At 48.2% G+C, this 140,476-nt stretch overlaps 5 protein-coding genes and 1 pseudogene across 9 annotated transcripts in view; 3 read left to right on the top strand and 3 right to left on the bottom strand.

Annotated features, from left to right (window-relative positions):
* The window catches only part of CACNA1D (calcium voltage-gated channel subunit alpha1 D), a 311,586-nt gene extending 243,603 nt beyond the window's left edge, over positions 1 to 67,983 (top strand). For 2 of the 3 annotated variants that reach the window (XM_080675937.1, XM_080675936.1), the window contains 27 exons: positions 532 to 638; positions 2,276 to 2,363; positions 2,923 to 3,030; positions 3,119 to 3,171; positions 4,882 to 5,028; positions 6,824 to 7,025; positions 9,291 to 9,449; positions 11,236 to 11,346; positions 20,878 to 20,961; positions 27,791 to 27,835; positions 28,243 to 28,371; positions 30,604 to 30,669; positions 32,123 to 32,214; positions 33,144 to 33,303; positions 34,102 to 34,229; positions 34,359 to 34,455; positions 36,001 to 36,103; positions 37,393 to 37,494; positions 42,592 to 42,722; positions 55,335 to 55,448; positions 56,139 to 56,506; positions 57,168 to 57,194; positions 58,611 to 58,760; positions 60,189 to 60,352; positions 62,897 to 63,018; positions 64,484 to 64,804; positions 65,529 to 67,983. In XM_080675937.1, coding sequence (XP_080532063.1) covers positions 532 to 638; positions 2,276 to 2,363; positions 2,923 to 3,030; positions 3,119 to 3,171; positions 4,882 to 5,028; positions 6,824 to 7,025; positions 9,291 to 9,449; positions 11,236 to 11,346; positions 20,878 to 20,961; positions 27,791 to 27,835; positions 28,243 to 28,371; positions 30,604 to 30,669; positions 32,123 to 32,214; positions 33,144 to 33,303; positions 34,102 to 34,229; positions 34,359 to 34,455; positions 36,001 to 36,103; positions 37,393 to 37,494; positions 42,592 to 42,722; positions 55,335 to 55,448; positions 56,139 to 56,506; positions 57,168 to 57,194; positions 58,611 to 58,760; positions 60,189 to 60,352; positions 62,897 to 63,018; positions 64,484 to 64,804; positions 65,529 to 65,822 — 3,672 coding nt within the window. In that variant the 3' untranslated portion in view covers positions 65,823 to 67,983. Of the gene's footprint in view, positions 1 to 531; positions 639 to 2,275; positions 2,364 to 2,922; positions 3,031 to 3,118; positions 3,172 to 4,881; positions 5,029 to 6,823; positions 7,026 to 9,290; positions 9,450 to 11,235; positions 11,347 to 20,333; positions 20,418 to 20,877; positions 20,962 to 27,790; positions 27,836 to 28,242; positions 28,372 to 30,603; positions 30,670 to 32,122; positions 32,215 to 33,143; positions 33,304 to 34,101; positions 34,230 to 34,358; positions 34,456 to 36,000; positions 36,104 to 37,392; positions 37,495 to 42,591; positions 42,723 to 55,334; positions 55,449 to 56,138; positions 56,507 to 57,167; positions 57,195 to 58,610; positions 58,761 to 60,188; positions 60,353 to 62,896; positions 63,019 to 64,483; positions 64,805 to 65,528 lie in introns of all 3 variants that reach the window. The other variant, XM_080675938.1, reaches the window with a different exon arrangement.
* A 2,448-nt stretch (positions 67,984 to 70,431) lies between these two features.
* Positions 70,432 to 100,600, bottom strand: CHDH (choline dehydrogenase). The gene is made up of 9 exons (XM_080673925.1): positions 100,214 to 100,600; positions 94,495 to 94,561; positions 78,265 to 79,009; positions 77,699 to 77,850; positions 76,921 to 77,050; positions 75,855 to 75,989; positions 73,162 to 73,304; positions 72,624 to 72,726; positions 70,432 to 71,927 (listed from the first exon to the last, which is right to left on the bottom strand). Exons 3-9 carry the CDS (start codon positions 78,962 to 78,964, stop codon positions 71,509 to 71,511), a joined length of 1,782 nt encoding a protein of 593 aa, XP_080530051.1. The 5' UTR covers positions 78,965 to 79,009; positions 94,495 to 94,561; positions 100,214 to 100,600; the 3' UTR covers positions 70,432 to 71,508.
* On the top strand, positions 79,723 to 85,564 carry LOC308251832 (heterogeneous nuclear ribonucleoprotein A1-like 2; annotated as a pseudogene). Its single transcript has 2 exons — positions 79,723 to 79,752; positions 84,607 to 85,564. The product of its transcript is annotated as a heterogeneous nuclear ribonucleoprotein A1-like 2 (transcript).
* Positions 100,601 to 100,709: 109 nt separating the features above from the next.
* On the top strand, positions 100,710 to 115,681 carry IL17RB (interleukin 17 receptor B). The gene is made up of 11 exons (XM_080673326.1): positions 100,710 to 100,805; positions 103,236 to 103,260; positions 104,053 to 104,181; positions 105,709 to 105,836; positions 106,489 to 106,615; positions 108,572 to 108,619; positions 109,667 to 109,806; positions 110,175 to 110,240; positions 111,279 to 111,378; positions 112,490 to 112,585; positions 113,593 to 115,681. The coding sequence occupies exons 1-11, from the start codon at positions 100,746 to 100,748 to the stop codon at positions 114,147 to 114,149; spliced, it is 1,476 nt and encodes a 491-aa protein (XP_080529452.1). The 5' UTR covers positions 100,710 to 100,745; the 3' UTR covers positions 114,150 to 115,681.
* On the bottom strand, positions 111,552 to 130,650 carry ACTR8 (actin related protein 8). Of its 2 annotated transcripts, XR_013960852.1 has the most exons (15): positions 130,409 to 130,650; positions 127,232 to 127,402; positions 125,943 to 126,053; positions 125,209 to 125,313; positions 124,761 to 124,934; positions 123,703 to 123,796; positions 123,360 to 123,492; positions 121,707 to 121,860; positions 120,630 to 120,725; positions 120,060 to 120,200; positions 118,917 to 119,181; positions 118,059 to 118,222; positions 117,073 to 117,262; positions 115,255 to 115,360; positions 113,662 to 113,863 (listed from the first exon to the last, which is right to left on the bottom strand). XR_013960852.1 is itself a non-coding variant. In XM_080673325.1 (14 exons), exons 1-13 carry the CDS (start codon positions 130,529 to 130,531, stop codon positions 117,119 to 117,121), a joined length of 1,875 nt encoding a protein of 624 aa, XP_080529451.1. In that variant the 5' UTR covers positions 130,532 to 130,650; the 3' UTR covers positions 111,552 to 113,863; positions 117,073 to 117,118. The 2 variants fall into 2 exon arrangements, 1 of the variants encoding a protein (XP_080529451.1); XM_080673325.1 differs by lacking the exon at positions 115,255 to 115,360 and having other exon boundaries at positions 111,552 to 113,863.
* Positions 130,651 to 131,659: 1,009 nt separating this feature from the next.
* SELENOK (selenoprotein K) lies at positions 131,660 to 139,616 on the bottom strand. Its single transcript, XM_080677053.1, has 5 exons — positions 139,491 to 139,616; positions 135,457 to 135,547; positions 133,797 to 133,880; positions 132,352 to 132,438; positions 131,660 to 132,099 (listed from the first exon to the last, which is right to left on the bottom strand). The coding sequence occupies exons 1-4, from the start codon at positions 139,507 to 139,509 to the stop codon at positions 132,357 to 132,359; spliced, it is 276 nt and encodes a 91-aa protein (XP_080533179.1). The 5' UTR covers positions 139,510 to 139,616; the 3' UTR covers positions 131,660 to 132,099; positions 132,352 to 132,356.
* Positions 139,617 to 140,476: the final 860 nt, after the last annotated feature.

Raw genomic sequence — 140,476 nt, 5'->3', positions numbered from 1 at the left:
GTTGAGAGAGAAACATTGATCAGCTGTCTCCTGCACAAGCCTGCAACCCAGGCATGTGCCCTGACCGGGAATTGAACCAGTGACCTCTTGGTTCATGGGTAGAAGCTCAACCACTGAGCCACATCGGCCAGGCCCCAGCGCTTTGTCCAGCCCCTGGGTTGGGAACAGTGTAGGCTCTCCTGGAGCTGCATTGTGTGGGGAAGCCAAGTTGTCTGAGCAGCAAGTATGGTCATGTGGACTCTCTCCTGAGACAGGCTCTCTGGACATGCCAATGTTGTTCATGTTTGAAATTTGTTGTTACTGTAATAAAGTCTAAATTGTTCTCTTCTTTTAATATGTCCCCAAAGTGAGCTTCCCTTTTTCCATTTTTGAACAAATTACTCAGGTGCTCAGCCCTGTTGGCTTGCATTTCTGGCTTCATAACGCACACTTGTTAGTAAAGATAGCCTGTACTCCAGGCGTTGTAAAGAGCCCAGGTTTCTCTTCCTCGGGGGAGAAAAACCAGTCCACTCACCCAGATTCTGCCCATAGATGACGACCTTTGGAGCTTTCCTCCACAAAGGGGCCTTCTGCCGGAACTACTTCAACTTGCTGGACATGTTGGTCGTCGGGGTGTCTCTGGTGTCCTTTGGGATCCAGTAAGTATTTCGGGGTGTGGGTGCATATACACCAGGACTGCTGGACAGGATGGTTTACATGAGGAATTTTAACATGATTCGTAAAGGCTGGGCATCATTTTAATAATCACATTTAGGTACCTGGCAAAGCACTGGGTACCTAGGCCAGAAAGCACTGGGCAGTCCCTGCTTTCTCGTGTTTCTCTTTTCCTTTCTGTGCCCATTGCTAGCTTGGACTTATTGCTCTCTGCGATATTTGTTTTCAACAGAGAGGGAAAGAAGCCAAGTTCTAGTTCAAAGCATTTTATCCAGCTTCCTCCAGGGCTGGCCCCAGGACCTTGAGGGCATCCTCTTACTTCCCATCTGTATGGGAGGGACTTGGACCAAGTGGCTTCTTGGAGCCCTTTCTACTTTGGGTAGTGAAGGTTCCCTTGATCTCCAGGACATATGACCCTTTTCTTTTGCCCTCCAAAATTTTCAGCTAGGAGGGGCCTGAGACTGCAAGTCAGGGCCCCAGGTTCTCTTCATGGCATTTAGAGATTTCTGGTGGGAAATAGCCCGAGCTGCACCCTGCTTGCCTGCCACACCCGGGAGCTCCAGTGGGAGCACCTAGGGGTGGCCCTGCTTTCCTGTGGACTACTAAGCACCACTGCTCAGTGCTGACCATCAGTGTTTCCTCCATGCGAGCATGCATGCCAGGCTCTGGGCTAAAGGTGAATGGAGAAGCTCTGTCTCCTCAGAAGATGAAGGACCCCCACCTGAAACAGCCCGCTAGGGCAGCGGTCGCCAACCGGTGGTCTATGGACGACTGGTGGTCCGTGAGGTCCGAAAGGTTGGCGACCGCTGCTCTAGGGGAGTAGTCCCCCTCACCTCCCACCACCGCCCAGGGGCAGGGAGCCATGTAGCCGTTAGCTTGGAAGGACATTCTAACCAGTATCTTTGCAGCTTTTATAAACTCCTGGCTGTGCCTTCACTCTCCAGCTGCAGTCCTTGCCCACTGCCTTCCGAGCAGGTGCTCGGGCCACACCCAGCCACCTGCCCTGCTAAGTGAGCTGCACTCTCTCATACAGGACCTGCCCACCTGGCACTCTCTGGGCCTGCAGCCCCTTCCCCCTCTGTCTAGCTAACCCTCACTCTCCCTGGACTCACCTGGATATCACCTCCCTAGGGGGCCTTCCCAAGCTCCCCAAGGTGACACTCCCCTCATGACATCCCCTGTGTTGTCACGCCTGCCCCATGAGGTTGCAATTTCCCATCTCACTCATCAAGTAGTGGACTCCTTGAAGGCCAGCAAAACCCAGCACCAAAGCAGGGGTCCAAAGTTAGAAAAAACACACACCAAATAAAACAGAAGCCCAAAAGCCAAGTACTACCTAGCATTTACACCCCCTGAAAATAACAAAGCAGATTTCATCAGTCCTGTCTCTGCCGAGGCCAGCTGTGCAGCTGACTTGGCCACTGTGCATGGGCCTGGCCGAGGAGGGTCCATGGGTTGTACCATGCTCATCTGTGAGTCTCAGGGAGAGGTTAGCTCAGCTCCACACGGGACCCAGCACACTGTGTAGTGGTAGTAAAGTGAGAGCCAAGTGTAGAAACGGTCTCCGTGTTTTATCCAACTCTAATGCACTCTGCTTTCTTTCCTCCATTTCTCCCCTTAGATCCAGTGCCATCTCCGTTGTGAAGATTCTCAGGGTCTTAAGGGTCCTGAGGCCACTCAGGGCCATCAACAGAGCAAAAGGACTTAAGGTTTGGGCCTCTCCCCCGCAGACTGGGCTTGCTTCAGCAGGGTTAGCTCTAATTACTGACTTTGCTGGGCTAGTGCTGGGCTGAGGCCTGATGGATTTTAAAGTGGGTTCACATTTGAAAAGGACATTTCTACCCAGTGGAGCTTCCTCTGTCAAACCTGATACCATTTTTAACTATTATGATTTTCTTTAATTTTACTTAAAATATTTTCTTTATGTAATTACTCTTCATTTATTACTTTTATATTATTAATGTTGTTTACTTTGGTCTTTAAATCTATTCTTATGCAGGTTGTACAAAAGAGGGTTTATGTTTTCCCAAGTTGTTTTATGGGGTGGGAAGTCCTGTGGGCCTGTGTGCCAGGCAGTGCCGTCCCCACCCCCACCGTGGCAGGAAACCAAGGTGGGACCCATTACAAGGTGCTCTTCCCAGGCAGCCATGTGGATGCACCGGGGCTAACTCCCCACAAAGTCAGGAAATCATATGCAGATGCACAGACACAAACAGTCTTGGCTGGTATTAGTCTCCCTTTCATCCCCTCCCTGCTCTCTCCCCGCAGCACGTCGTTCAGTGCGTTTTTGTGGCCATCCGGACAATCGGCAACATCATGATCGTCACCACCCTTCTGCAGTTCATGTTTGCCTGCATCGGGGTCCAGTTGTTCAAGGTACAGGACGTGCCTTGGGGCACGAGGCCCGGATGATCTCTTCAGGGGCAAGCTTGCGTTTGACTCTCTGTGTCTGTTTTGTACTCAGGGAAAGTTCTATCGCTGCACAGATGAAGCCAAAAGTAACCCTGAGGAATGCAGGTGAATGTCCCGCACACAGGAGTGGGAAATTGGGAAGAACAAATGGAAGACTTGCAGGATTTGCCTGTGCTGGCATTTCAAAAGGCGTGGGTTCCATGAGGCCCATGTGCTCAGCCCACGGCTGCAGCGATGGAGGGTTTCTGGGTTTTGTTTGTTTGAGGTGAAATTCACATCACATGAAGTTAGCCATTTTAAATCATACAATTCAGTGGCATTTAGCACAATCCCTTTGTGGTGTAAGCACCACCTCTATCTAGTTCCAAAGCTTTCCATCACCTCAAAACAATGGATAGATGGCCTTTGATGTTTGGTATAGACCAGCCGTGGGCAAACTACGGCCCGCGGGCCGGATCCGGCCCCTTCGGCTGTTCTATCCGGCCCGCGGAGCCGAAAGAGCGGAGTGTTCTCTTGCTCTCCCCTCTGCTCCTTTACTTTGAATTTATATTAGTTCACACAAACACTCCATCCATACTTTTGTTCCGGCCCTCTGGTCCAGTTTAAGAACCCATTGTGGCCCTCGAGTCAAAAAGTTTGCCCACCCCTGGTATAGACTCTACAAACTAGAGGGGAGGGGACTAAACCCTAAAATAACAATTGAAGTGCCACAGAAAGCTCACCCTGCAGCAAGCATGTCAAACTCAAAGGCTAACATGGGCCAAGTAATTGAGGCACACGGCCTGCGGGCCGTGAGTTTGACATGCTTGCCCTATAGCCACATAGGTAATTTTTCCTCAAACCAAAGCTCAAAGCTCAACTCCCTGGAATTCAGGTGCTGGCTGCCATCTTCTGATAGAGGTTTCCTGCCACCCACAGTTTGGCCATATTTCCATTCACAAGAATGGGCAGAGGTGAGATAAGGTGGGAAACACTCATGCCTCTTATCCCAAGCCGTGCAAAAGAATGTGAAGGCAGACGCAGAAACCGTGGCCTAAAGTCTAAGATTGTGCAGAAGTCCCTGTGTCCCCAACCTTTGACAATGTCCCCAAGTGAGGTCCAACTGCCTGCACTGGTTTGGGGTTTCTTTTTAGCAAAAGGTGCAGTCAGAGAGCACCGATGTAATGCGACTGGCTCTACCCGTCCAGGGGCACCATGTCTGTAGGCTGGGGGTGGAGGGCGCCCCCTGGAGTTGAGCAGCTCAGCAACAGTGTGAAGTCACCTTCCCTTCCCCCTCTAAGCCTCTGCTTCCTCATCTGTAAAATAAAGACATCGACTCCTTCCAGAAATTAAATTCTATGAGAAATATTGTGTGTCAGAAATTATAGAATCTTGGGGGAAAAACTGGGGACATTGTTGGTTTAAAAAGAAGGAATTCAATTAAAGCTAAAATGCAGATTAAGAGGATGCCTGGGCTGGCTTCCAGAGCTTAAGGAATTCTCCAAGGCCAAAGCTTTTGGTTCTTCAGTGTACACGCTGAGCCCAGTGCATATGAGAAATGCTTATTGTTTGGTAGTTTTCATTTGTTATCCGGCATATGCCGGTGGCTGCCTAGTTGCTCTGGAGAATACTCATTAAGCTAGTAGTTTCTTGATGGTTATGTGAGCTGGAGAGGAGATTGAATACAGGCCAGGAGGAGAAACACAGGCAGTGCCATGCTCAGGTTAGTGGCCTGGCTGGCAGACCAAACGTGCCTGTGCCTGCAGTGTGGGGATGGGGCAGCCATGACCGATTTCACATCATGCCAAGATGACCCACATTTCTTTTCCTCCCTAGGGGGCTTTTCATCCTCTACAAGGATGGGGAGGTTGATAACCCTGTGGTCCGTGAGAGGATCTGGCAAAATAGCGATTTTAATTTTGACAATGTCCTTTCTGCTATGATGGCGCTGTTCACCGTCTCCACATTCGAGGGCTGGCCTGAGTAAGTACAGAGGGACGTCCACAGGGAGGCGCCTCCTGCCTTGGGGCACTCCAGCCAATTTTTCTCTCCTGAGTGAGTCCTGCTTTTCTCTGCAGTTGCAAGCTTTCCCTATGACTTTTAAACTTTGGGCCACTTGCCCCTCTGTCTGATTAGACAAAGGATTAATCTTTGTGGCCAGCCTTCAGGACTCTTGGATTTGGGGGGCCAGGGGAGGGGGCATAGGTCTTAGGAAGGGGCTCATCTCAGCTGGCTCGTGGGGAGCAGCTCTGGATGGAAATGGGGAGCCCTCAGACGCATTTGTTTTTCATGCCAACTCCCATTGGTAGCCATGTCAGTAAAGCTGCGATTACACTAAATAGGGTCTTGATAATGTCCCAAGCCATTCATCCACCCATCCACCCAGCCATCCATCCATCCATCCATCCCTAGTACTAATATGTGCCAGGCGTTGATGACTGCCATTGTGCCATGTCTTTCACTGAGGCACTCACTTGCTCATTCATAAAATGTGCTTTTGGTACCAGCTCCAGGTGACATGTTTTGCTAGGCACCTTGGAAAAAACAGTTGTCTCGATATGGGTTCCTCCAAAATGCAATTAGTGTGTCAGGTGATCAAACCAGGCAGGAGAGTCTGGTATGTCACAGACGTGCAGAATAGGGTCCTGAAGAATGGCTAGAGTAAGAAAAGCAGGAAGAAGGAAGGAGGTGGAATACAAAAGGAGAGTCTATTGTACCTTTCCTACTCTTCTGCTCTCTGCTGCCCCACCCCACCTCTAGCTCCTGCCACCAGAGCATAGGTGCGTAGAAGGAGTCCTGAATGTCAAGTTCCCAGGCCTAGAGGGACTGCAAAAGGTGGACAGGCTGGTCTTCTCAGGCTGGCAGACCCTCTGGATGCACGAGAGAGCCAGGGAGCTCTATAGGAGAGCATGTAGGGAAAGGTTGGCTGGGTGGGGCTGTTCATTAGGGAACTGGTACTGAGGATAGAAGAGGTGCTGAGTAAGATCTTTTACTCTACGGAGGTTTTGAGTCTCAGGTTTCGAACATTGTGCTTTAGCAAATCATGGGGGCAGCTGAGGGGAAATGGACAAGGTTGGGACTTGGAGCCGAGAGGAGCTGGGCTCAACTCCGGGTCTGCCCCCGAGGAGTGTGACCCTGGGCACTGAGATCCCTCTCTGAGCTCCCATAAGATGGGGTGACAGTGATGCCCTCCTTTGCAGATGGATGTGAAGGTGTGTAGCACACCACCCCTGGGTGCTCTGGAAGTGTTGACTCTGCATCAGAATGGGGCTGAATTTAACTTGGGGGCCTTATAGTAATGTCCCCTCTTCCTGTTGAGTTCTGCTGGGCCTGTATTTACCGTAATTCAGTGTGTATTTCAGCTTGGGGAAGCTCTCTGAGTTCTTTGGAAATCCATGGTTGCTCGCTATTGTCTTTGTCAGTGTGCAGTTTTCAGTTCAACCAGTGCCTACTTGAGATGTTCCTCATCTTCTACCTGGCAATAGGAAGGAGTGTGATTGAATATTTGTGAAATCTTTTGTTTTTCATTCCTCCAAGCATCAATCACAAATATATCCCAGCTGCCCCCACCTGGGTGCTGGGCTGACTGGGCCTCACGCTAAGGAGGGTGCCTCAGAACCCACCTGTGTGTAGGGGCCTTAAGGCGGGGGCTCCAATGAGGGGTCTGACCATCAGAGCCATGGGGACATGCCGAAGAGGAACACCCTGGGAAGGCAGTGGGGTTGGGCTCCCGGACTGGGTGGGGCTGTTGTGCTCATTGGGACCTTCTGCTCTCCAGGTTGCTGTACAAAGCCATCGACTCGAATGGAGAGAATGTGGGCCCGATCTACAACTACCGCGTAGAAATCTCCATCTTCTTCATCATCTACATCATCATTGTCGCTTTCTTCATGATGAACATCTTCGTGGGTTTCGTCATTGTCACGTTCCAGGAGCAGGGAGAAAAAGAGTATAAGAACTGTGAGCTGGACAAAAATCAGGTTAAAGTCACACACTGTTTGGGCTTCCGTCCCTCGAGCAGGAGAGGGATTACTTCTCTGTTGATGATTTCCCCATACACAGAGGAAGGTGCTGCCTGTGTGTGTCCCTCGGCTTTGGGCCCTGCTCAGAGCACACCCATGGCCAGTCTGAGTCATTGCTGTTGAAAGTGAGGTTCTCAGATTCAGACTTGACTTTGTCATTGTGGGATCCACCCCCAGACCTGGGCCACCTCTGTGGTCACGACCCACCAGTGACAGCTCTCAGTGTCATCTGGTGGTGTGGCCAGGGGCCAGAAGGCACCAGTGATGCTCCCAGAGCTTCTAACTACAGTCTTTTATCTCCTCAACCTCAGCACTGTTGGCATTTCAGGCCGAGAGTTATTGCTATGCTTTGTAGCATGTTTAGCAGCATCCCTGGCCTCTACTTGCTAGATTCCAGTAGCATGCCCCAACCCCTGTTTTGGTGACAACCGCAAACATCTCCAGATGTTGCCAGATGCCTCCTGGTTTAGAACCGTTGGCTTAGGAGGAAGTGTGCTATCACACCACAGGAAGAGGTGCTAACTTTAAACTTGGGACTAAGATCGCACTGGCATCAATCTCTCGTTATCTAGCACCTTGTTTTAACCAACTCAATAGAAGCAGGGGCCTTGGCTCTGATTGTGTGATGGTGCGAGGGAGCCAAGTAGCCTGCATGTGGTCTCCCTGTACCTGCTCTGGGACTGTGGGTGCATCCCCGATCCCCTCTGTGTCTGCTCCTTTATGTCTCAGTTCAGGAGTTGCCTGTAGAGGCCCCTTTCAGCTGTAAAAAATTGTGAGCTGGAGATGCTGCTCTGGGAGTTTCCCCGGGTCCTCTATCATTGGCATCTTGGTTTGATGATGACAGAGTGAGCAAGAATAGTCTACCATCCTGGGCTCCCTGGGGGAAGTGGCTGTGGTGAGGCAGTCTGTCTGTCTCGGCTGCAGCCATGACCACTGGGGGACATGTGATGACAGTGCTGGCTTGGTTTCTAAGAAGCTGTTGCTTTGAGTTGTCAGGACATCTCTGCAGATTCCACAGTGACAGTCAGAGGGAGGCCTGGCCCCACTCTTCACCCTCAGCCAGGCAGCACCAGAGCCGAAATTATGTCACCACCAAGGTCCAGAGCAGACACAGATTGCGGGTGGAGGGGGTCCCCTGGAGTCACTGTGTGAGGTCATAGCAGGGCCAGGGCCTAGACAGGAGGGAGCCTGTCTGAAGTCAGAACTGAGTCCAAGCAGAAGAATGGAAGTAGGTCTGGGCCAAGTTGCCAGCAAGGCCTGATGCCGAGCTGTGGGGGCTGGAGGCTCACTGCAATGGGTGGACCAGTCTCAGCCCCAGAGTGAGTGGGGAGGCCATCGTTACTGACCCAGAGGTCTGAGAACGGCAAGCCCCTGAGCCTCAAACACTTGCAGATGGACACACAGCTAGCTCATCATTAGTCACTCACAGTTAACACACTCAGTCCTGAGAGATGACTTGCATGGGTCCATCCTGGAGCAGCTGTGAGGCTCCAGTCTCAGGCAGTGAACCAGCCCATTGGGTTCTTGGGGATGTCTGTGCCTCTTGTGACCTGGTCTCCTCTCCTGGAGGGGAGCGTGGGCAGGAGAACTGCAGGTCTAACCCGCTGGCGTAGACAACGGCAGGAACGAGAATTGGGGCAAGGCCACGCTTGTGCACCGTGCAACCTCGGGCGGGCCATTCACAACTCTGGGCTCAGTTGTGGGTTGTTTGTTTGTTTTGGTTAATCCTCACTAGAGGATATTTTTTCCATTGATTTTAGAGAGAGTGGAAGGGAGGGGGAGGAGAAAGAGAGAGAAACATGGATGTGAGAGAGACATCAATTGGTTGCCTCCCCAAGCTCCCCAACTGGGATGGGAACCTGCAACCCAGGTATGTACCCTTGACCCGAATTGAACCCACAACCCTTCAGTTCCCAAGCTGATGCTCTGACCACTGAACCATGCCAACCAGGGCTTGGCTCAGTTTTGTAATAAGTAAAATAGAAGCAGTCTGGGGGATCTGGGCACCCCCAGGGTGCTTTGACAATCAGATGAGGTGATGGACCTGGGGGCCCTTTGTCCCTGATGCAGAGTAGTGCCCACGGGAGCTGCCTAGTAGTTTTCCCCTGGATCCCGGGTCCCTCCCAGCAGGTGCTGCGCCGGCTCTTTCAGAGCAGGTGGGAGCTTCGTCCTCCCTCCGAGGACGGGCTCAGGACCCCTTGTTGCTCTTTTCTCCCATTGCAGCGTCAGTGTGTTGAATACGCCTTGAAAGCACGCCCCGTGCGGAGATACATCCCCAAAAACCCCTACCAGTACAAGTTCTGGTACGTGGTGAACTCCTCGCCTTTCGAATACATGATGTTTGTCCTCATCATGCTCAACACACTCTGCTTGGCCATGCAGGTAAAGATGTAGACGCGTGGAGATGGGGATCGTGTCTGGGCCTTCTGCACAGTCCGTGCCCCAGATGTGAGGGTGGAAGGCCAGCCTCTCACCAGAGAATGGGTTTGATTTCCGATGAGTCAGGGCTATAGTTTGGTCAGAGTCCGGTCTTGGCTAACTGTCGTCATGGTGGGAGTTTAAGATCGCTCTTTTAAGAGACTGTCTGTACAGCGTGGCCATAGGTTACATTTCCCTGGAGCCGGAGCATTCAATTCTGTAACCTTTACTGGGGCTCCTGGGGCCAGGGCATGGCTGAGGACTGACGCTCTGTGTGTGGAGTTGGACAGGCGGGTTCCAATCCTGCCTTGACTTGTCACGGTGCGGGGGAGGGGGGGCAACCTTGGGAAAGTTATTTACATCCCCGAGGCTGCTTTCTTTATTGCTAAAATGGGAAGTCCATCATGCCTGCATCAGATATAAAGTTTATGTTGGATAATTTATGCCAGGCACTTTGCTCTGGGCCTGTCACCCAGTGTTGAAAAACAACATACAAGTCACATTCCTGTCCTCAGGGAGCTCTCAGTGTGCGGTGGGGACCCTTCTGTTCATGGGGTAGTGAGTTTGTTCTGCATCACAGCTATTCCCTGCTCACATTGGGGGCAAGGAGTACAACTCACCTCAGTGGGGCACACTGGATTACAGTGTATTAACTTTTAATATAATTCTATATATTTAATATAAGCACTATAATTACTAGACTTAACAGTTAGACTTTCCAGTAGTTTATTGTCTAGTTGCATTATACAGTGGTTCTCAACCTTTCTAATGTCACGACCCTTTAATACAGTTCCTCATGTTGTGGTGACCCCCAACCATAAAATTATTTTCATTGCTACTTCATAACTGTAATTTTGCTACTGTTAATGAATTGTAATGTAAATATCTGTGTTTTCCGATGGTCTTAGGCTCTACAGCAGCAGTTCTCAACCTGTGGGTTGCAAACCATAGGTTGAGAACCGCTAGCAGGGTCGCCTAAGACCATCGGAAAACACAGATATTTACATTACAATTCATTAACAGTAGCAAAATTACAGTTATAAAGTAGAAACGAAAATAATTTTGTGGTTGGGGGTCACCACAACATGAGGAACTGTATTAAAGGGTCGCGGCATTAGAAAGGTTAAGAACCACTGCATTAGGATAAGAAGCAAAAACCAAGGTCTAGATTCAGTTTTCACACTGACTTTAAGAGCGTTAGCAAGCCAACTCCCAGTGTTGTCTGGAAAATGGGTCTAAAGACAGCCAGTTATAAATTTCCTAGCAACTTTCCTTCAATGTAAGAAATCTTTATGCATGAGAAGGACCATGTGCTGATGTAGGGGAAAGTGGGAAGTCAAGATAATACTGCCTTTTATTGAACATAGAACTAAATGGCATAAAGTTTATGCCTAAATAAGTCCTACCTTTATTCATGGACATTTGGGTGGATTCTGCATTGTGCCTGGGTCATGGCGCTGAGTGTGATCCCTGCCAGAAGGAGGGACGGGTTCCTTTTATCTTGAGCAGAGGCAATTGATGTCTTTCCCCTTCAGCATCCAATCATCCTCACCTTGCCAAGGCCCCCTGCACTTTGTGGAGAGAGCTTGTGACCTGACAGTGTCAGTGGAATCATTGGGGGAGGGTGCTGGCCTGTGGAGGGTGCCTGTGTCCCTAGAGGGCACTCGCCTACAGGGAGGAAGGGCTGGGGGCCTCCTTCTGCGAGCCTGGAAGGGGCCTCTGAGAGCTGTTCTTCCGTCTCCGTCCACAGCACTATGAACAGTCCAAGATGTTTAATGATGCCATGGACATTTTGAACATGGTCTTCACTGGGGTGTTCACTGTCGAGATGGTTTTGAAGGTCATTGCGTTTAAGCCTAAGGTGAGTTGCTGAAACCATTTCACAGAGGCTGTTGCTGAATCACCCTAGAAAAGCACCCGCTTCCTGTTAGTCTTGTGTCAGTGAATTATGCTGAATTGTTCTGGCCGCTAACTGGGTTATCACCTGCGAACATTAAAATCTGATTAGGGCATCTGTATACATATGGGACAATAAATCTGCAAAAACAAAACCTCATAAAAACAATTCTAAGAAGAGGAAGAAGGGAGGAGAGCATTAGGAATTGGTGGGATGGAGGTTGTTTTGAACCTACTTTCTGTTTCTAGAACAGCATTATCAGGTTGTCTTGGGGACACTTGCTTCGTTACTGGAGCACTTTCCCATAACCCATCAGAAAGAATTCGGCCCTGATTTTACTTCTAGATTTCTAGGAAAAAGACTTTGGTTTTGTGTGTTCTTGGTCTACAGCATCTTCTTCACCTTTTATGGAAACTTCTACCCGCTGCAGACCTCTCAGAGCCATACCATTTTCTTGTTTATTTAATTTAGAAACTTTTCACTTTAAGACAAAACAAGACATGAAATATGTTAAACTGTGTTGTCCAGTTCAGCATATTGTGTCTCCTTTGGGAGGGAGGAGATCCATCTCACATCCATCAGTATCTGTAGTATAACAGATAGGCAGATAGGACAGCGTCGAAGAGCACGCCCGGGTCTGGAGTCAAATCCCTGCTCGGCACCCGCTCATCGAACAAGTTCCTTAACTGCTAGATGCCTCCGTTTCTTCCACCATAAAGTGAAGACATGATGGTCCTGTGTCACAGGGTGCTGTGAGGAGGAAAGAATCCCTAGGTGTGCCATGCTTGGGCAAGTGGTACCAGGCTGTAGATGTGTCAGGTGGTCACAGGCTGTAGTACTGTGACTGTCACCACCACCACAACCAATCACCTTCAACCAACCATGTTCCCTTGTTCTAAAACCCTGGGCAGAGCAGCAATCCTGGCTGAGCTGTGGGATGTTTGACCCTCAGATCCTTTTCTAGCAAAACCCCAAACTGTCAGTCAGAGGATGACAAGCTCAGCGACCCAGTTATTGGTTCATCTGTATGGAAGGTACCTGGCAAAACTAATTTATCCTTGGATTATGAAATGATTTTATATACTCCTTACGTACATGGAATTCTAATTCAAAACTGTTCCTTTTTTTAAATTGAATTAATTTCTATGCAATCTTTGTCAGCTCTTTGTGGACCCAAAAGAAAGGACGCTAGTAAGTGACCAGTTGGGGCGATTGCAGTGGGGTCAGATTTGACACTTTATGCATGACCAGGTGTTACTTCCTGTGACTTGTCCATACCTACACACACAAACATTCCCTCCTTTTCCAAATTCATCTTAATTTCCTTTGGAGATTTTGGTTTACTTCCCTCTCACCTTTACTTCTTTGAATAATATTTGTCTGGACTGATGGAAGTTTGCAAAGTAACAACATCAGAAGTCCTTGAGAAATGCAACACGGATCATATCTATGGAGCATTTCCCAGATCCCCACACCACGTCTCCCCTCCCCTCGTTGGTGATTATGCTCTGAGGTTTCCAAAAGCTTGTTTGTTCTAGGCTGAGAAGGCCCACTTGCCCATGGCATGTGTGTGAGTGTGTGAGTGAGTGTGTATCAGTGTGTGTGTGCTTGTGTCATTGTATGTGTTTGTGAGTGTGAATGTGTGTGCATGTATGTGTGTATTTGTGTGTGTGTTTGTGTGAGTGTATATGTTTGAGTGAGTGTGTGTTTGTGTGAATTTGTGTGTGTGTGAGCGTGTGAGCGCGTACCCTGTAGCAGACCATTGCATCAAGGGTTTGTTGTACACTACTCTGCCCAGTAAATTGCTGATACCAAACCTGGGGTGCAGGAGGAGTTCAGTGGCCTAACAGACTGGAGTACTAAGGGAAAATTTATAATCAGTACTGATCAACCAGAGTTTTAAAATGAGTGATTTCCGCTAGACATTGTGCTGCTTTGTAGTTTTACTTAGTAAGGTATTTTCATAGCATAAGACAACCTCAGGTTGCAATTGAGAAAGTTTGTCACAGAGATAACAGTCTCTCTGTGCTTGGGGGAGCTCTGTCACTGGGTCACCAAAGTAAGGGGAGAAGGCTTTATGCTGCTTTGTGCCTGGAGAGCGGCGGACAATCAGTTCACCAAGTTACATGCAAAGCTCTGCCTAGAGCACTCCCTGGCTTATCCTCATCTTCCCTTCATTGTTAACATCCAGCCCCCTCGAGTCAGCCTGCACAGGCACGTGGTGAGGTGAGGGCCCTCCTTCCTGGGCTCAGGGACCCTGTGAGAGGCTGCAGGTGGAAGATTCTTTGAGGAGATGGCCACATGAAATGGAGGAGAGGGAAACCTGGCCCATCAGTCTCATAGGAAAGTATCTCGTAGGAGGAGCTTTGTAACAGGGACTCCACAGTGAGGGCCACACCTTACAGGGGTCCTCAAACTACGGCCCGCGGGTCACATGCGGCCCGCCGAGGACATTTATCCAGCCCGCCCGGTGCTGCTACCTGTCCTGCTTAGCAGCCGATTCGTCCCGGGCCCGCAGTGCGCATAGGAATTTGTTCATAGTTTTTTTTTTAACTATAGTCTGGCCCTCCAACGGTCTGAGGGACAGTGAACTGGCCCCCTGTTTAAAAAGTTTGAGGACCCCTGTTAGAAGAACTTCAGCATCTCTGTCAGCGCTGCCTGGGTCACAGCTGTTTGTCATTCAGATACAGGCAGTGAGTTGGACAAAACCTTTCCTGGTAGATGTAGGAGGAAAGGTTAAAGCAAATCGAGAGACCTGACCCTGGGGACTTCTTTCCTATTCAGACACTGACGGAGAAATGGGGCCTCTTGAGAGAGAGCTCAGTGAGAGGGACATGGTCCCAGGACCATGAGCCACAAGCAGGAAGGGCTGAGGTGGGCAGACAGTAGGAAACCCAGAGCTGGGGGCTTCCTGGTGGGGAGGCAGGCTTACTGGGTGGGCAGAGTTGATTTGGTGAGGTAAGAGTGCAAGGCCTGGGGTGGGGCGGGAGCCAGGTGAAGGGGGCGATAGGGAGAAAATAAGGGACATCTGTAATACTCTCAACAATAAAAATAAATTTAAAAAAAAAGAGTGCAAGGTGGTGAGAAGCCACAGAGCCAAGGATTAGGGTAGCAATTTTCAACTGGTGTGCCACAAGAATTTTTAAAACTTGCAGTACCCGACTGTTTAGTCAGGAGCACTGACCTCTTTCCCTTAGATTGTAAATAAAACAATGACAACAGCCAGCACAGCAGTAGCGGTCCAGTGTGAATGATCAAAATTATCCCTCTATTTTTAATTTTGGTGTGCTGCAGAATTTTAATAATTAGTTTATGTGTGCCATGAGGTGACAAATGTTAAAAATGATGGATCAGGGCAAAGCAAGCAGGCTGTTTAGTGTGTTGTGTCAGCTTCCAAGGGAAACCCACCTGCCAGGCATTGACCTCATGCACTTCAGGTTTTGCTGTTGACTTGGAGTTGACCTTGGAGTGCCCTAGGGTTTTGAGTGAGCAACAAGCCACGTTCCCCTGGCCTTGCCCTCCAGTGTTCCTCGGGAAGCCCCTGGAATTCTCTGACGAATTCTCTTGTTCCAAGGAGGGGGATAAAGGGCCTTCTCCAAAGTACTGGCTCCCACAGGTAAAAAGAACAGGTCACGTTCATCTGAGGCTCCCTCTTTGTGCTTCTAGATGTCACCCACCTGCTGTTTGGTCCAGTACGTGTTCCAGACAGGTTGCCTGCCTTGGTCATGGGCTTATTCCCAGAGAGCCACATGTTGTTCCCAAGTCTTAGGTGATAAAGTATTTTGATCTTGCTTCTACCTCAAAAAGGGCTAATTTACATGCCTAGCCAATTGGGCTTGGCAAGAGTAAAGAGTAGTTAGGTGGGGGAAAGAAGTGAGTTTTAGTGCTGTCCATGTGCTTCTGCGCAGATCTAACGCACAGCGGACACCAGGCATCTGGTCCCATCAGCCTCCCAGGATGGCAGTCCCTACCCCAGGGTCCCCACCCCAGGGTCCCCACCCCAGGGTCCCCACCCTAGGGTCCCAGCAGGCGTGGGGCTCATTAAGAAAACCTTAGCAATCTTCCTAGTGGACGTTCTCCACCTCTTGGGAAAAGAATTTGATGCTGTCTTTTCAGTTCTTCAGGGATCACATATAATTGAAGGTGATTTATTTTAATGCCAAATAACAGTCCATTCTCATTCTCCTTAACTAGAACTCTCTGTCAGACTTCCTCACCTCTTGGTCTCAGCCTGTTCCTTTAATGTTGGGTTTCTCTCCCGGTCCCCTTCTCACCTGGTAAAATGGGTACCTGCCTGGGCCCTCACTGGACCTTTGCAAAGGCTTATGCTAGTTAGAAAGCTGCCAGCTACAGCCTCTATAAAAAGTTGGCACTATGGGTCATACTTTGAGTCAATGACCCCCATAACATCCCAGTCTCTCCTGCCTCCTTTCCGAGTTACCCTGACTGCTACGCCATCTCCCTGTCTCTGGCCTCAGCCCCTCTCTGTTCGTCTTCCACAGACTCCCTTTGTGAACCCTAAGCTGACTGTGTCCCTCTCCCAACGAAATTCTGGTACTGGCCACCTGTTACATGAGAAACATAGTTTTCTTAGTCTCATGTCGAAGCCTCCACTAAACCTTGGCCCATTTACGTTTCTGCCTCATTTCCAGCCACTCTCTCCCTGTCATTCCTTCTCCACACCCATCCCTAGGTGTTTACATGCTAGACTTTTCCATGGCACATGCTTCTGCCTGTTATCCTTTAGCCTGTCTGAATTGTTGGCTTCTCTGTGACACTGTCCCTACCAACCCAGCCCGAGCCAGCCCCTTCCCACGCATTGTGTGGTTAGATGCGTATGGGCGTTAGCATCATTGTTGCTACTCCACGCCTCTCTCTCCACTAGCGATGCCACAGGCTGGGTCTTCTTTGTCTCCCACGATGCCTACTGCAGGCTCATTACTCAGTAAAGACTAGGGATTGTAGAAAGGAATAAATGGATGAGCCTGTAGGGATACCCTCTTGGCGTAAGGGCACCTGGATATTTGGGCAGAGTAGAGGTGGGCAAAAGTGAGTATGTTGTCCTGTAAACCCTCACTTGACCTTTGCAAAGGCTTATGCTAGTTAGAAAGCTGTCAGCTACAGCTTCTATGAAAAGTTGGTACTATGGGTCATACCTTGAGTCCAATACTGCCCTGGCAGAAACTGGTAAATGACCTGGCTGCCAAGGTCTACCACAGGAGCAGGTCCTTTGTAAAAGGCTTCTTGAGATCTGCAGATGAGAGAGAGACTCTGGGCGGCAAACTGACCCTGGGCTTGGGCTCCTGTTTCCCATATGCAGCCATCCCACAGGCTTCCTCCCCCATGGTGCCAAGTCTGTGCTACCTCCTGGCTTCAGACCAGACATCGACAGGCAACCAGGGTAGAATTCTTGGACGTAATGGAGTTGCCTGGCCTCAAGGCCCACATTAGTCTGGTTTCTGATTTTAAATGTCTGGAGTCAGAATTGTTTTGGGTCATAGATGTTATTGCAAGTGGCTGATTTGCTTGGTCTTTTCAAGCAGTTGGCGCTGGACAACAAGTAATCTAAGGGCTAACTCTGGCTGGGCTGGTAGGGGCTGCTGATTCCACTTGAGGGCCTGGCCTCAGAATTCAGCTGGAGGAGATGTGTTGTGTGTCAGTGGCCGAGGGGGATGGAGAGGGCCCTCTGTTGGAAGCCAATGTCTCATTTTCAGGTTACACCAGACTTTGGTGGACTGGGGGACTGAGTCATGCTCACTTGACAGTGATTTTATTACAAAACCAGCTACTAAACCGGGAAACAGGATGTGGGAAGAAAGGCAGGCTGGCATTTTCTGCCTCCCTGGGACCTAGCAGAGCCACCTGCTTGGGGCCGGAGTCTTTGATTCCAGTCACCTGGGTTAGGGGTGTAGTCTCTAGGGTTTTGTGAGTGTGAGGGATCCTCTGGAGAGAGAGTTGAAGAGATTGCCCAAAAGTTCCAGGACCTCAAATGCCAGGCCCCTATCGTGTCAATTGAAAGTGATTTTATATAGCATCATGGGCTGCAATGGCCCCATTGGACAATAGTTTGTTCCCAGTTGATGGGAATGATCCTAAGGTGAATACTGATAATTCTGGACAGCGAGAGAGGAGCTGTTCAGGAGTAAAGTCCAAAGTAGGCACAGGGATGGCACTCGGCGCAGTAGTGGGCGTGGCCTCAGGTAAATGACGGCTGTAACGGGTGGAGCTGAGCACATGGGCAGTGAGCTAGGGGCTGTCCATGTGCCAGGACGGACAGGACAAGGGATGCTTGGCTTCTGCTCTGTGTGTACGCCAGCGGCCCAGCAGTTACTGGAGACCATGGATGATTCTGAGGCACCCATCCCTCCAGAGGGGAGGGGAAGGCCCACCACACTCTAGCTTTTGAGTTGCTAAGTCCTGAAGGAAAGGGCAGGCCCTGCCCCTCAGCAGTCTGCCAAGGCTGCTCCTCAGCCAACTGAGTGTTACCCATCGCAACAGTGCACATCGTTTCATAGAGAACCTGTACCCTTAGGTCCTGGGATGCCACAGCCTCACTCATGTGCCCTCTGATGCTGCCTATGTGTCGGTCCGGAGGCTTCCTCGCTGAAGTAGGCAGTGAGTTCCTCTGTGTCCTGGTGCAGCTCTTTATCTCATCCCCGACCAGCATGACTGCATGTTAGCAGCACTAGCCTAGTCCTCGGAGCGGCTCATCTTTCCTCAGTTGTGCCGGCCAAGAATCAGGCACCTTGAGAAGAAAAGCTAGAAGGTGTAGGATGTGGTCTTTCTTTCTTTCTTTTTTTTTTATAAGGGTCCTCCACAATTTCATAAGATGTTGATAATGAGAGAGGCTGTATATGTGTGGAGGTAGAAGTATACAGGAAATTGTTGTACCATCCTCTCAGTTGTTTTTTTTTTTTTTTTTTTTTTTTTCAATTGGTATTTCTTAAGTAGACCTTCCCATTAGACTTGATCCGCAGGCCTCAGAGTTGTGCAGGTGAACTCTTTTCGTTGAGTTGCTACAGGTCTGAGATGGGGCTGGGAGGTGGCTGTCGATGAGGGTAACACATGGCTGAGGCATTATGATTGTAAGAGGGGAGGAGAGAGGTAAAGATGGCTCAGAAGTCATGGCAGGTAGGTGGGAAAATCTTACTCTATTTAAGATGAAAATTTGTGAAAACCCAAATCATCAGTCAGTGTCATAGCTCCCCCATGTATGCCCTGGAGTGATGAACAGAAACCAAAATAAATGTGCCTTCTCCAGCTGTGAGGACAGCCAACATGCCCACGTTTTCTGTGGTGTCATAAAAGGCGGGGCTCTGCAGGGCCTTCCTCGGGGCTGCGTTCGATCACAGGTTCACGGGACCTGACACGTCAAAGTACCTCTGTCCTGGTTTTCTTGATCCAGTGGGAAGTGTACCCAGGGGTGAGCACATGGGGCCTCTTTTTCATACTATTCAGATCTGAATTGATATTTCTAAAACCTGTTCTGACTTTCTAAGAAGACACAGTGGGTTTACAGAGAGTCATTGGCCTTGCAGCCTGGAGCCTCTGTGTGCAGTGCTGCCCACCACCCCCTGGGATCTCGGCCTTCCTGAGGGTATCAGGAGACAACAGGCCCCAATGTAGCACCTATTTTGCTGAGCCAGGAAGAGGAAGTAAAACAGGGCATGTGTATATGGATTTGTAAGTCGCGTTCATGGGGATGTTGTGCCTTCAGAATTGTTGCAAGAGTTGAAGACCTGGAAAAACAAGCACTGGGCGGCAAGTCTGATAGGAAGAGACATTACAATGGGTCAGGCACTACCTAGTTCAAGGCTCTGGGGTCAATACTGGGGTTAGTGGAGGAGGGGCCGGAACCATCAGCATAGGTCTCCTCCTCGGAGTGGTGGGCTGGCAAAGACCCAGATTCAGTGACCAAGGTCTAAGAGAGATGCAGTCACCATGGTGAGGGTGGGTCAGGAGGGTCTGAAAGGTCCCCTCCTGGAGGCAGCATTTGATCTAACCTTGAGGGAGGAAGTGATGTGGGCAGATAGAGTCAGGAGGTGGGGAAGAACTTGGTGGTAGTTTTGATGGATGGAAAGGAGTCCTCTTAGCCTGGAGGACGAGGAGGGAGGGAGAGAGCAAGAGCTGGGAGCAAGGAGAAGCTGCTGGTGACTTGGGGCTTCCCTTGGTGGTCATGGGGCCCCTTGAGCACCTTCATCACCCGTCAGTGCTCTTTTCCTTCACGAGACAGCCTGGCTTCCCCAGTGAGCTTCTCTGCCCCGACTTGGTGCCTCGGACCTGTGTGCACCCCGGTGCCTGCCTCCCTGCCAGCCATTGCCTGTGTCTGCCCTGCTAGACAGAGCACTGAGAGACAGGGACTTGTCTCAGGCACACCCTTTGTAATTCTTGTTGGCTGGTGAGGAGGGGGAAGGGTTACTGGTTTGTTTTAAGGGCACAGAAATGAGAGTGTGGGGAATGTCTGCTGACAGTGTTCAAGTGGAGGAGAAGGGGTGGGTGACTGGGTCCCTGTGGAAGGAGTCAGAGGGGCTTGTTCTTCCATCAGCATATGATGGCCAAGTTAGCCTTACTTTCCTTCGCTCCTTGTTTGGGCCTGTCGCTCTGGGTGTCAGGGCAGAGTTGCCAAATGCCTCCCTGTGTCCTGCAGATATTCTGCTCAGTTTATGCTGCTCAGGACCATGGGTCTGCATTGTGTGCGTGTGCGTGCATGTGTGTGTGTGTGCGTGCATGCTTGTGGACATGTGTCTATGCGTATGGGCAGCCTCTCTCACACATGCAGGCGCACACCATCCACTGTGCCCTTTCCAGTGGGCAGTGGTATTGCCTCCCTTTGGCTCCCCTACCCTGGTTGCCGTGGGTGCTGCGGGGCCTTGGATGTGTGCCCATCTGATCCGTGTGGCGTTTCATTCATACATGCTCATAAATGTCTGCCCCCTGCCTGCTCTGTCCAGGGGTATTTTAGTGACGCCTGGAATACGTTTGACTCCCTCATCGTAATCGGCAGCATTATAGACGTGGCCCTCAGCGAAGCCGACGTGAGTATGCGCCCGCCCGCGGCCGCCTGCCTCTTGCCCTTCGTCTGTGTACATCCCGCTCCCCGCCTGCACTGGCATCACCTGGACAAGTCACAGACCCCAGCCTCACTTCATCTAAAACCAGGAGTTTCCTAGTAGGAGCTGCAGAAAAGAGGCTTTACAAGGCAGAGCCCCAGCCTGGGCCTTTTTAGACACAGACCACCTTTTGGAGGACGGGCTATTTTGCAGCGTTACCCAGGGCACCAGTAGGCAGGGCAAGCGAGGCATCTCTCACGGTTCTTATTTTCTGTGTCAGAAGTGATCTCCAAGGTGATGTATGTATAACATGTTTGTTTCAGGGCAGTTTTTCAAGTAGCCGGGTGGCATAACGCTAGAATGTTCCCTGTTTATAACACTGTCCTTTTCTTCTTTTCTCCTGTTGTGCTTCCTGTCCTCTGTGGCTGAATGCTTGCCCTAACAGCACTATTTCACTGATGCATGGAACACTTTTGATGCCTTAATTGTTGTTGGTAGCGTCGTTGATATTGCTATAACTGAAGTGAATGTAAGTAGCAAACTTTGTGTCCTACAACGTCATTTTTTTCTCGTTAAGTCTGACATAGAGGAGACCAGAAACGAACCCCCCTGTGCCCCCCCACCCCAGGGACCTCTGTATGTTTTAGAAATACAGGCACGCATTTCTCTTGAAAGATGAAGACCATTTTTGGTCTCCCCACCCTCACCCCACTCCCTTCCCCTGAAAGAGACTGGGAAAATAAATGTAGAATGACTATTTTGGAACTAAAACATTTTAATAGAAAATCTTGTTACAATGTTAAGAGCTAGGAGTTATGTGAGTGTGTGCACATCAGCACCCACTAGCTGTGTGACGTTGGCACGTCACCTGCCTGCTTTGTGCCTCAGTTTCCCCAGCTATAAAATGGAGTTCATAGTGTGTGTGCCCTGGTACCCACAATGGTTCTGCGAAGGCACGGGAGGGAAATCCCACAGCTGTGCCCTGAGCATGTGGCCGTTGCTGCTGGTGTCCTCACCTGTCCTGTCCCATGTCTGCTGAGTCTGACGGGTGACACTGGGGAACGTTCCCATCCCAGCTCCCAAAATGGTGATGCAGCTTGACAGCTGCCCAGGACCCGGGGAAGGAGGCCTATGTGCATCCAGGGTGTGGGGAGTCAGTACTCCTTTGTTGCCCTCAGTTACATCTTTTGATGAGGAGCTAAGCAGCAGGGTAGGTGCAGCGACCCTCCCTCCCAAGAAGCATCCCAAGAACCCCCCTTCAAAATGAAGAGGCTTGAGAAAGGGGAGCCCCACATCCTGCCGGCTCCTCTTGGGTCTGACCCTGGGCAAGACCGATAGGCCTGAGGCAGGCAGAAATGGCCCTGCCCACCTGGCCTGTCCCAGGGCACCTGCCGTCTTTGTGGGTGTCCAGTGTGTGTGCCAGGTTGTGTCGAGTCCTTTGTGGGGACCGCTGTGCAGTGTTGGCTTCCTGCTCCACATCCCCAGCCGCGCTACTCCCCACACTCGGCTGCCACGCTCTGCCTGGCTGACATCGGCAGGATCGTACGGTCCATCCTGGTGCCCAGACAGCCTGTGTCAAATAAGGACGATGAAATCCCCATTGTGCCACCTGTTTGGGGCTAGGCTGATTCTGGAGAATGGAACAGTGGGACATGCAGTCCAAGGCCTGGTGGTTCTAGTCCTGGTCCAAACGACTTGTTGCATCTGGGCCTCAGTTCTTTCTTGGGTCAACTGGGGTGAATGAAATCTGTTCTCCCTGCTTCGTAGGTATGTTGTGATAAAATGATGTGAATATTTGTGAAAATACTTGCTAAAAAGCACAAAGTGGTAGGGAGATTTCCCATGCAATTATGAGTGAAATGGGCTAAGACATTGGCATGTGCATGAATGTGTGACTTAAGCCTCATAACACCCAAATCCATGCCATGACAAGGTACAAAATGGCATTTTACATCCCCTAACCTCCATAAACCCAGACATAGGAAAATTTCACTTCATGTGAAATGTTCCATAAGTCGGCTATAAAATTGCTGTTCATAATGTATAAATTATTCTTGGTCATACAGTAATCTGATGCTAATAGGAACACAGCAGGACCCTAACTGGGCTGCCGCTGGGTTCTCTCAGAGTTGATGAGCAGACGTCTGCCTGCTTCGTCATCTTGTGAAAGGCGCTTATCACTTACAGTGTGCTGCACGGAAATTCTGAAACAGACGCTATGAAGTCAGAGGTGGTCTGTAATGGAAACAAAAATGGAATAAACCACACTTTCAGCAGGTCTCCCTAGAGCGCTCGGGGCTGCAAGCCTCGTGCTAGGGTTGGGTGTAAATGCTTAGTTTCTGGGCACCAGGATGTGGCCAAGGCTTGTTTACTGAGCGAACAAGCCAGCTCTCCAATGCTGGATCCACCTGCTGGCTGGCGGGGTGTGGCACCGGTTCATTCAGCAACAGCACCTGCCCGGCTGCCTGGCTGCCTGGCTGCCTGGCTGCCTGGCTGCCTGGCTGCCTCTCCCTGTGCCGGGCGCAGGAGCCCACTGCTTCTGTCCCCTCTGCCCAGCCTCGCTCATCAGTGTCTCAGTGTTGTCCTCCTTCATGAACTTCATTAGTCAGGTCTACAAAAGCCCACCACAGTAAGTTTTCTAGTTAGCATTTACACCAGGGTACCTGCACAGAACAGGCTGGCATTGGGCCCGTTCCTGACATTCACTGAGACTTTCAGGATCACACAGGTAATCATTCCCATACTGTCCTTTCAGTCAGCGACCTTTTCCCAGCCAGACGTGGCTTGAGGCCGAACCTTCCTCAGGGGGTGGCAATGCCAGCTCTCTGCCCTAGGCCAGTAGAGTGCCACGGTGGGAGCTCTTAGCATTTCTGTGCGAGACTTCAGTGCAGAACGAATGCTCTAGCCACCTTCTCGTTTATTCAGTTGTTCAACACATGTTTATTGCACGTCTAGAATTCTCAGACCATAGGTGAAGCTTTGTAGAGGCACAGAGATAAACAAGACTGGGTCTTTAACCTCTGATGGTAGAGCTAGCTCAGCGGGGCTTCTGACTCCTATACCCCCCTCGCCCTCACTTGCCACGGCCTCCAGGGTAGCAGCACCTAGTGTGTCTCTTAGTGGCCTGTCCCCAGAGCTCCTGGGTCAGCTGAGCATGAACGCTCTTGGTCCATTGTTGGCTGTTTTTAGCTGCCATACGTCATCATTATTTGCAATATTAACTTCTGTGCTATCTCCCCCAACTTCTGTTGATCTTTATTTTCTGTTGCCTAATTGATTTTCATGTTGGTTTTATTTTTAGAAAATTGTAGCGGCAAGTATATATATATATATATACATATATACGGTGAAGTCATTAAAGCAAGCGCACTTTAAGACTGTATACTTGTTTTGGGCTTCCCCACCTTTGGTTTTCGCTGAGTTTCACAGGACATGCTGTTGGTCATGGTCATCTAAATTGTTTCCCGCCCCACCGTTCGTTGTCTCCAGTCTGGGCCTGAGCCGAGGCCATCGTGGTCAGTCATGCCTGGCTCTGTGGCTTGCCAGCAAAATCTTCAGGAATGAATGATCCGACCTGGAAATGAGAAATCGAGCTTGCATTGTATTCTTTGCAGAAACATTTTGGATGGCCCTTTCCGTGTCCTGCCTGCATGCTCACCCAGCCCTCTCCCTCCTGTCGCCCTCCCGTGGCCCTGGCCTGCTCTGTCATGGTTTCATTTCTCTCACGGACTCATCTCCAGCACTTCCATCGTCACATTACCAAGCTGCTAAAATGTCAGACGATGCCTGGCAGGCTCACTGTTGCTCCCTCTCAGATGCCCGTTTGCTCTTTGGTGAAACGCATCCTGTTCTCCCTAACCTGAGAATGGCTGCTTTGCCATTACCATTATTGCTGGGGGGCAACGTACTTGCGTAGAGCCCACGTCTGCCTTTTTATTACCTACAGAAGAGCATGTCGAAGGTCAGTAGGGAACCCACTTCCAGGGACCCTAGAATTATCCCTGGCTTGTCAGGCACCCGGTTCAGACCAGGTGGCCAATAGCTGCAGTCAGCTTCTTGTTCTGAGCCCACAGTCAGGTTGTCCAGCCTTCCATTCCATATGCTCACCCTTTTCTGGGGACCAGGTTGCTGGTTTCTGGACACAGACTCAGCAAGCCCTTCCTCCCAGAGGTGTTACATACCAGGTCAGAAGTCATCAGAGGGGAACCCCCCCCCCGGTCCCCCAAAGACTGGGTTCTCCGGGGCACCTCAGGTTAACTGGTTCTGGGATGTTGATTTGCTTCCTGTCTGAATTGAAAAATTGCATCCTTTCAGCTTTTCCAGAAAAAGGTGGGAATTAATTCAGAAAGTGCAGACTGATCCCTTTGGTTGCACTTGTTGGGGGCTGACTGAGAGCCCTGTGGGAAGGGGCTGGAGCGAACATCAGGAGAGCCCCAGGGATCTCAGGAGCTTTCCTGACCCAGCATATAGTTTGGCCTCCAGAGGCTACTGATCATCTCTCTGGAGGGGTCCCAGCTAATGACTGTGGCATCTCAGGCTTGGAAGGAGCCCCTGAGGTCATCTAGTCCCAGCCCTGAGGTGACACTGGAATCCCCTCTAACAGCTGCCTGGGGAGCAAGTCCTTTCCCCATCTGGGGTGTCCAGTGGTTGATCCCAGGGCCCAGCAGAGTGTCTTCCTCCGCTCCTTGTGAGGAAGATGGGGTGGAGTTTAATCTGTGCATACAAGTACTGAACCCCCGTCAACCTCCAAAGAACCCACCGTTGGCTCTAACAGCCCAGGTGGGCTTTTCTAGGTTTCCCACTCTGCAGGGCCAATCCATACCTACAGGGAAATAGCTGGTGTGGGTGGTCCGCTGGAGATGTGGCCTGCTTTCCCCTGGCCAGGACTGCAGTTCCCAGCTCTGGCAGCACGTTAGTTAGAATCATTTGGGAGCCCAAAGCTTAGGCACCCCTCGCCCATCAATGAAATAAGAATCTTTGGGGCAGGACCTAGCCATCAGATTTCGTCAGTGATCCCTGGGCAGTCCTAATGTGCTGCCCGGGGTGAGAGCTGGCCTGCCCTTGCTGCAGGCTGGCGTTTGTAGTTTGAGCAAAGCCATCCTCAGGGTCCTTCCAACATGTAAGATGTTTTAGCAGCTTGCACTGTTCCTCGTGCTGCCTGCGACACCTTCCCCGAGCAGCCTCCTGCCCAGTGTGGGGCGGGGAGGGCTCCGTGGGCCGCTCGGGTGCACGCTGCTTGATGTGCTGTTTGTCCTTTCCTTCCTCCTGTGCATGTTGTGCTGCCTTGTTCCTCCACAAATGCTGTCTCCTCCTCCTCTTTGCTTTTTTTTTTTTAAACAAAAGAATATCCATGGTTTCAAGTCCATAGCCCAAGATTTGTCAGCTTCAAAGACATCGATTGAAAGAGAGATGGGCACTTGAAAAGTCAGGGTGGCTGCTGACTTTCCCATGTCAGAAGGAAGAGGGCGGTACAAGGTCTCTCAGACTTGGAGCAGGACAGAAGCAGCAGCAGAAGGGGCCTGGCCAGAGCAAGTGGCCAGGAAGCGTGTCTTCCCCAACCACAGGCCTCCTCATTCTCCCACAGGCCCAACTCACAGGCTGTGTATGGACATTTTAAGTGTATGCTGCAGAAGGCTCTGTCTTATGCCTGCTCAGGTCCCCTTGGCATAGGTGTCAGAGGTGTGCACAAGCATACACACACACACACACACACACACACACACACACACACACTCTCTCACAGCCTCACACTCCAGCTGCATGGCTGACTGAAAGCCTTCCTGCACACAGGAGATGGTGTGGGAGACACCGAGAGCTCAGCAAAACTAATTCCTTCAGTTGTTAAAGCCTTAAGTTAAATACCACCATCTGTCCCTTTCAGGAGATGTCAGTTGTTTGAGGTGAGATGATAGAAGAGGAGAATAAAAATGGTGACCTGGGCTTGGACAGACCCACTGCAGAGTTCACCTCCTGAGCACCCCAGGTGGCCCAGGAGCCCTTTGTACAGTATCAGACCTGTTAGTCCTGGGTGCGTAATCACGTTGCTGAATCTCAGTTGTGATGGATGTGCCCGTATTTTTCCATGAGTTTCGTGGAATTTTATTTTTGCTCCTAAGAGGCAGCTGTTGACAAGAGTGAGACTTCAGAATGGAGCTGTGATTTTCCCTGTATCCCTGGGGAGGAGGACCTATCAGATTGGTGTGTGCTTCCACGGCGCACACAGCCCTTAGCTGCACCGAGGCACCGTGCGTGCGGAAAGGCTACCTAGCAGCCCGAGCGCTCGCAGCAGTGCTGGGCCCCAACCAGAAGAGCCTCATTGCCTTGGGGGTCACCTGGTAGACCAGCTGCTTCAGCAGAGGTGCCACTCCTGAAGGAAAGAGAAAGGCCATCATTCCCGGATTCTTGTTCAGCCCACCCTGTTTATTGTAAAGATGCCTCCTGATATTTGCTGCAGTTTTCTTAAAACCCCTTTGTGTTTTCTGAAGCACTTACCGAGCATCTAATAAGTGCCAGATCCCATGCTGGGCACTGAGTGGAGTGAGGCAAGGTCCTTGCCCTCTGGGGGCTCCCAGCCTGAGGGGGAGGCAGTGAAACAGGGTGGTGAGTGCTGTGATTCTGCACCCCCGGGCCCCAGCTCCAGGGGCCCCCCCAGACCTCTGCTGGGGCAGAGCTACCGAAGCTCAGGGCAGGCTGGTCCTGAGCTGTTGCTCTCCAGTAGTCACACAGAGCTGGGCTTTGTCTCCCTTAACAGCAGTCTCAGCTGCCAGTGGGCAGTGAAGGGAAAATAGATCTCCTGCCCCCACTGACTGCCTAGCTCCCCCCAGCCCCGCCAGAGAGGGCATCATGGGACACACGCTGTGCAGGTGTGTGGTCCCAGCATCAGAGTGTGGTCCAGGGGGCCTGTGGACCACAGGCAGCTGCCACTCCATTTGCCCCGTTTGGTAGAGTCATTCTGTTCCTCAGAGTTTGGTTGACCCACTGCAAAGCAGTGAGTTCTGAGACCCACAGCCCAGGTTCAGTGAAGAGAGCCAGGTTCCCCAGAAGACACAGAGAGAGCCCCACTCTGCATTCCGATGTAGGGACAGCTGAGGTCATGCAGCATTATCGTTCCTGGGTGCCTGTCAGCCCTGGAACCTCACATCCTGGAGGTGACAGAAAGGAGTGTGAGCCTGGGTCCATGGCTTCCCTCCTTCAAGTCCAGTTCCAAGCAGAGTCCCTGGCATTTTCTCAGGGAGGGAGCAGGTGTGTCGTCCTAAGACGTTAGCCACACATTTTTTAAAGGGGGGAGGGGATGTCCTCCCGGACCACTGCTTCCTTCCCAGTTCATTAATTCCTGTTCAATCTTTGATTTCTTAAAGCCAACTGAAAGTGAAAATATCCCTGTCCCAACTGCTCCACCTGGGGTAAGACCAGCGACTAGTGCCCAGGGGCTGGGCCTTTTCCTTGAGTTTATTTGGCCATGTCGAGTTCCCAGTGTTTCTGTATTCTCCATGATTGTTCTTCCAGAACAGTGTCTGCAGTGGTTTGCATTCATCATCAGTGTCCAGTACTCTTGACCAGCCCAGCATTCACCTCTTAACACACTAGACCACGTGGACATGCATGTGCTGTGTGGACACAGTTTTCCACGCCCTGTGTTGTTAGCATGTAACTTTTCCTTTCATATCATGCTTTTCAAGGTGAAAAGGCCCTAGAAACACATCTTCAATTCTTACTTCTGTCACCTGTGTTTGCATCTGTTGCTGTTTTTCTGAAAGTGTTGCATGTTCTACTTTCCATTGGGTTTGACCTCTCCATGATAACCCTTCAGAACTCTGAAGAGAGCAATAGAATCTCCATCACCTTTTTCCGTCTTTTCCGAGTGATGCGATTGGTGAAGCTTCTCAGCAGGGGGGAAGGCATCCGGACGCTGCTGTGGACCTTCATTAAGTCCTTTCAGGTAAGAGCCGGGCCACGGGCTTCTCTTTGTCTCTGAAGAGCCTATGCAAGTCAGTGATTGTCCCCGGTCGTGGCAGATCCAGACCCTCTTCTGCATGACCGCTGACCACTTAGGTCATGTGACTGCCCGGGTCACATGACCACCTAGGTCAGTAGAGAATACGGATTGCTGGAGAGACCTGACCCTTCATTAAAGGGAGCAAAGAGAGATGTGGAGCCTCTGAGTATTCAGTCTGGTCCTCCCCCGGAAGCCTGGTGGTAAATGGTGATGTCCGAGAGCATGCTGGGTCCTAGGAGACCCCAGAAGCCTCACAGCCTCTTGCTAGGGTGGCTTCTCCTCATACGGCTGCAACGGTCCTGTTGTCAGCTGGTCTAGATACAAATCCAGGACCACTTCGCCGGGGCCAGCACATCTCACCAGTGTCTTAGTCAGTGTCTGGGAGGGTTATGGAGTTGAGGACACTTAGGCGTAAACTAGGTCTCATTCATCACTGTGATTCTTCAGGCTGATCAGCCTGGTTCTAGTCTATTCCTGGACAGAACCTGGCTTCTCCCGTGCCTTCCAGCACCCCGCCCGGTACTCGAGTCCTCTGGACTGAGAATGGTATAAATTCTTGTTAAAAAGATACACCCATGTAGGGAATTTGTAGATAGGCACAAGCATTAGAAAATGAATCATACATCTTGTTTTTTATTTGACTATTTTAATTCAAAGGTAATAAATGCTCACATTAACAAGGGAAGTGATCCAAAGATATAAAAAGAAAAAGTTCACACTGACCCCCACCACCTCTGAAGTGACCAGCATTGACATCCCAGGAAACGTTTTTCCTCAGTGGGTAGGATTTGAACACGTAAAGAGGAGAAGGGAGTAGATCCAGAAACTCAAAGAAGGAAAATCACAAGTCCTGGTGGGGAAAATGCAGGAGGAGCCAGAATGCAGCTCTGAGACAGGTGGGCGGAGCGGGGCCTGAGGTGGTTGAGCCTGGATCTTGGTAAGGGATGAAACCCTAGATAGACAGTTATTAATATGGAGTGGAAAAAGCACCAGTTTGTGAACTGCTATAAAAACACAATGAATTCATGTAATAATATCATTCTTACTTTTAAAGAAATTGCTAAACTTTTTTTTACAGATAAATTCATGTCATGGGGTAGTATTCATAAAAACCTGAGAAACGGTGCCAACAGAATTCTTAAAATATTCCATAAACTAGGAAGAAAATGCATGAGGTATCGGAGAGCCTGACGCTTGCCCTGTAGACTCAGAGAACCGGTCCAGCTGCCAGGATAGTGTTACTGCCCTGGGCCCGGCTGGCGGTCACAGTGCAGAGATAGCACACATCGGGAAGTGTCACAACCACTGGCCTTTAGCGGGCAGGAGAGGAAGTCAGTGCTTTAAACATGTGTGCCTAGCATTAGGGTTAACAATCTGGGCGTTCTCTGGAGGTGTGCCAGGCACATGGACATCTTCTGTCACGTGGGAGGGGATAAAACAGCAGTTGAAGAATATTGGGTCAGAGGACCAGGGCTCTGACCTGACACACAGGCTTGTATCTGATGTTCCTAAGGAGAACCCAGGCTTGACGACCACCCAGGTAGCTCCTTTCTTCCCTGGCCCAACCCCCAGCTCAGTGGTTCTTTCGGAAAGTGTGCATTTTAAGAAAAGTGTCTTGTTTTCTACAGTGACAGCCAGAAAGTGGTTCTTTCCCTCTGGCCCAGTAATTCCACTCCCAAGACTTCTCCTTAAGGGAACATGTCAGCAGATGGCCAGGTGATTTTGCATAGAGCTCTTCCTTGGCAAGGTGAACTACAGTAGCCTCTTGCTTCCATGCACACAGGCCCACACAAGAAAGTGGGAGCCATCTAAATGTCTGATCTGGAACAGTTTGATCAATTGAGATCTTTCACAAAGGAATCCAGTGATGAATTTAAGCGTTATTATGAGAGTGGAGTGTCGGTGGTGACACCGCCTCGGGTTAGGATACACTGTTGACGACTGTGGGAAGCTGTCCTGCCTGCAGCTCCGTGACACTAGGTGTGCACATGGCTGGCATCTTCAGGACTGAAGTCGTTGTGCTGGGCTGGGGTTTAAAAAGTCAGTTCTCTCTGTGATGTTCTTTCAACATAATGTGGAATAGAAAAGCATGTGGGCCCGTGTGGGTCTTCAGTCTGTACGGAGCAGCACGGGGACTAGAGGCCAGTACTGAGCCGGGTGCTTCCTCTCTTCCAGGCGCTCCCGTATGTCGCCCTTCTCATAGCCATGCTGTTCTTCATCTACGCGGTCATCGGCATGCAGGTGAGCACCAGCTCTCAGGGTCCCATTTGCTCGGTAGTCCCAGATCTGGGGCAAGAGGCACCTTCGCCAGGTGGAATGGAAAGCCAACACGACTGCTGCTTAAGAGGGAAGGAGATGAGAAAGACATGGCTCTAAAGGAAAGAGCCTGTGGCAGAGAGAGCCAGGCTCAGAAGAGCAAGGAGGGGTTGGACTAAGCCAAGAAAAGCTGGGTTTGGTGGTACCCCTCACCTCCACTCTGAGTCTTGGGAGAGTCAACTGATCAGGAAAATTTATATCTGATTTTAGCAACAGGAAATGCCATACTCAGAGAAGCCAAGATTGTCCTATTTTCTGCACCTGACCTGGGACCCCTGTCTTGCCTCAGTAGCACCTTGAGAAGAAGCATGAGACCAGGTCCTTCTGTGACCCAGCTGGGGGGCTACAGGCTACGGGCCAGCTCCTCCTGGGGTGGGGAACAGGACGGGGGCTTCATCAACAGCAGCCCTTACCCGAAGCTGCATTGGGCAGAGCCTCCAGGAGGAGGGGAAGCGGAGGAGCCCCCCGTGGAGCCGAACCTTCCTGGGTGGTGTCTGCCACATTCTCACTGGGTTCGGGTAGATGCCCTTTTCCAGATAAGGGAGGGTTGTGAGTGTAAAGAGATGGCGTGTTTCCCGAGGAGAGAAGGGGTCATGCTTATTTATTCTATTCTGAAGGCAGAGAAGGATTCACAAGTCACTAGGAATCCTAGCAGGCGTTATGAACCGACAGTCACACGCTAGAGTCCCTGTCATTCAATAGCATGTGTGCTGTGTGCCCCGAAAGGTCCTCCATGGCAGGACGCTCTCACCCTAGTCCAGAGCTGTCTCAGAGAACTGGCACTGCATGCACGTACCACCCGGCTCACGGGGGAGGCTTAGCCTGCGCCACGCTCTTCTCAAATGTCAGTCTGCTTCTCTGAGTCCCACACATATTTCCTAACTTCCCCTGACTCTGGAGGGAAAACCCACCCTGCCCTCCGTGGCCGGCGGCCCCACGCTTGTCTGCAGCCTGACCTTTGTGCACACCTGTTCTCTTAATTTCCAGGTACACCTCTGAGGCCTCAGTTCTGGGCCTTCATCTCACTCCCAGGCGCCTCCCTGACCCAAGGCCCAGCCTCACCTATGCGGATCTCTCTGTGCGCCCCCCCCCCCCCCCCCCCCCCCCGCCGCAATGCAGCTGGCCCACCAGCTCTCATCCCAGGGCTGCTGCCTGGTGCTTGCTTTTCTGTCCCTCCTCTGGGGTCAGAACTCCCTGAGGGGAGGATGTATCTGCCGCCACCTGTTCCTGTGGTTAGCACAGTGACCCGCACGTGGGAAAGCCCTGTGGGTGTGGATCGAACTTGAGTTAGTTCTAAATTCAGACAGGGAGAGTTTCTTTTTTCTTTTTTTAAAATGACAAAATCTATTCTTTTTTCCCTAATAATTTCTCCACCTAGATGTTTGGGAAAGTTGCCATGAGAGACAACAACCAGATCAACAGGAACAACAATTTCCAGACCTTTCCCCAGGCGGTGCTGCTGCTGTTCAGGTGACTGATCCCTGCATGGGACACGTGGCTCTAGCTGTGGGCTGCAGAGTGACAGAGGACACATGTTACTCACCAGCGTGGCTGTTCCCAGTTGGTCCTGGTGGCTCTCTCTGCTTGTTTGTTTTGTGTTCTTAAACAGAGACACCAACAGCTCAGCCACAGGGTGTATTGCTGGCTTGTAGAAACTGCTGTGTTCATTTCAATTGTGGTGGTTTAAGGTTTATGCCTCTGGGAGTTAGTGGGTCTACTCAGGCCGCCAGGGAACTAGAAGAAGATAAGCGTACGCGTGCGGGCACCCACTGAAACACAACCAGGAAGACAAAGGTTTTGCAGGAGCACAGAGGCCTTTTGCACAGCCAGTGGGGCACATCCTAAGCTGTGGAATTTGAAATTCTACGGGATTGCTTTTAACCCCAGTTAATTAACTTTGCAAACAAGGATACCTCAAAGTGAGAGAACTTTCTAGAAATTATACAAGTAATTGATAAGGACTCAGTGACCAGATAGCAAGTCATTTGCAAGTTAGGCAGTTTCCAGTCCATGGCTTTCAACAAGGTGAACGGGGTCTTATCTAGTTGTCAGATGTTAAGTCATTAAAAGAGAATAATCGATAAAAATTTTAACATAAGGGTTTAAAGAAGAGAAGGCACAAAACCAAACATCTAATTTTACAAAAAGAATTGATATGCTCGTATCAATTGATATAAATCAAAGCTAGTTATAGCAGGGCCTCCACTTATACTGAAATAAATTGCATTTGAAAATAAGTAAGAATTTCATATTTTCACTAATTCAAACTGGCTTTTCAACAAATTCCTTAGGTTTTGCTCCAATGAGAAACTTTTTTTTTTTTTTTAATGTTTTAGTGGTCTGAGCCTCAAATCCCTCTATGCCTACTAATAGCCCTTCCTTTGCTTGCTCTAAAAAAGGTGTGCGACGGGCGAGGCCTGGCAGGAGATCATGCTGGCCTGCCTCCCGGGGAAGCTCTGTGACCCCGAGTCCGATTACAACCCCGGGGAGGAGTACTCGTGTGGGAGCAACTTCGCCATCGTGTACTTCATCAGCTTTTACATGCTCTGTGCGTTTCTGGTACGTGAGCAGAAGGGCTCCCCTCGGGGTCAGCAGGTGTTGGTGTAGCACTTGGAATTCAGACCAGGGACGTTGCCCCACTCACCTGCTGGGGGTATTCTATGCTGATGAGCAGCTTCCTCCATGCCCCTTGGCAGGCTTGGCTGGCTTTTGTTTTAATTGCCGGTGGTAAGCACCTTCCTTGTGAGCAGTGCTTCGAGGCTTTGTCACGGGCTTGTGCAGTCACTATCCCACGGCTTGGGACCGCTGGTTTCTTTATGAAAAGATCAAAGCCCACGCACATAGCAGTGACTTAAGACTGTGAGTTATTTGGTAGCAGTGAAACGATAATACTGTTGTGTGCTTCAAAGGTCCAGATAATTCCTCCCCCTGCCCTCCCCTGGGACTACACCAGTGGTCGGCAAACTGCGACTCGCAAGCCACATGTGGTTTTTTGGCCCCTTGAGTGTGGCTCTTCTACAAAATACCACAGCCTGGGCAAGTCTATTTTGAAGAAGTGGAGTTAGAAGAAGTTTAAGTTTAAAAAATTTGGCTCTCAAAAGAAATTTCAATCGTTGTACTGTTGATATTTGGCTCTGTTGACTAATGAGTTTGCCTACCACTGGACTAGACCAAAGCCATCCCGGAGAGCTAGAAGTCTGCTTTCTCGTTAACCGTTCTTCAGGAAGAGTTTTTACAGCCTCTCTGGGGAAATGGGTTCAAATGTTTTGTGACCCTATACTGAGGAAGCACTCACTGGGGTCTGGCCGGACGAATCTGAGTGCCACTGAGGCTCCTCCCTCTGATTTGCTTTCACAGATCATCAACCTGTTTGTGGCTGTCATCATGGATAATTTTGATTATCTGACCCGGGACTGGTCTATTCTGGGACCTCACCATTTAGACGAATTCAAAAGAATATGGTCAGAATATGACCCCGAGGCCAAGTAGGTTGGGAAGGATGCCCTGGCTGTTTGTGGAGGCTGTTTCTGGAACAGGGGCCGTGGTTTTGGGGAGGTGGGGTGCACTGAACGCTCAGTACTGCTGCCTGGACCTCACGCTCTGCTTTGTCTCAGGGGGAGGATCAAGCACCTGGACGTGGTCACCCTGCTCCGCCGCATCCAGCCGCCCCTGGGGTTCGGGAAGCTGTGCCCACACAGAGTAGCCTGTAAGGTGAGTGTCCCCTTGGGTGTCTGACAGCCTCTCTTACAGAGACCCCCTGGTTCATTCAGAAACCACTCAGTGACCTTCCCTCACACCTGCTGTCAGGCGCCCAGGATGCGGAGACGAATGACCCATGGTTCCCATCCTTGAGGTGCTCCCAGAAGTGTCACTCCTGGGACACCCTGTCAGCCAGCGATAGGAATAGGAGGGGAATTATGTCACTCGTCATTGGATGAAGGCAGGGGATGGTGACCTTTGCGTCAGGCCCAGGAGGAGAGACGTGGGGGTTTGTCAGAGATGGAAGGAGCACAGAGAACCCCGATGCGGAGGCACATGGGGCGTCATTGGTGTGACTGGAACAGAAGAGGAAGTGGTGGAGGACACAGGCGCGCATGGTGTGGCTATGAGGAACCTTCCAGGCCAGGCGGAGTTCCAGGGAAGAAGCATGGGTGGACTTCCTTGTTAGAGGGAGAAGTAAATCGGGGAAGGGGACACCTGGGAGAGCTGTGGGGACTGTCTGGGTGTGAAGTGACAAGAGCCAGAGTGAGGGCAGTAGGAGGGGGAGAGAGAGGAAGTGGCTGAGGGCTTCAGTGAGGAAGTGGAGTGGAGAAGACCAGGTCCCCGGGCGTTTCTAGTTTCTGTGCTGGTGGACGTGGCGTCGTGCCCCCTACGCCGGCGCTCCTGTCCTGAGCACAGGCGGTGGCCAGGCATGGGTGCGTCCAGACCTCCCGCTTTGTTTCTGTAGCTCTCACCTCAGACCCTGCTCTCTGGGAGCCCCGGCTGAGCTCAGTTTTCCCTCCCGAGAGCTCACAGTGACTCACCTGGAGTCAGCTGTAGCAACAGAAAAGAAGTCCCTTTCTAAGAGAAATGCAGGGTTTTCCTGTGGAAACTCTAACGTGTGGGAACCCAGCCAGCCTGCTCTCCAGGGCTGCTGGGCCGGTTCTAGACAGACCCAGGCAGCAGAGTAGAGTCTACTGTGTATTTCCAGCTTTCAGAGATTTTCCCAGCCACACCCATTGTTCCCTGCCCTGAAGGACCAAACACTTGCGGAAACCATGTGGACTCCACAAGGGTCGCACCAGGGCAGGTCCTTAAAGGACACTCTCGGTGTCAGGAATAGTTACGTACCACTGCTGTAGTTGTTGGAGGACCCGAGTCCCCTGCCCTGTGCCTGGCTCATTGTACCTGGTACCACATTTCACCCTCACAACAGCCTGAAGGATGTGCCCAGAATGGAGGCCTGACCACAGGACACAGGGAGCGCTGGTTTTTCAGAAAGGGAGAAAAGTGCTGGAACAGTGAGATGGGTAAACAATCAAGGTTAAACACAAAGACAGAGCATACCGAGGGCCAACATTTGTGTTTCGTGACTAAAAGCTTTGACCTTTGTCGTGTCAGAGCCCCAGCTGGTAGGTGCTCCTCAAATGGCTGGTGAGTTACATTTTTAGGGTCGACTGGAAAAGAGATGAGGGAGAAACAGAATCACTGCGGAAAAGGGCTGCGCTGTCATCAGTCATTCACATGCTGGTAAGAAGCTTCTCTTTCTGTTTGCAGAGACTAGTTGCCATGAACATGCCTCTCAACAGTGATGGGACAGTCATGTTTAATGCAACCCTGTTTGCTTTGGTTCGAACAGCTCTTAAAATCAAGACGGAAGGTGAGCATCCCCTGGGACCAGGTCAGGGGGTAGAACTGGGAGGAGATGCCACCTCCCACCTGTGTTCTTCCTTCTGGGCCTTTCCTTGTTGAGGGAGGGCCTGGGAAGGGCGTGGTGAGTGCAGTGAGAACCTTTGTGCTGGTGGCCCCACTGTTCCCACCTCCCTCATCCCTTCTTTCCTTCCTTTATGCTTCACTTTGTCCCTGAAAGTTTTGAGGTGACTCATGCCACTGCTTACTAGAGAGTGGAAATAGGTGGGAGATCAGGGCAGCATCAGCACCGTCACCCCTGAGCTCACTCCAACTGACCCTTACTACTCGTGTGACCTTTGTGAGGGTTTTTTTTTCTGTTCTGAGCTGTAGGTTGTTTCTCTGTGGGAAAGAAATGAACACACCTACGTAGGGGAAGTCCTGGGGATGAGGTGAGAGGATGCCTGCAGAAGCCCCTCTGCAGTGCTGACACGTGGTGGGAAAACACTATCACGACCAGCGTCTTCCCAGCTGAGACCAAAGCACACGGGTCTTCGGGGCCATGCTCAGCGCTGATAGGATAAGCCTGGAGCGTGGCCATTGCGGGTGGCTGGTAGCAGCTTCAGAGGTGGCATAGAAAGCAATTGCAGCAGGTTGAGGGGTGACCATGAGGTGGAGAAGCAGAGACTGTGAGGGTGGAGGGGGAAGAGGGGCCAGTGGTGGACACTGCGGAGTCAGTGGGCAGCTGTTTTTCCACGGCCCTGGAGCTCAGGCTGACTGTCCAGCAAAGCCAGCCCCCACAAGCTAGCGGGCTCCTTGCAGTGGGCCTCCTGCACCTGGCCCCCACCTGCATCAGCGAGGGATGCAGGAGGCGGGATGGCCTTCTGCACTGACCTGTCCGTTGAGGAGACAAACATCAGCCCATCTGATAAGACCAAGATGATGAGGGGACTACAGATGAGTCTGCACAATGGGAATTGAACGTCTTATGTGGGTGTAATCTAGTCTGGGTCTACAAGGATGGAGGCAGGATTTGGCACTCTAGGCTGGGAGCAGCGGGAAATGTATAGGTGTGGGCTTGGGAAGGTAGAACATGGATTCCAGAGTAAAACATGGTCTGTCCCACGGTGGAGTGACTGCAGCTGTTAGGAAGTGTGAATGGCCCTGACTGGGGAGCCTGCGGGGAGGAGCGCCCATCTGAGGGCCGTGCTGCCACCCGAGGGCCATGCTCCTACCAGGTCAGGCTGCAGCATGGTCCCAGCAGAGGGATTGCTGGCCAAGAAGCAAGGCTTGTTTTCTCCTCTTGCTCTTTGAATCCAGGGAACCTGGAACAAGCTAATGAAGAGCTCCGAGCTGTGATAAAGAAAATCTGGAAGAAAACCAGCATGAAGCTACTTGACCAAGTTGTCCCTCCAGCTGGTGGTCAGTGCATTCTCTTTCCTAAGTAGCTCTTGGCCAACACATGGGTTTCAGGGTCATGTCTGCCGCCAGCCCAGCTATAGGTTGCTTTATGTGTCAGCCAGGTCACTGAGGCCAAGCACCAAAGAAGGCCTCCGGCCCTCTGGTGTAATCACTTGGGGTCATATGAACAACATTCCAAAGGAGAGGCCTCAGCGGAAGGGGAACCAGACAAGGTGGCTGGCGCCGGGCTTTTCTGCTTGTGGGGGAATTAATGTTAGAGAACAAGCCTGCTGCCTCAAAACAAAAAGCCTAGATTTTTGGGGTCCAAAATGAAATTTTTAAAGCTAGTTTCCATTTATCCTTTAACATATTGTTGAAAGCTTCTCATCAAAAATTGATAGCTTTCAGAAAATGGTATTTTCAAAATGTTCTTGTCAAGACTGAGTTTACTACCATAACTAACAAAAAAATAAATGTCCCTATCATTAGAACTTAAGTAGGGACAGGACTAACAGGCATGCTTTTTTCTTTCGTTATTTATCAAGAAATAACCGACTAAACTTTTTTCAGATTTATATATATATATATATATATATATATATATTATATATTTATAATTTATACACTGTTTTTCCACTTTTGTTTGAGTGCACATGGACTTAGAAGTTGAGGTGGTTGTTTTTCAACTTTTATTTTCAAGTTTTAAAGGTGCAGGATCCGTTCAGGTCTGGACACTGACTCCAGAACCCCGGGCCAAGCTGGTGGCCAATACCTCCCCCTCTGAGAAGGTGACAACCTCTGGCTCTTGGGGAGAGAGCGTTGTGCTGGCCAGCTCTGGTCATCAGCATGAAATGAGAAGCAGATTGAGATGTTGTCGCTGCAGGGGACGCCCATAGCTAGCACGGTCACGGCTCAAAGCCGGGGAAGATGGCCCACAAAGAAATGATAAAGGGGAAGCAAAAAGGCCCCCCAAACCAAAAAGAACAAAACCATCAAACTCCCCCCCTCCCATCCCGGGAACTGATCCTGCACACATGTCCACGGGAGAACGGATACTGTTGTCCACAGAACTGATCCTGCACATTTAAAACAGCTCTTCCGTTTCCTTCTTTTCTTTAGAGCTGCACACCCAAGTGCTTGCATGGCTGAGGTTAATCGCTTTATTAAAAATTGTCGTAACAATGTGCTTGAGCTTTTTCTGCAGCTTCCATTCCTTTCAACTCTCAGTCTTTCAGAATATTCTGAAGCAATTCTGTTTTAGGGTGGTGGCATGGAATCAGAGTTATCTCTTGCCAACTGTATTCCCCTACAATGTTTCTCGAAATACAGATGCATGCTTCAGAATAGCGGTCTGGGCTGGCTGAGTAAACCTTCCCTTGAAACACCACCTTCATTACAAACTAGTCTCATGCACACATCAGGGCCCATCCTGGCTAGACCCCCTCAGACAGCATACTGTGAAGCTTCGTTTCTTTTCATTTGACCAGAAAAAAGTCCAGAATTTGGCTCACCATCTAAGTTCCCTTCCTTTGAAAAACTGACCAGCTTTTAGCTCTACTAGACATCTACTAAAAGCTACATATTCTTCCACATTCTTGGCCCAATGACGGGCCTTGGCTTTTTCTCTGCATCTCTTTAAATGGAGTGGGTATTAATCTATTTCAAAACGGCATCAAGTGGCACTGTGAAACCGAAAAGTAGGAAAGGGGGCTTCAGGAGGAGATGGGGTCCTCCGAAAGTCCCGTGTAGTGGCTTGTGTATGTGCTGGCATAATGTTGTCAGGCTGAGTCTCAGATAGGTGCTGCTGCCACTGCAGAAGGTCAAAAGGCCTGGGTTTCTGGCTGCGGTGAGCAGACCCTGAGTGAGGTGCTGGCAGCATTCTAATTCTGTCTCTTGGTTTTTGAGTCTTTCCCATGCCAGTCGGCCAGTGGTTCCCACCTTTCCCTCGCCATGGCACACTTAGAAAGTGAGACTATTCGTTCAGCCCTCCAGGCCAGCAAGTGGGTAGCTCCCACGGCTGAGGGGCTTGGTGTCCCCTGTGTTGTAACCTCGCAGAGGGCAGCAGACTGAGCCAGGCCAGCTGTCCCTGCGCCGGGACTAGCCGATGTGGGGTGGTCAGGGAGGCCCTTCCAGACCCGGTGACAGTAGGTGCCCATCTCAGGAGGAGTTGCTGGCACAGTGTGATGTGAGGTGCCCAAGACTGTCATGAGCATGATAATAAGGGGCCACTCAGGATGGAGCCCTTGAATACCAGCTGAGGACTTTTCTGTGCAGCAGTCTGTGGCTGTGGGGGCAGCCGGGCTGCTGTCTCCATCATAAGGCTGATTTCTCATTGCCCATCTCTGACCCTTGCTCATGTTCTCCCCTCCACTCTTGTCACGCATTTCATGGTTCCTCCCCTCCCAGAGGCTCTCCTTGCTTTGGGCCTTTGCTCCTTGACCTGGCTCCTTGGCCCCTTTGCCCTGAAGAGCACTAAGAGCTGGCCCCAACCCTTTCTCTCCAGTCCTGAGCCCAGACAGCCTCCCTGCATTCCTTCCTTCTCTTCCTTCCCTTCCTGTCCTGCAATGGCAGGGATGGGGAACGTCTGGCCCCGGGCCATATAAGGCCCAGAAATCATTTGGACTGGCCCTGCCAAGGCATTAAGGGTGAGTTAATTAAATGTTTGACCAAATATGGCAGGCTAACTTTTAAGCTGATAATTTGTATGGCCTGCAAATGATGTTATAAATATCCAAATGGCCCTTGGCAGAAGAAAGGTTCCCCACCCTGTGCTATGGCTTTCATTCTCCTGTTTTTAAGAGCTCTTCCTGGGCTCAGTCTCAGTTAGCTCCGCGTCTCAGTGGAGCAGATCACGTGGACTTTGCACCCTGCCCTGCAGAGCCCTGGGTGGCTGTGCTCTGCTCCATGTGGCCCCTCAGGGAGAAACACGTCAGCTCTGCACTGAGGACACTGTGGCCTGGCTCCAGCAAGGGTCAGAGTCCCTGGGCCCCTCCAGGCTCGCACAGTCGGGCTGAAGGGAGGTGAGGGTAGGCCTGTGTGTGGTGGGGCATCCCGGTGTGGAAGGAGGTGGTCTTCTGTGGATAGAGTGGCATTTTTCTGCAAGCCCCCAGAGAAGGCTTGGAAGTCTGGACTGAGAGGTCGCTATGGTGCAGCAGGCAGAGAAACCCCTAGGTCCCCAGGGGTCTCTGTGCAGTCAGCATTCGGTTCCCCTCCTGATTGCAGCCCAGTAGCGAGAGAGACGTGTACTCTGGGAGAGGCCACCCCACAGAAGAAGGTGGCCCGTGTGGCAGGAGGTAGGCCATCCCTCAGGGAGGTGGTGCAGAGGAGAAAGAGAGTTGGCTTGGCGCTCATGTCCCAACCTGACTGGCCTGGGGCAAGTCTTCAACTTTCTCAGCTGTCAGCGCGGGTTAGCAGATCCACCATCTCAGAGTTGTGGTTGAAGTGGCCAGGCAACCCGAGCGGAACTCCCTGACTCGGGGCCTGGCACCTGTAGATGCCCAATAGGAGGGGTGGCTGGAACTGGTGTCCAAACACCCCTGGGCAAAACAGAGAGCAGCTCAAAAGCAAAGGTTGAAGTGTCAACCCGCATGGTCCCTCTTCACCTCTCGCCTCCCTGCCCACAAGTGCATCATTGGAGCAGCCTGAGACAGGGGAGGGACCATGGTTTCACATGCTACACAAAGCCTGGGGTTCACTTTGGTGGCCCTGCACCATTCCAGACTTGCCCAGCTTGGGTTTGGAATGAATGCAATATGTTCTCGAAGTCAAACCACTCCAAGCATCTTCTCTCACAGTAACACTGAATAGCTCTTGACCAGGACATTTGGAGAGGCAGCCCTGGATGGCCCAGCAGTGTCCAGACAGAGACATCTTCCACATGGGCGCTAAACGAACCCCATCCATGGTGCATTAGGGAACACACTGGACCTCAGTGTCCCCCAACCTGTGTGCTCTAAAATCTGTTGCAGTGGATCTCACTGTTGGCCGGGTGTAAGATGATAGTGATTCTCATGGCTCAGTCATCCAGCCCCCAGAATGAGGGCCACCCAAGCAGGGGGCTGCGTACTTTACATGCCTCTCCTCCTGTGGTCCTCACAGATCCTCTAAGAGATATAACCCCCTTTATACATAGAGGTTGAGCTCCTTGCCCCAGATCACGTGAAACTCTTACAAGGGCAGCCTGGCCAAAGGTTTAGCTGTGCTAAAGCCTGAGGGCTAGCAACCATTCCACCCCCAGCCTCTGCAAATCATGGTCAGCGGTCCATGTCCACATGGGGTGGGCTCAAGCTTCCTACCCAGGAACCCTGGGCACACTGCACCCTGGGGGAGTAGGGCTTGTGGAGATCCTGGGGCACACACACACTGCCAAGGTGGTTTACCCGAGACAGCCAGAGCCTCTGTTCTGCCTCATGCATCACCTGTAAAATGCTCAGCAGAGTTCCAGTTGTTTCTGAACAAAGCAGAAGTAAGTCAGCTCCACCATGAGGTTAGTTGGCGCTGTCACTTACAGCACCCCCCATCCCAATGAAAAAACCAAACACACCACAACTAGTTCTGAATTACAGACCAAGAAATGGCATATGGAGGCTATTGGCAGAGAGTCAAGGGGCACATGAAAATCTGGGTTTGCAGTCACTTTAATGAACCTTCCTCTTCTTCTGAGCTTGTCTGTCCCCTTTCTGAAGTCTCTGTCTTTATCTCCAGGCATCGGGATTTGAATGGTTAATTGCCCTTGGAGTTCATGGTAATTACACATGCAAATCCCTGTGCACAGGGGTGAAAATATGACCTAGGAAAGCCTTTTTTGTTTTGTAATTTTTATTTTAAGTAAGTAACCAAGACAGCACTTGATAATGTTACTAATACGCTGCTCTACTAAACTTATGACAAATGTTATTTTCTGCAATTTTGAGTGTCAGTTTATCTAACTGACTCTAATTTTGAGCCTTAACTGCTTTGCCGAACCCTGCTTTTCGCTAGAGCTAGTCTCCCTCCTGTGTTATAAGCCGAGAGCTCAGTGCCTCTGCGCTGCCCCCACCCCCCCCACAGAAGCCAGTGTGTAGGCTCTTGGTGCAAATGTGCTGATTCGGGAGAGCTGTGTCTGGTCTCTCCGTTTAGATGATGAGGTAACCGTGGGGAAGTTCTATGCCACTTTCCTGATACAGGACTACTTTAGGAAATTCAAGAAACGGAAAGAACAAGGACTGGTGGGAAAGTACCCTGCGAAGAACACCACAATTGCCCTACAGGTGAATTGTTGTTTTGTTGTCTTACCTTTTCACTAACCACTTTACGAGCTTATTTGAAATATTAGAGAGCTGACAGTTCATGGTTGAGCAGTACCACAAGGATGTGTTTAAACTGAGATACTGCACACACCCTAAAATGTGGACTAGCCATTTCTGGGCCACCAGGTAAGTGCCTCCCTCTCCTTGCTTCCTCTGGCGACGGCTGCGGCCTGTGGCACAGGAACCCCAGGACAGCCCTGGGGGAGGGGAGCGAGCACTGCCCTTGCGCCTCTCTCCTCCAGGCTTCTCCCAAGGCAGTGCCCTCCCGGCAGGCACCCACCCACCCCACGCCCTGGGCTCCAGCCCTGGCTGCCCAGTAAACAGCTTTCCATCTGAACGCAAGTGCTTTGTTTTGTTTCTGTTTGTTTCTTACCCCACTGCTTGTTGGTTTTTGGTCCATTTCAGTAACATTCATCACCTCCTGGTATGTGTGTGTATGCGTGCGTGTGTGCATATGCATTTGTGCGTGTGTGTACATGTGTGTGTACGCCTGCGGTGTGTCTGTCTCTCTGTGTTGTCTCTCGATGGCCGTGAGGCTTGCTGTGCAAATGCTGCTCTCTTCTACCTGGCCAGCCTCTGGTCCCTACCCCTAAGCCAGCCTGCTCCCCCGCCCCCTGGGGTCCTAGAGTGTGGAGGTGGCTTTCTGGAACCTCTGGTTTCAACTGGGGTGCTAGGATACGGAGTCCTAGGTGGGCCCAGAGCTCTGGGATGGGAAGCAGGAGTGCAGGCGAAGGGAGTCCCAGTGGAGACCTGCACACGGGGGCCAGGAAGGGGACTTCGTGAGTGCTGGTGGTGAAGAAGGCAGGGTGAAGAGGGGAAGAGAAAAAGATGCTAAGAACTGGAAAAAGGGAACTAGAGAGGTTGGCGAGTTGTCAGAAACAACTGTTTAAATTAATCGAAAGCCCTGTCATCTCTGCTACCCACAGTGCTTTGAGTCCGTCACAGATAGGATAAAGGATTTTTCCCTTTTTAGTTTAATCTAAAATTACTTTTCTGTCCCTGTTATCACCACATCTTAAATTGGGCCTAACAGTTATTGGTAAGGGTCAATGTGAAATAATCCTGTACTTTTTTCTTTCTGGGGAAAAATGCCCAGTATTGACTGTTTTGTGTTTAAAGTGATGGTCAGGACTGAAGCAAAGGCTTGTGTGTGATCTCTCTGAGTGAGGGAATATGAACATGAATGATGATGAAAGAGTGAGTGAAGGAATGTGGGGTGCATACACATATGTTGGGTTAGTAGGTGACCTTATGTGACCATGACCTGCTGTTTCATGATAAAAACCTCTGCTCTACCCAGACAGCTGCAAGGTTGGGGGTGGCAGGTGTGGGGGGGGGGCGTAGCTGAATCCACCTGCAGGCTTCTGATCTTCCTTTCTCTGATCACATCTCCTAAACGTAGCTCAGTGGACCACAGGCTCAGGCAGGTGGCTCATTGCTGTGTCAGGTTGTAGACTTTGTGAGCAAAACGCTTTCACCTCTGGCTGATCCAGTTTGCAAAGGCCACAGCCCTTTGATCACAGTTCATAAGGAGTCTTAGACGAAGCAAACTGAAAAGTGTCCATTTGAACAGGTCTTGGGCCCACACGCTGTTGAGGGCAATGTGGCCAAGTTGGACGCAAAGAGAGGGGGTGGCGAACATGTTTCTGATGGCTCTTCCTGAAAGGAGCCTTGGGCCTGGAGGGCGAGGCCGGCCAGATGTCAGAGTGCCAGGGTGTCCTCTGCTCGTGGGACCTGCTTGCTGTTCTCAGGGTCTATCTAGTTGGTGGGGTCGGTGGAATTTGATGACTCTTCTGGAGGGGGAAATGTACTCTTTCATGGATAGCTGTGTCGTAATTTACATTAATCAGGTTAGCTCTGTGTTGTGAGGCCCTTCTATTTTCTGTGGAAGGCGTGGGTGATGACCACCTCGATACAGAGTTATACCTTTGAATCCCCAAAACTTCCCAATTAGATGGCTTCAGGGCTTGCTCTGGTGACTGGATATAGTCTTTTGATATTTTAAAACCTGAAAAGAACACATAGCTAAGGGGCTCCACTGAGTCTTCAAGTTGAAGGTTCAAATGATGTTAAAGCTGCCTTTTTAAATCATGGGTTAAAAGACTCTATTACATTGTACTACAGTAATGCTGAGGTGTGTGTTTTTTCCCCTCCTAAACATTTATCACCTTGTTATGTATGGAAAGAGTTTCATTTCCTTGGTGAAATGCAAATATTTCCAGTTAGGTGGTAATATCAACACATTTCCTATGGTTCCGGTGGGAGTTGATGTTGAGTGCACAGCCTAGAAAATTAAGTTGTGTTCATAACCTCGACAGATAAATTCTGAAAATGCATTTGGTTCTGAAGCAAACATTAAAAGTGGAAAATTTTTGTCTCCTTAGAGGACAATCCTAATTACATTTTTGGCTTCCTCTGCTCTAAAAATGGCTTTAAATGTGATTTGTCACTGTACTTTTAATCAGCACGAGGAGGCCCTTCCTTCCAGCATGACGAAGGGTATGTGATGGTGTAGCAGTTAGGGAAACGCGGTCCCGTGGCGATGGGAGAACCGCACCAAGAGTGTCACTAGGATGAGCACACAGGTCCTCCAGGAAGCATCGGAAGGGGGAACAGCATATTGAGAGGTGGGTTGGGTTGCCTCTCGCTGTGCCAGGGTGCCACACGGCTGACAGATTGCTAGTGGCAGTTGAGTGTGGGCATAGGCATGTGCGTGCTTGTGCTGCGTCGAGTGCCGTCTGTCTGAACAGCCTCAGAACTGGTCCATGTTCTGGGCCCCTCCCCCATGGGACGGTTTTCAAGGACACACAGAGGCACTGTGGTTTCCAGCCCTGTGGGCTCCATCTGGGCTCCCCGTGTTCAGACCAACGGCAGTGTCCCCTTCTTCATGAAGAGGAATGGCTTGGGGAGCTCCTGCGCCCATGTGTGGGCAGGAGCTCAGCACCCAGTGTCCTCTGGCCTCTGTGGTCTGAGTGAGTGTGCAGTTTCCATCTGTCCGTCCATCATCATCACTAAAGCCAGCCTTCTCTCCAGCACCTCTCCAGAGGGAACCGGAGAGAAGCCGCCTCCGGCCTTTTGTGTTCTCACTCATCCCCTCCATGCCATGTTCACTTTAGTTTGACTCAGCATTTGCTCTTCATCCATTGTTGCTGCATCCGAGGGACCTGCACGTTTCCACGAGGAGCAAGTACATAAAGGAACAGAGCTCTGCGGCTGTGAAAAATGTGCCCCCTCCCATCAACTGGTAGCGCCCCATCAGACCTTCCTGGCGAGGGTCCTGGACACAGATTTGTCCAGTATCTTGTGGAAAGGGGGGAAAAAGACCCCAAAGTGGGAAAAGTTTTGCTCATTTCCTTCTTTCAACATTCAAGCATTCCCCTTATGCAAAAGACGCTCTGGTGCAATCTGAGGAGCGACTGTCCCTGGCTCACTGTAATGACAGGAGGACTTTAGGGGGATAGTCTTTTCTTTGTTTTCAACCCGTTGGGCTTGAGGAAGAGACCAGTATCTCCAGCTGGCAAAGAGTCCGGTGCTCAGGTTTTAGAATGGTAAAGTACTGACCCCAAGGCAACAGATGGTGACGTAGGTGGCCAAGTGGAAAGGTGGGTGGTACAAAAGAGGCAATGCCACTTCTCCCCTGATGTGCCTTGATCCGGCTTCTGCAGGACGCTCGGCGCATCAACAGAGAGAAAAGTGGGATGTGCAGCAGACATGTAGTCTGTGGAGTACAGGTTCCTGTTTCTAAGTGACCATCGTCTAAAAAGTAGCAAGCTTTTTGTTATTTTTTTAAAGCATGATTCCACCCAAAGCCGCGAGGCTTTTCTTTTCCTTTCTTTTTTAAACTGCGAGGAGAACAGGTGCTAACAGATGGGATTTCACTGGCTGATTCATTTGTTTCAGATGCTTGAACGGATGCTTTAGAGTTTTCTGCCTGAGCTACAGCACCAAGCTCGTTAGTCGGAAGGCGTTGGTGGCTGAGGCCTTGAAAGGGAAAAGTCTCAAGTGGGCTTATTTCTACTGAAACCGCATTTCAGGAGAAATGCAGGAAAAAGCAAACCCAAGGCCCCGGGGAGACCCCTTCCAAGCAAAGCAGTCCTGCAGAAGGCGGAAGCAGGGCCGCGGCCATCTGCGGAGCCGTGGCCTCCTGTCGCGGACGCTGCTCACGGTGGCTCTTTTTCGTGAAAGGGAACATGCGAGGCTTAACCGGTTTCCCTTCCAGAGACTCAGAGAAAGGGAAAGAGGGAGAGAGCAAAAGAGTGGGTCAGCCGCCCCACAGAGAAATGAAATGAACACAACTTCCTGATGCTGGCCAGTAAAAAAAAAAAAAAAAAAAAAAAAATTCAAATAATAAAAAGATTAAGCAGACCTGCCTGAGGTGGGCAGCTGACTCCGTTCCAAAGTCCTGCATCCCTAGTTTGCCCGGACTCCCAAAGACTGGCAGGCCCCTGGGCGCTGAGCTGGCAGAGTTCCTTTTGTATGGCAGTCAGGCCTGACCTGACCTGACCGTCAGCTGCGCTCTCTGCAGTGACCGGGGCAGGACAGGAAGCTCAGACACACCCATTTAAACTAACACATACACCCGCATGCCCAGACCAACCCAGGCAGCACCTCAGGTTCCATCTTAATGTGTCCACGGGAAGCACCACCACACCCCAACCTCATCCGACATTGTCCGTCTGTAGTCCATGCTCAAAGCCAGTCCGGGGATGCCTCTTTGGAAGCAGTGCGGTCTAGTTTCGAGGACACTGGGAGTCAGGGAACCTGGGCTCTAGTCCCAGCTCCAGCATATTCGGTTGCTGCGTGACCTTGGGCAAGACACTTAACCTCTCTGTGCCTCAGTTTCCCCATCTGTAAAATGGGGATAACAATGTCGACCTACCTCACAGGGCTGTTGTGAGGAATAGCTAAGTGATTGTAAAGCACTTTGAACGTATAATTGCTTATTATTAAGATTACAACAATAATAATATCCTATGCCTGTTTGCTACCAGAACTTTAAGACATTTGTTTTTCTTTTATCTCTTTTTTGTTCTGTGCTGTAGTGATCCGTCAAGAAAGTGAGTTCTCCCCTTCTTAAGATATCTGAAAAGGCATTAACATGTAAACAGAGGTAACTCTACAGACTGGATTTTCACATCTTGTGAACAGGAGATTTTTGTCCCAAAAGTTGCTTCGTGAGGGCCTCCCCTCTGAAATTCTCAGCCAATGCCAAGCCCTGGTTGAGGAGTCTGTACATCCATGCTGAGCCCAAGATGCCCAAAAGAGCCAATATGAGATTTAAAGTCAATGTTCAAAAGTCACGTTAGTGCAGAAACTTGCCGTTTCTGAAGTGAGTAGAGAAAAGGAGCGTCCTCAGCCCCTTTTGCTGCCCTGGTCTCTGCAGACGTAGCGGCAACATGTGCGGGGCGTGGAGGGTGAGGTGGAGAATGTGGGGGAGCCCTGTAGCCGGCTGTGCTCATCCAAGACCAGGCACAGTGGGGGAGCCACTTTGCTGGTGGAAGGGGAAGCCCTGCAGGCCCATCCCAGGCAGGACTGACAGGCTCCCGCCCAGCCTTGAGTCCTGTCCAGGAACATTGTATGTGCTGTGACCTTTGGCCCCAGTGGCTCATGATACCAAGTGGTCTGACCTGCCTGGACTTAAGTGGACTCCCTGGCCTCAGTATGGAAATGAGCTCAGCCCCATTTCTGCTCCCACATGGGCAGACTGTAGAGAGTCTAGGAGCTCGCAGTGGGTTTCACCCATTCTCTCACAGGAGACCAGGTTTGATTTCTTCACAATCACAGTGGTTGGTGATATGGGGATAGGGTTGAAAGCTGGCCAGAAAACTCTGATGGCCGGACCCTTGCGAGAATGCCGAGTCTGTACCTGCTAGTTAATATCTAAGGCCCCCAGCCCCTCCGCAGACCCTTCTGTGATCCAGCAACTACAGGACTAAGCCTGACTTTGTGGGGGCCTCCGGGACCCTGCTGTGGTCTGAAGTCCCATTTCTGCTCGGATTGGGCAGGGCCTACAATGCCCTAGTTATTAAGAATGTGGTGTATCGTCCCTTAAAAGGAAGCTGGTCAGCCTGTGGGCACAGATGAGGAGCTAGCTCACCCCTGACAAATGATCCCTCTTTGTCTCTGACCTACCCTGATGTCAAGTTTATTCCACACTAAAGGCCAGACGGTATGCCCTTGCCCTACTGTCTGTATCGCCCTGTCTCAAAGGGCCCGTGGGACCAGCTGTCTGCTAGACCTGAGTCTCCATAGGCCAAAGCTGCAGCAGAATAGTCCCAAGCAATTCACATGGCAGGTGTTTCCACATGCCTTTCCCCACAGTCCTTCCAAATAGATAAAAACTGCAAAGTGGTGACTTTCGAGAACGTCCCAAAGGAGACAGGCAACTCTTGCCCACTGTGGGCCTGGCTGTGTTTGCTGAGTGATGGCACTGGCTGTGGTGGTAGCCAAGGCCAGTTGGTGAGAGACAGACAGAAATTGTGGGGGGCGCCTCTGGCCCAACCCTGAAGCTTGGTTTACAGTCAGACTGTAGACACCTCTCTCTGTGCTCCTAAAATCCAGGCAGAAGATATAGCTTTAAATGTAGAACAGTTGTAGGAGACCACTCAAGTTTATTATCCTAGACTCTTCATGACTCACTCAGCAAACTTGGTACCCAACACCACAAACCATGGTGCTACACTCTAACTCCTGGCTGGAAGGCATGGCACAGGCCAGTATCCATCACAGGAAACAGAAAAAAGATGGGGCATCGGGCTCTTAAAAAGCTGACACTATGGTGTGACCCCGTTAAAACTACATCCACAGGATTACTGGTTCCTGGATTCTATACTCTTTCAGAAAAGCATCCCTCCTCTGGGAATAATAATTATTCTTTTCAAAAGTCTTTAAGAAGATAAAATTACTGAAAAGGAGTTAAGGCACGTTACATTATGTAATAGCAAAAGGTCTTAATTTTTGTAGCATGTTATTGAATAATACCCACCTAGGACCCTTCATGAGCCAAAATGTGTCACAATTCAGTTATCCATGGGATGGAGCTTGCTGCCACTTACTAATGGTCCCAAGGTTGGGTGAGCACCTGTGTTCTCCTTGGCACCCAGTAGACGTGAGAGAAATGGCTGTTTGGGGTGATAGAAGGGCACATCATTCTAAGGCACAGTGAGAGCAATCTAATACCAAGTGTCAAGGCCAGCTCCGAGCAAGGACACTTCTCCCCAAAGTGGGAAGAGTGGAGAAAGGTCAGTGAAATAATGGCAATGCTAGATGGTGAAGAGTCTGTCACCTGAGGAAAAGGTGGTGTTACCTCTCTGAGGACAGGTTAGCAGCAGTTCTCAAACGCTCTGGTCTCAGGACCCATTTTTGCTCTTAAAAATTAATGAGGGCCCTTGTGTATCAATACTTATGCTTTAGAAATTTAAAGTGAGAAGTTTTAAAAACAGAATATGTAAGCACAAAGATGCCAGGGTGAGGACAGCATCACAGGCCACGCAGCCTTTGAGAACCCCGCTGTGTGCTCTGGAGAGAATGGCAGTGTGCAGGCAGAGGGCATCCTGCTTCATTATACAGACTGCAGGGACCTCGGGGACCCCTGGCATTGTCTTGGGAAAGCCCTAGGGAAATGATCCCAAGTCCCCCTAAAGGAAAAGGGTGCTGGAGACTTTTTATGATCCTCCTGGTTAAACAGCCTCTGTGTATACCACTGTCCCTAACTTGAACCCTCCGCTTCCTCCCAGGCCCCTCCTCAGTCCCAACCCATTCACCTGGACATAGCTGCCTGTACCCCCAGCGTCCAGCTGCGTTCACACAGGGTTGTACGTGATGGCCCGTCTCCCTGCCTGTGCTGATCTGGAGGAATGATGGTTTGAATTAGTGCATGATAGATGCACTAATTTTCACAATCTCAGCTCCTCAGAGCACAACTGAGCCAAGGCTGTGTGCAGAGCCTAAGATCAGTTTTTGTGACACCTTGTGATCGTTTGTCACTTCCGTGTTAACTTAGTGACACAGAGCTCTGCTAAGTTAGTGGAATGAGGTTGACCTTGGTTGAGGGGCACCCACAGTCATGTAGGGAAATGGTCATGAATGAGCATTCGATTGAGACTTGACCCCAGCCCTCTGCCATGGACCCAATGACTTTGTCTTGGTGGTGGAAGGTGGGGCCAGCAGGGTGTCATGGGAGCTTCACTGAGCCTTTGCTATTTGGGGCAGGTCAGTTAACCAGATAGGAACAAACTGGCCCACCCTCCCTCCCAGGATGTAGCCGGATAAAGGATGTGAACCCCATGGATAGCTTACAGGGTGACGTCACAGCTGGCTTTTCAGTGAGGGTTGGACTCACCGTGGATGACTCATGGAGCATCATGCTTATGATTCTAATCCTTTTTATAACTCGAGGCCTGTTCATAATGGACACACCATCACATTTTCCCTGGAGGAAAGCGATGACAGAAGAAGGGGTGTGCATGCGGAGGAGGCAGGGGACAGCCTGTAGATGAACAGGTGTATCTGTAAGAAGTTAATCGCCAGTTCCTTCTTTGAAGGGAGCTCGTCTAAAATCGTCTGGCTGGTTGGGTAGGGGCTGAGTCCTGCTGAAGGGTTAACTAGAACCGGCTGAGCAGGGCCAGCCGCCAGGTGAAACTGCCTGTGATGGAGAGCAGGCCCGCCGGGCTCAGGCTTTGGGCTGGAGTCGGAAAGCCTGGCATGCACTCCTGAAGATGAATGGCCTGGCCCTGGGCCGACTGGAGACTGGCATCTCTTTCCTCCACTGCTACAGTGTAGGTTCAGAGGGGGTTGGGCGTGCCTGCTGTAGTCCTGAGAGCTGGCAGGTGACTGTGTCTGATGGCGCTAGCTTAGGGAGACAGGCAGAGAAAGTGTTACGTGCACCCCCGGTAGGAAAAACGTGACCCTGAAAATGGGCGAGAGGAAGGAAGGTAAACGAATGTTCAGTTTTGATGTTAAAATATCCTAATTTTATGCTATTGCTTCAGAAATATTTAGAGAGATTTTATAGTTTGGGTTTTTTATTTTGTGACTTGATCATTTAGTAGAGTAAATATCTATAACATCCCAATTAAATGGTGTCTAAATTTAAAGCAGCAGTCTACAGGCAAAGCGCCATTTCTTTTTTAAAAATATATTTATGATAACATCTAGCATTTAAAAATCAACCAGAAACTAGGCTTGATTCTGTTTAATATTTTATATGATTGGACATCTTAAGTCAATAATGTTTCTATTTTATAGCAATTCTGTGTTTATTCAAAACCATAATTCTACTGTGATGTTAATGGAATGACTTTATATGGCTTTAATTGTGTTGGTTTAAGTGCTATGACCACATTTCAAATTAAAATAATATTTTTGCTGAAAGAGATAGACACAGATATGAAATATGAAAGAATACACAATTTTACTGGTTGTAAAGTGTTTATTTCAAGAAAAAAATGTTCTTTTTTTTTTAGAGCTGTAAAAAAATATTTTTTCAAGGATTTAAGATAGTTTTCTGAACTTGGGGGGATTGGAATTTGTGCCTATGGAATTTTTGGAGCAGCCTAAGCTAACTTTTAGCTCGATATGTGTGCTAGAAAAATTTCATTATCCTGTTTTGTGATATGTAATAAATTCAGGGTGCTGTGCTTAAGCTTTGTTTTAGTTCAAGTTTGGTAACATCTATTTCCCTCATTCCCAACCCTGGCAGACACCCTGCCCATCCTTCCCTGGGTCCCACTTGAAAGAGTCAAGTCAGTCCCTGACTCTTAGAAGGTGTGTTTCTTGCTGCGTGGACCACGCCAAACGTAACCGTGACTTCTACTAGTAAGCCTCTGCTTTCCTGTCTGGGAAGAGGGATGCTTTCTCTCCTCCTCTGATGTCTCTTTAATAAATATGTTGTCATTACTTGTCTTTGGGAACGGCCTCTTGGGCCACCTCTCGATTTCCTCCATGATTTATGTTGCAAACAAACGCTCTGTCCTGTGTCTGTTCACTGCACTCACCTACTCTGGTGTATCATTGATGACGTGCTGGAGACAGTTTTTGTTTTTATTATGCAATTGTGTTACATGTGTATTTCAGTGAAATGTCAACCCGTCAACAGAGGATGATGTTAAAAATTATCCAAATAAATAGTTTTCTATTCCTTTTCATCAGACCTAGTGCAATCAGTTGGCTGACAGTGAACAGGGTTATTTGTTGTTATTTAAACTCTGTGTTCCTGGCCCACGCTGCCTTGTAACAGGGGTTAATATACATCATTTAACTGGGGGTGTTGACATGGTGCATTGTCACCTCTGTTTATTTTGTGGGGGCAGCAGCAGGTGTCTCAAGCCTGGTGTCTTCTTGTCCGGGAGCCTCAGATATGCAACAGCCCTTTCTCCCAGTGATCCAGAATCAGCCTTGAACCCTGGCTTAGCTTCTCTTCCCTTGGTAACTGTGCCCTAGAAAATGCTTACTGAATGAACCACAGGCTGTAATACTACTGGGCACCACCTTCCTGCACATGCCTGCAGCCCTGCTGCATTAGGGCTTGCACCCTTGACATAGACTTGCCTTCTTGATGTTTCCATGAGAATGGCAAGTGGGTCCCCCTCCAAGCCTGATGACTCCCTGGGCTCAGACGTGCTGGACTTGGGGATCCCGAGAGAGGGGAAGTGTGTGTGTATACCTGTGCATGCATGTGTGTGAGTACATATGTGAATAAGTGTGAGTGTGTGCATGTATGTGTGTGAGTACGTGTGTCTACGTGTGTGGGCATGTGTACATGTGTACCTGTGCGTGTATGCACATGTGTGTGCATGTGCATCTTGTGCCTGTGATCAGAGGGACAGGAAAGGAAGTGGCGACCTTATTGACACACCACGAACTGTTCTGGGTTTGGCTCTGGGACGTGTGCTGCTTTCCCCTGCGAGACCATGGCATTCCTAGCTAGGAACCTGAAAGCTTTGGCTCTGGATGGCTCTCTCACCCCCACAGTTCATGAAATGGAAAGACCCGCTGATCCTCTCTTCAAAGCCTTGTTCAAAGCAGACCCAGGCTCATCTAGGCGGGTGCTACTATGGAGGAGGCCATTCTCAAAAAGAGCCTGTTGGGAAGTTTTCGTGCAACTTTATCTTCTAAATTAACGTCAGCACCATTGGTGTCTGCAAATACCAGTCTGAGCATTCCCACACTAGTGGGCCCAGCTGGACCTGCCCATGTCCCCTCTCCCAGCCCCTCCCCCACCTGGCCACTGCTGGGCCATCTCAAGTATGGTCACCAGGCTTCGTCTGTGTCCTGTGCCCACTGCTGCTGGGGGTTGTGGAGGAAGGACAGGGAAGAGGTCTCCCCGACAACCCACACTTGGTCCATCCTTGTCTGCAGACCGCCCTGGCGTGGGCGTGTGAGCTGCAGGTGGAGCCCAGCACAGCCAGCCTTGCATGGCTGCTTGGTTTGCAGGCTGGCTGGCAGCAAATGAGGGTGCCGCCCCGATACACATGGGCAGCCTTAGACCTGGGCCAGGGAGGAAGTGCCTCTGTCAAATGTAAGTCTTTTTGTGGAAAAGGGTAAATTTGCTATCATGTGCCTGTTAGTCTTTGAGTCAGCATGCTACTTTTCTTCAAACTTACGGTCAAAACAGCATCATCTCCTCAGAGCCAGTGACTGTACCTTCCCCGTATCTGGTCCATAAGCATCCCAAATGTTTCGCTACGGAAGTTGGGAACAACAGAAAGGCTTCTCGCAGGCCCTGTCCCAATGCAGCCCGGGACCCAGGACGAGGAAGGCCAGTGTGAGGCCTTGGGGAAGGCAGAGTGTCTGTGAGGGGCCTGGGCATCAGCGGTGGGGCCGGCACGGCCTCCGAGGCTGGTGAGCCCGTGTCCGTGTGTTGTGGTCTTCAAGAGGACGCCCGACTGTTGGCGAGGTCTCAGCGCGAGCACAGGCTGCAGCCAGGGTCCTACGCTGGCCCCGGAGGCGGCACTGCACAGCGGCCCAGGTCTGTGTGCATGCCAGTCCATTCTGTCACGTCCTGAGTGTGCTGGTGGTTGCCGTGTGTTGTGTCCCTCCCTCGCTCCCATGCTTTTTAGCAGAACCAGTGGCCCTGACGGCTGCTGGGCTGCTTGCCCTCTGGCACTTGCACCTAGGCTTCCTCATCCTGGACACCGCTGGCCAGCCCTTGCCGCCCTCCCTGCCCAGCAGCCAGGCTGGGCGCCCTGCCCTGCCTGGGGCCTGGAAGATGGCGCTCTGCAGGACATCCTTCCGCAGACTGTCGCTTAGACATGAGCATGGGCTCTTGGCCATGCCAGACATAGTACTAGTGACCAGGCGCTGTCCCCTGCAAAGGGGAAGGGGGCATTTGAAAAGGAGTTTGCTAAGTTGGGCCTTGAGCATCCCAGGCTCGGACCATCTCGAACCCCTGACCACACCCTACAACCCTGAGGCTGCAGGGACTCCCGTTACCTTCAGACAGCGGTCAGTTTCCTGGGCTGTCCTGTGGAGACGCTTCCCTCCCACAGCTGAGTCGGCAGGAGCAGCGCCAGGACCCAGGCCGGGCCAGGGCTCCCGCACTGTCTGATCTGTTTGCCGTTCTCCTTGATCTAGGCGGGGTTAAGGACACTGCACGACATCGGGCCAGAGATCCGGCGGGCTATATCGTGTGATCTGCAAGATGATGAGCCCGAGGAAACGAAAGGAGAAGAAGAAGATGTAGTCAAAGTAATTATTCCGCGCACAGCTACGCACCGGCCGCCTGGGAATAGTGGGGCAGGGCTCCAGTTGGGGCAGTTAATGAGCCACAACAGTGCCCAGAGAATGCAAGCCAGCCCCGGAGCATAGAGGGCTTTGAGACCATGCCCTCCCCCCAGCAGCCCTCCTCACTCACCAGCATCTCCTCTAGGGCCAGGCCTGCCCCTCCAAGCTCTCTCCTCTGCCCTGCGCTGGCAGCTCCGAGGAGCTTGGCCACAGCCACTGGCTGGAATGGATGAGCATCTGGGTACTTCCGGCAGCTGCCTGCCCACACAGCCCCCTTCTTCTCCGGGCAGTTCTTTTAGCTGCCAGGGCCCCTCAGCCTCCCAGTCCCCCAACCCCGCATGCCTACCACCCAACCTCACTCGCTGGGGCTGCCAGCCAGCCCTGCTGGGTGTAAGTCACCTCAACTTGGAGCAACTGGAAGCGCACGCGCGAGTGACAGCCGAGAGCTTGCTCCTCGGCTCAGGAATCAGTAACCTTCCTCATTTCAGGGGGACCAGCCCCCACGCAGACACATTGAGGCCCTCAGGTCATTCTCCAGGGATCCTCCGGAGCTTACCTAGAATTTGTTTTTCATGTAGAAAAAATTACCTAACGTAGCTAGCCTGCATCAAATGCTTGTTAAATTACCTGGTGTTGTCTCCCATTATTTTGCAGAGAAATGGTGCCCTGCTTGGAAACCATGTCAATCATGTTAATAGTGATAGGAGGGATTCCCTTCAGCAGACCAATACCACCCACCGTCCCCTGCATGTCCAAAGGCCTTCAGTTCCACCTGCAAGTGATACTGAGAAACCGCTGTTTCCTCCAGCAGGAAATTCGGTGTGTCATAACCATCATAACCATAATTCCATAGGAAAGCAAGTTCCCAGCTCAACAAATGCCAATCTCAATAATGCCAATATGTCCAAAGCTACCCCCGGAAAGCAGCCCAGCATTGGGAGCCTTGAGCACGTGTCTGAAAACGGGCATGATTCCTCCCACAAGCATGACCATGAGCCTCAAAGAAGGTCCAGTCGGAAAAGGTAACCTTTACAATGTGTTGGCACTCGGTGGTGCTGTGTCTGCCCCCCACTCCCATGCGCTGGCATAGGCAGGAGATTCCCAGCGGACATTGGCAGTGGAACCTGTGAGTGCCACGCGGTCACGGCCTCTCTGGGGCCTAGCTGCAGAATGGCCCTGAAGGACAGCGGGCCCCGGCCATCCTGTGTCCTGCTGAGAGATACTCTCCTTAAAATGGCAGCAGGCGCAAACTCCACTCTCCCCAGTTCTGCCAGCAGACTTGGGGTTGGGCTGGCAGACCCCTCCTGGGAAGGGCTAGACGGCAGGTGGGTGAGACTCTGAGCAGCTTACCGTTCATTGTGGTGACTCAGCTCTGCGGCTGTGGCGAGGAAGCAGCCACGACAGCGTGATAAACTTACTTTATTTTGGACACTGAAATGTGAACATCGTATAGTCACAGGTGAAGAAATATTTTTCTTCCTTTGATGGTTTTCAGTCGTTTAGAAATGTAAAAACCATCCCCAGGGCATGGCCGTACGGAAGCCAGCGGCAGCCGTGTTTGTCCTGGACCCAGTTTGCCAGCCCCGCTCTCGGTAGTAGCCTGGTAACTGCACTTTAAATTCTGCTGGAAATATGTAACGTTTATCTTCTCCCTCCCTCCCTTGCTATGCGTTGCCTGGATAGAGCCCGCTATTATGAAACTTACATTAGGTATGTGCCCTGCCTGTGTTGATGTGTGAAATACTGTGTGTTATAAGTGTGACCAGTTGGCCTCTCTGAATGCAGAGTTGAGACGTTCCTGCAATATTATAGCTCAGGGCTGTGCACTCGAGTCGGGTGGGGCGGGGGGAGGAGTGGCTTCTTTCTGCCACATCCCAGGGGTGGGGAACGTCCAGCCTGAGGGCCTGTGAAATGATTTGGTCTGGCCCTGCCAAGGCATTAGGGGTGAGTTTATTAAATATTTGACCAAATAGAGCAGGCTAATTTTTAAGTTGATAGTTCTGTATGGCCCACGGATGATGTTATAAATATCCTCATGGCCCTCGGCAGAAAAAGGGTTCCCGCCTTGGGACCATTACCACCCAAGGACTGGCATTCACGTGCCAGGTGCCCACAGACCAGACCCTGAAGACCTCGGGACGGCACAGGGAGAGCCGCTGTGCACTGGTGCCCAGGCCTGTGACGCTGGGCAATGGCTGCTGCTTTCTGGGGTCAAGCCTCCTGTGGGGTGTTGGTGAAAGCATGGCCCGGCCTCCTAGAGACCAGGGGCCAGGTTTGCTCCTTTGCCTCCCATGCAGCCCTCAACACGTGCAGTGTCACCTGCTCCGTGTCCGCTGAGAGGGTGAGAGTGGGTGGGATGGTGGTTTTGCTGGCGATGGGAGGAGAGGTCTGCTGGTTTAACAAGTGAGATCTTGGACCTGAGGCCAGGGAGAAGGTATAGCACTCAGCACTCGGAGGGAGCGCATCCTCTCCCTGGAGGGAGCAGTGTCACGGCGTGGCTGGTTTTCCTGAGGACCCAGGCCAGCATGGCCAGGCTTCAGGGAAGCATGACAGTGGTCTCAGGGCAGTGGGCAGGCTTGGAAAACTTGGCAGACATCATGCATGAGAGTCTCCCCTGGGACACTGTATCCAGAACTCCCGTCACCTGTGTGGGTCAGATGCAGCAGCAAGTGGGTGGCCAGGGAGTCTCTGTCCCAGGCTCTGAAGTCACACAGGGCCCAGGTAGGAAGGCACGGGGATCAGATAGATGGCCTGGGAGCCCAGTCTTGTCCCTGGGACTGCTGGTCTCTAGGTCCATTTTCATGCTCTGTTCCCCAAATTAGATCTACTCCTTTGGCCCCAAGGCCCCTAGGCATTGTGGTCTGGCACCAGCGTTATGCAAGGTACTGAGAAACTTCTGGTGTGTGTACACACACACACACACACACACACACACACACACTCACACACACACACACACACGCTGCGCTGTTGCCAGTGGCCTTAACAGCCCAGCCCTGGTTGAGGCAGGTGTGCCCAGGGAGAAGCCAGATGTGCGTGGGCAGGATGCTGGCTGCATGTGGAGGCACAGCTGCAGGACGTGGCTGCCACCTGCCCAGGTGCTGAAGTCCTCTCTCCCAAATGCAGGTCCGACTCAGGAGATGAGCAGTTCCCCACTATTTGCCGGGAAGACCCAGAGATCCAGGGCTACTTCAGGGACCCCCGCTGCTTCGGGGAGCCCGAGTACTTCAGCGGTGAGGAGGACTATGAGGAAGACAGCTCACCCACCTCCAGCAGGTGAGGGCTCGGGCTCGGGCTGACATCAGAAGGCCTGGCTGCTGCCTGTCCTTGGTGCTCTGCCTGTTCCTGAAGCCATGGGCCACCTGCAGCTGCACTGGGACCCCAGGCTCCAGGCCAGAGGAAAAGCCTGAGAAGGGGAAACAGCCAGAGGGAGGCCGAGTGGAGACTGTCCTCCCGGGCTGTGACCATTTCCCCCAGGACCTGTGGGGCCTCTCAGCGAGGGTCCAGACGTGAGAGCTGGGCCTGGGTGTGCAGGGTTAGTTTTCATCCGTTCCTTGTCTGCTGAGAGGCTTGTTATTTCGTGAGCGCCGCGCACACTGAGCTAGGGCTCTGTCTGCCGAGCAGCTCTGCCAGCCCATCCAGCCCATCGCTTGGGGCCAGGGTGGGAGGGTGGGTCATAATGAACAGCACCTGTTTCCCCACTCTCATCAAGGGGTCGCTCAGCAGAGCTGCCTCTCCGGGCTTCTGTCCTAAAGGAAGAATGTCTAAGGTTAAAAGGGACACTTGCTTTAGGACACATCGTGGGCAGCACAGGGGACAAGGACACCTGCTATCCTCTTCTTTGTACATTGCATCTCACCAGGACTAGGTGGCCCACTGAGTGGACGTGGTACTGCCTGAGGTCCCTTCTGGTGTCGGAGCTGTTACTGTTAGCCTTGTAACCCAGGCAGCATGGCCGGGCCCTCGCGCCCCTTGTCCTCCCCTCCCCCAGTCCCTCCCACCAGCCCTACTTCCAGAACCACTGATCCTGATCAAGTGGGCCCCGACCTCCCTCCTCATTGCCCTTGCACCCCACGCCCACCACTTGGCCACCCTTTCCCACTTGGCTGGCCTAGTCCCACCCTCTCTTCAAGGACCTGCTCCAGGGCTCTGCTTCTCATTCCCCAAATGACATTGTGGTGCTCAAACCCATCACCCTCCTGGGCCCCTCTCCTTCTGCGCTGGCCTTTTCCGTCTGCATGAGCGTCATGCATATGGCATCAGCTCAGCTCCTGAGGGGAGGGACCGTGCTTCATGCATCTTCGTGTCCTGGTTCCCTGCCCAGCACCTGGCTGAGGGCAGGCACTCAGAGGGCTTCTCGAGGAGGAGGTGATCCTGGGTGTGCTTCCTGAGCAGGTGATCTGATTGCCTAGCTTGCAGGAAAGCTGCATTCCACCTCTGCCCCGGGCCTGAGGCTGCCCGGCCTGGGGGAAACCAGCAGCACCCCATTTATCACAGGCCTGCGTCCTGAGCCTTCCTGGACCAGCCCTTGTCCTCCATCTAGAATCTTCGGTGAAGCTGAGGGCTGCCTTGTTCTCAGCTGGTCCTGCTGTGCCTGTGGAGTGGGGAGAGGACTGTAGAGGGCTGGGGGTGTCTGAGCTAATGGGAAACTGTTAACTGGGAGCTCACATGCTCCTTCCTCTCCTTTGGCCTTTTGACCACCAGGCAAAACTACAGCTACTACAGCCGACACCCAGGCAGCAGCTTGGATTTCGAGCGGCCCCGAGGCTACCACCACCCCCAAGGCTTCTTGGAAGACGACGACTCGCCCATTTGCTATGATTCCCACAGATCTCCAAGGAGACGCTTACTACCTCCCACCCCAACATGTGAGGCCAGATTTTTTGTTTGGGGTGAAGCCTCCCAGAGACCACGTGCCTCTCCCCCGGCCCTGGGAGGTGGGGGAAGGTGGTGATGGATGAGAGCTGCCATGCCGGGGACCTTTAGTCCTCAAGGCCAGACCCTGGTGGGAGATCCTATCGGCTCTCCTTTCTCATCCGTATCCCGTGTGTTGGAGCTCAAACCGCGTCCGCGCTGCTCTGACTCCGGGAGCGGAGGAGACAGCATGCGGCCTGGCGTGGCACAGCGTGGAAGACCTTTAAGGGGCTGTTTAGCACGTTTTCCTTGCCTTTGAGCTGGGGATCCACCCTCAGTGGGCAAGATGTGCACCACTGCTGTTCTCAGACCCACTCTGGGGGTCGGGTCACGACCCTCAGGGTGGAGGGATGGAGCTAGACTTACCGCAGGTCTGTTTTGCCAAGGCCCATGCCTCTGGGCGCAGGGTCTCTGGGGTTCCTGGTGTCTGCCTCCTCAGGCCACACCAGGGTGTCTCCTTTCTCCCCTTCCCACCCTCCTCCCTCTCACCTTTGCCTCTGGGCTGCCAGTGCCCTCTGCCCCTGGGGCAGGTTTTGGGCTTGGTGGTGAGCTCTAGGGTTGGCTCCCATCCTGGGGCCGGGAATCCCCTCTCGCTGAGCAGGGGCAGGGGCTGGCTGCGGCCCCACCGGTTTTCCTGTGCAGGGGGCATGACTGGCGCTGCCTGGAGATCTGGGTCACTCCCGGGGAGGAGCTCAGGCGGCAGCAGCCCTGCCAGCTCCCGGCTGGGCAGTTTGATTTTGGACATGAGGGCATTTGGACGATGGTTAAAGATCCACTTCCGGTGTTTCTAAGGCGTGAAGCATATCTTTGGACAGGACTTGAATCAGTAACCAAAAAATAGCCAAGACACATCGGCTCCCAATCTGCCGACGGCACACACAATACCGACCGTGGCTGGGTGGCGCCAGGCCCTCTCTCTCCAGCTGCCACACCCCTGCTGGGCGTGCAATCAGACCCATTTCCATGGTTAATATTTAATTTCGCACCCTGAACACACAGAGCACTTCTGGCCTCCATAAATACTGGATGACGCACATGCAGTGAGGCTGGGTGGAGGCCCGTACCTGTGAGTCCACAGCCTTCCTGGGACCTCCCTTTGGCGGCTTCGTTAATGCCCGCCATGCCCAGATGCCGCCCCTCAGAAGTGAGGAACCGAGTGGACAGGAACCGCTGCCCTCTTTACTTGCAAATAACGAAAATGTATTTTATTTGCTTTACTGCCTGCAGGTTCAGAGCTTGGGCGGGGAGAGCATGGAGCTCCCCAGCCGATGTTCTCAGCCTCCAGAGGGTGACTTCCTCCAGCAGAGATGGGTGTGACCAGATGCGATGAAGGGGGGGTGTGTGGACTCTTTTTTCAAACCTGAAAGGCACTATCAGGGAGAGAGGGCATGGTTTTCCTTTCCTGGCCCTGAGGTCCACACACCCCGCCCCCCCATCTGATCCTAGGACAGGCTACCAAGGAGGCCCTTCCTCCTTAGAACACCGTGAAATCCTGTCCCCGTGGGGCGTGGAGGGCGGGCTGTCCGATGAGGAGGCCCCAGCATGTCCCTCAGTGTACGTGGGGCCTGCGAGACCAGGAGTGCTATCTGCCTTGTCCCTCTGGGCTTCGTGCACTTTGGGGGCAGGGCCTCACAGAACCGCTGGTGTCTGCAGTTTCCAGTACAGGAATTAGGAAGGTGGCATTTTGAGCAGGCCCTGTGAGCTTAGGGAGCAGAGGTCACAAAAGGAGCTGTTGAGGAGCCCTGGCCACCCACTGTCTCGCAAGTGACCAGGCGGGCTCCTGAAACACCTCCCCTTCCTGGCGGTTTCCCAGGGGGAGGCCTGTGGCCTGTGCTGGGGGACCCCGGACCAGATGGCTCTCCGGTGCCCGGCACCCCGTGAAGCTACAAGCTCTGGACCTCTTGTCATCGCTCACCCTGTGCATCAGCCTCTATGCAAAGCGCCTGTTAACAGGACAGGCACGCTCTTTAGAGTTAGAGGTGCCCTTTTGTCTTGTCCTCAGTGCTGGAGAAGCTGGCTCTTCCCCCACAAGACTTTTCTCATTGCCCGGCTGAGCTGATAGGTAGCGAGTCCCTCCCTTTAAGGCAGAGGTGTGAACCCAGGAGCACCCGGCGGTACCTCGGGCCCAGAGACGCTTAGGAAGCCTGGAGGTGAGAGTGAGCGGGGCTGTCAGCAAGCGCTGTGGTTCTAGAGCCAGGCTGTGCTCTTGTCTGAGAGGCCGGGTCCCCACCACATGTAGGGCAGGGGCTGTGGCAGAACAGCTGCCCTCGGCTGCCGGCAGCCCTGGCCAGGGAACAGGCGTGGCGCTTGCACTTAAAACCCCTCAGTGGGCTTCTTCCTCATCCTCCCTCCAGAAGCCTGAGGCCTCAGTACTGACCGCTGGACGTATCGCTTGCTGCCTCTGGGGCTCCCTGCTGGCCTCGGTGGGCCACCAGGGCTCCTGGGCTCAGTCCTGCCGGAGCGCTGGTTCCACAGCTGCTCCTGTGCTTTCTCCTCAGCGCATCGGAGATCCTCCTTCAACTTCGAGTGCCTGCGCCGGCAGAGCAGCCAGGAGGAGGTCCCGCCGTCCCCCACCTTCCCCCACCGCACGGCCTTGCCTCTGCACCTGATGCAGCAACAGGTGAGCCGGCCCCCTGGCCTTGCCCCGATGGCTCCATCGGCACCCTGTGTGGGACCCCCCCCCTCAGAACACCCCGTTCCTCTTGGCTGCCAGCCCCAGGGGGAGGGAGAGAACCTTCACATACACTGGGTTCCATTGTGTAACAACCCTGCAAATAGACACTATCATCAACCCCATCATATGGGTGAGAAAACATAACTGGGAGTAGGTGAGCGCCCGAGCCCACACAGGAGGTGAGTGACCACGCTGGCATTTGAATCCAAGGCTGCCACCTGCCAAGCTGGGCTCGGTCTAGGCACAGTCTTCTCCCCACGTCTCCCTCAGCGTTGAAGACAGGGCCTGGGCACAGCACACGACACGGGGAGTGGCGGCCACTAGACCACCCTGAACAGCCAGCAGGGCCCTTTATTTGCTCTGAGAGGTTCTTCCTTCATTTACGGAGTCCTCTGTGGGCAGGGCTCTGTGCTCACAGGGTGAGCCCCCAGCCTGCCTGCAAGGGGAGTGTGGCCCAGGGAGAAGGACCCCTCCACGGTGAGAGCTTGACAGGAGGGAGCGGGGGTCAGAGCCGCTCACCAGGGCTTTGCCTCAGGACATGGACCTCTTCTTTCTGAAAGAGCACATCAGAGATGCTGTCCACTGTGAGTTGGGAGGGGCCGTGCAGGTGAGGGCCTACCTCGTACGGCGCGCCCGCTCTGTGACTGTAAAGAGCCGGCGCTCGGGCAGGTTTCCCATCCTGAGCGTCTGGAGCACGTGAGCAGTAGCGGCCATTTCAGATTGTCTATTTGCGTCTCTCTGCCAGCTCCATACTCTTTTGTCTTCAGTGTTTATGTTCATTTTGATCTGTGTCCTGGGACGAAGGACAAGCCTGGGAAGGCCCAGGCCATCGAATGCCACGATGCCTTCCCTCCCTGCACCCCCGGCAGGCCCAGGTGCTGTCTGCATGGTTCCCTGGTGGGCATGGCTTTGGTATTGCCAAGGGCCTGTGCTGCCCACGAGACTGGGCCCAGAGTCCCCTGAGCAGAATGGGGGTGTCCTATGCACATCCGTGGTGCCACAGAGGTGGAGAAGCAAGGCCTGTGCCCGGGGCTTCAGAACAGGCAGGGGCCGGCCACGGGCACGTTGGCTAGAGCAGAGAACAGCTGGCGTCCCTGCGCGCTCGCCCTGAATGTACTTCCACATTTACACCAGAGTGCGCTGGCTGCCGTGTTCACACACCCAGCTTGTATGTCTTCTTGATGCTTCATCGTTCCGATTTCAGTTTTACTTGGGAACAGTCATAGGAAATGGATTTGGGGGAAAGACAGTATAGCCTGTTAGAAAGCTGAATTCCCACTGCCGATCACTTAATTTACTCAGCGAGCTTTCACAGTCCTGTCCGAGGCTGCCCTGCAGACAGTGCCTCGCGGTGAGAGGTCCGAGCCCAGGCTGCTGAGGACCTCCATCTCCCCGCTCCCTGTCTCCTCAGGTCATGGCAGTCGCAGGCCTAGATTCAAGCAGAGCCCAGAAGTACTCGCCGAGCCATTCGACCCGGTCGTGGGTCACCCCTCCAGCGACCCCTCCGTATCGGGACTGGGCGCCGTGCTACACCCCCCTGATCCAGGTGGAGCCCTCAGAGGCCCTGGACCAGGTCAACGGCAGCCTGCCCTCCCTGCACCGCAGCTCCTGGTACACGGACGAGCCTGGAATCTCCTACCGGACTTTCACACCAGCCAGCCTGACTGTCCCCAGCAGCTTCCACAGCAAAAACAGCGACAAGCAGAGGAGCGCGGACAGCTTGGTGGAGGCAGTGAGTGTAGCTCACCTGCTGCTGGGGAGGGCTGGACTGGGACAGGCACAGCAGGGGTGGCGTCCTGAGAACCACACAGCAGGAGCGGGCAGTGGCGGGAGGGCCGAGGGCGGGAGGGTCTGGAGCCAGGCTACCTCGCTTCTGATCTGGACTCCACCCACTTCTTAGCAGCATGGATGGTGCCGACAGCATGAGTATAGACCAGGGGTGGGCAAACTTTTTGACTCGAGGGCCACAATGGGTTCTTAAACTGGACCGGAGGGCCGGAACAAAAGCATGGATGGAGTGTTCGTGTGAACTAATATAAATTCAAAGTAAAGGAGCGGAGGGGAGAGCAAGAGAACCCTCCGCTCTTTCAGCTCCACGGGCCGGATAGAACAGCCGAACGGGCGGGATCCGGCCCGCGGGCCGTAGTTTGCCCACGGCTGGTATAGACCCACTAGTCGCTGCCTCGTCTCAAACAGCTGTTCCTGCGACTGTTACCGTTTACACTGAGAGTCTTGTCTTCCCCAGTGGGTTTCGTTCTTGTTGGGCTATGTATAGTTTGTGAGCTTCGTGGTATTTCAAAGCCAAAGCCATTTCCACTGACATGTAGTTACCATGCACGAGATCTGGCAAACGCGGCTGGCCGTGTGGTGCAGTTAGTGCTTGAGGTGGGTTTTCTGTCCTTGTCCCCCACAAAGCTTTTCAGCACATTCATGCCGTCGATCCTCTTCCTGTGCAGGTCCTGATATCCGAAGGCTTAGGACGGTATGCAAGGGACCCAAAATTTGTGTCTGCGACAAAACACGAAATTGCTGATGCCTGTGACCTAACCATCGACGAGATGGAGAGTGCAGCCAGCCACCTGCTTAATGGGACCGTGCACCCCCGGGCTAACGGGGACGTGAGCCCCGACTCGAGCCGGCAGGACTACGAGCTCCAGGACTTCGGGCCAGGTTACAGCGACGAAGAGCCAGACCTGGGGAGGGAGGAGGAGGACCTAGCGGATGAAATGATATGCATCACCACCCTGTAGCCTCAGGGAGGGGCGGACTGGCTCTGCCCTCAGGTGGGGTGCCTGAGGGCCAGGGAAAAAGTGCCTCATAGTTAGGAAAGTTTAGGCACTAGTGTGAAGTCCGTGTTCAATTAGACTTTTGTGTAGGGGATGTCATGCCTCAAGGAAGCCATAAACCTGTAGGGAACAGCTGTGCTCAGAGCTGAGCCCCAGCTGCGGGGGACAGCAGGTCCCGTCCCGCCCACTCACAGCGGACGGGAGCCGGGCAAGCCTGCCCTCTTGCTCACAGCCCACGCGGGGCACTTGCCCATGCCCACCGCCCACAGGCACGGTGGGGAAGGTTCAAGGTGATGACGATCACCGTACCTGTGTCATTACCTCAGCCATCGGTCTAGCATATCAGACATTCACTGGGCCCAGCATATCCCTCCCAGACACCCTGCTTCCTGGTTCCTGTTCTGAAATACAGTCAGTCAGGGCTACCCACCAGCCGTCCTCCGCAGAGGGAAGCAGGACCTCACAGGCAAGGTTTTCGGTCCCGTGACACCAGTTTGCACGGGAGCGTGCCACGCAGATGGTCGGTTTCTGACTGTCAGGCAAGGGCAGCCGTAAACTGGAATCCTAATGCACTCGCAGCCAGGTCAACTTAGATACGCTAGTTTGTTTAAAACTTAGACTTACTGTACATGACTTGTAATATATGATAATTTGTATTTGTAAAGAGATGGTCTATATTTTGTAATTATTGTATCGTATTTGAACTGCAGCAATATCCATGGGTCCTAATAATTGTAGTGCCCCCACTAAAATCTAGAAATCATTGGAATTTTTACTCAGACTAAACGGAAGTAGGAGAAATTGAGCCAATTCTCATTTATTCAGTGAACAATCTTTTGGGGGGTGAAATTTTAAGTTCAAAAGAACTTGACACTATATAGATTTTTCTAAAGTATTTTGAGTCCCTATAAGATATACCCGATGACTCTTTGCGGTCTTCTCCCTGGGCAAGAGTGCTGTGATTTGAGAGAGTACCTTTTGCTCCACCACGGGTGGTTTTACTTTAACCCCCTTCCCCGTAAGTTCAGGACAGGACTGACCCCATGGCATTCCTCGTGGTGGGTTTTCTCACCTGCCCCCACAGGACATTCTTGCAAGTGAATGAAGTCCCTCTGCTCCTGTCCCCTGGGAAAGGTGAGGCTGCTTGAATTAGGAAGTAAGGAATGCTGGGGGCGGGGAGTGGAGGGAGCAAAGTGACATGATCCTTAGAGGGTCAGAGGGTTGGGGTCTGGACAAATAGTATTGTTGCCTTTTTACAAAATATTGCTGTACTGTGTGTTCTCTCCGAGGGCTTTTATATGCAACTGAATGAGGGCTGACGTTTTCACTAGAATGCACTCCCACTGCGATTGTACTTCCTGAGAAAACCCACTTTGGGATCGTTAGACCCATCAAGGCTTCCTTTTCTGTTCACAGAATAATGCTGACTTTGTCAAGTTACCTTGGCAGGGATTCTCTGCAGTCAAAAAAAAAAAAAAACAGGTAGCAATTTTTGGGTTCAAAGTTTTTAAATTTTAAATAGACAACCTGTTAATGTTGATTTTTTCTTTTTTGTAAATAACAATACTTTGTTATGAGACCTTACAAACCTCTTCTTAAGACATTCTTACTCCAGATCCAGGCAAAAACTCTTCAAGGTTTGTAAATTATTTCTTGGCGTAAATTCTTTTTTATTAAATGTAAAATGTTCTTCAGAAGAAAATTGTGTAATAATTTTATTGTATTTGGGAGCTCTCCTTGCAAAGAGCTGGCGTTTGCCAGTGAGAGCTTGGGAGGGGCGGGCACTCTGTGAGGGCAGTTCTGTAATTGTGTACATTTTTTTCTTCTTCTCGTCACTCCGTCAATGCCTATGGTAACTTGATACCAGCTGCAGAGAGCACTGTTTCTCCTAAAGGGCTAAACCACTGTTACCATCTCCTCGGACTCTGTTTCTCTCTTAGGTATTGGTCTTATTGTGTGGCTTACCATCACCAGTCCAACATTGCCTACCAGGACTGACTTTTCTGGGACAGGTAACGATGTTTTCCAGTCAGTACTTAAAAATGGGCATTTTTATGGGCTGCACCACTCCTAATTTCTGTCTGCTTTAAGCCTGGTTCAACCTCTCACTTAACATTAAATTTTTCTTTGTAAGAAAAATTTGAAGTTGTAGAGCATGGTTTTTTTCTTTGTTTTAGGAAAGTTTTATGATTGTCTTTTCTTTTGGTTCCTTCTTCCATCCCCTAAAAAATGTCACTTTGTTGTGTCCCCGAGAAGTCTTTAGTTTCTTTAATCTGTGTTTTTCATGGTATCACAACTTGGAAATGGCAGCTCTGATGTAACTATCAACAAGCAAGAGCCTCATTAACAACTGTCTCTGTGGTTTCCATCCAGACTTGGCCCGGTGGTGCTTCCCAGGTCGATTCCAAGACGTTTCGGCATTAGCCCTAGGCCCGGAAGGGTGGGTGGTGAAGGCTGGGAAGCACCTCAGTGCACAGTGTGGGCTTGACCTGCTGGACAAGCCCAATTTATTGCTGACCCTCCGCAGGTGAAAGAAACCAGGGCCACTTGTTTCATGTTGTTGCTTTAATAGGCTACACCAGTGGTCGGCAAACTGCGGCTCACGAGCCACATGCAGCTCTTTGGCCCCTTGAGTTTTTAGCAAAGGCCAGCTTGGGAGTACCCTAATTAAGTTAATAACAATGTACCTACCTATATAGTTTAGGTTTAAAAAATTTGGCTCTCAAAAGAAATTTCAATTGTTGATATTTGGCTCTGTTGACTGAGTTTGCCGACCACTGGGCTACACCATGGGAGTAAATGTCTTTGCCAATCGTCTGCTTTTCTACAAAGGTTTTTGTTATGACGGTGGTCAATTTGTTCTAAAAAATGGTCACTCACAGCTCCAGCTCCTTGACGTGACGACCCAGCTCAACACAGACTCCAGCTACACTTTCGTTTGTTGACGTTTTTACTTCTCTACAGTGATATGTCTCGTCTCCTGGGAACTCTGAGGGCAGGCGAGACTGAGGAGCAGGCCTGGGGCCCTGGCTTCCACCATGGGAACAAGCTGAGCGTGGCCTTGAGGACGGTGACAGGAGACGAAATGAGAGGACTGCCGGGGTCTCGAGACCCAGCCAGTGAAGGGGTTGTGTGGGTTTCCCCTGATTTTTAAGAGAAATGGATCTAGGTGTTAGATCTGATGTTGAGTTGATCAGTGGAAATGGGAATTGACCTGTGGGTGGAAGGACGTGGTTTGGCTGGAGAGAAGAATCTACCTGAATGTTTGGAAATGATGGTTCTTGCTGGCTGCACAGGAAACAGAAAGGAGGTGGTTCCCCAGGCAGGCTGCTCCTACCTGCGTGTCAGCCCTCGTTCTGTCAGGAAGACCATCTGCTGATTCGTCGGCCTAAGCACAGGCTTCTTCAGAGGGGTCAGCGCTCCTCAGAGCCTGGTTCCTGGACACAAATGCAACTTTTATGCTTTTAAACCATTTTTTGTCAATTACATTCTTCATTTTTCAGCTACTGTAGGCTTTTGCTCAGGGGTTTAATGGGCAGTCTACCCCCACTCAAAACAGACTCCACCTACGCTTTCCTTTGTTGAAAAGTCTTTATTTCTCTCAAATGATATGCCTTGTCTCCTGGGAACTTTGGGGGGCAGGCTTGGGGCTCAGTGCGGCCCAGCCGCTGCAGCAGCCTGACTGGCTCCCGCCCCACCTCTGGTTGGCACCTTCTGCCCCTCTGGCTTTCGCAGACAACAGCCCTCCCTCAGGCGGCAGGCCCCCGTGGCAGTGGGGCAGCATGGTGGTTGTGACGTGGGCCGCTGCTCACTCTGCCCCAACACCCACAGCGCTCAGCTGTCGGGACCGAGGGGGCACTGATTTAAGTCAGAATATTCCATCCCCGGTCTGAACCCCTGTGGGTTTATGACATGACACAGTATTCTCTTTTGAAACTTATTTCTGTGGTGGCTAAACTGTGCGATCGTAGGAACAAGGCCCTGTATGCAAGAGTGGGAAGGGGGCTGGGATGTGTTATTTGCTTAACCTACAACACAGCCACAGTAGCAACAAGCCACTGTCTTGGAGACGGGACCATCCCCAGAACACAGGGTGGCAGAACTGAATGGCCGTGCACCTGCCATACCAGCACCGTGAAGGTCAGTGCAGTCACCTGGACCCCACGCACCTAACTTGTTACTTCTTGGCCTTCGGAGCAGTGGGCTGGCACTCGCACTCCTGCTGCTCCTTCGCCCCTGCAGGTGGCAGCCTCTCTAAGAGAAATCTCTTGGCAGATCTAGAATTTCCTTCCCTGACCCTTGTGTAGAACGGAAAATAAAGCAGGATCCAGGTAAGATTTAACGGAAGGAGAGGTGGTTTTCTTCTCCCTGCCTTTCTGGAAGGTCTTTCTCAGAAACACGTGTGGCTGTCAGGCCTCCGAGCCACCTCAGTCCACTCCAGTCCTGGGAGAAGCCTGAACGTCCCGTTTTCCTCCCTCCCTTATTCTGGGCCCAGCATGGCAGACTTCCACATAGCAATTCTTTCGTTCCCTGCCACAGACTGTGTGTGGCTTTGAATATCTTTAAAAACAATCAATCCAAAATGCATTTAGTTTATTACTTTGTAAGAACAGTCTGGAAAAGGTATCTCAGTTAAAAAATAAATTATTGGATTACATTATTGAATTATGAGAAATTTAAAGATCAGAGGACTGTTTTAAATGCTGCTTGTATCTGGTTTTCTTCCCACCACCCCAAACTCAAATCTGACAATTTACTTTTCTCTCTCAATCGCATTTTTGCGGGGCCAGGCCGCATAGTTTTACTGACGGCCATTTCGGTCCGCCGCGGCCCGTCCTGCTTGTTCCCATGGACATCTGGAGAATGAGAATGAGCCGGCCTTGCCCAGCGCCAAGGGAAAGTCTTCACGGCCTGGCATGGAGCGAGGTCTGGCATGTGGGGTTGGCTCTGGGTTCCAGGTTTCCTGGTAACAAGAAACTCGTCTAAAATGCCAAGTTGTGAAACCTGTAGTGGCGAGGGGTCTTCGCAGACACTTCTCTCCTTGAACAAGACCCAGAAATCCTCTCGCCAGGCTGTGTTCAGTAAGAACCAGGCGGGGCTGCCGACCCCTCCGAGCACCAGCTCGTGCCTCTCTGGGGGTGAGATCAGGGAGCCCAGGAGAGAGGAGAGGCTGGTGCTGTCCCTCATCCCACCCCACAGGCAGCGCTCCCTAACTTCGGCAGGACTCCTGTCTCAGCCACAGCTTGCAGCCCGAGGTGGAGGGTGCCCCCTCAGAGCAGGCAGCACCCAGCCTCTGCACATCAGCCTGCTCTCTGAGGGGCCTGCCTTCAGAGGGAGGCCTGGGAGAGGACCACCTTCCTCCAGTCCAACCAGGAATGAGGAAGGCAGCAGGCCCCTGGGTTGGAGGGGACCCAGGTAGGAGCTGAGTCTTCCACGGGCCTCCTGCCAGAATGCTGGCCTTTCCCCAAAGGCCCACAGGACAAGGCAGGGGGAGAGGAACCTGGCACTGACCAGGACTGGTCTCACTTAAATTGTCCAGTTCTCTGCCATTGACCCCTAACATTCTAGAGAGTTTCAGGAAAGAGCATTTGGAGCAAGGGCTGTGCTGGCTCCCTTGGCTGGTTGGGGGCCTTCCCAGGCAGCGACTGCCTCAACGCTGGGTGGCCAGGGTCCCGGGTTTGTACACGGGGACGTCCTTGTCCCAGAGTGCAGGCCGCCCCCTGATGATGTCAGCTGCTTTCTCCGCGATCATGATCGTGGGGGCGTTCAGGTTGCCGCTGACCACGCTGGGCATGATGGATGCGTCGACCACCCTGAGGTTTTCCACCCCAATCACCCTGGTCTGTGGGTCCACCACGGCAGTGGGGTCTGAGGGCTGGCCCATCTTGCAGGTGCACGAGGGGTGGTAGGCGCTGTCCGCTTTCGCCCGCACAAAGGCGTCGATCTCTTTATCGGACTGCACGTGGCTTCCTGGCTGGAGCTCTTTTCCCCGGAATGGTGCCAGGGCTTCCTGGGCAAAAATTTCTCTCGTCAGCTTCACACAATTACGGAAATCATGAATGTCGGCTTCTGTGGAGGAGAAGACACAGGTAAGCGTCCTCTGACCACGCTGGCCTTGCAGGCAGACTCGGGCCTGGAGAGGCTCAGTCAGCTGCCCGAAGGGAGACCTTTCAGGATGCGGAGGTCCCGGCCACCAGGCTGCTTGTGGTTCCTGCCCTCCCCACAGGCGGTGGCGTGCAACCAAGCAGAGTCTCAGGAAGCCCAAACAGGGAGCATGTGAGACGGACACAGCTTGCCTCAGAGGCCCCAGGTGTAAATTGGGTATCTGGATTGTATCTGCACGTTAGGAATCGGAACACACACCTTGCCTCGGCCACTGGGAGGCCCCACGTTTTTACTGGGCAAAACCTGCCGGATGGGGAGCACTCATTTTTGCTGTGTGCAGAGAGGCAGGCCAGGGAACATATTCGCTTTTAAAGGTGTTCACAGTCACAGCAGGAAAAATGCTCGTGAGCTATGTGTACACAGCCAGGTCGCTGCCTTGAACCTCCAGGTAAGTTGCTTTGAAAGCTGCACATCTCTCCTCATGTGGTTACTTCAAGGGACCCCGGGCACCACACAGCAGCGTGTGCAAGTGTGCAGACTAGAATGATGGGGCGGAGGGAAGACAGCGACTGTGTCTCAGAAACAAACCCGTAAAGGCAGCCATTCAGTCAGGGACCAGCAGGCGCGGCCTGGGGCACACAGAGGGGGCTGGGGAGTTACCTGTTGACAAGTAGTTGGGTTGCAGCACAGGGTGGTCCTGCGGGTTGGCACTTCTCAGTTTGAGCCAGCCCACACTCGTGCCCCGCATGGTCCCCACATGCACCTAGGTGAATCCAGAGGGAGCCGTCACTTCCATCAGCCCCCAACTCAGTTTAGAGAGGTCCCAGGTTTCCTGTGGGTGGGCCTCTGTATCCAAAGTCAGTTAAAAGCAGGAATATTTTAGCATCTGCCTGCGTCTGACCTGCCTAACCTCCACAGTGATTAAAAACCACCTTGATGAAGCACTCCTGCCTCTATAACGGATTGTCCAAAATTTTCAGGAGCTGGCAAGCCCTGGGCAGAGCTGGTGCCATTGGTCCACTTCCAGTGCTCAGTACCAAGAGCAGCTGCCCTAAGCTGGTGTGGGCCCCACCTTTCCTGCCATGGGCAGACTGTCTGTCCCTGCTCAGATGTACGGCGGGGCACAGGCTTGTGCACTCCCCACCCTGAAGGCCCTGCTGCAGTGGGGAAGATGGGAAAGATGAGACTATCTGCTCACCTGGTAAGCCTCCTCCTGGGTGGGGACACGCCCGTGGTCAATCACTTGGGACGGCAGGAAGTGAAACTGGATGTCTGGGTGGGAGACCCCAGGCCGGCTCCTGATGAACCCACCTGTTTCCAGGTGGGCCGTGGCTCCATCCCCTGAGGATTAGAAGAGAAGTCAGTCAGAGCAGGGCATGTGGGCCGGCCTCAGGCTCCCGGTGCTCCGACCTGTCCTTCTTCTCTTTCCAGGTGGGCTCACTGGCACCACAGCTTCCAATGTCAGCTGCCTGTCTACCTGTCGAGAGTCTTCAGCTTTGCCTCTCCCCCTGACTCCACCACTGAGACTGGACTGTGAGGCCTGGTGTCCCACAGGTAACCCTAACCTGGCCTGGCCTGTCCTCCTCGTGATCAAGCCCTCTCCCCTCTAACCTCCCACCATGGGTTGCAATCTCTCTGGCCCAACTAATGAGATGCCGAGTCCAGGCGCCTTTGCACATACTCTTCCTGCCTTTCAGATCCCCTGGTCTCTCTCTCACAGAACTTAACATTTAGCATGGTTACCCGATTCTCTCCACTGTCCCCCTCCCAGTGTAAATGCCGGAGGATACCTGCCTTTCTAGGACTTCTCACCCACTTCCTGGACTTGTAAGTCTATTACTTTCACCAGGTAGGGGAAGTTTTCTGTCATTATTTCTTCAGATAGGTTTTCAGTATCTTGCTCTCTCTCTCTTCTCCTTCCAGCACCGCCATAAATGCGAATGATGGTACCTAGTAGTTTGCAGATTTCTTCTGTTCATTTGTGACATGTTTCTTTGTCTCTGTATTTTGGCTGCTTCCTTGTGTTTGTTTCTATGTATTATGTAAAGCTGCTCTTCTGGAATTGGCAGAGTGGCCTTGTCCAGTAGGTGTCCTGTAGGGCCCAGTGGCTCAGCCTCCCCAGTCACCTGAGCTGGGCATTCTAGGTGCACCTCTTTGTGGGCTGTGTGCACAGTCTTGTTGTAGTTGAGCCTTAACTGCTGTTGGCCACAGGCCAATTGGCTGTGAGGATCAGCTGTGACTGCAGTGGGAGAGCTGATGTGCAGGAGACAGCCCTCTGGAGCAGGACTTGCTTCAGTGGGACTTTGGTGCTCACTGAGTCTTCCCCTTGAGTGTGCTGCTTCTGGATGTGTAGAGCTGTAATCTGGTATGGTCTGAAGCTGTCCACTGGGTGCACTGGCTCTGGGGTCTCCTGGGTTTGTGCAAAGTCAGCCGCTGCCTGGGACCACCTTGCAAGAGCCACAGAGCGACCTAGAGATGGCCACCACTTGTGTTGGGTCCGGAAGTGCCCAGGTGAGGCCAAACTGTCTTGGGCCTCTTACTGATAGGTACTGGGCATGCTGACACTAGCTCTTGCTTGCTTGAGAGATTTTAGAAAAGTCTGATGCCTGAGCCAGGACAGGCCATTCATACAGAAAAGCTGCTATAAATTGGATGTGGCGGGGTCTCAGGAAATCACCTGGACAGAGCAAACAATGTAGGCTAGGCCAGTGGTTGGCAAACTGTGGCTCACAAGCCACATGCGGCTCTTTGGCCCCTTGAGTGTGGCTCTTCCACAAAATACCATGGCCTGGGCCAGTCTATTTTGAAGAAGCGGCGTTAGAAGAAGTTTAAGTTTAAAAAATTTGGCTCTCAAAAGAAATTTCAATCGTTGTACTGTTGATATTTGGCTCTGTTGACTAATGAGTTTGCCGACCACTGGGCTAGGCTGATGGAAATGCAGATATGGCTGCCAGTCAGCTCTGTAACGGGAGGTTTTAGCACAGGAACAGTGAGCCCTGCGAGCACCCCTGAGGTTTTGCTCAGATGCTAGGCAATTCAGTTCCTCCCCATAAGTTCCTGGCTCCCCCCAAGCCGTTGCCCCAGCACCAAACTCAGATGGGGCGTGTCTGTGTAAGTTCATGTGCTGGCCCTTTAAGAGGAATTGCCTCCTTGTCACTCAGCCACAATCCCTGCTGGTTTTTACAGCCCAAAGTTACAGCGACTTCTCTTCCCAGCTCTGGAACCCTGGGCTGGGGGTCTGGTATGGGGCTGGGAGCCTTTGCTCCTCACAGGAGATCTCTGCAGCTGAGCTATTCCTCCCAATTGGAAAAAAAAAATGCCACACGTGGGTGTCAGACCTGCCCGTTCCATGCCTCCGCCCCTCCTACCAGTCTTCCTGTGCTCTTTTCTTTACTTTGCTAGTTGTAGGACTTCCATTCAGTCAGCTTTCGGGTGGTTCTGAATGATGGTTCTGTATTTTAGTTGTAATTTTGATGTGGTTATGGGAGCGGCGAGTACCCTCTTTACCTATGCCACCATCTTGGTTCTCCTCTACTTTCTCCATTTGTTTTCTAACTAAGAAATGGATGCTGATTCTATAGTCCAGCACCAAGTGCTTTTTCTCCTGGCTCCTTGGCCACCTCACAGTGTCCAGCACAAGGCCATCCCCACCCATCTGCAGGGAAGAGCAGCACCTAGTCCTTGAGGCGTCTCACCCAGGTCAGGCCCTGTGCTACTGAGTCTGTTCCTCACACCAGCCCATCAGGCAGGAACTGTGTATCCCATTTTTCAGATGGGAAAGCTGAGGCTCAAAGAGCTGAGGCAAATGGCAGAGCTCAGCTTCAAACCAGCAATCTGGGGCCAGAGCCCTTGCTCAGCACCTCACGATGCCCACAGACCATCTCTACCAACCTGTGAACTTCCAGAGCCACTCCAGACCAATCCGGACCTTCCTCAGGGGCTTCTGTGCTGCGTGGAGGGTGATAGGACGGGTGCATGCCTGCTGGATGTATATCTCCAGGTGGTCTTGCAGGTTCTGACCAACTCCTGAAACAGGGAGTGGTGAGGAGAAGGGCTACCAAGGGGAGCTTAGCTGACCTCTCAACATTTCCCTGGTTTTGAAAACTTTTCCCCTACCCACTTATCTGCAGGCCAGTTCCTGCGCAGGCCCCGGGTCACTTCCCAGAGACACCATTCTGCACTCCTGGCCAAGTCCAGCCTCCTCAGATGTTGCCAAAGCCACCCATCCAGTTGCCTTCCTGCCAAGCAGTACCCTCCATGAGGGCAGGGCCCAAGTATGCAGCAGGTACTGCTCAGGAAGCTGTCACTGAATGGCTGACAGCCCAACCGCACCTCTGGCCAGGGGAAGCAGGCCCCCTCATGCTGTGCAGACCCTGCATGAGCTCATCCAAGCTCAACAGGATACTGGGCAGGTCACTGTCATGGCCCAGCACTTTCACAGACCCCTTATGAGGAAGCCTCAATGCAAAACAGCCAGGACTCTGGGAGCTTGGGTTATAAGAGAGGGCAAAAGGGACAGGCCCCAAAGGGCATCAAAGACAGTTTGTAAAATAAATTGCAGGCCCGGAGCACTGTCTTAATATGAGAAGCATACCCAGGAGTGCTGAGTTAGCATCTTTAACATCAGAGCAAGTGGTGAGCACTGAGGATGGAAAACACAGAGGCCTGGACCCTTCAGCACAGAGCTGCCCTGGTGACCTGCTGAGCCTGGCCCAGCAGGCTTTACGAGCAGATGCTCCCTGCTACAGGGCCTCGCCTCTCAGTGGGATATGATGGCCAGGGAAAGGAGGAGAGCAACCCAAAGACTTGGGGTTGCTGGGGGACCTTCAGGCTCATGAGAGAAATGGGACAGTTCTGAAAAGCACCAACTCCTATCCCCTCCCCAGTCCATACAAACAAAATACAATAAACGATTTTGTTTAGCAGAGACCCCGGAGCAGTGGAGAAGGAAACTCACCCGGAAGGTGGCACACCACGGGGATGCCCAGCTTCTTGAGGTCGTCTGCGTTGCCGACGCCAGAAAGCATAAGCAGCTGTGGGGAGTTGATGGCACCTCCACTCAGAATCACCTCCTTGCTGGCATAAGCCTGGAAGAGGCAGCGGGCCCAGCAGGTCAGCACATGAACTTACACAGACTCCCCTTCCCAAAGGCAGACAGAACCTGAGAACGTGGCCTCGGCGTGGGAAGAGGGAGGAGGATGCTCAGGGTGCTGTGTGAAAGCTCCCCACATGTTCGGCTATCGCGTGCGCTCATAAATAAATCATGATTATACTCTGGAATATTCTGTGACCGCCAGTTAGTAATGATGGTCTTAAAAACAGGACCGTGGAACTTAAATGAGAAACCACACTCGAATGAGCAGTTTGCATAAAGCGAACAGTGGGATGCAGGACAATCCTGACACACTGCTAAGTGGAAAACAGCACAGTGCAGAAATATGGAGTATGATCACAGTTACGGTTCGTAAAACCTATCAACTTCCAAAAAGGTGTGGAAGGTCCTGGGGACAGCGCCGAGGTGGGGAGCGGCTCACAGGGGCTCTTAACCAGGGCACAACAGGCTCTGCAGGTGCCTAAGCTGGCCTCCACCCCCAGCTAAGCCCTGGGAACGGTCTTTCAGGCCATTGTCACCAGCTGCCCACTCCCCACCACAGTGCTGATGGAGACGAGAGCATGACTACTGCCCATTCCCGCCCGCCATCTGAGCTGCCTAGGCCTGGGGGTGCTTGGCTCACCCTGTGGCTCTGGCCGTTCTTGATGTACTCCACGCCCACTGCGCGGCTGCCTTCAAACAGCACCCTGTTCACGAACGTCCGGGCCTCGGCGGTGAGGTTGGGGCGGCTGAGTGCTGGGTGTAGGTACGCACAGGCTGCGCTCCAGCGCTTGCCTGCAGGACAGAGCGAGGATTTCAGGCACAGCCCCTGCCCAGGGGGGGAGTGGGAAGGGGCTGGAGAAAGGGGAACTGTGACTTTCCCTGCCTGTGTAGGCTCTGCCTTCCAAGTAAGGCTGAGACCAAAGACCCTGTCCACAGAAACCACGTCCACCTGGGGCCCCTGGAGGTTCCGTGCCTGTGTCTCCCCATCTGTAAGTCTCTCTGTTTGGCCAGAGAGCTAACTCCATTATCCACATCCTAAGGGGCCAGAGACCCAGAGAATGCCCAAGGTGTCACACCCCTCCAGCTCAGACCAGCCCCAGATGTCCACCCTTTTGACCATGATGTGAGGAGGAGGGAGGGGCTGTAATAGTAAAAATTTTTTCTTCAAGGAAGAACCAGGGAGCGGGGGTGGGCACCTTACGCTACCTTTGTGGATGGTCATGTCCATCCAGCCGAAGCCTTCCTGCTGAAAGCCGTTCATGTCCTCGGTGAGGGGGTAGCCGGCCTGCTGTGCCGCCTCCAAGAATGCCCGGTGCAGCGGGTGGTTGGTCTTACCCCGCGACACATGCAGGGGGCCCTGGTCGCCGCGGTACCGGCTGGCACCCAGCTCGTGGCACTGCGCCTTGCGGAAGTAGGGCAGGCAGTGAGCGTAGTCCCAGTCCGTGGCGCCTTGTCGGTGCCAGCGGTCGTAGTCCTCGGCGTGCCCGCGGATGTAGACCATGGCGTTGAGGGACGAGGAGCCTCCCCACACCCGGCCCCGCGGCCAGTACAGCACGCGGCCGTCCATGCCTGCCTGCGGCTCGGTGTGGTAGTACCAGTTGTACTTGTCATCACACAGGTTGGCCACGAGGGCTGCGGGCATGTGGATCTTCCACAAGAGCCGCTTGCTCCCCGCATGCGTGTCCTTAGGCCCGGCCTCCAACAGCAGCACATGCTTATCAGGGTCCTCGGTGAGCCGTCCGGCCAGCACGCAGCCCGCGGAGCCTGCACCCACCACCACGTGGCTGTATTCGTTTCCACTCCCGGAGGCCACACTGGCCAGAGCACGGAAGGCTGGGGGCCACTGCTGCCCCTGCCCCCAAGGGCTCAGGTGCCCTCGCCTCCAGCCACGCAGGACACACCACATGCTTCCAGTCCAAGTCCTCTTATATCCACGGAGGGTTCGCTTTTCCTAAAACAGAAAAACAGGCTTTAAATGTTTTAATTCAGCATGCAGATGCAGAATTAGCCTAAAGCTGGGCAGCCGCCTGGTGCAGCACAGGGCCTCCCCTCCGCAGGCTCACCAAGAAGTCTGCCCAGGGCTGGGAGGGACAGGCCTGGCGAGCATAGCCCTGCCCTGGGGTCCGCAGAGGAGGGAGCAGAGGTGCACACAGTTCTATCAGTACTGCAAGGACTGTGCGAGGGGTGGGGCATAGGAGAGAGGCCTGTCCCCAAACCTGGGGAGTCCCCAGAAAGGCTTCTCTGCGACACCTGTGCATGAACCTGTAGCTGGGCAGGCGTCTGTCTGCTGGAGAGCCGGGGAGGTAAGGGCTTTCCAGGCTTCCACTCATTCCTCATCCTTTCAAGACAGTTGCTGAGCCATTCCATCGCTAGCAATACACAGAGAACAAGATACCTGCTCTCAAAACTGATGGTCTGGGGCCAGGGAGACAGATAAGACTTAAATAAGTAACTGATAGAAAGTCGGGGTTGGGGGCTCTAGACTGTAGAGCTGAAAGCCTTTGACCTGAGGGCCATAGCATACACTAGATAGCTTTTCATTGAGGTGGGATCAGAGCGACTATTTTCAAAGATCACTCTGGAGAATGCTAAAGTTCTAACAAACAAAAAATGTCAGTAGCTTTTGCAGGGTCCTTTCCCAGCAATGTGCAGATCAATCCCAACATGCTCAGTGCAGAGGTAGAAAAGAACCAGGTAGCCTGTCGAGAGCTCTTGGACACAAGAACTTCTGAGAAAGCCCCAGCCATGACCTGCCCGAGACTAGGGCTGCCACAAGAGGACTGAGAAACCTCAAGAAAATCCTGATAGACCCCCCTGCCTCTCCAGGAGGCATCCTACCACTGGAGGCAGGCTAAGAGGTAAGAGTGCAGAGAAAGGGGCCTACTCCCCACTGCCCCCTCATGCAGGCATGGAGAAAGAGGCCCCAGGGCCTCCTGAAAGCCACGTCTGAAGCAGCAACATGGAGAAGAACCTTCCAGCGCTCCAGACCCCATACTAGCCCCAGGTGGCAGTAGCTCAACTTCCCACTAGGGCAGTGGTTGGCAAACTCATTAGTCAACAGAGCCAAAGATCAACAGTACAACGATTGAAATTTCTTTTGAGAGCCAAATTTTTTAAACTTAAACTTCTTCTAACACCACTTCTTCAAAACAGACTCGCCCAGGCCGTGGTATTTTGTGGAAGAGCCACACTCGAGGGACCAAAGAGCCGCATGTGGCTCGAGAGCCGCAGTTTGCCGACCACTGCACTAGGGTAACTCAGCTCCCCACACTAATGACCTGATAGGATAAAAGGCATGCCCTTTTCCAGGTGAATTTTATCAAACATTCAGAGAAGAACTAACACCAGTCCTTCTCAAACTATTCCAAAAATTTCAAGAGGAGGGAAGACTTCCAAGCTCATTTTGTGAGGCCAGTGTCATCCCAATTCCAAAACCATATGAAGACACTACAAAGAAAGAAAATTAGAGGCCAATATCCGTGATGAACATAGATGCAAAGATCCTAACAAAATATTAGCAAACTACATCTAGCAACACATTAAAAAGATCAGCCCAACCCTAACCGGTTTGGCTCAGTGGATAGAGCGTCGGCCTGCGGACTGAAGGGTCCCGGGTTCGATTCTGGTCAAGGGCATGTACCTGGGTTGCGGGCACATCCCCAGTAGGGGGCGTGCAGGAGGCAGCTGATCGATGTCTCTCTCTCATCGATGTTTCTAACTCTCTATCCCTCTCTCTTCCTCTCTTTAAAAAATCAATAAAATATATTAAAAAAAAAAAAAAAAAAAAAAAGATCAGCCCACGCCAGTTTGGCTCAATGGATAGAGAGTCAGCCTGCGGACCCTTGGTCCCAGGCTCAATTCTGGTCAAGGGCACGTACCTTGGTTGTAGGCTCCTCCCGAGCCTGGGCCTGGTCAGGGCTCGTGCAGGAGGCAACCAAACAATGTGTTGCTCTAACATAGATATTTCTGCCTTTCCCTCCCTCTAAAAATCAATGGAAAATAGCCTCAGGTAAGGATTAAAAAAAAAATCATACATGATGATCAAGTGGAATTTATTCCTGGGATGCAAGGTTGGTACAATGTCCACAAATCAGTTAACATGTGACACACCACATAAGCAAAATTAAGGATAAAAAGCATATGATCATATAACATATGCAGAAAAAGCATCTGACAAAATCCAGCACCCATCTATATATATAAAAGCCTAAGTGACCATTTGACCGTCAACCATTCAACTGTTAGCTATGACACGCACTGACCACCAGGGGCAGATGCTCAATGCACAGGCATGGAAACATGGAACAGACTGATGAATCTCAGAGGGGGGGGGGAGGGTGGGAAGAGATTAACCAAAGATCTTATATGCATACTAGAGGCCCAGAGCACAAATTCGTGCACTGGTGGGGTCCCTCAGCCTGACCTGTGGGGATCGGGCCAAAACCGTGCTTCTAGTATATGATAAAAACTCTCAACAAAGTGGGAATATAGGGAACATATCTCAATATAATAAAGCCCATATATGACAAACCCACAGCTAACATCATACTTAATGCACAAAAAACTAAAAGTGTTTCCCTTAAGATAAGAAATAAGACAGGGATGTCTGCTTTCACCATTCTTATTCAATATGGTACTGGAAGTCCTAGCCACAGCAATCAAGAAGAAGAAATAAAAGGTATCCAAATTGGCAAGGAAGAAGTAAAATTGTTATTATTTGCAGATGACATGATATGGTATATAGATAACCCTAAAGATTTCATTAAAAAAAAAAAAAAAACTACTAGAACTGATAGATTCAGGAAAGTAGCAGGATACAAAATTAATATCCAGAAATCAGTTGCACTTCTATATACCAATAATGAACTATCAGAAAGGGAAACTAAAAAAAAAAAAAAACAAAAAAAAACAAAAAAAAAATCCATTTACCAGCATAATTGTATTTTAAAAAATACCTAAGAATAGCCCTAGCTAGTTTGGCTCAGTGGATAGAGCATCAGCCTGCAGACTGAAGGGTCCCAGGTTTGATTCTAATGAAGGACACATGCCCAGGTTGCAGGTTCGATTCCCAGTGGGGAGCATGCGGGAAGCAGCTGATCAATGATTCTTTCTTATCATTGATGTTTCTATCTCTCCCTCTCCCTTCCTCTCTGAAATCAATAAAAATATATTTTAAAACAAACAAAAACACCTAAGAATAAGAAAATTATAAGACACTGAAGAAATTGAAGAAGATACAAGTAAACAGAAGCATAGACTTGTGCTCAGGGATAGGAAGAATTACCATCATTAAAATGTTCATAACTACCCAAAGCAATCTATGGATTCAATGCAATATCTATCAAAATAATGGCATATTTCACGGAACTAGAATAAATAATCCAAAAACTTATACAGAACCACAAAAGGCCCCAAATAGCCACAGCAATCTTGAGAAAGAAGAACAAAGTATTACCCTACCTGATATAAAACTATACTACAAGGGTATCGTTATCAAAACAGGATGGTCCTGGCATAAAAACAGACACATAGCTCAATGGAACAGAACAGAGAGCCCCGAAATAAACCCACATTTATATGGCCAATTAATATTTGACAAAGTAGGTAAGAACATACAACGGGGAAAAGACAGTCTATTCAATAAATGGTGTTACAAAAATTGGACAGCAACAGGCAAAAAATAAACCTGACCACCTTCTTACACCATATACAAGAATAAACTCAAAATGGATTCAAGACAAATATAAGACTTGAAACCAGAAAACATAGGCAATAAAATCTCTGACCTTTCTCTTGTAATTTTTTTTTTCTGATATATCTCCCCAGACAAGGAAACAGAAAGAAAAAAAAATAAACAAAAGGGACTATATCAAACTAAAAAGTTTTTGCACAGTAAAGGAAGTCGTCAACAAAATGAAGACAACCCACTGAATGGGAGAACATATTTGCCAACGATACATCTGTTAAGGGATTAACATGCAAAATGTATAAAGAACTCATACAACTAAAGTCCAATTAAAATATGGGCAAAGGACCTGAATAGATGATTCTCCAAAGAGGACATACAGATGTCCAGTAGACATATGAAAAGATTTTCAAAGTCACTAATCATCAGAGAGATGCCAATTAAAACCACAACGAGATAGCACCTCACACCTGTCAGAATAACCACCATCAATACATCAACAAACAAGTGTTGGAGAGGATGTGGAGAAATGGGAACCCTTGTGCACTACAGGTGGGAATGCAGATTGGTGCAGCCACTATGGGACACCGTATGAAATTTCCTAAAATAATTAAAACTGCCTTATGATCCAGTAATTCAACTTCTGGACATATATCCAAAGAAACCCAAAACACTAATTTGAAAGAATTTATGCACCCTTATTGTTCATTGCAGTAGGTTTACAGTAGCCAAGATACGGAAGCAACCCAAGTGCCCATCAATAGATGAGTGGATAAAAGAATTGTGGTACATATATACAATGGAATATTGCTCAGCCATAAAAAAGAATCTTACCATTTGCAACAGCATGGATGGACCTAGAGAGTATTATGCTAAGTGAAATAAATCAGAGAAAGACAAATACCATATGATTTCACTTTTATGTGAAATCTAAAGGACAATATAAATGAACCAACAAAACAGAAACAGACTCATAGATACAGAGAACAGACTGATGGTTGCCAGAGGGGAGGGGGAAGTAGGGAACTGCGTGAAAAAGGTGACAGGTTTGAGAAATACAGATTGATAGTTATAAAATAGTCATGGGGATGTGAAGTACAGCATTATTGACAACCTGTAGTCAATAATACTGTAATAATTATATATGATGCCAGGTGAGTAGAAATATCAGGGGAACACTTTGTAAAGTATATAATTGTCTAGCCACTATGCTGTACACCTGAAACTAATAAAAAATAATGGCAGAATAAACTAAAAAGAGATGGGACAAATAAAGAGCCAATAATAAAACAGTAGATTTAAATCCAAGCATATCAATAACTGCATTAAGTGTAAATAATCTAAATATTCCAATTAAAGTGCAGAGACTGTCAAATGATATTTTTTTTATTTTTCAAATGAGATTTCAAAAAGAAAGACTCAAATATATGTTGTGCACACACACAAACACACAAAAAACCCGCTTTAAAAATAAAGACATGTAATAAATATGAAAGTAGAAAAAAGATGCACCACATAAGCACTACACAAATAAGAATTAAAGTGACAATATTAGCTCTAGACTTCAGTATAAAGAATATTAGCAGGGTTTAGAAGACACCTGAAAATGATAAAGGAGACAATTTATCCTAAGGCAAAACAATTCTCAATGTGTGTGTGTACAACAGAACTCCAAAATGATGAAGCAAAAATCAGCAATGAAAGGAGAAATGAATAAATACATAATTACACTTGGAGACTTCAATACTCCCCTCATTGTAATAGATAAAACATCTAGTAATATGTTCATTAGATCACTCCTTTCTGCTGGTGGACGCTGCCGAGTAAGTAAGCATCTTTAAAGTATCCCTATCATATCCAAGTCAGAGTCTCCCGAGGGGTCCGAACAGCTGCAGAAGCTCTTTATCGGAGGTTTGAGCTTTGAAACAACCCATGAGAGTCTGAGGAGCCATATTCAGCGATGGGGACCACTCATAGACTGTGTGGTGAGAGAGATCTAAACACCAAGCACTCCAGAGGCTTTGGGTTTGTCATGTGTGCCACTGCGAAGGAGGTGGATGCAGCCTGAACGCAAGGCCACGCAAGGTGGATGGAAGAGCTGTGGAACCAAAGAGGGCTGTCTCAAGAGGAGATTCTCAAAGACCTGGTGCCCACTTAACTGTAGAAAAGATTTTTGTCAGTGGTATTAAAGAAGACACTTAAGAACATCACTTAAGAGATTTTTTTGAACAGTATGGGAAAACTGAAGTCATTGAAATCATGACCGACTGAGGCAGTGACAAGAAGAAAGGCTTTGCTTTTGTTAACCTTTGCTGACCATGACTCTGTAGACAAAACTGTCATTCAGAAATACCCTACTGTGATGGCCACAACTGTGAAGTAAGAAGAGCCCTATCTAAGCCAGAGATGGCTAGTGCTTTGTCCAGCCAGAAAGGTCCAAGTGGTTCTGGAAACTTCGAAGGTGGTCATGGAGATGGTTTTGGTGGGAATGACAACCTTGATCGTGCAGGAAACTTTCATGGTGGAGGTGGCTTTGGTGGCAGCTGTGATGGTGGTGGATATGGTTGGTGGCAGTGGGGATGGCTATCACGGATTTGGTAATGATGGAAGCAATTTTGGACATGGTGGAAGCTACAATGATTTTGGCAATTGCAACCATCAATCTTCAAATTTTGGATCCATGGAAGGAGAAAATTTTGGAGGCAGAGAAGCTCTGTCTCCTGTGGTGGTGGAGGCCAATACCTTGCCAAACTATGAAACCAAGGTGGCTATGGTGGTTCCAGCAGCAGCAGTAGCGAAGGCGGTGGCAGAAGGTTTTAATTATTGCCAGGAAGCAAAGCTTAGTAAGAGGAGAGCCAGAAAAGTGACAGGGAAACTACAGGTTACAATAGATTTGTGAACTCAGCCAAACACAGTGGTGACAGGACCTAGCAGCTACAAAGAAGACATGTTTTAGACAATACTGAAGTGTATGGGCAAAAAAACCTCGAGGACTTTGTGACTAATTGTATAACAGGTTATTTCTGTTTTTGTTCTGTGGAAAGTGTAAAGCATTCCAACAAAGGGTTTTAATGTAGAATTGTTTGTACCCATGTTGTTGATTACTAAATGTAATAGTCTGATCATGATGCTGAATAAATGTCTTTTTTAAAAACCCATCTAGATGAAAAAATCAGTACGAATATAGAAGATTTGAACAACATTATGAACTAATCTGACAACTAATCAACAATTATTACTGAACAACAGCAGAATACATGTTCAGTGCAAATGTATATCACCAAGACAGACCTTATTCTGGGCCATAATAAAAATCTCAACAAATTTAAAAGAACTGAAATGAAACAAAGTATTTTCTCTGACCACCAAATATTTGATTTAGAAATAAATAACAAAAGTATTTCTAAAAATTCCTAAATATTAAAATTTAAATACACTTGTAAATAACCCATGAGTCAAGGAAGAAATCACTAAAGAAATTAGCAAATTTTGGGTTTTTTTTCAACATTCGCCAGATTTTTTTTAAGCAACCGATTATCTCTATTTAAAAAAATAGTAATTTGAGAGAGAGAAAGGGAGAGAGGGAGGGAGGGGAGGAGAAAGAGAGAGAGAGAGAGAGAGAGAGAGAGAGAGAGAGAGAGAGAGAGGTGTGTATTGGTTGCCTCCTGCACACGCCTGACCAGGGATCAAACCCACAACTGAGTATGTGCCCTGACCAGGATTAAACCTGCCACCTTTTGGATACAACAGTGTATGAGACAACCCTCCAAACAACTGAGCCATACTGGCCAGAGTGCAAATTTTTTAACTGAATGAAAATGAAAACACAGCAGACCAAAATGTGTTGAATGCATGCAATGCTTTGAGGGAAATATATAGCATTAAAATGCTTATATTAGTAAGTCAGAACTCAAATTGATGATCTATATTTTTATCTGTAAGTAATTAGAAAAAAGAAAATCAATCTCACAGTAATTAGAAGAAAGTAATAAACATAATGGCAGAAATCAATAAAATTGAAAACAATTAAAAATAAAAAAATTAATAAAACCAAACTGTTGTTCTTTAAAACAATAAAATTAATAAATCCCTTCCCAGACAAAGAAAAGAGAGATAACATAAATTACCAGCATCAGCAACGACAGAGAGGATATTATTCCATATTCTACAGTATAAGAAATATTATGACAACTTTACCCCAATAAATTTGATAAGATAATATGCATACATTTCTTAAAAGATAGATTATCAAAGCTCACTCAAGAAAAATTATATAACCTAATTAGCTATATACATCTCTTAAAGAAATTACATTCATAATTTAAAATTTCCCCACAAAGAAAACTCTAAACTTCATTGGTAAAATCTAACACACACTAAAGATGGAATAATACAAATTTTATAGAAAACAGAATAGTAGAGAACACTCCCCAACTCATTTAATAAATGCAGCATTATCTTATCAAACTAGACAAAACTTTCACAAGAAAAGGAAACTACAGACTAATATCCATCATGAACAAAGATGCAAAACTCTTTAACAAAGTTTTAGCAAATAATATCCAGCAACATACAAAAAGCATACATTGTAACCCACTAGAGTTTATCCCAGGAATGCAAGATTGGTTCAACATTTGACAATCAATCTTTGTATTTCATCATATTAATAATCAAAAAAAGAAAAACACATGATCATCTTAATGAATGCATACATCATTTGGCAATATTCAAAATCTATAAAATCTCTGTGTTACTTAAGGAATGAAAGAGAACTTCCTGATAAAGGGCATCTATGAAATACCTATAGCTAACTTTGTACTAAATGGTGAAAGACTGAAAGCTTTTCCCCTGAGATCAGGAACAAAGCAAGAATGTTCATTTTCACCACTTTTATTCAACATTGTATGAAGGTTCTAAATTAGGAATTTAAGTTTAATTAATTAGTTAAAAAAAGCATACCAATTGGAAAGAAAGAATTACAAATGTCCTTATTTGTAGACGTGATTATCTACATAGAAATTCCCAAGAAATTCTTTTAAAAAGCAAGTTAAACACACAAAAGTCAATTGTATTTTTTATATGCTCTTAATGAACAACTAAACACTTAAGTGTAAATAAATGTAATAAAGAAGTCTGCATCCATTTTTGATGTTTGACCATTGACAGCTTTCAAACCCTATTCCTCACTCTTGCTCCATTATTGGGCAAGTCAATAAGAAAGTCCTGGCATTCCTCCCCTGGCTGTCAGTGGGGAAGTTTAAATTATGCAAATCAAACCTACATATGGGAATCATCACTTTAGTGCTATTCTTCAACCATAACAAAAATCAGATCTACTTGTCCCTCTTTTCACTCAAGACATCCCAGACCAATATGGGTACCTACCTGCCCTGCTCTCCCCAAAAAGCCCCATTCTGAGAGTAATCATAGCCTCAGTACATGTGTGTTGCATCAGTCTCAATATTTAAACATATTTTGGGTGGTGGTGGGGTTGATCCCACCCACTGTGGAGCAACCAAAAAACAAAACAATACCAATATCAAACACTTAAGAATAAGCTTAACAAAATATGCATAAGACCTATACACTAAAAACTATAAATATGGTTGATAGAAATGAAAGATGGCCTAAATAGAGAGAGATGCCGTAAATAGGAAGACCTAATATTGTTGTGATGTCATTATTCCCCCAAAGTGATTGATAGGTTTGATGCAGTGCCAATCAAAGCTCAGCAGGATGTTTTGGGTTGTTTTTTGGTTGTTGTTTTTTTGTAGAAATTGACATGCTGATTTCAAAATGTATATGGAGATACAAAGGATACAGAAAAAGTAGTACAGTCAATCAAAAAACCCACACACAACAGTGAAAATGAAGGAACCATAGCACTTCACATCAACATGGATGAATCCTAAAAGTATATTCAAAATATAAAAAGCAATCTACAGATGGTATCACCTGAATGAGACCTTTGTATAAAGTTTTAAAACAGGCAATTCATATATGTATCAAACATCAGAACCCCAAAATATATGAAGCAAATACTGACAGGTTTAAAGGAATAAATACAGTTCTACTGCAACAAATGGAGACTTCTGTACTCAAATTCAATAATGGATAGATTAACCAGAGAGAACATCAATAAGGAAATAGAGGACTTGAATAACACTACATACCAATTGTATCTTACACATAAAACTCCACCCAACAGCAGCAAAATGGAAATTTTTTTCTCAAGTGCACATGGAACATTCTCTAGGACATACTATATGTTAGGCCATAAAACAAATATTAATGAATTCTTAAAAGATTGAAATCACATAAAGTATAATTTCTAATCATATGGAATGAAATCAATTATCAGAAGGAAAACTGAAAATGTCACAAATATGTGGAAGTTAAACAATCAATGTGTCAAAGATAAAATCACAAAGAAAATCAGAAAATACCTTGAGACAAATGAAAATGAAAACACAACATACCAAAACTTATGAGATGCAGCGAAAGCAGGGCTAAGAGGGAAACATAGTTGTAAATGCACACGTTGAAAAAGAAGGAAGTTTTCAAATAATACCCCAACTTTACATCTTAAGAAAGTAGAAAAAGAAAAGCAAACTAAAACCAAAGCTAGCAGAAGAAAGGGAATAGAGCAGAGATAAATGAAATTAAGAACAGAAAAGTAATAGAAAAAATCAATCCAAAAATTGGTTCTTAAAGAAGCTGACAAATATTTAGGTAGACTGAGAGAGTAAAATCAGAAATGAAAGTAGAAACATCATTTTTTATTTCATTTTTTATTTTACAGAAATAAATTAGTAAATCAACAATGAAAGTAGAAACATAACTACTGATCTTACAGAAATAAAAAGGATCATAAGAGTACTATAAACAATTTGTACCAACAAATTGCATAACCTAGAGGGAATGGACAAATTCCCAGAAATATACCATCTACCAAAACTGAATCATGAAGAAATATAAAGTACAAATAAACCTATAACTACTAAGGAAGATAGAATCAGTAATCAAAAACCTCCCAACAAAGAAACAGCCTGGACACAATGGCTTCACTCATTAATTCTCCCAAACATATAAAGGAAAATTAACATCAATCCTTCTCACTGTCTTCCCAAAAATTGAAGAAGAGGAAAAATTTCCTAACTCATTACATGAGACTAGTATTACCTAGATACCAAAGTCATACTAAAGACACTAACAAGAAAACTACAGACCAGTATCTCTTGTGAATCTTGATGCAAAACTTCATCAGCATATTAAAAAGGATTATGCACCATGACCAAGTAGGATTTATTCTAGTACTTCAAAGATGGTTCAACCTATGAAAATCAATCAATGTAATATAGCACATTAAGAGAATGAAGGAATAAAAACCACATAAACATCTCAATTGATGCAGAAAAAGCATTTGATAAAATTCAACACTATCATGATTAAAAACAAACAGTAAACTAGGAATAGGAAGAAACTTCCTCAACATGATCAAGGTCATATGTGAAAAACCCTCAGCTAACATCATACTCAATGGTGAAAGAATGAAATTTTCACTCTAATATTGGGAACAAGGGTGCTCTCTTTTGCTATTTTTACTCAATATAGTTCTGAAAGTTCTAGCCAGACCAATTAGATAGGAAAAAGAAATAAAGTCATCAAAAGTTTAAAGAAAGCCCTAGACGGTTTTGCTCAGTAGTCAGAACGTCAGCCTGCAGACTGAAGGGTCCTGGGTTTGATTCTGGTCAAGGGCACATACCTAGGTTGCAGGCTTAATCCCCGGACCTGGTCAAGGTGTGTGTGGGAGGCAATCAATTGATGTGTTTCTCTCACATCGATGTTTCTCTCTCTGTGTCTCCCCCTCCCTTCCATTCTCTCTAAAAATCAATGGAAAAAATATCCTCAGGTGAGGATTAACAAACAAACAAAGTTTAAAGAAAGAAGTAAAATTATCTCTGTTTGTAGATGACATAATATTTAGAAAACCTTAAAAGATTGCACACACACTAAAAAAATGGTATAGCTAATAAGCAAATGCAGCAAAGTTACAGGATCCAAAATCAACACACAAAAATCAGCTACATTTCTATACACTAAAAATGAACTATCTAAGAAAGAAATTAAGGGGGGGGGATTCCATTTATAATAGCATCAGAAAGAATAAAATACTTAGAAATAAATTTAACCAATGAATTAAAAGACTTGACACTGAAAACTACAAAACACTGCTGACAGAAATTAAAGAAGACAAAGAAATGGAAAAACATCCCATGTTCATGGATTGGAAGACTTAATATTGTTAAAATGCCATTATTAAACAAAGCAATATACAGATTCAATGTATCAATCCCAACAGTGTTTTTATTTATTTGTTTTGCAGAAATAGAGAAACCCATCCTGAAATTCATATGGAATCTGAAGGGACTCTAAGTAGCCAAAACAATCTTGGGGGAAAAAAAACAAAGTTGAAGGATTCAATTTCATGATTTCAAAACTTACTACACAGGAATAGTAATCAAAACATTATGATGGTAGCTTAAGGACAGATATGTAGACCAATGGAATAGAGGGCCCAGAAATAAACCCTTGCATAGATGGTTAATAAGTTGTTTTTTAATTTTTTTATTGATTGATTTGAGAGAGAGAGAGAGAGAGAGAGAGAGAGAGAGAGAGAGAAGGAAAAAGGGAGGGAAGGGGGAGGGAGGGAGGGACCAATTTGTTGTTACACTTATTTATGCACTCATTGGTTGCTTCTTTCATGTGCCCTGACTAGAGATCAAACCCACAACCTTGGCATATCAGGAGATGTTTTAACCAACTGAACTACCTGGCCAGGGCGATGATTAATAGATTTTTTATGAGGGTGCCAAGACTATTCAATGGAGAAAAGACAATCTTTTAAGCAAATGGTGCTGGGAAAACTGATATTCATATGCAAAAGCATAAATGTGGACTCTCACCTTATGCCATACATAACAATTAAAATAGATAAAAGATCTAAATGTAAGAACTAAAATTATAAAACCCTTACATGGAAACATAGGGTAAAATCTTTATTTTTTATTGATTTCAGAGAGGAAGGAAGAGGGAGAAAGAGTTAGAAACATCAATGATGAAAGGGAATCATTGATCAGCTGCCTCCTGCATGCTGTCTCTCCACTTCTGTTGCTTCGTGCATGGGAGAGAGGAGACTACCACCTGCCCTGCCTCCCAGTCAAGGGGAGAAGACCCTCAGGCCACACTCATCTTCCCAGGGCACAGGGCAGCTCCCCCGAGCCACACCTTCTATCGGCTGGTCAGCTTGGAGCTGGGCACGCAGTCCCTGTGGCACTTCTGTCAGGAAGTAAGGCTTGGTCAACTGAAGGCCACTGTCCTCAGGGCCAGTGGTGAACACAGCAGATGAGTCAGATGCAGAGATGACATAAACTGAGGGGTAATAAAAGTAGGGGCCACCGCGCCCTACTGACTATGGCTAATGGATTTCATCACCATAGCACTTTGTGGTAACTAACAATTCTCATTTCAAATTCTCACATCAGTAGGTGAAGACTTGTATTGAAAAATTTGCCAAATTTCATGGTCAGAATTTCATGCATGACAAGACAGAGTTCCATGTAATTCTGAGCTTGTGACCAATTGCACAAGTCCGATAATTTTGGTGGCCTCAAATGCAAAAAAATTGCAACCAGAATAAAACGCTTACCCACCATCTGAGGAACACCTGTACTTGGGACACAGCCTGTTTACAGTCACACAGCTGGGGGGCTGACAAAACTTTCTGAAACTACCCTTTAAACAGGGTTCTTCAAACTTTTTGGCATGCACGTGTGTGTGTGCCCACACATGTATCTGTGCATGCATGGTTCATTTTTAGCTTTGGGCCAGTGCAGTGGACTGGGGTGGGGTAAGCTCCTTTGAGTCACTGAAGTCCTGGCTTTTGTGGGTCACCCAAGAAGAGAGGACAGAACCCTGGAGAGGGGTGGAGCAGTCTCAGCCAGACCTGCTTCAGCCTTTGCGCTCAGCTGAGGTGAGGCCCACAACAGTGATTCTGCTTTGGGCACAGCTAGGAAGCAGGTGAAACCTTCTGGAAGACAATGGATGCATCAGGATTTTAAAGGGGCAGCACTTTGTCTCTGCAATCCCACTTTTAGGAATTTAACCAAAAGAGAGCTCTACATAACTGTGACAAAGCAAGCCCAGGGCTCTGCCCTGAGCTGTTTATGCTGGCAGACAATGATGAAAAGCTGACTGTCCGCCAGCAGGTATGGCACAGTAAAAAGTGGGACCATCCACAGAAAGGACCCTGTTAGCAGACCCTAACACAAAGCTCGCTTCTCGGGAGCATTGAGGTCCTTAGTGTCCCGAGGCTGGCGCTGTCCCTGGAGGTATTTGGCCTTCCCACCTGTCCCTATGCCTATGGGCCAGTCACAGTGTGGAACCCAGAGACCACCAGAAGCCTAGTGGCCTAGTGGCCAAGAGTTACCAAGATTTCCGCCTGCAGGACCTGTACACAGAGCTGCAACTGAATCCATTCACTTACAATCAGCAGTGGGGGGCGCTCACAGCTCCCAGGGCCAGGCACACGACAGGCACTCAATAAATGCTTGTTATGTCACTGACACATAAAAATACATTGCTCACTTCAGGAGAGGCGGCAAGCGTGGAAACCAAGGCACAGAGAGGCAGTGACTTCTCTAAAAGGGGTGGGGCCAGATCTGTTGAATCTGCCCCCTTCTGTCCATCCCGTGCACTGCTGCCTCGATCAGGCTCCACCATCCCAGGCATCCTCCCTCGTGCTGGAGCCCTTCCAGTGGCATCTTAGCAGTGTCCCTGCCATCACAACCCCTTCCCGTGTCACCTCACAATCTGCTCTCCACACAGCAGGTGGGTGTTCTCAGACCGAGGGGCGCCCAGAACCCACAGAAGATCAGCTTGGGCCTCACCAAAGTAACTTCACACACAGGAGACAGTTAACAAAACAAACAACTTCTCCAAGTCGAGACAGGTCTGAATGGGAGAAGGCCTATACAATATCCTTGCCAAAAAATTCAAACCCGAATCCGCTCACACTTCTAAATCCACCCACCAAATCAGAGGACAAAGGTCAGAGGAATGTGTGAAAGAACACCCAGGGACCCCATCAACAGGATCCAGGCTACGGGAAACTCCACTCATTTCCTGAACAATAAATTTAAGTGAAAAGTAAACCAGACAGACAGAGATGGAGGATAATCTATAGATTACAAAAGAATGTGTGCATCTTATTTAGATCCTGGGAATGTGAGGATGTTAAGAAATCATTGCTTGTGTGTCAGATGTGACAAGCGTTGTTTTAGCACAACTCTTTCAGAAACACAAACTGAAAATTTGACAAAAAAAGAAAGGATATTTGGAATTTGGTTTAAAATAACCCCAAGGATCAGGAAAGGCGACAAAACAGGATGGCCCATGAGGTGATGAGAATACAGAGTTCGATAATCTCTTCTGGCTAGTTTTGTACATGTTTCAAGTTTTCCATAACATAAAGGGTTTTCTGTCTATTTTAAATCTCAAACATCCGTGCTAAAGGAGGGAGGGAAAGGAACTAGGGCGGGACGACCTCCCAGGCAAGAGCCACGTCTGGGTTGAGGATTTATTTCAAACCATTCTACAGAAGTCTGGGGTTCTGCAAAAGCTTGCTACCAGCTTCCTCTTTCAAGGACCCTTCCCAACAGTTTTCAAAATCTCAATTGAAAGGCACCCACCTTACACCCAGATGTGACAGGATCTGGGCTCTGTGGCCAGTGCAGCCCGCACGCTGTTTTCGTTAGTCTGTGAAAGATAAGTACAGAATCAAAAGTCAGAGTTCAGAAACTTTTGCAGGAACTTGACACACAGTGGCTTTGTGTCTGCTGAATATTATAATAATACAATGGGCTTAAAAAAAAGACAATGGGCTTAAATTTTGTGTATCTACGTTTTTATTATAACAACTGTTACTGCATTTTTTGATCGGCCTGTAAGAGATTAAAATTTAAAAACCTAACAAATGACTGGTCCTTCAGCACAGAGAGTCTGGGAAGCACTGCTGTGGACTGGACATGAACCTCTAGAAACCAAACCCACCTGCTTAGGTGTCCTGCCGAAGATCCCAGGTCCAATCCTCCCTTCCCACGGCTGGGACTGCCGTCTGCCTACGAACCCGACACTGACTAGATGCTGCAAAGCCCACTGGATTTTCCTCAGGGAGCAGCCTAGTGGGCAACGCCCACACTTTCCTTTATAAACTACTGGCACAGCCCTGGCCCGTGCGCTCAGTGGGTAGAGCATTGGCCTGTACAAGGCAGGTTCAATTCCTGGTCAAGGACACATACGGGGATTGTGACAAGTTCAATCCCGTCCCAGTCGGGGCGCATGAGGGAGGCAACCAATCGATGTCTCTCTCTCTCACATCAGGGTTTCCCTCTCTCTCTCTTTACCCCCTTCCTCCCTCCTTTCCCCGCTCTCTAAAAATCAATGGAAAAAATATTCTTGGGTGAGGATTAACAAAATAACATCAACAACAACAACAACAATAATAATAATAATAATAATAAACAAGTTACAGGTGCAGGGGCGAGATGCGAGTTAACCAGCCAACTTCCACACACTTTGGTTGGCTTTCACTGCAGCAGGATCTAAGACTGCAAGGTGAGCAGGTTAAAACCCCCACTACTTCCTTGTGCCAACTACAAATTACTCTCACTGAACTAAAGTGCAGAAATCAATCAGGCACCAGGGCTTGTGTAAGACGCCAACCAGCACCCTGGTTTCAAGAGTGTGCTCATGATAACAGGATCACTGCTCTGACTAGGACATGAAAAAAAATCACAGATGGGAACTTACAAGCAGACTGATATGCAGCCATCACCTGCATGTGCTTTATATATTGGGGCTCCTTGTTCAAGTTTTACTACTTTAAAAAAAGTGAAAGGAACTGGTGGTCAAGATCCTTCGGGTTGCAGTCCTAACCCTGCCACCATTCACGGTTTAGCAACTCTCTGGGCCTCAGTTTCCTCATCTATCAAATGGGAACAGAGCCACCCATTTCACAGCTTCGTTAGAATTAAAAATGCACACCAAAAATACGTGCTACTCTACTTCTTCCTTCATAAAATGCGGACAGTGATGCTGCAACTATGACCAATAAATAATATTACGAAGAACAGATGAATTAAAGTATTGCTAATCAAAAAACAGATCACCAACTCTGCTACATGAGCCTGACAGGGTGCTCCCTGTTCCACCCCTTGGAGTCAGTCTCCAGAGATCCCCTCTTCAGCCCTGTGAGACCAATTTCATCACCACATACATACAGATGGGGCTTTGAGAGAACAATAGTAGCTGCCCACTCTGTTTTGGACTTGATTTGAGACCTCAATGTGACAACACATGTGAAGATCAATGCAGGTAACATGGGTTGTGACTTCACAGGGTTTCAGCAGGAACAGTGGTATTAAGGTGGAGTTAAGCCTGTGGCCTGTGCCTGTGTGTGCTCCTGGGCCAGCCCCTCCTTTCAGGAGCAAAGAAAATGTTTGCAGTGCAAGTCCTCAGTGTGGCTTCAGGGCTCAAAGCAGGCATGACTGCTGACTCTGTGAAGCTCAACCAGCTGGAGAACATGGGTGGGGTGAGTACTGGGGCCAGGGTGCTCCCAACAGCCCCCTCTCCCAGCTTGGGCAGGCGCCAGGGCCCTGGAAGGCAGCCAGTATTCACCAGAAACGGCTTGCTCTTCACAAGACAATGAGTCCACTGTTAACTGGCGGGGCCTTGATTAATATTTGCAAAAGGAACCAAGTGGAAAATTCCACCTGTGTGGGCGGAGGCAAGACCTGGGACATGTCAACAACCGTAATGGCCCTGTTCTCCCAGGATGGCTCCAGCGGAGATACAAAGGTCTGATAACAGTGACAGAACCTGAGAGTGTCCTTGCACCGGGTCCAAAGAAATTTCTCTATTTGGACCATAGAAACATTAACTTGTTCTCTACTGTCCCGACTCCCCTGCCCCTAAATTTACACAGCACCTTTAAATCTTTCAACTTTCCTCCCATCTCTTCAGAGTCGCCCAACAGCCTTGCCAGTCCAGCAGGGCTGATGTCAACCCCATTTATGGATGACAATAACTGAGGCTCCAAGACACCAAGAGCCTCGCTGAAAGCTGCAGTGGGTGAGTGAGTAGCTCAGCCAGGGGACGAGGAACCCTGCAATCTCCACCCCTAGCTGTAACCCAGAGCCTGCCCCAGAGGATCTGGGGTCAGGGGTCACGGGTACTGGAGAGAGTAGTCTTCCAGCTCCAGCAGAGGCCCTGACCTTCACCCACCCAAGGAGGAAGAGAACAAGCCCAAACCAGCTCTCCCAGCTGGGTAGGCTTGGGTGCTGGCCTTGGAGGAAGGTAGGCATTCACTCATCCATTCAAGCATTTAAGGAGTGTGCTCGATACCCGGCATGAAGGCACACTGCACGGTGGCTCTTTCAGACACCAGACCTGGCAGAATTCATGACTGAAGGGGTAAGGTCAGAGTATTTCCAAAGGTCACATCCCTCAGACTTGAGTCACCTCATTTAGCCACTGCCAAGACATTCTCATCTGCTGATTTTACAGAATAGGAAAATGAGGCTCTGAGAAGGGGAGAGCCTTGCCCGAGGTCACAGAGAGAGAGGCTGACACCTCCTGACCTGCAGTGGCCCTGCCTCTGGTGTATAAAGCCACCACAATCCTGGGCTTAGACATTCAAGCAAGTGGTGTCCCTCCCACAGGCCTCCTCAGAGGCTGCACCTTTATCAACAAGGGCCTCTCACAGAGGAACACTTTTTGCAATGGCCTTCAGAGCAGCGTGGCACCTCCCGAGAGGACAGGCAGGCACACGTTGTTTGCCCACAGAGAACACCAGGTGTAGCTGCAGGGCTCACCTCTGGGCCCCGCACTCTGCCATCCCGTCTGCAGAGCCTGGGCATCACTGCCATCCCACAGAGGGCCAGACTCACAGCAGTGTCATACCTCTGTGCCTGCCCCCAAGCCTGGACCCAGAGCAGTGGATCGGGGGACTCAGTCTGTGTCCCACGCCAATGCCCAGCATCCCTTCTTCCCCTCCTACCCACATGCTCAGCGACCTCTACACCACCTCACCTCACCCTTCCCCTCTCCATTGCCCAGCAGTTTCTTCTCCTGAAGAACCACAGCCTCTCCCGTTGCTAAAAAAAAAAAGCCACCCCCCATACTCGCATATCTGAACCCACTTACTCCCATGCCCCTCTCACCTCCTCTAGCCAAAACCACATCTAATTGCCAGTGACCTAAGCCAGGGGGCCCCTCAGATCAGATGCAGCCACAGAAGGCAGGGCCACTGTGGGTCAGGAGGTCTCACCTCGTCTCTGTGTGACCTCTGCCCCAACTGTCCCCACGAGCTGCGTCATCACTCCTGGTGCAGCCCCTCCTAGCCCTCACCTCCACAAAGCTCTCCTCCCCCAGGGCCCTGTCCTCCTCCCCTCTCTAGCACCCTCTGTAAATGTCTGCCTCATAGATCCTATCTCCAGGCTTGACCCCTGCACCCCTGGTTGTCCCCAAAGCCTTCGCACTCAACAGTCCCAAGTTCCCACAGAAAGGCCTGCTTTGGCGCAGCTGAAAACCCAGCACAGCTCCAGCCTGGCCCACCACAGGGACTGAGCTACGTGAAGTGTTTGGTTAGTAGCTCCCTCCTTGCTAGTCTCGGAGGGGATGGCCTCCCACTGACCTGCACAGCCATCCAGGCAGCCTTTCTAAAACTGAATATTGACTACCACCTAAACCTCTGCTGGGACTCCTTGCCACCACAGGACAAAGTTCATGATCTCAAGCTGGCAGACGAGGCATTTCACAGCAGGGCAGGCACATGTCCTTGAACATACTCTCACCACACTCATCCTCAGTCCAAGAGGGCCCATCAGCCTGCACCCATGTGGTGTTCACCTTTGCACCCCAGTACTGGCATCCTGCAGGTGTTTGCTAAGAAGACAGCTATTAGAGCTGGAAATGATATCAGGAACCACAGGGCTTAAAGCAACTCAGAGAAGTTGAGCAAGGTGTCCAGGGTCACCCAGCCCCAGGCAAGGGTGAGGCAACATCCTCACCTGAACCACTCTCCTTGGTCAGGAACCGGAAATGTCACCTAGAACCCCATATGTATGCATGCCAGAACCCCCAGGTGGTCTTGAGGCTTGCAGGCCCCTGGCAGGAGGCCAGGCCTGGCACACAGTATGACTGCAGCAAAAACAGCTGCTTGACTAAGTCAAGCTCTCACCAATTCCATCCATAGGACCCACATCCCTCTCTAGGTCTCAGTCTTCTCATCTGTAGAATGGAGCTAACTTGGGTTACAAGTTTACGTGACCTTGATTGGTCACCCCAACCTTGTCCTTTGCAAACAGAGAGGGCTGAAGCAGCTGAATTCCAAGCTCTGTGATCTACTGTTAGCCCAGCTGACTTTTGTTAACCTTCCCCTAACCACTATGTCTCAAAAAAACAGTCCCCCACCACCTGTGTCAGATTTACCAGGGAGGGCTTGTTAAAGGCAGATCTCAGACCCTGCCCCATCTGAGGGTCTGGTAAGAATCGCCGAGAATGCCCTAGCTGGTTTGGCTCAGTGGATAGAGCTTCAGCCTGCGGACTGAAGGGTCCCAGGCTCGGTTCCGGTCAAGGGCATGTAACTTGGTTGCGGGCACATCCCCAGTAGGGGGTGTGCAGGAGGCAGCTGATCGATGTTTCTCTCATCGATGTTTCTAACTCTCTATCCCTCTCCCTTCCTCTCTGTAAAAAATCAATAAAATACATTAAAAAAAAAAAAAAAAAAGAATCGCCGAGAAAGGACCAGAATTTGCATTTAAGGCAATGCTGAGAATACTGGGCACAGTGAAACTGGAGAACCAAAGTTGCAAACTAGATCAATCTTCTAGAAATGTTACCTGGAAACCCACATATATGCATGTTAGAGTCCCCACCCGACCTTGAAGCTGGGCCCACTCCATGCAGACCCAAAGCAGAACCCTGTAGGTGGGCCATACCTGGCACACAGTAGGACCACCGCAAAAACAGCCTTGGGAGATCCAAGTATTAGTGACAACCTTCATTTTGGGGAAATCTACATTTACCAGAAAAACCTGGGGGGAAGGGAGGATTTCTGTTACCCTAAACCTAAATAACATAGAACTTAGTTCCTGCAACACGAACTAGCTCCAGGAAGAATTCAATAAGGCGTGTCCCACCCCTTTTGCTCCAGGGGACTCGCTTTTGCATAAAGTGGTGTCCCAGTCTCAGCGTCCAGCCAGGGTCTTCCTGTCTCACCAAACCTCCGGCCTGAGGCCGCCTGTGGCTGCGGCCAGGGCCATGCGGGGCGGAGGAGGCCGGAGCCCGGACGGCGCCGTTGTGGGCTGGGTCGGCGGGGGTCGGGACGCGAACCCTGCGGCTACTCACCCTGGGCAGCTGGGCCCAGTGCCTGGACGCGACAGTCGGCTGTGCGGAGCAGGAGCAGAGGCTGAGCTAGAGGAGCAGCGGCGGCAGTGGCCCCTGCCTCGCTGCACTTTAACTGCCGGCGCTGGCGCACCGCGCGCTCTCCGAGGCCAGGAGAGGAACCGCGGGCGGCGGGCTCGGGCAGCTGGGGCGGGGACGCAGCGCCAGGCTGACTGCTGACTCGGGCGGGCCGGGCGCGCGCAGCCCGAGGCGGGAATGCAGTCTGCACCTGGCTCACTGCACACACGTGTGCGCGGGGTTGGCGCGCGCCGCTGTTGCGCGTGCTCTGGCCGCGAAGGGTCTCGAGCCTCTGGGACCGGCCCATCCCTCTGAATCCCGCTGGCGAGGGCTCTTCCAAGTTCCCCACCCGGGAAGGGGGCGGCGGGGCCAGGATGGCGCTGTGGGAGGCGGAGCCCGGAGGGGTGGCCGGGGCGCCTTATAAGAGCGCTATAAGGAACCTGGCGAGGACCGCGCGGTGGGGGGCGGTGGCCCTGCGATGTCGCTGGTGTTGCTGAGTTTGGCTGCGCTGTGCCAGGGTGTCCTGCCCCCGGAGCCGGTAAGCTCCCGTTCGCGCCCCTTTCCCGCATTTCCATCCCTCAAGCCGGGACCTTGAAGTTGGCCGACCGGCCAGCTTGAGCCTTGTTAAGGCGTTCGTGGAGGGCTTTCTGGAGAGGGCAAGTCTGTACCCCTGGGGTACCCTAACTTGTCCTGGTCAGGCGGCACCAGGCTTCCTGCTGCTTGGTCAGACAGACCGAGGCTCAAATGCCACCCTTTACTCTTATTCCAGTCATTTATGCTCACTGAACCTACGTATCCGCATCTATAAAACAAAGGGTAACCACCTAACTCACCAGTATCTAGTGAGGAACAGGAGGGCCTGCAGCAAAGAGCCCAGCACACAGTAGGTGCTCAGCACTGTTGTTACTGCTTGGTCTCTTGAGGCCTGCCTACCTTTGGGGGTGCAGGATCTGCTTCTCCATTACCACTCCTTTTTGTCATGTTGATTCACGCTGTGCTGGGGTGCCTGGTGCCTGGAGCTGGTAAGCACTGTCCTCTCCTGCATGAGTTTCTTTTCTTCCCCAGTGCCTTGAAGGGCTGAGGGAATGTTCTGTGTCACTAAAGAGGAAAAAGCTCATTCACAAACAGTATTTGAAATTACGTCCCTGCCTTTTCAGCACAGCATATCACATAAAAGCACGGTCGTTATGGAAAGACAACATTCGGGTACCCTGATGTCTTCAGCTGCTATTCTTGCCGCACCTGTCTCAGTTAGGCACCCCCTTGCCTTTTCCACTAGAGGAAGAACTCAGTGCCTTTGCAGTGGTTGCTATTAGGCCAACAGTTTGCTCTCTAACACAGTGGTCGGCAAACTCATTAGTCAACAGCGCCAAATATCAACAGTACAACGATTGAAATTTCTTTTGAGAGACAAAAACCGACTTCTGCGCATGGGCCATGAAGTTTCAATCGCACTGTATGTGCGCGCGCCTGCACGTGGTATGTTGTGGAAGAGCCACACTCAAAGGGCCAAAGAGCCGCATGTGGCTCGCGAGCCGCAGTTTGCCGACCACTGCTCTAACATATCTGTTGCTTTGCTTCTTCCTACAACTTGTCCCACCAGCCTTTTGGTGACTGATTTTTTAAAAATGTCTGACATTATTCCCTTGGAGTTCAGCTTCAAAAGACAAAAGCGAGGGACTGACAATTGCACCTAAACCCAGATTACCCAAACCAGTGGTCGGCAAACTGCGGCTTGCCGCTCTGTTGACAAATGAGTTTGCTGACCACTGACCTAGACTCTCGATTCCAATAATTACAGGCTGTTGTTGTTCCTTGTGATTAAGCCCCTATCCCAGTGGTCGGCAAACTCATTAGTCAACAGAGCGGCAAACCGCGGCTCGCGAGCCGCATGTGGCTTGCGAGCCGCAGTTTGCCGACCACTGACCCAAACCATCAAAAGTCTTGCCTTCTGATACGGTGTTTGGAAATGTTGAGGTGAGAGAAATCAGCTCCCAGAGCTGGTGGACTTAAGGCATTGTCTTTATTTATTTATTTATTATTTGGCATTGAGTCTTGTCACTAATACTTGTTGCTGCCTAAAAGGTTCAGTATTTTATTCCAAAACCAAAACTACTCGTTGTTTTTTCTTATTAAAAAAAAAAAAAAAAAAAAAAGCCCTAGCCAGTTTTGCTCAGTGGATAGAACGTTGGCCTGTGGACGGAAGGGTCCCAGGTTTGATTCCGTTCAAGGGCACATGTCTGGGTTGTGGACTCGCTCCCCAGTGGGGGGCATGCAGGAGGCAGTTGATCAATGATTCTCTCTCATCATTGATGTTTCTATCTCTCCCTCTCCCTTCCTCTTTGAAATCAATAAAAATATATATTTTTTGAAAATGAGCAGTTAACTCCAAGAGGATGAGGTACTGGCCTTCTTGGACACCAATGATACGTATTTATTTATTAGTTTAAGTTCTTTTAAAAAGGTAACATGATGAGCTCACAGTTGCTTCATGACTTTGTAAATAACACAGATGAGTCCATCCTTTTGTATTAGAAGAATATTTTCAAGAATCTGGGGAAGGTACCATGAACTGCATTCATGGCTTTCTTCTGTTCATCTTCTTAGCGTAGCCAGTTCTTAACCTGGGGAAAATAAAAAGATACGATATGCTAGCTGGCCCTGAAAACCTATGGTTAAGTTAGAGTGTGAAGGGTCTTCATGATGGTCCAGAGCCATCCCCTCCGGTCTTTGAGGCGATAAACAGGCTTCAGGACCTAGTATACTGATGGCTGACCCATGGTCCATCATAGCCCACAATGGGGCAGCTTAGTCTCCCCTAAACTGTGAAGGGGAACTATCCCAGCTTTTCTTTTTTGAGCACTTGGCACTTGTATATGCATTTAAGAAAAAAGGATGGTGTTTTGACTAATTTGGCTTGTGGTTTGCTGGCATTCAGCATGACACTTGGTTTCTTTCTCTCTTGCAGACGATTCAATGTGGCTCTGAGAATGGTAGGTGCCCTGGGGAATGGGTATTTGGGGCTTTACATTGAAATTGAAAGTACAGTTGGACTTTTACAGGGCCCGAATCCAGGCAGTGGGTCACCAGAGACCAGGCTTAGGGTGAACTATTGCTTTGTTAGCTGAAGCACATGCAGCCTCTCTGCTTTGTTAGCTGATGCACATACAGCCTCTTTCAGAGCTCCCAGTGTTTCAGATGGGGGGCGGGGGGAGTGTCCTGGCCAGAATGACAGCAAGAGGGGACAGGCAGGCCAGGAATGGCTGTGCAAGGTAGAAAGTGAGGTCTGCCTCTCCCGGGAGGGAGAGCAAGTGTGTGGGAGGGCGGTCACTTACACTTAGAAACAGGAAGCAAGTATTTTAGAGAAGGAGTGTTTGAGAGTGTAGCATTTGAAGACTGGGTGGATTTCTGTCCAAGAAATGTAGATGAAGAGGATGAGCTGGAGGACTAGAAAAAAACAAAGACTAGGAAGTGGGAAGTGTGTGGGCCAGCTGAATGGAGTCCAGGCTGAGGCATTGGGAAGGCAAGACTGATTCTAATAAACATGTCAAATACACTAAATACATACATACACAGGCACACAGAGGCACTTAGAGTGGTCCCAAGTGGTCTGTAGGTTGGGGCCAGGAGGTTGAGTCAGTTAACACTGAGAAATGTCAGACTGCTTCAGCAGGGAGAAGAGATAGACTGTGAATGAGGGTTGGATCAGGGAGAGTCACTTAGAGGAGATGGCATTGAATTGGGCAAGGGAGGAGTGTGTCATGGGCAGTCTCACCTTCTCCCAGGACCGTCTCCAGAGTGGCTGGTCAGTCACACTCTGACCCCAGGAGACTTGAGAGACCTTCGAGTGGAACCTGTTGTAACGAAAAGCTCTTCAATATTGATGAACATAAGCTGGATACTCCGAGCAGATGGTAAGTTTGCATCAATCAAAGTTAAGGTAGAAATGTGCAGATTATGTGATCCTTTAATTTTAATCCTAGACATATACCCAGAAGAATATATACATACATGCACCCAAAACCACATACTAGAATGTTCATCGTAGCATTATTCATAATAGCCAAAAGATGGAAATGCCTGACTAGAATTGGAATCACAGACTGGAATCCAATAGTGCAATAAGCATGAACAAGCTGTGACCATACATAGTGTGGATGAATCTCACAAATCCAAGAGGCCAGATTCAAAAGCATTTCTACATTCACATCTGCAAACATGCCTATCGTTGTGTGTACCATATGATTCCATTAGTAAAAATGCAAAACAAACAAGACTAACGCAAGCAGTTAGGAATCAGGATGGTGGTTATGCTGGGGTGGGAGTGACTGAAAGGAAGCAGGAGGGACACTCCTGGGGTGTTTCCGACATGGGCACTGGCTACCTGTGTGTGAGCGCTCATCAGGTGGAGCCCTTCTGATCTGTGTGCTTCTGTGTGTAATGTTACACCTCATGGAAGAAGACAAGTTGAGGACAGAGATGACTCCCCCAAGTTCAGGAAAAGTACCTCTTGGGTGGTGAACATACAATATACAGATGATGTATTACAGAATTGTACACTTGAAACCTGTATCATTAACCAATGTCACCCCAATGAATTCAACAAAAATTTAAGAGGAAAAAAAGGAAAAGCACTGGCTTAGATGACTTTTCCACTCCTCAGTAGCGTTGTGACAGTCCTGGCAGTCCCCCAAGACAGTTTGTGATGAGCCAATTCTGGGGACCTAAAGTCCACGTCTATGGTTTCTACCCTAAATTCAGTTAAATTCCATTTGGTCAGGAATCTGGGAGTGCCAGGCACAGAGAGGTGAGTCAGCTATGGACACGGGCACAGGACGTTGCTCGGAATCCCGGAAGGAGCTGTGAGTCGATGGGGGCAGGGAAGAGAGGAGCGGGCCCTGGTGAGATCACTTTAAATTAGATGTTACGATAACACATTTGGCCCCATACTTAGCAGGGTAAGCTCTTGTATCTGTCAGCTGTTGTTATAGATATAAGTTTGGCCTTGAAGGAACAAGCCCTGGAGAGGCAGATAGGAGAAAAGGGCACTCCAGGAAGAAGACTCAGCATGAATAAAAGTGCAGTCAGAGCAGGCCTGGTTTGGTGATGACATTCTGGAAGGTTCTTACTTCTGAAGAGACTCAGAATAGTGCAGAGCTAGAGTCACCTTTGCAGGTATCCTGTGAAAATCAGGCTTCCCTGTGATGAGGAAAACATTTGGGCTTTGGAATCTGAATCCATATTCTACCCAATGAGCTTTGTAAGCTTAGGCAAATCTCCCTGGAATTCCCTAAACATCATACACCCCATCAGTGAGCTGGGGACAACAATGGTGTCTACCTTTTAGGTCTGTGGTATGAAATGAGATGAGGCATGTACACTCGTAACATCAAGCCGGCCACATAATGGTGCTAAATAACCAGCTGTTCTCGTCTCATTAGCCAGCATCCGCTTTCTGAAGGCCACCAAGATCTGTGTGTCAGGCAAAAGCAACGTCCAGTCCTACAGCTGCGTGAGGTGCAATTACACAGAGGCCTTCCAGACTCAGACCAGACCCTCTGGCGGCAGGGTAAGCACTTGGAGAAACTTGGCGAATTGTCCTTAAAACTAGGAAGGCCCTTTGCTAGAGGATATGGATGGAGTGCTGCACACACAGGCTGGTGAGCACCTGCAACTTCCAGCCTGGAGCACGCTGTCTGGGTTCAAGCCCATTTTTGGCCACTTCTCTGCTGTGTGCCTTGGGCAAGTCAGCATCTCTCAGCCTCAGTTTCCCCATCAGTAAAGTGAGGGAGGCTGAACTTAAATTATATTCTGGCTCTAAAATTTTAAACTTTTCCTATTCTGTGAGTTACACTGACAAATTGTGTGGGAACCATTCCCTATGTCAGGGGTAGGGAACCTTTTTTCTGCCAAGAGCCATCTGGGTATTTACAACATCATTCACAGGCCATACAAAATTACCAAGTTAAAACTTAGCCTGCTGTATTTGGTCAAACATTTAATTAACTTACCCCCAATGCCTTGGCAGGGCCAGATTTCGAGGGCCTTATATGGCCCACGGCTGGACATTCCCACCCCTGCTCTAGGTAGACATCGGCTAGAGACCCAAGTTTCAGCAGTAGGCTAAGGAATGAAACTATGAATGAAAAGGCCCCACAAAGGTACTATGTTCCTGCATTGCCATGTGTCAGAAATTTAGGGGTCCTTCCTTTGCCTTTCAGTGGACATTTTCCTACATTGGTTTCTCTGTGGAGCTGAACACACAATATTTCATTGTGGCCCATAACATCCCCAATGCAAATATGAATGATGACAGCCCCTCATTGTCTGTGAATTTCACCTCACCAGGTAAACTTCCTCAGTCTTCTGTTATTCTGTCTTGCTGGGAGGCTTGCATTGGGGATGTGGCTTGGAATAGAGAAGCCAGGGTACCCTGGACAAGGCATTTGGCCTTACCAAGTCTTGTAATATGGACACCTCAGTAACTGCACCTCACAGAGGAGAGGTAAAATTGGGGAAAAGCCCATTTCTGTGTGTCAGGCACTATGCTGAGCACTTGAATGCATCATGTCACGTAAGCTTCCAATAATCCCGAGGATGGGATAGCAGCTTTACAGGTGAAGACATTTCTCAGGTAACTTGGCCTGGGTCACATACACAGTAAAAGTGAAGCTGACACTCAAACTCTGGTCCTTCTTGGTCCATGCACATTAGCCACTCTTTGTCACTGATGCAAAACGTATGTTCCAGCCCTGGCCGGTGTGGCTCAGTTGGTTGGAGCATCATCCCATATACCAAAAGGTTGTAGGTTCAATTTCCGGTCAGGATGTGTGTGGGAGGCAAATGATCAATGTTTCTTGCTTACATCAATGTCTTTCTCTCTCTCTCCCTAATTCTAAAATTTTTTTAAAAAAAGGTAGATTGATATATTTGGAAAAAATAAAATGTTTGTTCCAGTCTTGGCTTCCTAGCATGCTGTGTTGTTTGAGAGCATGCTGCAGGGTCTGTGAGGATGTACAGCCATTAGTAGGTGTGTCCCTGAACTCTTGGTGAAGGCAGGTGGCACTGTGTTGAATGTTGGGTTCTTTCCCCTGCTTTACATCATTCCATCAGCTCCCCAGTGTCACACCTGCAGTGTCACACACGGGGCTGGGGTTAGGATGAGACAGGATCATGGGTGAAGGTGCCAGCATGGTGTCTGGCTCTAGCAGTTCCCACAGCACCCCCATCTGGGATGGGTCACCTGTTTTGTACCCCACTCCTATTCTCTGACTCAGGTGAATTTCCAAATGGGCAATTTCCAATCGTTGTTCTTTGAGATTGTGGTCCAGGGAGTTCTTGGTGCCCGTCCACCTGCTCGGGCACCTGTATCTTACTACACAGCAGTTTCCAGCTTTCTTGATGAGGAGGACAAACCTCATCTTAAACAATATAAATGTGTTTATGCTGGAATGATTTTAAATTTATAGAAAAGTTGCAAAGATAGTTCACAGAGTTTCCATATACTCTTTAACGTTTCCCTTATCATTAACATCTCATATTTACCACAGGACATAGGTCACAACTAGGAAACCAATGTTTGTACATTTCTATTAATTAAGCTCCAGACTTTATTTGGATTTTGCCAGCTTTTCCATGCTTGTCCTCTTGCTGTCCCAGTCTCCTCTGATCTGTGACAGCTTCTTAGTCTTTGTTCCTCATGACCTTAACAGTCTTGAGGAGTACTGGCCAGGCGTCTGTGGAATGTCCCCCATCTGAGTATACTTCAGGGGTGAGGCACCCTTCTCATGGCACCCCATCAGGGGTGGGTGACATCCACACATCATTGGTAGTGTTGACCTTTATCACTTGGTGAAGTGGCACCTGCCAGTCTTCTCCATGTACTAGTAAATCTACTGTTTGCCCTTCCCAAGTCTAGTTTTGGGAAACAAGTCACTAAGTCTCCCCTACTTGGGATGGGAGTGTGTTGTGGACTAAGCTCCACCACCTGGTAAGGGCAGTATTTACACATTACCAAGCCTCATTTTAAAGGTTGGTTTGAATCTTCTCGGGGGATCATAGATCCTGTTGTGATAAAGGCTGCATTTAAATTAGACTCTGGTTATCATTTCATGGGTAGATAATCTTCTGTTCAACAGTAAAATGTTCATGTCCCACTTAAATCTGCTATCTTACCTCACATCTTGAATGTTCTGGCAATTCGTATGGGGTGTGGTGAGCATGTATGTGTGTGTACTTGTTGGCAAAGGGGGTGGAGCACAGATACCTTTTCTAAAATGTAAAAACTTTCATGCAAACTTCCAGGCTGCCTAGACCATCTAATGAAATACAAAACCCAGTGCGTCCAGGCAGGTAAGTAAATACAGCACTTGCTTTTGTTATTTGAAGGAACTCGTAACTTGAGCCAACACAGCTCAGCCCATCTTCCATGAGGAACGGAGGCGAGGTCAGGGGGACTATGTATCCAAGCTGCCCGGGCAGTGAAGGCTGACCCCTGCCAGGGCTTTGCCCACTGAATCCCACATCCAGTCTGTCCGAGGAAGGACAGACCTGAGTGGGTTTATGTAGTAAGCAAGTTACAGAACCATGCCACACCCTGGTGGCTAAACCAACATTTTAGCTCAAACCACATATTGGGGTGCTGATCGAAGGCCCTTCCTGATTGGAGGGGAGTCTGTAAGTCCTTCCACCTGCTCGGAACCTGTATCTCTGACCTGTGGCCGTGGGGCCCTGCGAACCTTCTATGTGGATTAGCAAACACTCCTGGTGGGAGTGAGTGCTAGCTGAAGCAGTGACCTAAAAGCATGTTCTCAACCTGTGTCCTCACAGGGGTCACCTCTTACATGCGCGGCCACTAAAACCTGCCCCTACCCTTTCAATTTTGAAATCAGCCCCTTCAGGACCAACAGTCCCAAGTGTCCAATTTCCAAGGATTGTAGAAGGACTTGTGTAAATTTCTGGGTAATGTAGTCTGAGGATGCTCAAGAGGCTAGTGGTATTTAGCAGAATTGGTCCCTATCTTTTAGGCACCCCCATCCCACAAGGCATCCCTGTATCCTGTCAGGCTGAGCGGCACATGGTCTCCTTGTTAGCAGATGCAGAGGACAATAGGGGTGTGAAGAGGTCTGAGGGCCTTCAGCCAGTCCTGCAGCTGCTCCTAAAGACCACCTGAGCCTGGGCCAGAAGTGGTCTCCTAGATGGGGAAACAATGCATGCTATTATTTATCACCTTCCTGGAAATGAACCTAGTGCTGATTTGCAAGTCACATGAGTGAAACAACTATTTTCTCCTCATAGAGTAGACCTGAAAACTTGTATTTGTTTTTGTCAAGCCCTTTTGGGGACTTAATGAGGGAAGAGTTCGCAGCTTCACCCATGTGATTCTCTCTGGACCGACAGGAAGTCTGTGGGATCCAAACATCACTGCTTGTAAGAAGGATGAGAAGACGGTAGAAGTGAATTTTACAACCAGTCCCCTTGGAAACAGATACATGGCTATTATCCAAACTGAAACTGTGATTGGGATTTCTGTTTTGGAGGTACTCTTTCCCTTCATTCCTTACCACCCCCCCATCCTCAGCCCCAGCTTTCCTTACCTCTGAAGAACAATGTGGACACTCTAGGATTCCTTTGAGAGACCCCAGGCAGGACTGTCTCCTGTCCAAGTGTGGTGGGTGATTCTTATTGATTTAATAGAGAAAAACAAGTCCCTGGGGCTTCCCTGGAAATGTTCCTGTGAACCTAAGTTGCAACCAAGGTAGAGGGTCCAAAGCAGGAAATGAATCCATGTTCACATAGTCTAACGAACTAGAGGAGTTTGGGAAGAGTGGTTTCTTTACTGGCTGTCTTTGATCTACTCACTCACGTGGCACATCCTTCTTGATTTTGTCTCCCTTCTATGCGCCAGAGCAAACTAACTCACGTTTCGGTCATGGTTCCAGTGACCGAGGAGAGTGAAGGTGCTGTGGTCCAGGTAAAGTTCAGTGAGGACTCTGGGAGGTGAAGACTGTTGCTCCACCTTTAGTGGCTTCTGATGAGTCCCTTCAAAGTTGTAGTAGTGAGTTTGCAGCCTGTGCATTTCTGCAGCTGTCTCACATCAAGTGATGTTAATGGGAAATCCTTGGCTGGTCTAGGAGTGGGGAGGTCAGGAGGCTGACCTTACAGTTATGGCCCCTTTTGCTTTTATTAGGGGCTGTTGACTTTCCAAAGGACTTTTGTTTTCATTTTCTGTCACAAAGTCTATGAGTAATTCTGAGACAGGAGTACCATTTTATTTCCCCAAGCCTGTTTTAACTGCAACATGAAGTAACAAACACTGTGAAATGCCAAGACTTGGGTTCCTGATTAATGTACGAGCTTTGGAGGGCAACTGCCTGTCCTTACAGGCCTCAGCTTACTCAGGTGGAGGGGAGGAAGTTGGATGAGCAGATGCTCTCCGGTCCCATTCAAATCTGAGTTTATGATGTGGGACCGTGGAGGGTCTCAGTGGGGCACAGCCACACCCAAGATAGGAGGAGCTTTTGTTTTCCATTCCTTGGAACATAAAGGCAGTGCCCTGCCCTGCCAGAGGGAGCAGACACCTGTCCGCACCCTTTTCCAGGGAACCAGACTTTCCTAGTCCCTAGTCCTATTAATTTCCACTTTCTTTCATAAAGTGGAAATGAATAGGAGCTCTGCGGCTGCTTGTTTGAGGAACTATTTGTGTATATATGGGATGTGACCTAACCCACATAGATATGGAAAGTAACATGATAGCAACATGTACAAAGTTTAGGTTCAGACCCCAGGAGACTTAGAAGGTGCGTTAGTCTTCGGTCACTGGTTTGGATTTTAGGGCTTTGTCACCGAAGTGTGACCAAGGGGAAAATGTCCTATTAAAAGGGGTGGGGGAGTGGGGACAGGGTTGAAACCAGAAAAAGGGGGAAGAGAAGTTTTGGTAGAAGTGGGAATCATGCTGAGACTCTGCTCTCACACATGGTGGGTACTTTCTGAGCTTCTCCTTTTCCCTCAGTTGACTCCGTATTTCCACACCTGTGGCAACGACTGCATCCGTCGCAAAGGAACCGTTGTGCTTTGTCCACAAACAGATATGTCCTTCCCTCTGGATAACAGTAAGTGCCCAGTCACTGTCACCGGATGATCAAAGAGGTTCAGGAATGAGGGCCACTGTCACCACCCTCCACCAATGTGACAGGGTGTACATGGGGATGGGACAGAGTCCCTGCCTGTGGATGCTGAACTAGGGGGCAGGGAAAGATGTCAGAGCTGCCCAGAGCCTGTGGTTGGAATAAGAATGAAGGCTTTATTTATAAAACCACCCCAAGTCCTTTATGAAGCAGGATATATACAAGAAGGGGGAAAAATAAACAGTGCAAAATGGATGTTCAGAGCCACAAGGATCTGCTAAAAAAAAAGTCAAGAGCATAACAGGACTGAGTGAATAAGAGAACATGCATTTCCCTGCATTTATCTCATCAGTCCCCGTGGCCCAGGCCTGGCTGTGACTGTAACTTGATGGGGTCACATGGCTAGCATTTGGATAACAAATTAGGAATACTGGCACCAGAAGACACGCCTCATTGGAGTGGAAAGCAGCATGTTCTGGAAAATGTGTCTCCGGATTTAAAGAAGTTAGTGCTTCCATTTACAGATGGACAAATAAGATGTTCTGGAACTAGCCCAAGGGTGGGGTCAACACTTGACAAGTGTCCTTAGAAATGCAGCCAAATCAGCTGAAGACAACCCAGGTGCCGAACAGTCCTGTGTGGCCGCAGTAACAGTGGGCTCCTGAGCAATCTGTGTGCCTGAGCTTACCTAGACCTTGGCAATCCATGAGGGGTGGCACTATCCCCCACATATCCAAGTCTTACAAAACAGCCTTTAAAAATGCCATCTCTGTGTACTTGATATTAAGTATCTGTGCCCAGAATAACATTAATTCGTCAAAGAACAACAACAACAACAAAAAACAATGAACGTGAACTCTGGTTACCATGGTGTAAACATGGAGTAGGAAGCCAAAGTAATTTGAGAGGACTGTTCTCTGCCTCCTCCCATATCCCTCTTGAGAACGGAGTGAAAGATGTGGACACTGTAGGAAAACATACCATTCTGCAGACCGAGAGATCTTTGGTTTTAAAGGGGTCTAAACTTCTGCAAAGTATAGAGTAAAAATCTTAGTTTCCAAATAGGAGGTCATTTGGTTTTGTTTTGTTTCTGCAGGCAGAAGTGTGCTCAATGGCTGGCTACCTCTCCTCCTGGCCCCACTGGCAGCCATGTGGATGCTGGTGGTTGGGATCTGTCTCAAGTGGAGGCATGGTAAGGGTAATAATGCCGTGCTTTAAAGAAACCTGGATGAAGAAATAACACTTGGAATGTTTTTAAAGGAGATTCCTCTAGAGACAATCCCATTTTGGCACTGGACAGGAGTCAGATAGCATTTATTTAGTGCCTAGAGCTCTCTTAAAAACTGACGTAACGACTGAGTCACATCTGCTGAGGTAAAGCAGGGACTGAATCTCCAAACCTGTGGCTATCATCTGTTTTATTTTTACCACTGAGGTATGGACACGTACTGAAAAGGGCAAAGATAGCTAATAAGGAGTGGCACTGTACCTGTGACAGGTACTCTCTGCTAGTTCCTATTTTTAAAAATAATTCTTACAAGGCATAAGAACAGTGGCAACTTGGACTCATACTCTAAGGACCTTGCCAACATTAAAATATTGATTGACTATAGAAACCTGAGTAAAAAGACACCCAGCTAGAGGGTGGCACTCTGAGAGAAGAGGAAATAAAAAGGCAGTCTGGGTCTGTGATGGCGTAGATAGAACAAGCTTAATCTCGTGATCTAAGCTAAGAAAGCTGTGGAACTAGGACCTCAGGAATACTTGTACTTAGAAGATGTTGTGTGGCCTGAATTAGCTATAGTACTTTCAAAGATGGTTTCTGTTCTGTAGCATACAGAGGGCAGCTTTCCAGTTACGTTCCGGCTGAAAAGGGGCGCCACTTAACCCTATGGAACTATAAAGAAACTCTACCACCTGCAGGTAGAAAACAGAATTACTACTGAATTGACCCAAAACGTGAAGGGCAGAGGCCAGGATGTTCGTTCCTGTTTATATATGGTACTAATAATACTCAAGTTACAACAACCCACCTAAAACAGAATACCTCAAACCTATGAATTTACCTGAAAAGGTATGGCTTGACTAAGAGACTGATTTAGTGATAAGGACTTACAAAATAGAGCTTTTACCACATCTTTACAGCAAAAGACTGCCATTTGTTGTTTATAGATAACAAATGCTTTTCTCTCTCCACAGAAAGGATCAAGACTTCCTTCCCCCCCACCACACTACTGCCCCCCATTAAGGTTCTTGTGGTCTACCCACCCGAAATATGTTTCCATCACACAGTTTGTTACTTCACTGAATTTCTTCAGAACCACTGCAGAAGTGAGGTTATCCTTGACAAGTGGCAGAGAAAGAAAATAGCCGAGATGGGTCTGGTGCAGTGGCTCACCACTCAGAAGCAAGCCGCGGAAAAAGTCATTTTCCTTCTTTCCAATGATGTCAACACCATGTGTGATGGGACCTGTGGCAAGAGCAAGGGCAGCCCTCATGAGAACCCCCAAGACCTGTTCCCCCTGGCCTTTAACCTCTTCTGCAGCGACCTGAGGAGCCAGACTCATCTGCATAAATACATGGTGGTCTACTTTAGAGAGGCTGATACCAAAGACGATTACAATGCCCTCAACGTCTGCCCCAAGTACTACCTCATGAAGGACGCTGGCGCTTTCTGCACAGAACTGCTCCATGCCGAGCAGCACGCGTCGATGGGGAAAAGGCTGCGAGCCTGCCACAGCCTCTCCTCCGTGTAGCCCACCCATGGGAAGCGAGAACTTGAAGCCTTCCTACCCCTCGTTAGAAAATCTTCTGTATGGGTTCTGGAGTTTACTGTACAGGCTACTTGTAGGGCGGACTGTATGTATATAACTGCTTTAGTAATAGGGAGGACTCATAACGGAACATATACACCTTAGTCTGGTAATTAAAAATTTTATGCCACTAGTTACAAATATTACTAACTACTGTAGTATTAACTGAATGGAAACTAAATTTATAATTATAAAGCTAAATCAATTTTATAACTAAAAATAATAGTTTTAACAAGACACCGTACCATCTGACAATGCAATGAGAAAGCCTCTTCCTGCTGAACGTCCAGTCTTGAATAGTCCCTGCCCTGCGTTGTTGGCAGATGTGTTTAGCTTTGTAACGTGCTAAGATTAATTAATGAACGCTAAATTTAGTAAGCCCTTCACTCAATAATTTCTTAGGTAAAAACTCGCTTTCACACACATCTTCATTTTTAACACAAATAGTAACAACAGGCTGGACCCATCTTTGCTGACCAAATGACCTAGTACATTTGTGTCCACTTGTAGTATTTGGCATTTTCATAGCACCTTCCCTCTCTGAACTAGGTTCGTGTCCTATTTGCCTCTTGTACAGGTGCCTTTCACACGAACACCAGACCTGTCGTTTACTTCTGTCCAGTTACCTATTAGAGGTCACTGTCAGAGTTCAGAGTTTCTTGATTATGTAAATTTCTGTGTTTAGAACAAAAATAATTCCTATGTTGGAAGACAGCCCTCTTGAAGTAAACTTATGAGGTATTATAATGGCTTATTTAGGTAGAAACAAACTACCATAGAGTTACAGAATACAAGAGTTATGTGGTATTTTGAGACTTCTTTTTATTTTCCTAAAAGCATTTTTTTTACTCTAGGTCACCAAAAGGTTATATATTTTAGCATATTTCTGGGAATGCCTGTCCTTTCACACAGCACAATACTAAATCTGCTCCAGAATGTGGACCAGTTTCAGGTAGATGACTGATAAAATGTATTTCTTGAGTATTCTAATGCATGTCCTAAGAATAAAATAAAAACCAAAATATATAAGCATAGAGTGAAATCTCACCGTGTCCAGCTTCACCAGCAGATACTTAGTAATGACTCAGTCAATATGTTTAATGTGGCAAAAGTCACTTATTTGTCAAGATTAGTCTTCACAGTGCTTTAAAATGCTGGTGATAAAAGACGGACATGGCTATGTTAAAACTTGGACCAGAAGCTAACTTCCTCTGAATCAACATCTACCTGTTATAAGAGCAATATGCTATTATGTGAAAAACTATTGCAAACAGAAATAGCCCTGGCCCCTGTGACTCGGTTGAGCATCGTCCCATGCACTGAAAGGTTACTGATTCGATTCCCAGTTGGGGCACATGCCCAGGTTGCAGGCTCAATCCCTGGCTGGGGTGCGTTCAGGAGGTAGCTGATAGATCTCTCTCTCTCACATTGGTGTTTCTCGATCTCTCTCTCTCCTCTTTCCTCTCTCTCACGTCAATAAACACATTAAAAACAAACAAAAAAATTTTATTTTTGGAACTAGGTAGCCAATACTAAATTTTGTTGATACAGCTCAGAAACATAAAATCTTATGTAAATGTATTTTTTAAAAAGATTTTAAGTCAAAGAACATACCATTTTCAAATTGAAGGCATACATTCCAAATAGTACTAGCAAGTTACATTTTGTTATACCCTCCCTTGTTCCTAACCTACTAGGCAGATACATAGAATACTCTTATTAACGCAAAATGCTGTTACCAGCATTGTTCCATGTCTAAGGACTTATTACCATCCTTATTCTATATCCCACTCTTATTCACCTCTTAACTGTCCCTACATTTGTCTTTGCCCCAGTCCCACCTCCAGTTCCTGATGGTGCGATAGTGGAAGCAAGTGCAAGAGACTGGCAGGAATCGGGCACTGCCCAACCCTTTCAGGTCTCTGAGTCCTCATGCTGTGCTCACTGACTGGCTCTGGTTCAGCAAACAATGTCTTCTCTTCTGCTCAGGCTTCTCTAAGGCCTGGCCCACTGGTGGTGACAGCTATCTGCTTCAGACTGCTCACAGGTTAAGGTCAACTGACCACACTGAACACAAAGAACTCCAAATGTTTTCACTGGTTCTTCAGGTAAAGGGAATTGTTAGCAGTAATTGTAGCAGTCAGCTGGCTTATCTATATAATACATGCTAACAACCCTAAATTATACCCAAGTCATTCCTATTGGCCATATCAAAGAAACAAAATTCCCTTTCCTGCTCTCGTTCTGTTTTGGTCAGATGATGACTGTTTTCTTTTCCTTGCCCTAGAGCATGTTGGGTAACAAAAGCCAGCCAGCCCAGCCTTAAACCTTTGCCTTGACAAATTTAGACCTGAATCTGCCCTCATCATTTTTGTAATATAACAGAAAAATTTTAAAAACAAAAATAAAACTTGTTCCTATTTGAAATTCCGAGAACACACAAGTCACATGATGTGCTCGCTAATCTAGCCAAGAGGGAAAATGTCATGACCACACAATTCATGCTCCCAAGTCACACACCCACTCCTCAGGGACGCAGGAGACTGTCTCATGTCACTCAGAAGTCAACTTCAATGAAGAGCTTCACCACTTGACAATTTCTCAACCACTCACATCACTGTAAAGTTCCTGAGACCCTGAAAGGGGCAGGAGACCTTAGTACATTTATTCTCAAACGTCAACTGCAGAAGCAGCTTATAATTTCACACCAATGTCATGTTCTCAACACAAGTTAAAATTCATTTATTTCCCACAAAATTGAAGCACTTAGGGTAATAAATTAATATATATATATATATATATATATATATATATATATATATATATATATATATATATATATATTTTCTCTAAGAGTCTTTTATACCAAGAGGCTTGTTTCGGGTCTCCAAGAGTGACTTTTCCTGTCCATTTCACCATACGAAGGCAGCTCGCTCTCGTAACATGCGGACACCAAAGCGCTGCCATTCTCGCTGGTAGATCCACAGTTCCTGTGTCGTATCCAAACAAGCCAGCACTGCGCCCCCTTTCCATGCAATCAGCCGAGGATCCATGTCCTAGAGCGGCAGTACAGATAGGTCAGCACAAGCAGACAAGATGTCCACTCAATCATTTATTTGAATTTGGGGGTGGAAACCCCCCCCTGCTGAGTCAATAACTGATAAGCAAGATTTTAAACCTGCATTAAGGACTCATGAACTACAGGCCTCTTTGTTTCAACTGACAAGAAAACTTTTTAGTTTGTATTACTACAGCTGCTATTATTCACTATTATTCCACAAACATCTCTGAAGACAGAACATATGTAAGGAAATAACTTACTTTGAAATTGGGGTAGAATAAATATATCCCACAATCTCTCCCTCAGGATTAAAATTAAGTGAGAACATTCCCAGGAATTGTCAATGAGATATAATGAGGCATAGGCACAATTTGTTTCTAAATTCCTAGGTTTATATTTCAAGACAGTTCAAGCCTCAATGATTCTTAAAGATCACCTGGTCTAGGGACCAGTAGCAGATTCTCAGCATGAAAGATAACACGGGAGTTGTTCTGGCTGATGGCATGACACGGGCCAGTCTCCTCCAGGTCCCACCGTCCCACAAAGGCAGTCAGTCTTGCTAGCTTTGGAGAGCACAGCAGGGACTAAAATCCAGAATCCAGTCCCCTTGCTCAGAGCTCCTTTCTCCACATCTGTGACCTGCTGTAAGTAACATTTCCACTTGCCCCAAACCCTCAAGAACTCCCAGACACATGACAATAACTTCCAGGATTTTATCTGTCCACATACAATAGAATTAAAAATATGGAGGTTCCATTTGCACAGTCCAACTTGCACCATGAACAACATACCTTGGGCCTTGTGATAACTTCCACATTTTCAATAATTCGCCTGAATGAAGGTGGCATTTTGTTGAGAATTCTGTGCTGCAGAAATTCTTGTGCTTTATGAAACATCAAACCACCTCCCACCACCAGGATGGAACTGTACATCTTCTTTTTGGTGTCATCAGATGCTGCAAAGACAGTGATAGCCCTTCCACGCTTTTTCTCCATACCCACCCCACCCTAGGCATACCCACCACCACCTCTTGCCTAGTTAGATAATGCAAGAGCCCTCTCAAGGATCTCTCTCCAACCCATCAACAATGCAGCCAGAGGAACCTTGTAAAACACAAATGTGAGCATGTTGCTGCCCCCACCCTGAGGAGGCCTAAAAAGCCCCATGTAGCGTGCACTCACTTCTCTAGCCTCCTCCTCACACCATGTACCAGTCACACTGGCCCTCACACAGGCTTCTTCCTCAGCCTGGAATGCGACCCATCCGTGACTGGCTAACCTCCACTCACCACCCAGATCTCTCTCAAGTGCTTTTTCTCAAACAAGCTTTCCCTGACTTCCACCCTCCACACCTCTCCCATGGTGTAAAACACCCTTATTAAATCCCTCATTCAGAAGCTCTCAGTCAGTACTGTTTAGTTCCCTTCTTTGCACCTGCCACAGTTGTAATTTCACATTTGTGTGATAATCTGCCTCATTTTGGTCTCCTCCAACAAGGCCAGGAACCAATTCCCAACACCCAATAATGCAAGCACAAGGGAGGTGCTTGGTTGTTTTTGAATGAGTAACAATATGCTACACTGCACAACCATACCTAGCTTTAGCCAGTTCATGTAATTGCTATCTCCCAGCCTCCCCGAGTGTGCTTACAACAGCAGTCTATGCTATGAAGGATGGCTTTATCCAGGCCTAGAGCTTTCCCTTCAAACAGCGAGATGGCAGTCTTCCTGGACATCAGCGCGGTGAGGGCCTCCTCAGAGTCATTGCCAGCCATCAGACAGTCTCCCTGGGAGGACCCCAAATCCACCTCCTGGGAATGGAGTCTTTCTGGAAGATCCGAGGACTGCCCACGAAGATCCCCTTCAAATCCAATGGGCTTGGATGCAGACTTGCGGTCAGCAGTAGCTTTTGCAGACTTTAAATGAAAAGGACAATCAAGTAGATGGTATGACTAAGAACATTGTCGATGTTTTACAACTAGATCCTCCCTCCGCCCTGCTGCTTCCTCACTATGCACTACTATACACGAGGGCCTGCCGCGGTGGTGCAGAGAGGAAATACACCAGAGTATACAACCAACCACCTGGAGTGAGTGATGACAGAAGAGGATGCACTATGACAATTCTAAAGCAGTCTCTGGCAGGGAGGGCGATCTCAGCACCTTACTATTACAGGCTGGATTTTAAAGTTCAAATATCAGTGCAGACTAACTTTTCTCCTTGAACTGAGTTTTTAAGTGGAGTATTTCAGTGGAATTCTTGGGCCAGTGACTGTTATGAAATCCTCATTTTCTAACCACCTTGTGCTCACCTTTGGGTCAGGAATGAGGACTAGAAAATGCTACGGCCCTCTTCTCTTCACCTTGAGCTGCCGTTTCATTAGCAGATAACAGCTCTAATTTGTGCCCCTGCATCAGTCAACCTATTACTAGCATCAGCTCTGGACAAAGGAATTCAGCTCTGTGCTTATGCCACACAACTCTCATACCTTATAATTAAATAGAAGTGAGGTTTTACTGAAAATATTTACTACGGATAAATACTCAAATGTAACTCCATTAAATTTACTTTCAAATGTGTGGACTGGTATTCTGAAAAATGGATGAATGCTTGCAGAACCAAAAAAAGATCTGCCACCCAGATTTTAAATTTAGACTTCATTTCATCCACAGTTCTAAAACAGGATCAGCTTTAGCACTCTGTCAGATGGCAGTGACTGCACTGATCCATCAGTTACGGGCCAACTTCTCCTGCAGGGACAAAACCGTCTCCTCTCACGCCAGAACCTGCGGACCTGCTCTTGCTTGCTCTGTGTGGCCAGCAGGTAGTGTTCATCATGAGGGTCCTCAGGGTCACCCTGGGATCTGTGCTGCAGAGTCGTCATTTTTTGTCCAACGATTCCAAAGGTTGCTGGATAAAACAAAGCCATTGGAGCCTGTGTGTGGAAGGAAAAGAATAATCAGCTGAGATACTGCCTCTTGAAAAAAACTGACCCACTAAATTTTGTTCTTCCAAAAAATAAAACTGGCAGATTAGATCCTAGAAGTTAGATTGTGCAGTGTCCTTTTTTGGGAAAAGCATTATTTCTTCAGTGCAGACAGGCAGAAAACTCACTTATCATGCAATAAAGGGGTGATAGGACACCACAGGATCTCAAAGCAAATGTTACCTAGAAGAATGGAATCTCTCTCTAAATGACTTATCACGTAGTGACTAATTAAAAAGATGGTTCTCAGATCTATTCTAATTTGATTTAGTGAATAATCTACAACCACTTCATATTCTGACCTCATGAGGTTTCCAGCAAGTGACTTAGCCTGGCTGGCTTTCTTTCTAGCCGTGAAAATATATACCCATACGTTACCTGGAGTTTTTCATCTCCCAATCGAAACTGGTAAAGCAGGGCAGGCGAATCTGGATGTCGAATCTGAAACTCATGGTCCTGAAGCCCAGAGATGTCCTGATTCCAGGAAAAGATGCTGTCAGTGAATCAGTAAAAGTGCATGTAAACGCCTCCAATTACAATGAAGCCTCCCTACCATCTTAACCTCACCTATAAAAGGGCTGCTCTACAACTTTCTACCACACCCACTGGAACTTCATAAGAGTTCAATGGTGACTTGCTTTCCTTTTAACATTTGTGAAATTGACACAAATGTTAAACGTTTTGTTTTCTTCATTATCGATAAAACACTAATATAATGACCCAAATCAATCAGAAAATGCTCTCAATAACTGAGGAATGTTACCTAGATTTATATTTCTCAAATATTTTTATCAGAATTATATTACTTGAAAAGGTGAAAAAAAAAGATCTAAAACAGAGTATAAAAAGGTAGCGAGCCATATACAGCAATGATAAAATGTTGACTGTTCACAATACTAAGAAAGTGCTTCGAGCCCTAGCTGGTTTGGCTCAGTGGATAGAGCGTCGGCCTGCGGACTGAAGGGTCCCGGGTTCGATTCCGGTCAAGGGCATGTACCTTGGTTGCGGGCACATCCCCAGTAGGAGGTGTGCAGGAGGCAGCTGATCGATGTTTCTCTCTCATCGATGTTTCTCACTCTCTATCCCTCTCCCTTCTTCTCTGTAAAAAAAAAATCAATAAAATATATTAAAATATATTAAAAAAAAAAAAAAAAGGAAGTGCTTCGAAAGGTGCCATTTTACTAAGTGTCTGTACCTACATATTACCTGCTACTATTCTTCACATATAAAGATTTAACTTCATCCTTCATCAACCTATAGAGAGGTATCTGCTAAACTCTTAAAAAAAAAAAAACAAGCAGTCTCCAGAGCCCGAGACACAGCTATGACCTCACCAAAAGACTCACTCCTACAGGCTTCAGCTTCAAGGCTTTATCAGCTTAAGTTGAAAGGGTAGCATGATATTGTTATGTTTTTCCTGAAAGCAAAAATAATCAATTTTAATTTTGCTCCCACCTGATCTAAATGACAGAAAGTTTCCTTTAGGTGCTGCAGAAGAAGGCAATCCATTTTATTTGTTAATTGGCATTCTCTATAAGGGAATCCAGCTCGCTGCATCAGCCAGTAAAAACATCTTGATACGTCAGACCCTCCATATGCCAGACAGAGTCTAGAGTTAAGAGAAAGGGCAGACGGGTAATCTCTCAGTTCAGAAGGTGCAAAGGGTGATTCAAAAATGCCATTAGGCACAAAGAGCAAGTTTCAAGAAATGTTTTTGTTGTAGGAATAAATTAAAAAAATGAAAGAACAGCCCTAGCTGGTTTGGCTCAGTGGATAGAGCGTCAGCCTACAGATTGAAGGGTCCCGGGTTCGATTCTGGTCTAAGGCACATGTCCGGGTTGCAGGCTAGATCCTCAGTAAGGGGGTGCAGGAGGCAGCCAATCAATGATTCTCTTTCATCACTGATGTTTTTCTCTCTCCCTCTCCCTTCTCTGAAATCAATAAAAATATATTTAAAAAAAAAGAATGAAAGAACAGATAAATGGATGGGAGGGAGAAAGGGAACTCTGGAATAAACTAGTGGAAGAACACCTAGAAGCAGTCATGCTATTTGCAAAAAATATCTAAAAAACAGAAAACACACTATTAAGTCCAGCTCATTTCCAACATTCACCATTTGATAGTTGTTTGCCTATGTATATTCCCCAGCAAATAAAGGTGACAAACACCGTAAGACAAAGTTATGGGAGTAATCTGTGAGGGTAATATCCACTAAATGAACGTGTCTACAATTTGAAAAGACCACTGCTACGTTATTTTAGTGGTTAGAGAACTGAAATCCAGTGTTTTCGTAATACCTTGAAAACCACTGGCATTAGACAATATAAACAATGAATGAGCCAAACTAAATCATACTGGGTTTTAGAATGCTTTGTAACTTGGGGTGCAAGGCAACAGATTAACCTTTCTCATGGACTTCTTGGGACCTCTTTTGTATTTGTTTCTATACTTTGAGATTCAAACTATCTAATGTAAGGGACAAGAAGAATTCATGCTTCCCGGAGAAGCCATCCTGGGAGCACACAATGCTACAAGGAGCCCACAGGTGCACTACAGGAGTGTCTTGCTTACCTGGCCAGGGCTTGTCTCAGGAAAGACAAGCAAGCAAACCTGCTAGTTATTTTATTGACTCTCATATCAGCGATGACACAAGAAGGGAACTAACCACCATAAAGTTACTCACTGAACACCATTTATGGCAAGAAAAGCAAATACTCAAAATGCTAGCTAGCTAGAGAACTCAAACCTGAAAACCTATTTTCTCCTACATGACTTGCCTAAATCAAGCTTTGTTGAGTGATTGGTGTCTCTAAGCCAGACCACAGCAAAAGACACAGAGCTAACCTACACGCTTCCTCTGGGACAGTACAGCACACACTAGAACTTTCAGGAGCTGCTGGTTGAACTGACACTAGTGAGTCCCAGAGGAAAGGGTAAAATCAGTTGTTTCTAGTCTTGCTAGAATTTGCACTTCCACAATATTGCTGGTTTCCTATGCAAAATCGGGATATATAATTCCTTACAAATTATTTCTGACTTGTGATGCTTTATAGCCGAACAGATTGTGAGGGGAGAAGGATGGGGAATGCCACCTCCCATGTCCCTTACCGAGTATTCCGATGAGAGACCCCATCCTCCACACAGCATACACTTGTCTTCTGGTCCCCAACATCTACAATACACGTGCTGCTTAAACCACTTCCAAAAGTGGCACACACAGACTCCTGATGGACCACAATCCCTAAAACAAAAGGCAAAGGAGCAAGGAGCTGGGGAGCAGCAACGCTCCTAAAACAAATCATCAACTAAAGTCTAGGAACTTCTGGGCAAATATTCAAGCATTGCCGAATCTCTCAAATAAGTACTTCAATAAAGCAGTAAATTGGATTAACTTTGTCAGTGAAAAAGAGATTCTCATTTCAAGTAGGCTTCACTGGAGTATCAGACATACCTGAGAAACCCATCTTCATTAGGATCATATTCACTAATTCTTTCACATGCTGCTTATTATAAATATCAGGAATTAACAAGATACACCTATAATACTAAGAAGAACAAAGAAAAAAATATTAAACAGTTAACATTACAGTCAGGTCAAAATACATTTCACCACACTTGTCTTCAGAGAGGATTCTCTCTAAAGCAGTAGCAGTAATGGTTAGAGGCCCATAATAAAAGCTCAAAACACTCTATCTTTTGGGTTTTATGAAAAAAAATAGAAAATATTTATTTTTTCTTTTTCTTTGAATTATTTAACAATTGTGAAATGAAAAATAAGGTAATTCATGTGTCTGTAAAAGGTCCAGAGAGAAGGAAGGCATAAACATGAGCAAGCTTGCTGTCTGCAGAGCAGAAGAGAGAGACATCAAAGAAACAAACAGAACACGAAAAAGAGGAAGCTTTAAAGGAGAATCAGTGAAGAAAAGATATCCTCACCTGAAGGCCAAGAATGCTTCAAGGACACTATATTACAAATAACTCAGTAATGGGCACTTAAATTGACCAAGAATCTTTTTTTTAAAAAAAACAACGTTTTTATTTATTTTTAGAGAGAGAGGAAGAAGGGAGAGGGATATAGAGATAACAACATCGATGAGAGGAACATCATCGATGGGCTGCCTCCTGTATGCACCCCTACTGAGGATTGAGCCTGCAACCCAGGCATGTGCCCTGAATGGGAATCAAACCAGTAACCTCTTGGTTCCTGGGTCAACACACAACTGCTGAGCCACACGGGCCAAACTTTTTTTAAAATATATTTTTATTGATTTCAGAGAGGAAGGGAGAGGAAAAGAGAGACAGAAACATCAATGATGAGAGAATCACTGATTGGCTGCCTTCTGCATGCCCCCTACTGGGGATCAAGCCTGTGCAACCCAGGAATGTGCCCTGATGGGGAATCGAACAGTGACCTCCTGGTTCATAGGTCGATGCTCAACCACTGAGCCACATCGGTCGGGCGACCAAGAATCTTAAAGACAATCCAAGTAATTGGGAATCTGAGCTCACCTTTAAATCTTTCAATGGAATTTCCAAGTATTTTTGTATTGCATGAGACCATATTACTTCAATATCTGCCAGAACAGCTGTAAGAGAGCCCCCAGGTCCTGGGTGAGTATTTAACTGCCCTCTTCTAATAGGCCAGTGGATATTGTAACAGTCCAGTGGATTAACATACAAGGCCTAGAAGACAGGGAGATGAACACATTAAAACTCTTCTCTCACGGTTTTCTGGATACACATTCAAAATTCTAAAGCTAGAAATTATAATTAACACTTGCTGAATGTTCTAAGTGTTGAGGGTGGAGTATCTATTACTTCAAGAGCCAGTGTGACTATCTGGTCCTCAGAGTAGGATTACGGAATGCCAGGGAACTAGAACTGGATGGGAAAGTAAATGAATTTCAGCATTAAGATGAGTTTTCTTCTTCCATTTCACAGTAAAGAAGTTGCCTACCTCTTCTCCTACCAAAAACTCAGGGTGATGAGATGTATTTGTCCATTTATTTCCAGAACAGTGATCTAAAATTGCAGGTCGCATCTGCTTGTTGTAGGAGCGTGCCTGAAATGAAAGTGCATCATTAATTCTCTGAATTTAGGCAAGGGAAAAAAAGGGGTGTAGTTGAGTCCTCTTTTCTCCTCTCCCTCAGGGACCAGATATAGTGGCAAATTTTAATCACAAACCAAGATACTTGGGGAAATGTTGACTGGTAACGAAAGGATTCTCTTGCCCTTTTCCACAATCTAGACTTTCCCTGTGATTTCTGACACCTAGGCTGTGATTCACAGCCAGTCCAAAATTAATACTGCACTCTACCTAAAGTTGAATACAAATTTACATATTATACTGACTCATAGCCATTCCTAATTGTATTAGTTTATTGCATTAAAATAACTATTATGGTAAGAATACAGCTTCCCAACAAGGTCTTAGAATTATACACTTAAGACTCTCAGGTAAACTGTAAATTTTATCAACTTGTGACAGGAAATACCACCTTATAAATCATTTGGCTTGCCTAAGCATTTGTGGCACTGATTCAGGTATTCCATAGGTGATTAGGAATGGTTTTTCCTCCTTTTTAAAGGAAATCCCTTATTGCATTTGCATAATGAAATGGGTAGAGCACAGGAATGGCATTATGCAATAATAGCTGTGCTAAAAGAATAAATCTGAAGTTGAAACTGAACCTGTTCAGGGGACACAGGAATCCGTCTTGTACCATTTGACATCTTTTTAGACCATATCGCTTGATCCACCATTTTAAGACCATTTTGTCTTTGCTCATTACTTTCAGGTTTCTGGGAAAAAAGAAGGAAAGATGAGTGGTACAAAGGACTTAGTGAAAAGGGAAGGCAACCTAGCAAACTACTAATTTAATGCAGCAATGGGAAATGCTCCCTCGTCAACAAGTAGCTTCCCTAATCTGTCATATGTAGCAATCTTCAGAATTCAAAGTAATCTTTATATTATTTATAAATAAAAAATGTTGTAAAAGAACCCTCACTATAAACCAACTATTTGCAAAAATCTACAACTTTGAGTAACTTTGGGTTGATAAAAAAATTTCATAATACTCACTAATCAGAGCATAGCTATTTTTACATTTACAAAGTATTCAGAGACTCATATATATTTCCATGTTTTGAATTTTTAACAATGTTATACTTCTTCATGTGTTATTTTGCTTAATCAACAAGTGTTCAAATTACTGTGATACTGTAAAGAACATATTCACACATTTTTTTGTAGAAAATGTTATTTTCTTTCAATTTTTATTCTCTAAAGTCAAATCACTCAATGATATAAGTGATTTTTAGATTCTTATATCATTAAGTTATATGGACTTAAGTAAAGTCTGCTAGTTATGCTAAAAAATGGAACCCTAAAGCTTATTATCAAAATTACAGAAACTGCAAATTCCTAAAACTACCCTTGATTTAAAACTTAAAAGTGGATTACAGTGTAATATACACATTTAACACCTATCACAAACTTTTTCTGATAATTACCATTTGTAAAATAGGATAAAGTAAATGTTTACTATGAAGGAATACATTCTGCCTATAAATTATGATTTGACCTAAGATTGTAATAAGTGCTTTGTATAGCAATTCAATTTGCTTATGAATTGAAACATGAATTTAAACTCCTCTAAATATCTGAAAGAAAAAAATATCTGAATGCATCATTTTAAGTAAGTGATAAGTCTGTATCTTCCATTAAAAATCACTTTCCTCAATACCCAATTAATCCTGATGGGTTAAAAAACAATTGAATTGTTATATTTACTTGTTTACAATTTAAAATTGCTAGTTCAGATGAAAAAATGGTATTTGTAACCCTGAATGATGCTATTATTTAAAAGCATAAAGCTATGAAGGTGTTTATTCAAGATTACTGCATATACTTGAATGTCTAAGGCTTCCCAAGGAAACAACCTTGGGCTTTCTCTCCAGGTCCTCCATTTCTAACTTACATTTAGTCCTTCCCTTAGGAGCCAGTTGTCTTTGTACAGGGGTTGCCCTTGTTGCTTGTGTCTTCGTGCAATTACATGTGGAATGCTGATAGGAAGTGTGTCTGTGGCTCGACCAATCCTTAAAGTTGTTGAACCCGGATGTATTACAACAATGAAGTTGCTCTGGATTTGCTGCAAATATAAAACATAGGAGTGTGACCTTAGTTAAGTAATACACAGGTAACAAGTTAAATAACGTACAGGTAACAGGATAAACTAAAAAGTTAGTTTCCTATAATGGTCATCAGACTCAAAGGTATCAAAGTAATTTAGTACAGGGAGTTCTTTGAGAAGCATCTAATTACTGCTCTCTACCTGAATACAAACTCATCTTATAGTTTGTGTTCCCAGGATCTAATTCAAAGTACATAGCCCAACAAATATGTGCTTAAATGAACAGAACCATGATTATCCAATGCAAATTAACCTATTGGACATTTCTGTGCCAGGCACTGTGGGTACAATGGTGACCAAGACAAAGTCCCCCAAATCAGAGAACTTTCCATTTACTAGAGAAGATAGTTAAACAAGGGTAGGGAAGACTCTGATTAGTGAAATGTGGGTTCCCTACATCTGAATCACCTAAAGATGCTTATAAAAAAAACCCAAAAAACTGACCCCAAACTCTTACTACAAATTTTGCAAATCAGAATCTCCAGGGGGAGCCTAAGAATCTGCAATTAAAGCTCCTGAAGTGATTAGTAAGACTACTCAGGTTTAAACCCGCTGACTGAACAGGTGAGGAAGATGTAAGGGTAGAATTGCTCTTTTGTAATACTGGAAAGTAAGTTTTATACATCAACTACTTCTTAGTGTATGCATAAACTGTGTTTTGGTTACTGTTTTTAAAGAACTTACCCTTGTCGATTCTGTGCTATTTATCTACTCTGGCAAGAGTCTGGGGTTGCAAAGCCAGAGCTCACACTTATCCTCGTAAGTCAGAAAACTTTGCTGCATTTCACAAACCATTCTTGAGAGATGATGAACAAAGACTGACAATGTGGTACAAATCAGGACAGTGGACGACTGTAAACTTTACCTTGAGATAACTGTTTTACACCCGAAATTCCAAGGGGGCAGATTATAATCTGCATCTCTTGGGGAAACTTTACCATGCAAACCTGTTGAGGGGACTCCGTTTCAGCAGCGAGTGGGTGAAGGAAAAAGGGACTCTGACAATCCTTGACAACAGGATCCCTCTGTTAAGAACCACCACCCAGCCTGACTCCTTAGCTAGCACCTACTCTGCCCTGCCCTTGAAGCAACAGTTATGTTCTTGGTATGTTTCCATTTAAAACGTTTCCATACCTTGCCAATAAAGTCCAGACCTTCCTGATCAAGACCCTGCCTACTTCTCTAGCCTTACTCTAGAACCACTTCTTTTTGGTCAGTATATCCCACATACCATTTCATGGATATTATTGTTCAAGATGAGATAGACTTAATAGCACAGGTGCCACAGAGGACATGGAAAAACCAAAGGGTGTGCCTAGCCGGTTTGGTTCAGTGGTTCGAACATTGGCCTACGGACTGAAGGGTCCTGGGTTCAATTCTCGTCAAGGGCACATACCTGGGTTGCAGGCTCAATCCCCAGCAGGAGGCAGCTGATTAATGTTTCTCTCATCACTGATGTTTCACTCTCTCTCTCCCCCTTCCTCTCTGAAATCAATAAATATATGTATTTAAAAAGCAAACAAAGGGTGTTGTTATACAGCTGACTGAAGGTCAGGAAATGTTGCTATAGTGGTTAAGGACCCAGGCTCTGGATTCAAAGACCTGGCTTCAAATCCAGACTGTGCCACTTCTTCGGTCTGCATGAAGTTTCTACCTCATACAGTAATTGTGAAGATTAAATGAGTTAATGATCACAACGCTCAGGCTAGCTAGCTCTTGCAAAGTTCTCCACTGCTTTCAGAAGTAGCAGCCATACGCTCTGGCTTGTATGACCTTCGTGATATGGCCCCTGTTAATACCTCTATTCTCATGTTTCGCTCCCTTTTCTCCCTCAATTCCAGACATCCGTATCTCCAACACTTCATATCCTCTCAGCCCAGGTCTCTTCCCTCCCTGAGATTTCCACCCACCCCCTCCCCACACCCAGCTAACTCTAATCATCCTTCAGATCTTAGTCCAGATGTCACCTCCTTTGAAGAAACCATTCCTGACCATCAGGGCTGGAGGAGGTACCTGCTGTGGTGCCCAATACTTCCTTATGGTCCTTTGCACTAGCCCATCCCACACCATGCTCAGATACCAGTGACCCCAACAGTGAGCGCCCCTTCAGACCTCCCCCTCGGAGTGGGAGAATCCTGGAAGGTGGGAACCAGCAAGCCCTTACAGACCATGTGGTCTGCCTCTCAGCTTGGTAAGTGCGAAGACTGAGCCCCTTCAACAGTAATAACCACCCTGAGGCTGACCAGGGGCCGGCCCTGAGCTATGTTTACAGCTGCCTGGCCAGCTGGGCATTATCCTTCACACATCTCCCAGGAAGGAACCTGCCTCAGAGACCTCCAACAAGAAGTTCTGAGCACTGACATGCCTCCTGATCTCTGCTGTGAATTTTACATGACCTTTGCCCATTTTCCTATGGGAATGCGGGTGTTTTCTTCACTGATTATTAGTAATGTGATACACACACACACGCACACACACACACACACAAAGATCCTTTGCTTACCATGTACTGCAAATAATTTTTTTTTGGTATAACTTAATCTTGCTTTTCACACACACGCACCCAATGTCTACTTAGACAAATGTCTAACTTTTCGTTGCTTTTATGCTTGAAATGACCTCCACTAACTGAGATTTCTTTAACAAAGAAAAAAGCCTGAACCTCTACCTGTCCCTTACCAAGTGTCCGCATGCACTCCCTGTGCGCCAGGCCCGACGCTAAACAATACGTGCGACCACTGGACCCTCACAGGACTCGGGGGGTAGGTGATGGCCTGTCCCGTTTCAAGGCCGGGAGGCTGCGGCTCGCACAGCGGTTGGTGCTGACGGACGGTGGGGACCCAGCGCACAACGACCCGGAGGGAACGAGAGACCCTGGGGTCCGAAGCTTCCGTCGGCCGCCGGCCCCGCAGCGGGTCCGACGCAGGGTACCGGCCCTCCCGAGCCCCGCCCTCGGCGCCTAACCTCCTGCAGCGACTCCGGCACCTGCGCGGGCACGATGGGCCGCTTCACCCCGCGCTGCTCCTTTTCCTTCTCCCCGCCCTTCTCCTTCCCGTTTTCTGCGTCCCCCTTCTCCGCCTGGGTCATCGCGGCAGCTGCCCCCACTAGCTTCTAGCTCCGGCGCCGCGCCAAACCAGCCGGAACTGAAGGCCCCGCGCAGGCGCAGTCCCCGGCCGGCTGCCCACAGTCAAGATGGCCGCCGGGGCGTCTCCCGCAGCACCCCCGGAAACGGAAGGGCGGGGCCGTCCGCTGCCGGACGGGGCTAGGGGGTGTGTGCGAATTAAATAAACAGATGGTACTGGGATTGGTCCTGCCAGCAATATTCTGTGCTGTGTTTTGAGTGCTTACCATGGACCAGCCATACCGGCATCTCATTTCGTCCTCACACCCGTCTGTCCTGGCAAAAGGATTCCCAGACATCAGACATGGGTTCTCATATTTCACAGGCCTTGCTCAGTCAAGCCATTTTGTTAGGGTTCTCAGGAGCTGGGCCTCCTCTCTACACACTTCTTGGATGACTTTATCCAGTTTTATGGTTTTAAATATAAAGATAACTCCCAAATATATATTTTCAGTGTGGACCTTGCCGAGATCCATTGATTATTTGGTATGCCCATTTGGATGTGGACAAGGCATTTATGTCCAAAATGGAACTCATCAATTCCCAACACCGCCCCCCCCCCCCCCCAAAAAAAAAACCTTACTCCCACTTTTACCATCTCTGTAAATGTCACTTTGATATCCCCATTTCATGGCAAATAGGGTTGAATAAACATAAATGTATATAAAAATACTTTTATCTCAACACTTATCTTGGTTGCAAAGTCTGTTAAACATTGGAAGTAGAATTATCTGTATTATTCATTCTTCCAATAAATATTTCAGTGCCTATTACATGTCACTGTTCAAAGTATTGGGGTAAAGACGACAAAATAACCTCATAGAGCTTCCATTTTGGTGAAAGAATGTGAGTTAACAGCATTCAAGATAAGGGTTAAAGACAAAACTCTTTAGAATTCAAATTTGTCTATATAGCATTGAAGTCTGTATATTTAAGGACCATTAGTCTTCATATTGTATCTTCACTTTGTAGCTCAGTTTTGTTGGTTATGGCTTTTAATTATATATAGCAGCAAATCAAACACCTTGTATTAAAGAATTACGGGACAAATGTTTTTATATAAAAATTCAAAAACACAGATATAAACACTGAAATAAATACAATGTGATTTATTTATAAATGAGAACAAATTAACAATGAACACTTCCAGAAGTTGAAAAAGGACACCAACAGTACTAAATACATAGCCTTTTAATTTTCTTCAAATTCGGAGTTTTAATTATATAAAGATGAGTAGTCAATTATGTAACCTAAAAATATTTACTTATTAAACTATATTAATACTTTCAATGAACTATACAAAAAGGTAATGAGACAAACATGTGCATTTATAGAATTGCATGTCAGTCATGCCAGATCCCTGGGAGGGAATTCCCAACACGACCTCATTCGTCTGTGAGGACACAGAGTAATTCTTGTTTAGACATACACATTCATTTACTTGTCCAGCCTGGTCAGCCCTCCACTGCTTGATGGTTTCCTTCTGCTATGAATGTGCATGTCCAGTTGTCTGCTTCTTAGAGCAGACATTTACCTAAAAGAAAGCGTTATAATAATTAGTTGCTAGTTATTCATTCAGATCTGTCTGAAAAATCCAACAATCATTATATGTTATAAACCTGTTTCAGAAGATATTTTGATAATAAAGGCAAAGGATTTTTCAAGGATTAGGATAGAAATATTTTTCCAAATAATGTGTTAGGCAACTTCTATTTTCTTAAAGACCTTCCTAAGGAGGCATTTACAAAATAAAATCCCTGTAGAATAATTTCAAATTTTAAGTTACCTTCCTCATCCACCAGCCATTGGAGGAGGACTGGGGCCACGCAGATGATTAATGCGACCCATTCTTCTGGGAGGGTTTCCTGGGGGCCTAATAAAAGAAAAAGTTAATTTCTACTATTTAGTAGACATCTTAAATGGGTTCCTTTTAAACACTCAAATATACCCTTTTATTTAAAATATGATTTAGGCCAAAAATGCAAAATTTGACAGGGGCCAGACATATAAAGCACACGAGTCAGGCAAGGACTTTGACGAACTGAGTAGCACTTCCTGTAAATGCCCAAATAAAACCCAGCTCCAGTTGATTTTTGCCCAATGGAAACACAAACCTAACCCCTGCTGCTTGATCTTCTGAGTTTTTCATGAGCAGCTGGAAATCTAGATTCTAAAGTGAAATCTCTAGATTTCAATGTTGGCTCTCAGTTTTCATACTCTAATTTAGGTATTTCCCATTGGATATACACTGAGTGGCCAGATTATTATGATCTCTGAATGCATAATAATCTGGCCACTCAGTGTACTTCTCTTGAGTACCTCATTTGATATCAAAGATACTATATATCGTGCACCTGATCAGTTTTCTCCTTTGCACTGGCTGATTGAAAGCTCAGGGCAAATAGGTGGGTGATCTCCAGCAAAAGTCTAGAATACTTTTGGTACCCATTTGAGATACAAATACAGAGTGGCCAGATTATTATGCATTCAGAGATCATAATAATCTGGCCACTCAGTGTATGATGTACTTTTTAGCTTTGCCAGGTTGACTATATTATCAGATCAGAGGCCATTTGACTTATTTATAGTAATGCATTAATTTTGTGAAATAGAATTTAAACCTTTAATTTCTATTATGCCTATCTATCTAATCAACCTAATCTAATCTGGTTAAAATATACAGAAGGGTAAAAACACCTATTATCAATTTACAAAGTTATATCCTCCTTTGAGGCAGCATGGAAATATGGAGAGTATTATGCTAAGGGAAATAAGCCAGTTAGAGAAAGATAAGTATCACATGATCTCACTTATATGTGGAATCTAATAAACAAAATAAACTGACGAACAAAAATGATCCAGAAACATGGAAGCATGGAACAGACTGATGAATCGCAGAGGGAAAGGGGGGGAGGGTGGCAGGAAGAGATTAACCAAAGGACTTATATGGGTAGTATGCATAACCCATGGACAGACAATAGTGCAGTGAAGGCTAGGGAGGCGGGGGTGAAGGGAGTCAATGAGGAAAGGAAAGAGGGACATCTGTAAAACTTTCAACAATAATGATAAATTAAAAAATAAATAAATCAATGACTAAAAAAATAAGTAAAATAAAATGAAGTGGGGGTTAAACTACCATGATCTTGAAAGTTTATTCATTTTCCCCTAGAGTTAAAGATCTAAAAGATAAATATTATAGATATAAAAATAAATAAAAATAAAAAGCTGTACCCTCTTCCATCATCATATCTGGAATCAGATGAGTTTCCGTAGCCTCTTCCCTTTTTCACATCTTGCTGAAGCAGAGTTTTGAAACTGAACCAAGGGGCAGAAAACAATAGAAGAACCACTTTCAGCATTATAAAATGTATTTCATGATTTCGACTATCATCTGAGTGGACAGTTAGCTCCAAACCCATATTTTGAAAAGCCATCGCGACACCATCATCTAACACAAGCACTTGTCTAAACAGTGTGAGCTATGTTCTGTGCCAAAGCCGCCCTTCTTTATCTTCTTATTTGCTGATAACTCTCCTAGACAGTCATCCCAACTTCTTCCTCTACATCAGCTGTCACGTCTCAGTCTGTTTTTAGAGTATTGCACATTCACTGCTCTTGCATTTCCCCCACCAACAGCCTACCTTCCATTACCTTGGAGAGGGTGGGACTAAGAGTGGTATGCCAGAGGTACAGACCTTCTGGGAATCCATTTAAATGAAATTTTATTTATGAAGGAGGACGAATTTAACTAAGTTAAAACAGTATTTTTAATAAACAATATGGAATAGGTAAAATTTGTAAAACTATAAAGTTTTGCCCTGGGTAACTTAAGTTGGAGCTATCGCTTCCATTTTACTCTTTCTAATTTATACTACATGCAGCCACCAGATTAATCTTTCTAAACCATAGCAATAATCAAATAAAGTATAAAGATCACAGACTGATATTCAAACTTCTTTGCCACCTTTCCTATGTTTCTTTCACCTGGAATAACTTCCTCTGATGTCCAACTCCCACAATCATGCCCACCATTCCCCCATATAATATGAAGATATTTACTGATATTAAAGTCAATGAAAGGACTGTCTCCCACATCTCTGCATCCCTATAGTTCTCTATCCACAAGACACTCAAATATATATTCAAATTTAGGATAAGTAAGGCTTGTTAGTAGTTAATGGATACTTTCATAAAATACACAGCAGGTAAAAGACCAAAAAGTGCAGTTAACTAAGAATTGCTTGAAATTATGGTGAAGTTTAAATTTGTCTCTGCTGTATTGATTCTAATCTTTAATTATTAAAAAACAAAAACAATGCCCTAGCCGGTTTGGTTCAGTGGATAGAGCATCAGCCTGAGGACTAAAAGGTCCCGGGTTCGATTCCCGACAAGGGCACATGCCCCGGTTGCGGGCTTGATCCCCAATAGGGGGTGTGCAGGAGACAGCCGATCAATAATTCTTTCGCATCATTGCTGTTTCTATCTCTCTCTCCCTCTCCCTTCCTCTCTGAAATGAATAAAAATATATTTAAAAAAAAATTTTTTTTAAAAACAACTTTGTATAATATTGAATAAAATTTGCACATACACACTAAAGCTGGAAATAGTAGACAGAAAGTGGGGTGCTGTCATTACGTATTAGGATGGGCAGGCCTGGCTCCAGAGCTGCAGGTTGATATGATTACCATCAAGACTAAGGTATAGTCAAGCTTACCAACTCAACTAACATATTCATAATCGTAAGATGTCTGGTGGCATTTCCTTTAGTAAAGCTATTAATTTAGAAAACATTAAAAACTGCTTCAGGAAAGCTGAGGTTGTTTATGATATGCAACATAATGTACCTAATATACCTAAGTATCAGGGCTATTAAGACTACTACTATACTTACAACAAAACCACAAACTCAGCTATTCCCCAGAAGAAATCTGTTATCAAAGATAATCTCCATGGGGACTGACTCCTGCTGTCCAACACTTGTCCTACAGACAAGAATAAAGAAACTTTAGTTAGTACTACAAATCCCTGACAAAAGATACATTACATTTAATAAGTTAAGTAACAATCATAGATTCCATTTTCAACTTGTCCATTGTTCCAAATAGTCAACAAAAAAGAGAGGTCTGTTATACACACCATTTTTTTTTATTGTTTAAAGTATTACATATATTAGTACATATCTCCTTTTTTTTCCCCATTGACCTTCCCCCAGCCTCTCCTACCCTCTGTCGCATGCCCTCATCTCACCCACCCAGTGTCTTGTGTCCATTGGTGGGCTTATATGCATGCATACAAGTCCTTTGGTTGATCTATTTCCCTCCCTCCCTAACACTCCCCAGCCTTCCTACTGTATTTTGACAGTCTGTTCGGTGCTTTACTGCCTCTGTATCTATCTTTTTATTCATCAGGTTATAGTATACACACCATTCTAAGGAAGGATTCAGAGAAGTAACTGTGTTCTAGGGGCCATTCCTTTACTATGTCAAATGCTTTCCTAAAATTTGTAATTTTGGGGGAGGATCATTCAAGTATTCTCTATCTTTAAATGTGGTAAAATATACACAAAAAAAATCTACCATTTGAAGTGTACAATTCTACAACATCCTATCCTTCCTATATAATAAAAGTGTAATATGCAAATAGACCGAACAGTGGAAGACTGGTCCCTATGACGCGCACTGACCACCAGGGGCAGCGCCACTCAACCAGAAGCCAGGCTCACAGCTGATGAGCCCAGTGGTGGTGGCAGGAGCCTCTCCTGCCTCTGCTGCAGGTGGGCAGTAAGGAGTGAGGGGTCCCGGACTGCGAGAGGGATGTCTGCCTACCGGCTTAAGCCCGATCCCCGGGGGGAACAGGTCCAAGCTGGCAGATGGACATCCCCCGAGGGGTGCTGGGCTGCGAGAGGGCACAGGCCGGGCTGAAGGACCCCCCTCCCCCACCCCAGTGCATAAATCTCATGCACCGGGCCTCTAGTTAAGAATATTCACGATGTTGCCAAAACCGGTTTGGCTCAGTGGATAGAGCGTCGGCCTGCAGACTGAGGGGTCCCGGGTTCGATTCCGGTCAAGGGCATGTACCTTGGTTGCGGGCACATCCCCAGTGGGAGGTGTGCAGGAGGCAGCTGATCAATGTTTCTCTCTCATCGATGTTTCTAACTCTCTATCCCTCTTCCTTCCTCTCTGTAAAAAATCAATAAAATATATTAAAAAAAAAATATTCACGATGCTGTATAACCATCACCATCATCCATCTCCAGAACTTTTTCATTGTCCCAACTGAATCTCTGTACCCCTTAAACACTAATCTCCATTTTTCCCTTTCCCCAGCCCCCTGTGAACTTTCTGTCTCTGTGAATTTGACTACTGTAGGAACCTCATGAGGGTTCACACAATATTTGTACTTTGGTGACCAGCTACTTCACTTAGCATAATGTCTTCAAGGTTCATCCATGTTGCAGCATGTGTCAAAATTTCCTGCTTTTTTCAAGGCTGATTAATATTCCATTGTATGTGTGTACTACATTTTGTTGATCCATTCACCTGTTGATGGACACTTGGATTGCTATTGTGAAAATGCTGCTATGAACATGGGTGCACAAGCATCTGTTTATTCAAGTATTTTGAGGAAACAAATGGGTAAATGTAAAAGAATGCTCACATCACATCAAGTTTTCTAAATGTGTTCAAGGTATTCCTTTTCACTTGCAAAGCCTCTTGCCTGGATAAAAAGACTGTTTATACACACTCTTACAGGTCTTAGTTTCAGTTATTTTGGTAAAATTTTTAGAAATCAAAAAAATCTGTGTGCTCTAAGTATTGAAGAGAATTTGACTTATTCATTAAAATGACTTTTTCTGTAAAAAGCTATGCATTCTAATTATAGACTTCAGCTTTATCTTAAGCAAAAGAGGATCTATTTTTCAAACCACTTTAAATGATAAAAGCTACAACCTGAAAAGTCAGTACTCTAGAGCAGTGGTTGGCAAACTCGTTAGTCAACAGAGCCAAATATCAACAGTACAACGATTGAAATTTCTTTTGAGAGCCAAATTTTTTAAACTTAAACTTCTTCTAATGCCACTTCTTCAAAATAGACTCGCCCAGGCCGTGGTATTTTGTGGAAAAGCCACACTCAAGCGAACAAAGAGCCGCATGTGGCTCGTGAGCCGCAGTTTGCCGACCACGGCTCTAGAGTTTCAGCCTTGCAAATCAAGAGGTCAGAGTATTTCGGAAGAGCTGTCTGTCAACTACCTCTCCTATTTCCCCAAGGACTTCTCCATGCTTTTTACTTTCCCTCTTTCCTTGACCAGTTGACTCTCAGGTGTGTCTTACACACACAGCTATTGAGAAAAAAGGGACACACTTAAAGACAGAGCATGGGTGACAGGTTCTCTTACTGGCTCTGCTTTGCTGGCTGATGTGACATTTTCCTTTTCTGAGAAAAAAATATTCCAGGGCTAATCATATAGAATTGTTTGGGAAGAAGTACCTTGACAGTAAGAGACAGGGTTTGTCAACTATGAAGTGCTGATAAATAGTCCTCCTAGAAAAATAGATCTAATTGGAACCCGTCAGTTCTTTCTGAGTGATTCGAAGGAACCTATTGCAGGCACTTGCATCATTCTTGCGTTTTGCACTTTCCCTTGGTTTCCGAAGGCAGAAACCTTCCCTCCTAACATCCTTAGAGGGAAATGAGTTGTTTGGATGCAAACTGGCATTTCCCAACTATACACGTGAAATAAAAGGCCTTTATGTTACTTAAGTGGATCAAATATGATTATGCATGCACAATAATACACCACAAACACAAGGCATCATTCAATAATGCATATATAGAAGCAGCCAACCTTAATCACAACGGATAAAACACAAAGTTTGCAAGTGCCAAAACAAAGATGGAGCTTTAATTGTTGTGTGTGTCCATCAACCCTACCCGTTTCAAAGAGTTTTAAGTGGGAGAAAGGAGAGATTTTGAAGAGCAAAGAAATACAAAGTCACTGACGATCTTAATGATCTCTGAAGATAAACAGATGACTCAATACAACCAGCCATCCATGAGCTACTTGTTAAGTCTGCACCTAGGCATTTATTTCACCTGAATCAAACAGGTGGCCGCGGCGCAGGCACTGTTCTGACCCAGTCCGACTGTCTTTCCTTTCCAGGCATTTTCTTTGTGGAGTCACGGAATTTAAGTCTCTCTCAGATTCTCTATTCCAGGACTAATTAATTAACTTCCTCTCGAGGGACTGGTGCTTCTTCCCGTGCCTCTTGAAATCAGGCAAAATAGTCTATGTATGACTAGGTACCCTCTCCTGGGGAAAAGGCCCACCCAGAACGTGCATCGACTTCTCTTAGATCAGTTCTAGAAAGAAAGGGAGTGCGCTTGGTAACAGCAGGGACGCTGAAGTCAGTCACCCTCGGTTCGAATCCGGACTGAGCCATTAACTACCATTGTCATCCTGGACAATCGAATCTACCTGCGCCTCAGTCTCCATCCGTAAAGTTGGGAAAATAAAATATTAGCTTAATAGGGCTGTTAAAAAGACTGTATGAGATAAGCGAATAACGCTAAAACAGTGTCTGAGGCACAGGCGCTACGCAGATGGTGTTAATGTTGTTATTACTAGTTAAGGACACAGACACCCGAGACTCACGTCCCCTTCCGCGAGACCCCCCCACACACAAAAAAGTCAGAGGCCCGACGAGGACGCCCGTCCCGGCTCGTAGACCACGGGGACCTCGGCCCTTGCCCACCGCTCCCGGACGGTCTGCTGACGCGCCACAGGCCGGTGACTCCGCCTCCCGGTCCGTCCGGCCCACGGCGCCACGTCCCGAAGAACCGCGGGGGCGCGGGCCGCGGCGATATTGGGAGAAACCCCGACCCGACCCTGGCGCAGCGGCCCTTGTAGCCCACCGCCCCGCTCACCGTTCGCGATGTAAACCATCTTGATCCTCGTGCCCCTCCTCCCGGGCGACCGAGCGGCCTCCCAACTACCGTTCCTCCCTCCACGCCCCGCTCCTGACGTCACAGGCACGCGTGACGGAGGGGGAGGTGGACGAAGCCCATTGGCTGCGGGGGACACGCCCCCGACTGGTGTTTTTGCCTTGTCATGCCGGCGACTTCCGGTAAAGGGAGACCACCGGGAAGGGGGCGGATGTGACGCTAGGGGTTTATTCTGTAGGCGAGGTTCTCTGTCTCCTTTTGGATCGGATTTGGCCGGGCCTCCTTGCAACGCCGCGTAAAGAGAAGCTGTTTCCAGTCGTCCGAGGCCCAGGGTCGGGGGAGGCAAGGTTGCCACCTGCAGTGGGAGAACCGCCGGCACAGAGAAGTTCCTCCGAATGTTTAAGAATTGTTTGAGGATGGGTGGGGACCGGGCTGTAAGGAGCTTTGTTGTTAAGCCTTTGGAAGTACACAGACAGGCATCCACTAGATATATTGATTTCGTTTGTGGACGAAAAGGGGCCACATACTAAACCTGACACGCTCAGGGGAGGCCTGCATGGCGGGCCTTAGACTCCGACCCAAAGTAACCGCATATGGTCTGAAATGAAAATTTACTCATTTAAAGCAAGTCATGCGGGCAGTCTAGTCCTGGGCCTAGGCCGGTATCTTCCCTGACAAAGGTGCGTCTTTACCTTAACTGATCCTGCTTACTGTCTTTTTGCACCAAGGATAGCATACCCTTGAAATATCAGAGTAATTCCTTTTTCCAGACCCCTCAGGGCACAACCCCTGAACCACAGTAGGAGACCACAGAACCCCTCATTGTTATCTTGTCCCGCTCATACCATCTCTATGTGCTGTAAAGGTTAGCTTTTCTGTACCCAGCAATGTAAAAGAAATATGTGTCTTTCCATTTTACTTTTTATCCAATCCTAGAGATCCTCCTCCCCCTGCCCTGCCTTTGCGTT

The sequence above is a fragment of the Plecotus auritus genome (assembly GCF_963455305.1).
Source record: "Plecotus auritus genome assembly, chromosome: 6".
NCBI lineage: Eukaryota > Metazoa > Chordata > Mammalia > Chiroptera > Vespertilionidae > Plecotus > Plecotus auritus.
Note: the sequence above shows the minus strand (reverse complement) of the source record. Positions and strands in the feature narration are given on the sequence as shown.

Coding starts and splice junctions, on each gene's coding strand:
- IL17RB (XM_080673326.1), top strand. CDS start 100,746: ATGTCGCTGGTGTTGCTGAGTTTGGCTGCGCTGTGCCAGGGTGTCCTG. Junction 105,837..106,488: donor CCAGACCCTCTGGCGGCAGG/GTAAGCACTTGG, acceptor TTTGCCTTTCAG/TGGACATTTTCCTACATTGG. Junction 111,379..112,489: donor GTCCTTCCCTCTGGATAACA/GTAAGTGCCCAG, acceptor TTGTTTCTGCAG/GCAGAAGTGTGCTCAATGGC.
- ACTR8 (XM_080673325.1), bottom strand. CDS start 130,531: ATGACCCAGGCGGAGAAGGGGGACGCAGAAAACGGGAAGGAGAAGGGC. Junction 126,054..127,231: donor TCCTAAGGGAAGGACTAAAT/GTAAGTTAGAAA, acceptor CTTTTTTCCCAG/AAACCTGAAAGTAATGAGCA. Junction 119,182..120,059: donor CACAGAGCAAGCAAGAGCAG/GTCCGCAGGTTC, acceptor TTTCATTTAAAG/TCTGCAAAAGCTACTGCTGA.
- SELENOK (XM_080677053.1), bottom strand. Junction 133,881..135,456: donor GCTGAGTTTGTGGTTTTGTT/GTAAGTATAGTA, acceptor CCCTTGGTTCAG/TTTCAAAACTCTGCTTCAGC. Junction 132,439..133,796: donor AGATATGATGATGGAAGAGG/GTACAGCTTTTT, acceptor TTCTTTTATTAG/GCCCCCAGGAAACCCTCCCA.
- CHDH (XM_080673925.1), bottom strand. CDS start 78,964: ATGTGGTGTGTCCTGCGTGGCTGGAGGCGAGGGCACCTGAGCCCTTGG. Junction 77,851..78,264: donor GGACATGACCATCCACAAAG/GTAGCGTAAGGT, acceptor TCTGTCCTGCAG/GCAAGCGCTGGAGCGCAGCC. Junction 75,990..76,920: donor CGTGGTGTGCCACCTTCCGG/GTGAGTTTCCTT, acceptor TCCCTGTTTCAG/GAGTTGGTCAGAACCTGCAA.